The sequence below is a fragment of the Diadema antillarum genome, unplaced genomic scaffold (genome assembly GCF_040938485.1).
Source record: "Diadema antillarum isolate AM-2024a unplaced genomic scaffold, OU_Dant_1.0 seq00000413_RagTag, whole genome shotgun sequence".
Classification (NCBI taxonomy): domain Eukaryota; kingdom Metazoa; phylum Echinodermata; class Echinoidea; order Diadematoida; family Diadematidae; genus Diadema; species Diadema antillarum.
In genome coordinates, this window is record NW_027271399.1 from 1,563,018 (window position 1) to 1,707,196 (window position 144,179).

General features: G+C 38.9%; 7 protein-coding genes across 7 annotated transcripts; 2 read left to right on the forward strand and 5 right to left on the reverse strand.

The window, feature by feature from the left end:
• Positions 1 to 21,952: 21,952 nt before the first annotated feature.
• Positions 21,953 to 46,568, reverse strand: LOC139732340 (maspardin-like). Its single transcript, XM_071643210.1, has 9 exons — positions 46,477 to 46,568; positions 40,201 to 40,436; positions 33,400 to 33,561; positions 32,785 to 32,865; positions 30,155 to 30,300; positions 29,395 to 29,503; positions 28,079 to 28,186; positions 25,141 to 25,281; positions 21,953 to 22,646 (listed from the first exon to the last, which is right to left on the reverse strand). The coding sequence occupies exons 2-9, from the start codon at positions 40,264 to 40,266 to the stop codon at positions 22,506 to 22,508; spliced, it is 954 nt and encodes a 317-aa protein (XP_071499311.1). The 5' UTR covers positions 40,267 to 40,436; positions 46,477 to 46,568; the 3' UTR covers positions 21,953 to 22,505.
• Positions 46,569 to 46,833: 265 nt separating this feature from the next.
• On the forward strand, positions 46,834 to 52,250 carry LOC139732341 (DET1- and DDB1-associated protein 1-like). The gene is made up of 5 exons (XM_071643211.1): positions 46,834 to 46,892; positions 48,553 to 48,636; positions 49,403 to 49,457; positions 51,349 to 51,410; positions 52,057 to 52,250. Exons 1-5 carry the CDS (start codon positions 46,890 to 46,892, stop codon positions 52,171 to 52,173), a joined length of 321 nt encoding a protein of 106 aa, XP_071499312.1. The 5' UTR covers positions 46,834 to 46,889; the 3' UTR covers positions 52,174 to 52,250.
• Positions 52,251 to 60,978: 8,728 nt separating this feature from the next.
• On the forward strand, positions 60,979 to 65,008 carry LOC139732318 (G-protein coupled receptor 54-like). The gene is made up of 3 exons (XM_071643188.1): positions 60,979 to 61,320; positions 63,798 to 63,933; positions 64,374 to 65,008. Exons 1-3 carry the CDS (start codon positions 60,979 to 60,981, stop codon positions 65,006 to 65,008), a joined length of 1,113 nt encoding a protein of 370 aa, XP_071499289.1.
• A 6,575-nt stretch (positions 65,009 to 71,583) lies between these two features.
• LOC139732342 (immediate early response 3-interacting protein 1-like) lies at positions 71,584 to 74,261 on the reverse strand. Its single transcript, XM_071643213.1, has 3 exons — positions 74,123 to 74,261; positions 73,013 to 73,114; positions 71,584 to 71,865 (listed from the first exon to the last, which is right to left on the reverse strand). Exons 1-3 carry the CDS (start codon positions 74,211 to 74,213, stop codon positions 71,810 to 71,812), a joined length of 249 nt encoding a protein of 82 aa, XP_071499314.1. The 5' UTR covers positions 74,214 to 74,261; the 3' UTR covers positions 71,584 to 71,809.
• An 8,101-nt stretch (positions 74,262 to 82,362) lies between these two features.
• On the reverse strand, positions 82,363 to 103,068 carry LOC139732339 (MAM and LDL-receptor class A domain-containing protein 1-like). Its single transcript, XM_071643209.1, has 19 exons — positions 102,848 to 103,068; positions 100,385 to 100,650; positions 98,048 to 98,135; positions 96,945 to 97,091; positions 95,973 to 96,238; positions 95,442 to 95,532; positions 94,135 to 94,299; positions 92,963 to 93,231; positions 91,805 to 91,895; positions 91,010 to 91,204; positions 89,494 to 89,771; positions 88,651 to 88,741; positions 88,055 to 88,258; positions 86,610 to 86,872; positions 85,773 to 85,834; positions 84,945 to 85,105; positions 84,220 to 84,500; positions 83,842 to 83,932; positions 82,363 to 82,715 (listed from the first exon to the last, which is right to left on the reverse strand). Exons 1-19 carry the CDS (start codon positions 103,044 to 103,046, stop codon positions 82,450 to 82,452), a joined length of 3,474 nt encoding a protein of 1,157 aa, XP_071499310.1. The 5' UTR covers positions 103,047 to 103,068; the 3' UTR covers positions 82,363 to 82,449.
• A 17,615-nt stretch (positions 103,069 to 120,683) lies between these two features.
• On the reverse strand, positions 120,684 to 122,360 carry LOC139732320 (uncharacterized). The gene has a single exon (XM_071643189.1). It carries the CDS (start codon positions 122,358 to 122,360, stop codon positions 120,684 to 120,686), a length of 1,677 nt encoding a protein of 558 aa, XP_071499290.1.
• A 92-nt stretch (positions 122,361 to 122,452) lies between these two features.
• Positions 122,453 to 126,349, reverse strand: LOC139732321 (uncharacterized). The gene has a single exon (XM_071643190.1). It carries the CDS (start codon positions 126,347 to 126,349, stop codon positions 122,453 to 122,455), a length of 3,897 nt encoding a protein of 1,298 aa, XP_071499291.1.
• Positions 126,350 to 144,179: the final 17,830 nt, after the last annotated feature.

A 144,179-nucleotide genomic window follows, 5' to 3' on the forward strand; every position in this document is an offset into this window, starting at 1 on the left:
GCCCCTCCTACGTGCGTGTCGCTTTCAACCAATCAGCGCTCCCAGACTGAGTTCCTTTCCCCCTCTAACTTTCGTTTCCTCCTTCTCGCAGCGGCTCCGGGTATAAAGTGGGGAGTGGTCCACAGACTCGATGCAAACGGTGACATATTCTGCTTTGGGAGAACTTACCGTGCTCATTAGTTTGCCGGATTCATCTGCGGGGAAAAAAGTAATTCCAGCGAAAGTCTAACACCATGAATGTATTCACAGCATGCCTGGTTGCCTGCTTCGGTGAGTACAGCAATTATTTTATCACAATTATGTACTGTAAGTATTAATTCAAATGGTCTAGACGTCCTGTAGTTCCCGCTCATCTTTTGGGGGAAAAAATGACGGAGCGCTGGTGAGCTACGTGTTCCCAGGTGCTACGATGCCGATATACATTTTGATTTTTTTTCAATAAAAGAAAAGTGCCCATGATGAAATCAGTTTTATCAGCACAATTTTGACCAATCCTAGAAGATCTAAGAAGTAAATTCTATTAAAGTAGTTGTGCTTTTTTTTAATATTGAATGCACGCATTTGGCCCTCTAAATTAGTTTGTTCAAGATAGAAATTCTGTTCTCTACTTCCTTTTGTTTGTCATGCTGTTATCATTCATGTGTTAAAATTGTATCGTAAGATATCTCAGTCATCAAGAATTTTGTTCATTAAACTGCTAAGTACTCCAATCATGTTCACAATGGTATGGGGATAAATGGATTTCCGTAAACGAATGCACCCTGTCTTCTTGAAAAAAAAAATCATGAAATCATTCATACTTGATGCTAGACATACGGTTTTTGTATGTACTAGTATTTTTTATCAACCCTAAGCAATATTTTCTTCATAAACAAATGAAGATTCTCGTCTAGTTCTTGTAAAAAAAGAAAAGTCACGCCCTGCACACCATATTTCTTTCATGATACTTAGGTCTAGACGTCACTGTGCGCGTGCGTGAATTTCATTCTCTTTCTCTACAATGTATCTTTAGTTGCTCTTCAATTCAAGGATATGTTATTCATTCTTGTCATTTAAGAGTGTCCAAAGCAGAGCCTTGATCATTTTCCTGGCGTTAGTAATTCACAGAGACTGATAAGAATAATTTCTAAGACTATAAGTAAATTTGTAAAATCTTGCCAAGTTTTATTTTCACTGATGTCAACTAATTTGCAGCCTTTAAAGACTTAACAACGTATTAAAGGTTTCGTACATCATAACTGGAATTAACAAGTTATCTCGTTGCTAAAAGTGAAAGAAATGATAATAGTATATCAATAGTAATAGTAAAAGTAATTGTAGTAGTAATAGTTATGGTAACGGTAATAGTAATACTAATAATAGTTATAAAAAAATATTGATATTTATAAAAGTAATAATTGCTGTTGTTTTAATATAAAAGATAAAAAAGTAGGGCAGAAAAAGGAGGAGGAGAGAAAGATTGAAGGAAGAAGAATCTAAAAATCCTAGCCATTCAGACCGAGTGGCCAATAGGAGGGGAATGATTTTCAACACCTGCATGTGAGGGCGGCTGGACCATATGTCAGGATCAATCAATTAGACTAATCGCACCTTGCGCGTAACCTATATCCGGATGACTTACACCAGCAATAGGCTATCGGAGCAACTTTCTTGATGGCGTATGCTATCGGGGCCCTTGTTTCACCGCTGGGTCATATCCTCGTTAGGCTTCGTACATTCAAACAGCTCTTATCAAATGATAGAGTTACATTATTCACTTATTCAACAATACTGTGAGTTACATACATGTGTATGTATTGAAATAGATAAATAAGAACATGTACAAAATAGATGGATAGATAGATGGATATGGATATATGCTTTTTACGATAACTATTTTCATTTTGCTTCTTGAAAAAAAAAACAGCGACCTGATGTTCATCGTATGGAAGTAACATCTCTTCCCCGTTTATGTTTATTTTTTTTTCCATTCCATTTAGATCTTATTTTTGTGACGAAGTCGAAGAAACAATAGGCCAACCTGGTGATGTTTATTTGATATCAATTTCAATTTTTACTGTTCCTTTTTTTTACCTGTTGAGAGCATTCTGCCATTCTGCCATAGCTGTAATGGTTACACACACAACAAGGGATATTTCTTTTGAGTGCTGAAATGGCATGCAGATTTATCAAGAATAATTCTAAATGCATTCCTTCAAAAGCATTTTCAGACATTTAAAATGTTTCTACTATACTTTGTGCTCCAAATAGTTGTTGTTTAACCGTATGGCGTGAAAGCGGTATAGAACCCGACTATTGTTCCTGATACTTTTCAGATGAGCATGATTAATCTTTAACAGATCATTACCACATGACATGTTCATATTGTTCACGTTTCTTTGTTTTCTCTTGAACTTATTAAGCCATAGGAATGTAGATTGTGCCCACTGTCTCCTTATTGTTCGTCTATCTTTAGAAGGAATAAAAAGGAAATATTTGATCATCGCTTGGCGAGAAAATGGTGACAAGGGATAAATACAGCGCGCGATTCTCAATGTCACAGCTATTCCATTTTTAAACATTCTCACCATCTAGAAGTTTCAAGCCAGAAGAACGCTGTTGTCAATTAACTAGATTGGCATACTGCCTGCTGAAACGAACATACTGTATTGCCGTGCATATTACCCTAACTCTTGGGTAGGTTTGGACAAAATTCTATTTTTACAAGATGCAGAAATCCTGATTCATCAGATAATAAATGTGGTTCCAAACCGATGCGTTAGTGCGTTGAAGGATACACGTGAGGAATTTTGAATTGATAACAGCCGGCTTTATACATTACCGTGTGAAGGAGACTGATGCTGCAGCATCTTTAGCAATTTCCTTGGTAAAAATTAACGGAAATTTGGCAGATTACAGCATGTTTTGTAAGGGTAACAATAGAAAGCGCAAGTTGATAATAGTGGGCTTCTTCAAGATTCGATATAAGGCCCCTGGAAAACGGGGAAGGAATGATAACTAATGTATTTTATACACCGAAGAACATGAAGGAGAGGTGATAGTCGAAATATCAGTGGAAAGTATGGATAAACAAAGAAAAAAAAGGAAAATGAAATTAAATGAATTCTTCATGTGAGCGACCAGTAATGCGAATTGCAGGAACATCTTTATACGAGAATTTCATCGAGCCTAGAGCAATATTAATGCACTTTGTGAAGGGATAAAGTTATGGATTAGATGAATCATTAAACTAAGAATTAAAGTTAGATCAGATGAAATGAATTATTCGAATATTAAAATAGTGGGTAGCCAAGGAAATGGGCGAAAAAAAAACATTAGATTTTTTATTCGCTACTTTTTGACAAGAAAGCAGAGTTAGCAGATTTTTCATCCTGTGGTACAATTTGCATGAATTTTGCACTATTCTCAAACTGTGAGTTTTCCTTTAAAGGAGCCTGAATAAAATATGTTTTGTCAGGAAAAATCCTTAAGACTCTTCAGAACTGTACATGACAAAATAAGTTCATGCTGAAACAAACCGTGGCACAGCTTGCCGGGTGCTGTTCGTTATTCCGAAGCTTCGTAATTCCGAAGCTTCGTTATTCCGAAGGTTCGTTAATCCGAAACACACAAATTCCCTATACCTTGAGGTTCGTTAATCCGAAAATGAAAAAGGGCTCGTTATTCCGAACATTTGTAGCGTTATTCCATAGGTTCGTTAATCCAAAAATGAAATAGGATTCGCTATTCCGAAGGCTCGTTTATTCTTAAATGAAATAGGGTTCGTAATTCCGAAGGTTCTTTAATCCGAAAATGAAATAGGGTTCGTTATTCCGAAGGTTCGTTGATCCGAAGTGATATAGGGTCCGTAACGAACCTTCGGAACAACGAGCTTTGTTCATTTTCGGATTAACGAACCCTATTGCATTTTCGGATTAATGAACCTTCGGAATAACGAACCTTCGGACTAAAGAACCTTCGGAGTAACGAGCTGCAACCCAGCTTGCCAAGCATTCGATTTGAGGTACATTGACAATGTCTTCTCACTTTTCGATATCTGCTAGATGTGGTTGACCTTCATCATACCCTGCAATTCACTTCTGATACAGCTTTAGATTCTCGAAAAACAAAGATAAATAAAATATCTCTTCCTTTAACTTCATCGTATGATATTGCTTAGTGATAAAATTGTTGTAAGAAGAAACAATGAATAATATGAAAATTTAGTGAAACAGAAACGATAGGAGATATCTTATTACTTCACAGGATATCTAGAAATGATATCCGATATTCAAAGGAGAGGTTTGATAGTTGTTTTTTTTTCAGTAATTCATTGCTTGAGTATAACTTCAAAGCGAAACGCTAGATTTCCCCCGTAGATGTATTCTATACTCTAGTATTTTCACCTATCCTTGTACAAGATGTTTAATCCATGACGAAATGGATCAAGCAAGAAAAAGGATAATGATAATAACATATAAAAGTAAGTACCTATAGCATGCGAAATATAAGAAAGTAAATAGTTTGTAAGCATCTGTTTCTGAAAGTAGAAGAAGTTTTTCTTCTTTACTCCAAACTAGTGATTTGATTGGCAGGCGAGCGAATCGATAATTTTTTAGAACAGCGTGTTATTACATCATTATCATTTTCAAGTTTTTTTGTCAATCTTTTCACACGTAGGCTTGGCTGCAGCCCAGCCGGACCCATTTGGTGAGTTTCCGGACTATGGGGACCAGCTGGCAGGGCCCGATCTCGGCAACTCGGGCGAGAATACAGGCTTCAACGCATACGACCCGGTAGGTGCTGCAGGGGCAGGCTTTGGCGGTGCGGCGGGCGCTGGGGGTGTGGGCGGCTTCGGCGGTGCTGGAGGCGGAGGAGGAGGGTTCATGGGCCAGGGCCAAGGCCAAGGTCAAGGCCAAAGGTCTGGTGTCGGCTATAACGGTGGCCAGCAGAGAGGATTCCCAGGAAACGGCGCCGGATATGGAACGGGATATGGTGCTGGTGCCGGACAGCCATTTTTTGGAGGTGGAGGCGTTCCTGCTGCAGCCGGCGGTACCGGAATGGGCGGTTCCCCTTACGGTGCAGGTACATACAACACCGCAGATCGGCTTCCATTTAACAACAACCCACACCTCGTGAAGGACGCCAGAGGAAAGTCGCAGGCAGTCTCGGCATCCACCGTGGCAGGAGCCACCATTGCTGTCATCGTCATCGTTGTAGTGTTCGCTGGGATCGCTTTTTTCGTCGTCAAGCAGAGGAGAAATTCGCGCATGGCGCTCTCGTCGGCTTAAAGCGTCCGCACGAGGCCACATATTGGACATGTTAAACTATTCATGTAGTTTTATAGTACAATGTACCAAACTTTGGACTGCGCAAAATAAATGTACATAAAGACATCAACCTGACCAATGTTATCTAGTGACGATTTATACCACGGTAGTAAAAATCGTGACACCAGTGGACATGAAATCAATATTATCATTACATAAGGCCCTATGAAATCTGTGAATGCTTTTCCTCTTATAGCATGTCATGTTTCACCAAAATAAAGGAAAAGACAAGAAAAGAATGTATTTGATATCCACATGTTCTTAGCTTGCCATAAAATGTATTCATCAGCCAGGTTTTAGTGCTTTCCACATTATTCTTAGCTCTAACCTTGACACATTTTTTTATCGTTTTGCGTCGTTTTGTACATAATATAGATCACTCTTTGATACTTTTTGCTATGTGAGACTTTGTATTATGTAAATGTTTGTGTCATGTACAGTTGTCATTGTTTGTGTTACATCATTCGTAATAAAAGAAAACATATAGAAACATACCTTTTTGATAGTTTACTATTCGATTTTTACATGCTTGCTGCCACTCAGGTGCAGATGATACTATTAACTCTTCATGGAGTAGACATGGTAAAAATAGGATTGCAATATACACGGCATAACCTTTTATATTTTTGAAGAGCTTAAAAGAATATGTATGAATATGTATATATATGTATATATTTATAATATATATATATATACATATATTTATATATACATACATTTATGTATTATATGTATAATGAACATATTATGATACATTAAACAGATAGATAGATAGATAGATAGATAGATAGATAGATAGATAGATATATAGATAGATAAATAGATAGATAGATAGGTATATATACCTATCTGTCTATCTATCTATCTATCTATCTATCTATCTATCTATCTATCTATCTATCTGTTTAATGTATCTACATAACACGCCTGCACAGGCACTCACACACACTCTGTTAATTGTAATCATTAATTTAGTATATTCATGCATGCATACATACATACATACATACATACATACATACATACATATTAATGTATGTAATATGTACTCCGCTTTATGAGGCAGAGAGAATAGGGCTGTTTTAAGCATATAGCGTATAGTTATCACGGGTTCGATTTCTACATACAATAACAAAATACGAAAACAAAATACTTCATGGCTACAGGGTTCTTTAACACGTTGATTATTAGGCTTGAAAGCGAGCTTCGTCGAAATTCTGATGGAAAACACTTCTATGGCAGAGTAAAAAGTTCTGGCTATTATTTTGAGTTTATTTGCCACGTTATTGCCGTAGATGGCGTATTACTGTAAGCATGAGGTTAGGCGAACACCATCTTCACACAATCATCGTCAAGTCTCACAGAACTCTGCCAGAGCAGAGGAGAAGGAGACGGAGGATGAATTGATAGGAGGAGGAGAAAGAGGAAGAAAAAGAGCAGTGTCTTTTGTTCCTAACACCACACCCCTACACCCTCCAACACAAACTTAGAAACAATATAATGAAAAAGAATGTGAATAATGCACCTACTATAAACAATTCGATGAATAGGCACTCATAACTCGATGAGACTAGATGGGCCGTGAGACTAGATTGCTCAACATGTCTACATTCTACTGAAAGAATGTTTAAAGACAGCTTACTGGCGGTAACCTAAACATTATTTTTGATTGAGTCAAGGTGAGATCAACAGCATTCTGGAAAATGAATTGTCTTTGATGAAAGGAATTATCAGTGAATAAAAATAGCACTCACCGAACCAGAATGAAAGCAATGAAGGAGAGAAAGGGAGAAAGAGAGGGGGTGGACACGGATCCACCTTAAAATAATGGACATTTGAGAGGGCTTCAAAAATTTTCATCGGCAAGCAAAATAGCAATAAAACAATGTAAAATAAATTTAAACAATCAAAGAATCAAATAAAAAATTAGTGCACAATGACCTTATAAGCATTTTCGCTACTCCTTTTTTTTTGGGGGGGGGGGGGGGGGGTGGAGGGGGTGTTACAATAGAACCTCTCGCTCCCTTCTGTCTCCCACTAAATCGAGCCTGAGGAACGTATGGAAGAAAGCCCACCTAGATACCTAGGGTCTGTGATGTGTCCCCCCAAATGGCAAGAACAAGATGTTATACAGCGTGTCCCACACACACACACAAAAAAAAAACTAATGGCACTCTAAATGAGTATAATTCAAAAGTTACCTAATCATATTGTTTACAATTTTATAATCGTAAACTTGCATTCATTTCATACTACTGACTTAAATTTTGTAATTTTAATATGGTTTATTGAACACAGAAATATGAGCCTCCTTTCAGCACTCATCACAAAACCTCTCAATCCAAGTTTCGTTCTTACGTTGAATAAAGTACGTAGTCCAATTACGTGTGGATGGTTGTTTCTCCTGCAACTTTGTCGGGGTTCTTGAATGAGGCCCTGTTCAGATTTTGATCAAGAAAGAGGCTAGAATCCAGGCGCAACTTCATGCATTCTGTAGAGGCACTGAACAAAAGCCCTGATATCAGCGTGTATCCATGTGGATTGAACGTCTTTAATACCCATACACTGCATACAGTGTCTACTACCAGCCCTAAGGAAACTATACACCATCAGGCGCCAGTAGGCACAGTGGCCTTTCTGGTCTTGCTGCAATCGCCTAAGAAGTGCTGTCGGCCGCTGCAAATCTAACCTAGCAAAGTGGGGGTATAGTGAGAATGATGACACCGCCTGCGTGTGTGGAGGAGCAGACTATAATGCAACATCTCCTGGTCTGTCCACTTCTACCAGAGTCTTGCACAAAAGAGGATCTGGCAGCTCTATCACCCTGTGCCAGGCAGTGCATCCAACATTAGATTGGAGGAATCTAAAGTTCCATTCTGCGTAGTGACTCGAGAAGAAGAATAAGAATGCCTTTGTCATACAAAAATAAAGAATATGCCTATGTCATACAAAAATGAAGAATATGATATTTAAAAACCATTTCAGGGTGATTTATGACCATATTTGTAGTTCAGATTTTGGTCCTTCACCAAATTATACCCAAGAAACCCCCGTTTCATCCACCCTATTATATTGTTAACTGAAATTGGAACAGAAAATCATGCAAAATCTGACTGACATGGTTGTCAGTGTACAGTTACCAAGGCAACAGCAATATCGGACATAATATACTGTAGCTCAATTATAGCGCGCATAAAGTGTTCGCAATAAAATTTTAGGAAAAGTCACCAAATTTAGTTGAAATTGGGGAAAAGGCGTAGGAGTTCCAAATAAAAATATGGTAGGGAGTCACAATGTGCCCCCCCCCCCCCCTCCCCACCCCCGGGATTTGTAGGGTTAGGTCCTAAGCCATCTGAATGTATTAGGGCCATTCTCCGATAAAGCGTGCAAAACTGCGATTTTCGTGATCGCCAGCATGTTTATACAGTTTAAATCGATATTTTGTCCCTCAGAAATCAATGTTTTTGCTTAAATTCATCTGAGAGGGTTGACCTGTAAAATAAATACCAATAAAGCTATTGGGACGTCCGGGATAATATTAGAAATACGATCCGAAGTTTGATGTAACCCTAAAAACCCCATGTCGCCATGTTACAAAATAAATATACTGATCCGAAGCCGCGGAAGCCTCATGTTACGATAAGCTGACATCAGATACGTTACTTAAACTTTGATTCATTTAGAAAAAAGGATGCTGTAAATAAAAACGAAGCTCAGATGCTTTTGAATACTTAAGGCAATGATTAATCACACAACAAAAATTTTTTTAAAGCACGTCAGATACGTCACCATCAAAAGTGTCAGATACGTTACCAACAAAATAAAAGGTTATCCGCGCCGCGCTTTTGCGCGCGGATTTAACCGGTTTACAACGGGCTCTCTTGTTATGACTTGCTAAAAGGATAGTTCTAAGAGGAATTAGGAGTTTATTTGAAGAAAATCGGTTTTGAAGTGGCCGATATGTCCAAAGTACAAGAATAAGTTTCAAACAAAATGTGGTGGCTCATCTCCATTTAATTGGACATCTTTCTTGTAATTTACTTTGGACATCTCAGTCACTTCGGGGCCGTTTTCATGAAGTAAATACTTAATTCTTCATAGAGTTATATGCTGTAAAGTATTTCGTGTAAGTGGATTTCGATTATCTTGCAAAAGGTTAAAACCTATACTCATCTAAACCAGAAATGTACTATCACTTATTGTGGCATTTACAAAAAATGCCGTCAGACATGTTACAAATTCATTTTCTTTCTGCTTTGTTGTGTTTGAGTGTGTGCCTGTGTGCGTGTTATGTTCCACAATAACATAGAAAGACTTTAGACTGTTAGAAGCTGAGTTTTGGTACCCACCTTTTTTTTTCAACTTCACAGCAAACGCAATTACATGAACGGTCTACCTTTCATTATTACCTTTCATTGTAATGTTGCATCTTATTTACATAAAATGGGGTTAGTATTATGGTTAAAGTCAAGATCACTCCCTTCGTTGCAGGTTTATGTTCTGAAAATATCGATAGGATTTCATGTCTAACAATTTCTAACGTTTTGCATCAGGTTTTTGAATCATATGTTTGAGTGATCGCGGTTTGATGTAAATTGGTAGTTTATTATGTCAATAAACATAAATACTTTGTCAGATACGTTACCATCGCTTATTGGTTCTTCAGACCTAATTTATTACAGACAGGAACAAAGGAATTTGAATTTATGTTTATCACTTGCTTATATCTTTTCCAATTTCATTCTTACCGTCTTCCGTGTATCATAATAACAAAATTTCGGAACTATATCAGAAAAGAAGCATTGTGATTGTGGAATTGTGCCTGCTTGACTCGTATTTTACGTACATCTCAAAGTTTTATTGAAGAATGATCTAATCTTCTATCGATGACGAGAACATTTTTTTAACGTTTAGAAGTGCGGTGTTTTAACGAAAATAATCATATTGTGATGTTCTTACAAGTTAAAATGAATATATTGGCATGATTGGTGTTGGGTTTAAAATTGTATACTAACGGAACGTCTGATGCGTCAGATACGTTACCACGCACCGTTCTTCTTTCGATCCGAAATGTATTTAATCTGACAGAGATGTTACCTGGCATTTGCTTTTTGTGAGAGGTATAATACTTGTTCATAAAGTTGCATACATAATCAATGAGATTATTGTTGTAATTCAAATGCAGGTAAAAAGTTAGATTAGGGAAACATATTTCAAGCCGAAGTATGTACATGTTCTTAACTTTTATTTAGCCTTCATTTTATAGATTACGATCATTCTTATTACAGATTAGATCAAAGCTGACTCCAAAATGTTTCCACCATGCTTGTAGATGTTTAAGCTTGTAGTTTTACATTATCATTGCCATTTTAAAGCAAGAAATAAGCAGACAATCAACAGTTTTTTGATGCTACCTCTGGTAACGTATCTGATATTTGGTTTTGATAATAGTGAATACCGGTATGCAAAAAAAAAAAAAAAAAAAGGACTCTACGTTTGGAAATGTTTCTAGGAAAAGTATGGGCTCTCAAAAATCACCCATTGATTGTTTTGTATTCCTAAGGGATTGAAGTTTCTGAAATGATGAAAAATAAATGAAATCTCTGATGTTGATTTTTTGTCATTTCTACAACGGTAATTACACGCTTTATCGGAGAATGGCCCATTAGTGTCATCATGGTACATTGTACCAGTATCCGGTTCGCGAGGTGAACGCTCACTCCTGATCCTTCACACTGCGGAGTCGAGGCCAGTACAAGTGGGTGATTTCAAGTTCGGTGTTAGTGCTAGTGCTAAATGCTGAGATAGCACTAGCAAGGTACACAGCACACCGAAGATTCTACACCGCTAACTACACTAGCACCGGAACGTGAAGTCACTTATCATCATAATCTCATGTTGAATAGTCGACGGCAAAGACGAAGTCCGTTCTACCCACTTCTGCTCTAAGTGGTTACACATGTAATGCTATTGCCGAAAATGGTACTTCGACTACTCTGTCAACAGGTTTGGTCAGCCTCTAGTAACAGCTTTGCAAGGTAATTTCTTCTGCTGTTTTGATATTTAGATGCACGGTATGTAAAGCGTTGCCCCACGTGCATCAAATTATGTGGGGATAGTACTCTTGCTGGAGGCTGTCTATCCACACTTGTGCATGCGCATGTTTCGCACTTTCGGCTGTTTACATAGCAGAGCCCTTAGAGGTAAACCGGTCAACATAGTGCTTCGCGCTTGTGCTAAGTAATTGCTTGTATTATCATGGTTTGTAAACAATTTCACATGAAATGAAATGAAATGTGTAGGGTCCTATGTCATAGCATTTTGTCAAATGACAAATCTCTGTTTTCTGTCGAACGTAAAACCCTTTATTTAAGCTATTCAAGATTGAGAAAGAGATCCTAAATTTACTAGGCCCTAAGATTTAATTGTTAATTGTTAATACTACTCAGTACTCTTGCAGGTAGAGTGCCAATATTATTCAATGCTGACAACATTGTCATGATAACCATGACACATGACAATATACATGTATGTGACAAAGCTAAAATGAAAGCATCTGTATAGTGTATTCCTCTTTGTTGACTTTTTGATTTTTGATCTCATTCCTAACCTCAATTTAGCTCTAAATTTGTGAGTACAGTGTACATGACAGTGTAGATACAACTTTAGGTCATTTATAATGTTATGTCAAATGACTCATAGTTGATGTTTCCAGCCAGGAAGTTTTTCCCTAAAAATGGGGTATAATATTCAGATCTACAATTTGTAGACACATGCCAATATTAAACAAAATTGATTCAATCAATGTCTTTCATTATCAGAACCACATTTTTGTGCTGGTGTGTGTGCTAACCATTAATGGTTCTATGGAATTTTAATTTGATTATACTGTACATGATACAAATACAATCACAGAGCTACCAAGTCTCACGCATTCTGCGTGAGACTCAAGCATTTAGGGGCCATCTCGCGATCTCACGCATGACACCCATTTTTCTCAGGCATTGGGCGAAGTCTGCAACTTGGGCGTAGTAATAATGAGCATAGCTCAAAGATTAAAGTGATAGTTGCAATTGAAGGTATATTTCCCTTTTGTCTTTCAAAATAAGTAAAAAACAGTCACTTAAGTATGCACCTGATCGCACCATTAAGAGCTAAAAGTTGAAAAAGCTCCCTACCATGGGAGGCCACAGGGGGGAAAAACCCCTCCCACACACTCGCTCGCTCGCACATTCGCATGCCGAGATGCCGAGTCATGAAAATCTCACTCATAAAATTTTTTTGAACTTGGCATCCCTGCAGTCAACACTTTAAATGAGCCAGGAAGATGGCAAGCATGTTTAATTTGTGTAGCAATGTGATGGAGCAGTTTTCATGTGAGTATTACATCGCTGGGGCGACAAGACCTTGTATGATCTACAAAATGTCAAATGTTCAGGAGAGCAAAAAAACATGGCAGCCAAAGCATTGTATAAAATGGGAAAGCCTGTCCTTTGACATGCTGTGGAGGCTCTATTTTGGGGGTAAGACAACTAGGATTTGGACAGGACATCTCTTTATTGATTATCTGACCATTGATCCAAAAAAGTCATTTTCACCAAAATTTCAGATACGAGGTCTTGTCGCCCCAGCGACGATATAAATGTTTATAATCCAGTCTTGGCTAATGAAGATAGTTCAGTGAACTTAAACAAACAAACTTTCATGTGTGTGTGATTCAATAGCACACTTTTGATGGCATGTAGTGACTGTGTGTGAGTGGCATTTGAATAGAGAATATGCTCATGAGAAATTTTACAAAATTATGCTTTTCTTTTCGTGTATCAATAAGGTTGGTCAGCTGCAGTCTCCATTCTGTCAAAAATGGTGTGTGGGAGCCTGTGTGCTCATCAGCCCCGAACAGCTCAAGAATCCCCAATACACCACATCCAGTCGCTCATAGACGGATGCTCTGGCTTGCATCACACCCTGTGAGCGTGATGTCGGCATCACCCCAGACTGGTTCATCATCACTACTTGGACAATGCACCAATGAGATCTCGTGCCAGCAGCCCTGCAGAGGGAAGGCACGGGGGAACGAGTACCAGCCCAGCAACAGGAAGAGGAAAACCAAGCACGGGTTTCACAAGCGGATGAAGACCCAGGGAGGGATCGGTGTGATCTGGAGGCGGATGATCAGAGGCAGAAGGTTGCTGACTCACTGAGAGGCGCAAACCATCTTGGGACGTTGGAATGCTGTTATGCAAACGATTCAAAGGATAATGAATTGTGCCTATCACAGGCTCAAAATTTGATACATTGAGGTGTAACATCATTCGGGATTTCATGTCAGTGCATTGTGAGGGATCAATGTCAGTGAGAGAAGAATTAAAAAGATAAGAAGGGACGAACCATTTTGTGTGTAGTGGCACCGGATGATTTTATTACCTTCTCATGCTTTTCATTAAGAGAAGGGAAATGAATATATGCAGTTACTACATACACTGTCCTATAAAAGTCCTGGCAGTGGTATTCCCTCTCAAATGATTAGAATGTACAGTTGTAGCCTGAAACTTCATGAAATATTGCCAGTGTTGCAATCGTATATTAAAGTTTCCTGATGCACTTTTTGTCATGCTTGAATGTCATGGTGTTACACTCATAAGCTAGAGATATTGGCAAATATTTGGTTCAAATTTGTCATGTAATTCAGCACACAACAGTAGGGTTCAATAATTTTGGACAATGCCACCTTTTGTATCACATATTCCTTAGTGTCCTGCACCTCCTTGTACACTGTACTGACAGTTCATGAATGATATAAATGGCATTGCGCTACTGTGCCCTACATTATGTCGTGGAGATTTTTAAATTAAAAAAAAAAAATTATTGTAGGCACTTGGTACTGGGTTGTCATACCCATTCCTAGTAGTACTGATGAGAATGCCATAAAAGGTTTAGCAGTGGCTTCAAAGATGTGAAGATATGAAAAGGCCAAAATTCAGCAGCAATGTTGTACATTTACAGCATGCGAGGTCAAATTAGCTTACAAACTAAATAATTGTACAGTGAATTAATCAGCATATTGTACTCTGTTCTCTCTCGAATCATGTTTTATTTTAAGTTAAATCATGAGATCCACAAATACATTTTTCCTATGGTTTGATGCAGTATCATATTTATTATTATTATTATTATTATTATTATTATTATTGTTATTATTATTATTATTATTATCATTATTATTATTATTATCATTATTATTATTATTATTATTATTATTATTATTATTATTATTATTATTATTATTATTATTATTACAGAGACTCCAACCCAAAGTACCTTCTGATCTGGAGATTCTCCCGCCTGAAACCCCTAGCAAACGGGAGACTCAAAGTTGATGTGTGCGAAGCGCGACATTCCCAGGGTTCTAGATGCTCTCTGGTGCTATCTACGGCTTATTTTTTCAACATACGATAGAAACATGTAAGAAGTCCTTTCCAACGGGAGACAAAGAGCCAGGGTGGGAGAAATTAGATCTCAAACGGGAGAACGGGAGATTTTGCAAAAATGGGTTTTCGGCGGGAGATCTCCCGTCGAAAACGGGAGAGTTGGAGTCTCTGTTATTATTATTATTATTATTATTATTATTATTATTATTATTATTATTATTATTATTATTATTATTATTATTATTATTATTATTATTATTATTAATATTGGTGCCCACTCTCTATTTTTATTTCATAAACTAGAATAAATTGTTATCCCTCACGAGCCATCTTTGGTTGCCATAGGTAATTTTGGTTGCCACAATAGCAAAAACCTCAAAATTGCTAACTTTGTGATAAATTATCAGGTACTAAATTTGGCATCACCTTTTAGAATGGTGAAGTAAAGCTAGTATGTATCAACCTGCATTTTTCTTTTCAGATTGTTTTATGCAGATTAAAATCATTGTGTTCCAACTCATCTTTTGCTAATATGGAATATGTTCTAAAATTCAAAGTTGCAATTTTAGAATAAGCTGATAACCCTTTGACATGTGTAGTTACAGTTGAGAGACCTTTGACAACAAGAATTAACTGGTGTACATGTACATGTACACTTGTAGGTGAGGGCAGCAAATGATGCATCAATCTTGTGTGAGGAGTACAAGAAGAGAAATGTCATTCTCTGACAAAATATTAAAAGTTTTTGTAAAGAAAACAAAATGTTTCTCTTGTTAGTGTTTGATCCATATCATCTCTACTTTTTTTTTTCTTTGGGGGGGGGGGGTGGGGGGGGGGGGGGGGGGGGGGGGTGGGGGAGGATGTCATGACTGTGTCAGTGATGGTGATGGTAGTGGATATGTTCCCATATCTTCAAATAGTTGCTCCAAACTTACGATGTAACATAAGGCATATGATCTGCTCTTGAAATTGGCTGTACAATGTACATTTAGTGATGAAACACAAAGTGACTGGAAAAAAAAACATACAAATATATAGGTACACACACACACACACACACACACACACACACACACACACACACATACAACCTGAATAGCCCAAGTAGTTTATATCAAATTCTTTTGTGACTGCATTCTTGATCTTGTCAATATGTAATTAAATGTATGCTGACTGTGACTGCTGTGTGGGTCAATCTTGTGTACTGTGGATATCACACATAACAGTCATATACATTATTAAAATACAATCATGTGTGAGCTACCAGGACATACAAATTGTACATTGTATTACATTGTGATGCACAAAGAATGATTTGTGTTATTTGCATGAATGTAATCAATGGTTAAAGATAAATTAGGATGTACATACATTACAAGTATCATGGTGTGCATGTATGTTTAAAGACCTTGTTGCCTGGGGTTTCATGGGTGGTCAAATTCATTCACTGCCCACTGGAGTACAAACTAAAACCATGACTAGCACTTGTCAGTGAATATGTGCTGTGAAGCATACATTGTAAGCTCATCACTAACAGCTGACTCCAGTTGAGACTCTGTGGCTTAGTGTTTACTTACAATATTGTACACTGTACATGGAAATCAGTGGTAAAGCTGCATGCACAAGTCATTACAAGGCTTCTCAAATATTGCCTAAGTCAAACGTCTTTTCAAGTCCTCTTTATATTCTCTTGATTTTAATCCCTCATAAGTCGAATGTTCTCTAAGATGACGCTATGTTGTATTTTTTTTTTCAGTCTAAATAGATTCGACTTAGGCAAGATTTACTGTATAAATATTTTCCTTTATGGGGTCTGTAAAAGCAAGTGGTATGTAAACGTGTGACTGTCTTTAAATACGTCTGTGCATGTGCAAAAAAAACAACAACAAAATAGCCAAAAGGAAAGATAAAGAAAATAGAGTCACTGTGCGTGTAATCACTCAAAGCAATCACACATGCTCTTGTATTGAACATCTGAGATGGATGGTACCCTAGTGAAAATCTTGACAATTATTAGTCGTTCCAATTTAACTTTGATATAAAAGTGAAAACATACCAACAAAACTTATATAAACTGCTTCATTTTAATAAGCAGAGTGCACTCCTCTCAATCTTAGCTCTACATTGTATGTGACATGTAAATTGGGTTGCCACATCTATACACAGGGTGTTTGTTGTTTGGAGGGTGAACATGAATCTTAAGTTGGTGAGGGTTAAGTTGTGCACTTTACAGCAACCACAGAAACACCTTACATACACTGTCTACTCAAATGCCAATCAAACTCATCTCCTCAGGCAAACAGAAATACATTGTACAATAACTTCATAGAATGATGCATCTGGCATCATAGATGTGGAAGAAAAGCAAAAACAAGTTATCTTGTTTAAAAATGATTCAAAGTTGACACATCACCAACATTTCAGCTCAGTCATAGACATCAAGGAAAAGAAAGAAGTTAAGTGGGACATGGCAGCTTAGGTAAATTTTGCTGAACTTGTTAATGGACAACTGAAAATCACCAATATGGAACAGTCGTTTAATATAATTCAACAATGCAGTATTTTGGAACACATGGACAAGCAGAAAAAGGGTTGCACAATATTTTGATATGGATATATGCAACAAAACGCTTCATTCTCTGCTTTTTTTATGCGCCTCAACAATGAAGATATATATTTTCTTACTAATTTGTGTGTGGAAATGTGTCTTGAACACAGATGAGAAATATATGAATGTAGCATCTTACGTAGTACTTTCAAACTGTTTTGCATTATTCATACAGTTGTATTTAATTTTCTATGGTACAGCACACCTTGCTGTAGCAACAAAAACAGCAAAATATGTCCAGATATAGGCCTACAAATATTCATTCATACTAGAGCAGAAAATCTGTACAATATCCCATGAATGAAATCCTCATATAATATTTCAAAAACTGAATATAAAGAAACTTTCATAAAATTGTTATAAATGGATAATATAACTACGAGTGCATGAAACTTAATGATACCCTTAACAAGATCACTCTGAAATGCATAAATGTTGTAATTCAAAGCATTAGACATTTTAAAAGTATACACATATACAAATTACCATCACAATGATATAAACTGCTCTGAAAGCTTCATTTAATAAGGACACTTTGATGGAATTGTACATGTACCACAAGAGCTTTCCAAGAAATCCTACAGCAAAAAGCAAGGGTAAGCATGTGATAAGCACAACTGTGCAGGACTCTTTTGTAGGCTTTGAAGTATCTACGAAATATCAGTTGTGAATTAATCCACTCACTTTCAAATGGTGGTCTAATACTGAAGAACTACATGTATGTAACTATGCTTTAAATGTTGAGACAAATCAAATAATTTCAGCATTTCCTTCACTCAACTGATCTTATGTTGTGATCTATCTGTTCAGGGAAATTATCAACATATTAGTCATATGTGACCGTGCACCTCAAAACAAACATAAAGTCGCACACACTGATTTTGCGTGAGGACTGAAAATAAGTGAAATGGGTCAACCTAGTCGAACTTGACTTTTCATATTTTCTGAAAGAGCGGGTCTTCTTTTACATTACGCTAAAATTTGGTAACATAAAACGGGCAGGAAAGTGTGTTTACAGTATTTAGCAGTTTATTTCGAACATTTTTGGTAGAATAGTGTGATTAGGTGTATCTTTAGAATCCTTTTTTCATTTCTGAAAAACCTTGTCCACACTCTTCACTTTCAACTCTAATAACTTTTGAAAAGATGGTGCTACTGCTTTCAAAGTTGGCATTAATTATGGACAGAATGTGTTAATGAGGCATGCTCAATTTCAGTTTAATCTGATAATCCCTTCATTGTTGTTACTTTAGTGGTTAACTTCCTGTTTTTTGTCCCATTCATCGCACAGCCAGCACGGTTTGGTAAAGATTAAGTGCTTGAATAGACACTGTAATTCAGAGCCTCTTTTCTCAGTTCACACTTTTCCTGAGTTTGTGCTTTCTTTCCAATATTTAGATAGGTTAGGAGAGTCCATTTGATTTGAGTTATACATCATTTTAAAGCTTAAAGTCTGCTCTTTCAGAATATGGTCTTAACTAAAATTTCTTGTCTGGCGACTTTTTGTTTTGAGGTGCAGGGTCACATATATATCCAAAATACACAACACACCATTACAATATGAAGCACAATGAAACAAAAATAAACCTCTTACACATTACGTAGATATATAATTACAAAAAACAAAAAAAAAATCCTGTCACTTTGTTTCAATTGCACAGTATTGATATATTATCTATTAATCTCCTCTTAGGTAAATCTATACAAGTCATAATTTCTACAGAATGAACCAAGCTGTGTCGACATCGAGGAATGTTGTTTTCTACAAAATACATTGAAACCATCAAGAACTGAGTGATATGTGAATGCTCATTACTCCACAGATCACAAATGAAACTTTAAGGAGCACTGCCATACATGAATATGAACAAATGCACCGGGAGATGCATTGAGCTAATAACACTCTGCCACTTGTCTTTGACATGTATTGCCTTGTACTGTTCCAGGATAAATGAAAACAGATGCTCACTGATGTACACAAATATGTCATATATCTACTTCCTTCCAAGAATCTAGGCATATAAAGCGGATTAACCTGTACTTCCAACAACAAAAAAAGAAAGGAAAAAAAAAAGGTGAAGTGGTGTAAAGATGAGAGATCCACAGATCTAGATCTCACCTTGTCAGTATTGCCTTCACGGCACTCTACCTATGGCAAACCATTTCAAAAATCGTGAGATTCAGGGATTGCTGTAGGCCCCTTGGGCAACATCTTCTTGAGCCCTGTCTTACAGTAGGTGCCCCCAGGTGTACCACCACTATTTGCACAAACTATGATCCCCCCTCCCGCTGATGATTCCTGCCAAGGTTGGCCCAATAGTGTTCACAAAGAAGATGGAAATGTGAAAAAGTTTATGCAGAAGGAATAGGGATGATGTATGATGAATGCTGGATGTTGAGCAACTGCATGTTAGCTCACTTCAGCTTTACATCGTTGTAGCTCAGGTAAGCTAAGAATGTGTCTCAAAGTTTACTCTGTGTGTGTTTTTCTGTTTTTTACCCCAAGGCACTCTACATGTAGCTTCACATACAATTCTTCCCAACTCTTTCCTACATATTGCCCCTATATTCAAAGTGCTGCTTGTAATTTAAACATAGATATCAGCCTTTACACATTATGAGTTGATCAGCCAGATATCTTTGACACATGAACTGTAAATCAGTGCATTGATTGACATTGTATTTAAAGCCATTATACTAACAAACAAAACAAAAAAACAAAACAAATGGAATTATGTATGAGTGACTGAAACATTTAATATTATAATCTGAAAGTGTTTAAACAAAACAATTGTTGGAGTAACCATGAGTTAGAAACATGCATGACCCTTCACCTGAATATTTTTTTTGTATGTATAAAAACATGCTATGTGTGATATGGAAATACTTGGTATACATACAGTATACTACTGTTGAGTGGCCTCTCAAGGGAAACATGAAAGAAAATCTTTGTAGACAAGTGACCACTATACACAGACCAGATGCTGATAGACTTTATCATGTGATATCATTATGTAATACTCAAAACACAATTATCTACCATAAAGATGCAAATGCAAAAGATCATGACATGTTTAATAATTGTCATATCTCAAAAGCAATAATGTGTGGAACAAACCTAATTCAAAACAACTGGATATATTGTCATAATTTCCTATTTTGTACCTCAGCATGTAATCTACTACAATGCACAGTAAAATACTATTCACGAAACACAGATTTAGGTGGAAATCAGGTTTAGTCACATTCAGTATACAGCCATCGCGCAAGAGAGAAAGAGAGAATCAGATAGAAAAAAGAAAAGAAAACTTGAAGTTATATATGAGAGTCATCACATCACAATTGTGAATGTGGAATAATGTCAATGAAAATCAAGGCTTATCTTTTCACAGATTTATGAGAAATCAACCAAATACTTGATATCCACTGTATATATACCCAAAATATACACTTCACAAATGTATAATTACAATCCTTCATTTACATACATCAAAGAATTCTATGGGTTATGCATATGATATTTTTAAAAATGTAGACTTTATACAGAATATACTTGAACCCAAAGTCATTTTTCTTTTCTTTTCAATTGTGAAAACTTGGACGTACTAGTGTTGTACTAGCAAAGGATAGGATTACCCACATTATGGTCCATTCATTCTAAGCTTTATGTTGATGATATAACTTTCTGTCTCAAATCAATACTTTCATACAAATCTATTCATATTCTTAAATTGTCACTTTAGTACTAGTCCATAAACAATCATATTCTGTTGAGAGAAAAAAAAAACATGCCAATGGTGAATGATGTGGTGAACACTTGAAAGCGGTTCAAATTTAGCAGTATGAAGACTGCCATACATGTAAACAAACTAGTATTTCAGTAGTAACAACATGCTGCTTGAAGTTTAACCTATTCTGAACAAAAGATAGCATTTTCACCAAAACAAGAGTGGGGAAAAAGACCAACTTATGAATTACTCAGGGGGTGGACAGAAAGAACAAAGTTGCATTACAGTTGGACCTCTCGTATCCGGACAAGTCGGGACCGGGGCTCATCCGGATAAGGGATTTGGCCGGATACGGGAGACTCAATGCTTTATACATGTACATATACATACACATGTACTGATGTAGCCCATTGTAGTACGTAGTAATGTGTATACTGCAACCTTTTCATTGTTACATTTGGGGATGTTTGGGGATGTTAAAATGTCTGAAGGTAAGCAATTTGGAAGGAAATTTGATGTGATGTATGTTAATCATGTTGGAAGTAATATGTAATTCATGTGTGTTTGTTCTTTGTGTAGGAGTTCTCAAGGAGTTGGGAATCCCCCTTTCCTCCCGTAATTACAAAAAAAAAAAAAAAAAAAAAAAAAATCACGGCGAGATTGCGTCCGTATAATAGAGAGATCCGGATAAAGGGAGGCCGGATAAGAGAGGTTCAACTGTACTTTGACTGTCAAAATCTGGTATTACAATTAGATAAGAATCTTGCACTGCTGACACATGATACACTACAAGTACATCAATGAGGCTGATGTGTTCGTATATAAAGTCACATATTTGCAGTATTAAAGTGCATCATTGTATTCTGTCTACTCTAGAGTTTAATAAAGCAATAAAGTGACAGATGTAAATGCAATGTCGGTTTCCTGTGGGTGGGTTCAGAGCTTAGTACACACAAAATCTAACACTATTATGTCTACTATGAGGGCTTCTACTTGGGAGAGTATACATAGGTGTACATGAAAATGTAGCAATGAATGAAAAAAAAAAAAAAATCCTTACTTACCTTGATTTTTCACAGTGAGGAGAAAAATTATGAGTTTGACTCATTACCGGCTGATTGTATAGAGAAGACAAATACACTTAGTACATATCAAGAAACTATCAATAGTAACATGGTTTTCCTCAAATCTCAAGACACGAAGATGAAACGAACTTTGTGACATCGTAAGTGTAGTGCAGTCATGGCAATTTTGTCCTCTGGTGCTTTTCGCACAGTCCATCTCTCCACATGTGGCAGTTCAAAAGGCTGCCATCCACGCCATGAATGGAAAGACTCAATACTACTAACAATGTTCTGCCACCGAAAGTTTTTCAACAAACATTCTTCAACCAATGTTCTCAGCATCCTGCAAAAATGATGTTCCGGCACTACCACTCTCCATTTTCTGTCTGTGACGCATCCCCACCACCCTGAGAAGTGGATGCTTCCATTGCCAGCTCCGGCTTGGGGTCCTTGATGGAGTGGTCCCGGGCGCTGTACCGCCCGTCCAGGAAGCGTCTCAGGTGAATCTTGAGGACAAAATGAGAGACGTGAAAACCGATGGAGAGAGCACATCGTGATAACTTATTACTGTCCCTATACCGTATGTCCCATTGAATTACAACAGGACCCTCTGCAGTGATTACTTTAAAAATAGTGAATCAATCCAGATACAATTTCAGGATATGAAACTACAACTTGTTACGCACATCTAGCAGAAAACTCCATCCATCTGCTTCAGTAGTCAAAGAGAAATGAGGAGTTTTGTAGAGCATGTCAGGAATCCTTTCCCTCGAAGTTCTGTCCATTGCATTCACACATTATGCAGATCCAAAAGCATCCACGTGCTTCACTTGGAAGAATCAGACCCATGACATAATTTACAACAATCCCTATTTCTCTGTAACCACTTAGCCAAATTGAATGGGGTTTTCTGCAAAACATGCTAGTAGCTAAGATGTGATATTTTATGACCCTGAAGTAGCATTTAGATAGTTCACTTGGTAGTTATCAATGCGAAAATCCGCTTGTATTTTTTTTTTTTACATACTGTATAGGCACTGTTATAGAATGGGTAGCGAGAATCCTGCAATCTCATTGGTTGAGAGCTACATATGTGTTGGTTTTGTACTTGACACACGCTGATTCACAGTGGTTAACAAGTTAGCGCACACTTGTAGCAAGAGTAAGCGCACTTGTAACAAAGGTTCGCGCACTAAATAAGCGTTCACGCACTCAGTACAAGACGACTATTGCCTAAAAAAATAATGCATCAGTTTTACTGGATGTATGGTTTTGAAGAAAAACCATGCATCCAGTAAAAACTGATGCATGATTTTCGGGCTCTCGTCTATGGCAAGCCAAAAGGAAATGTATCCAGTAAATTTGTCATTGTGTAACACGACAGAAAAATGGGTTTTTGGCAAAAAAATCACCCATTCTATAACACACTAGATGACACACATGTCTTTTTGTGCGTCAGTCGGAATAGTGTGCATGCGGTAACTATGTAATTTAGCCTAAACCCAAGTGGCGAAGCCTTGTGGGTTAAACATTCCATAGTTACCTTATGCACACAATTCCAACTGATGCACTCGGACCTGTGCATCATTTGTATACTGACATGCAGAGTGAGTTTCTAGGACGAGGCAGTTTGAGGGAATTAGTGAGTGAAATACTAGTACTATGTGTTGGTGTGAATGGGTTGGGGAGTCAGTTTGATTTGTTTTCAAAGTTTTCATTAGTCTTTATTTTTTTTTACAGTTTTATTTGTTTATTCTAATCATCAAAGCCAACTTACACATGACAGGAATTCTTACATTAATGCTTACAGTAATGTCCGGGGTGTTATACTACCATCCAGTTTGAGCTCTTGTAACACTGGTGGCCCTGGCACCCAACATCACAATCCACAGTGACATGGATCAGGTGATATCATTAATCTAGCACACCATACCTAGAGAGGCACCACTGTAAGACTGTCCCAGTAGACTTCCTGTACAGGACTCCTACATGGTCCAGTCCAAAAAGTGGTCTCTCAAAGGGCATGTCTCCAGCACAGCATCATTTAGGCTTAGTGGAGTCATGTGATGTGCACATCAAACAGAAGGGGATGAAATGCATATCAACCTATTCTATATTAACCCTAACTAGGCCGGGGAGGGGGGGGGCCTCCGAGGCCCCCCCTCGACGTTCCGCGCGATGTATCGCAATCGCAAAAAGCTATCACCGCGACGTTTCATGACTTTTTTCTTTCGAGTCTCCCGCATCTTTTGACACCAAATTTGCGACGCCCGGGCGCGAGGTTCCGAAGTTACACATAGATATGTACATGCATGTCAGACCAAAAATTGCTCAAAAATGTGAATTCGTGTACAATTTCAATGCAAACTGTGCTTACAGGCAAATTTCATAAAAGCACAATTATTTTGGTGTTTTATGGAAAAATCAATGAATAACATATTTTCTAGTTCGGAGCGATGTCGCGGATAAATTTCATCGAAGAAACGATGAAAAACATAAAGTCGAAAAAACAAGGAAATACGTAAGAAATTCAAAAAACAATAAAATACTTAATAATTTTTTTCTGATATCACAATTCTTTTTTATTGCATTTCCTAAGAACACTAAAAAGAATATTTACACAAAAAATGTGCCTATTTTGAGCTTTATTTGTGATTTATACCAAATAGTCTGATTTCATGCATCATTATGCATAAATTAGCATAATTTAGCATAAACAATAATTTTTGGAAAAATCAACTTCATGGTATTTTAGATTACATCATAGGCAATGTGTGTGCCAATTTTCGTCACGATCGCGCGGTCGACGGCCGAGATCTGGAGGGGGGCCTGGGAGGCCTGCTTTTGACTTCTATTAGACTCATCCCTTTTGTTTTCATTGTTTTGTGTCCCTAGCCCTCCTCAGACTGTGATTGGTATGTGTAGTTCTTTCTTTGCTATTGCCAGGTCCTGCATTAGTGGGACTAAACTGAAAACATCTGTAAAGGGTGCTTCACCTACCTCAAGGTGGAGATTGACCTCATCACTGGCACACAGGTAAGGGAAATTCCCTCCATTCTTCATGTGGGCCCTTCTTCCCTCAGGGTAGCACTTATACATGTCATCTCTCACTTCTTGGGATAAGGCACATTCATCGTACACCTGGGGAAGAATCAGACTTTCTTCAGAACAGCGTAACATACTAAGCCGTATAGCAAAAATGAAAAAAAGAAAATAAGGATTCATCCATAAAACTGCTGCATGCTGTAATTTTAGCAATCACAGAAAATGTACATGTTGACAACACTGTATCTACACAAATATCTTTCCAAAGTTGTTGTTGTCTTTTTTTAGTCTTTGTTTTTGCTTCCGCGGTGTGATAATCACAAGAAAGTGAAGTCTGAATATGACATAGCTTTAGCTAACATGTGATAACCATAATACATTGTTTGCCTTTGTGGTTTTTTTTTTTTTTGCTTTGTTTTGTTTTTGTTTTTTTTTTTTTGGGGGGGGGGTTTGCCCTCATTTAAAAACTCTTCTTAAAGTCTAATGAATGGGATGTAAATATTAAAGGACAAGTTCACCTTCATAAACATAAGGATTGAGAAAATGCAACAATATTAGTAGAACACATCAGTGAAAGTTTGAGGAAAATTGGACAATCGATGCAAAAGTTATGAATCTTTTAAATTTTTGTGTTGGAACCGCTGGATGAGGAGACTACTACAGCTTGTGAGTTATATGCGTACAACAGTACAAAGAAAATGTAAAAGAAAATTCAACATATTTTCACTTTTTTCGCATAATAAAAGAGCACTTGACTTGCGTCTTTTTAAAGGCAGGGGGAATAATATTACCCATAACATTTGTCGGTAACGAGTCAGGGGAATGTGTACTTTTTTCAAAAGATGGAATTTTGTGAAATTCTCTTTATATTTTCCTTATATTGTTGTACGCATGTGACATATAAGTTATTCATACACTGCAGTAGTCTTCTCATCCAGCGGGTACTGCACAAAAACTTCAAAAATTCATAACTTTTGAACGGATTGTCTGATTTTCCTCAAACTTTCAATGATGTGTTCTACCAATATTGCTACATTCTCTAAATCCTTATGTTTATGAAGGTGAACTTGTCCTTTAAGAGATCCAAGATTCCTCTCACTTCTTGTTCTAGGTTATTCAATTTCTGTTATAATTCTTCCCTGATCCCTCTAACACATAAGTCACATCAAAATACCACCACTTGCATGCAACAGCAATCACTGAACTATTCAAGCCACTAACAGGTTTTAAAATATTTTTTCTTCTCCTTCGCTCCTTTGACAATACATTCGACCCTCAAGATGTTGTGTTCTCAAAATTCCTATAATAGTATATCCTGGAAGGCTGAGAGAGGAGAAGCAGTACTGTTGTTCAGACTTAACATTAATTCCGTCTTCTGAGGGGGTGAGGGTACCAAAGAAACTTAAGAAGGAAAGTAAAGTTTGGAGGAACAGGCCATAGTGGATTAGGCCATGCTGAACGCTTGAATGAAAATACACACAGACACAAACACACGAGCATGCACACAAATACGTCTGAACCATGAACTCTTTGACTGCCAGTCTTAGAATTATTCTGGGAGTACACTGGGCAATAAATGTACAAATTTCTCCCTCTAAAACTCAGTGACTTCAAAAAAAGAAATAGTTACACAATCTCTTTCATTCCAGTCACCTGAAAACCTTCTCTGTAAGCCCTATTGTACTATCCATAAACCACTGAATACATGTGCAACCATGCATGCATAAGGGGCATTCATGCCATTCCACTGTGGCTTTCACTGCGTGCCTTCTTACTCAGCTCACTGGGCCACTCCAGAAATTCTACTTTCCATTCTGGACAATGTGACATGTTAAACGGCAAAGATAAATATAGATCTGGAGTCAAAAGCTGTGTTCAGACGGAGGCAGTCTTGGTCAGAGTAACTTCGGAGGAAGGGTCGGAGGAAGCTTGGTCGGAGTAACTTCAGAGGATAGGTCGGAGTAGTGCCCGTCTGAACAAGGTTGTGGTAACTTACCACGACCTCTTCCTCCGAACGAGATACTCCTGAGTTTTCTCAGTAGTATCTTGCTACCACGACTAGCCGGTCGGAGTAAATTGCCTGTGCGGACAAGCCCTCGGAGTATCAATGAACTTACATACCTTACGACTTAGGTAAAACTTCCTGGGTCAAATCGCAATGTTGACATTTTGCGACTATACGTGCGCGTGTATAGTGCAATTCTAACCTAGTTGATTGCAACGAAGAAGCTAGCAATCATGCAAAAATTTCCCTCAACAAGAATGGAGAAGACAAATGCCACTGGTAAAAAAAACAACAACAATTGCATGATCGACGTGCGCGGCGCTACCACTTCCGGAAGTTACACCGACCCTCGCACATAAATTGGTCAGAGTTTCTTCCCACGACCGTCGTGTGGACACAAGGGTTGTGGGAAGATATGCATTAACTTGAATTTTAATTGCCGTGCCATTAATTTTTACTCCGACTAGAAATACGTCTGAACATGGCTTCTGAGAGGAAAGACAAAGTTATACTGGATATTTTCTGTGATACACAAATTCTCACATGATCCTATTGTCTGCATAAATAAGCTTTCTTACAACAAAAGGCTCAGGTTTGCATATCAAAATACAATAGGATAGACTGTACACACCATACACTTAGCAAGTCTAACTCTTTGTGAATCAGGACTTCTCCACAATTTTACGAGTGGTGAAATTCATGATTGTGGAGTATGGTAAATGAATGAACAAATGTTAATATGCATGTCGTATTCATATCGGGATTGTATTTTTGTACGCTGTTAAATTTGTGAATAACACCTGACTGGTGAAATTCAAAAAAAATAAAAACCCTGCAAAGTATATGGCATATACAGTAGATGTTAACCCTAAAGGATGCTGAACTCACATCTATGATTGTAACATCAAGTCCTCTCAGCTTCTGGGGCTCAACGTAGGAGCTGACACAGTTGAGGGTGAGGCGGCTTGCTAGCTCCTGCTGCTTCATGCTGTCAAGCTGGTATTTTGACCCAAAAAAAAAAGCAAAACATTACAAGAATATCTGACACTACATTATGTACATTATTATGTACACACTTATAACTTCTAACAAGAAACACTTGAAAACTTGCTTCTTTGCACAGCAGTAACTTATTGGTCTAATAATTTATAATTCTGTGATACCAAGTACTTCATAGAACCAATTTAACCAAGAGTTTGAAAGATCTTGTGATGAGTAGAAGTATCACTATACAGCTTACATACTCAAACCATTAGTGTCACTATTATTATTATCATCATCATCATCATCATGGTAGTTGGTAGTACTATCATTTAATACTATCATCATCATATCATCATAACGATCATAATCTGCAATATCATCATATGTGGCAGTACCATGACAGACACTAACATTTGCTGTCAATGACATGGCTAGCCTTTGCTGCACTCCATCAAAAATATTAGCACATCCACTGGATTAATGCTTTCCTCATATATAAGCAGAGGTGACCTGAAAGTGGTTAATTCGGAATCATTGTATCCTATTAATTCTAGTATTTGCATACAAATTAACTTGACAAGTTCTATAAAAATGACAAATTAACAGGGTCAGAAATTTCCAAACACTCTACTACAGTGTACTCCCGTTATAACGAAATTCCGGTTACAATGAAGTAAAAATTTGGGCCGCAACGTTATTCACTCTGTGCTTTTTTATTGTTTATTTGTTCGGTTATAACGACATTTTGATATCATAACGAAAGAAAACTGCCGGTCCCGAGGACTTCGTTATAACAGGGGTCCACTGTATCAGCGTTTCCATTCCTTCTCGTTCAACAACCATGCCACTGCTGTGTGCCATGGGATGAGGCACACAGCGTTGTTCCTGTTTGGGGTAAATTCTCATGAAAAACACTTCAAAAATAGTGTATGAGGTATGAGTTTTCTTCAATTTGTCTACCCTCTGTACAAATGAAATAGGTACCATCGCAACTGCTGATCTACATTTTAACAAACAAGTCAGAAAAAAAAGGACCAGTGAGAATTGAACCTATCATCTACTGCTTTCTGGGCAGCAACACTACCACCAGGCTATCCCATGTTGCTGGCAGTGACATGTTGATCTTGAAACAAATACCCATGCAAACTCCGAAAATCTTCACCCCTCTGCTTAAAAATCTCTTGCTTTCAAAAATAAAGTTTTTAGTTTGTAAGAGCTACCTTTTCCACCATAAAGTCAATAGAGTCTGCAATTTGGGGTTCCAACAGGGACCTGTTGAAGCTGGAAAGAACCATCCTTTTCAGCATGAAACCAGGAATCAACCAGAACCTTCAATCAAAGACACAAGATGGAAGCTGGTTTGCAATGCTTTAGAATGCTAGCTCTTCAAAAAAAAGGCATATTGTGCACATGATAATTTCATTAAAATGATTCACAAGTAGATATGGCTTAAAGTAGATCTCCATAGATACAATTTAGATATAATAATCCTACATTAAATTTGTTTCTTCCTGCATGAACCTGTACATCGTTCAAACAGTGCTGATGAGTGGGCTGCACAAAAAGTCAAATAATAATTGCTATTAAAGACATCATATATGCTGTAAAGCCAGAAATCTTAATGTGCATGAAACTTATGTTATTCCATATTTTCCAATTGTGTGAGTTTGTTTCTTAATTGTTAACCAAGTCTAGATTGGTAAAGAAAATGCACTTGTTTGTTTCATTTCCTTGGTTTAGCATACATCTGCATGATTAAATTGCTATAAATGTGGCATTCAGGCACCCATTTTGTACAGCCATCCTGTTGTTTACACTATCACTGTATTGCAATGAATACTTTTCTCATACTAGTGGGGCGTTGCCCACATGGAAAATAAATAAATGCGAAGTATACAAGACAATCAAGAACTGTAGAGATATGGACACAGAAATCGCAAAATAGACAGGTGGTGGTAAATTCTATTAAAGTATTCTTACGATGAAGCAGCCGCACTCTGCTGGAAGATTTCGGTGTCTGTGAATGAGTTGCAAAGGATGAGCGAGGCTACCCTCGGACTTCTGAAGGTGTACTCTGAGAACTTCTGGCCCAGGTAGCCGCCAAGCGAGGACCCAAAGATGTGGATCTGTTTTACATTTAACAGATGAATAACATCATTATTCAAGTGTTCATATGTGCTCAGAGTTCATGTGTCTAGATTTTCATGCCGGCAGGTGATATTGCATGAGCAACAAATGATAACAAACATACAACTGTGGCTCCACCCCCAGCTGCTGCATGAACTGATAGGGGAATAATCTGACATTTCGGAGATCTTTTTATTAGGATCCCAAAATTACTATCAAGAAAAAGATAGCTAAATGCAACATCACACCAATAGATAGTAGTTAGTGAGACACATAAGACATGTGAGGTAGCAACTAGTTTTCAATTTGATATAATGTTCACTGAGCACAAACACATCAATCATCTTTCATAGATGATTGATACACATTCGTCAAACCAGAAAGAAAACCAGTTACCAGCAATAGAAGAAAACATTGTGCACATGTCAAGAGCAAATTTGACCCAGGCTGCTTCATTATATGTGACCCTGCACCACAAAACAAACACAAAGTCGCCAGACATTGATTTTTAGTTAGGAGCATATTCTGAAAGAGTAGACTCTAAGCTTTAAAATGATGTATAACTCAGTTCAAATGGACTCCCCTAACCTGCCTAATACTGGTAAGACAGCACACACTCTGGAAAAGTGTGAACTGAGAAAAGAGGCTCTGAAGTACAGGGTCTATTCAAGCACCTAATCTTTCACCAAGCTGTGCTAGCTCTGCGATGAAAGGGACAAAACACGGGATGTCAACTACCAGGGCAACAACAATGAAGGGATTATCAGATTAAGCTGGAATTTAGCATGTCCTTTCAATACATTCTGTCCATGATTAATGACAACTTACAAAGCAGTAGCATTATCCTTTCAAAAGTTATTAGACTTGAAAGTGAAAAGTGTACAAAGGAATTCAAGAAATGAAAAGGGACCTCTAATACTATTATCTAATCATTCTACTCTCCCCCTCCAAAAAGGATTGTAGAAAAACTGCTGGAAACACTCTTTCCCATTTGTGTTATGATTCCAAACTAAAGGATAATGTAGAAGAAAGAAAGCTCTTTCAGAAAATATGAAAAACTCAAGATTGACTTTATAATATTTGACCCATTTCACATGTTTTTGAGTCCTCACGTAAAATCAAGGTGTGCGACTTTTTGTTTTGTGGCGCACGGTCACAAATGATAATAAACATATAGCGCTCAGACATACATGTACACTGAACAACTGCGGCCCCAACCCCAGCTGCTGCAAGAACTGATAGGGTAATAATCTGACATTTCGAAGACCTTATTAGGAGCCCACAATTACTGTCAAGTAAAAGACAACTAAATGCAGCATCACACCAATAGATGAGACACATATTGACATGTGAGGTAGCACCTGGTTTTCCATTTGATACCATGTTCACTGAGCACAAACACATACACAGTCACCTTTCATAGATGACAACTACTGCTACTCATTCTTCAAACCAGAAAGATAACGAGTTACCAGCAATGGAAGAGAACATTGTGAACATGTCAAGAGCAAATTAGACCGAGGTTGCTTCATTATATAGTTTCAGAAAGACAGACAGACAAGTACCAATAAAGAGTTCCTTTGAAAGTGCCCAAACGATAGTTATCAGTGGCACATACCAAGTTTACGTATTATACAGCCATTATTTGAAGTTACATGACAATATTATAACTACAATGTATGTTAAAATAACTGGAATATTCCACATACACTATCAAAGATATAATCAATTAATACAAAAGGAACAAACTAAAACTTGATTAATGCTGTTGTTTAATACTACACATGTACCCTTAAAGTCTGTGAAATTAAGGAATGCTGCTGATTTTCAGTGACTGCATTAACAACCGATATGAGATTATGTCTCACTGTTTGTTTTTGGTTTTGTTTGTTTGTTTGTTTGTTGTTTCAATGCATGTGTTAAAAAGCTCCAAAACAAAATACCCTATACCATTTCTACTACAATAGATCATAGGTGACTGATCACCCTTTAGGACTACCCTGTGGCTTGCCCTATATACACTATAATGTTCACATATGATTTGGCCTTTTCGGCATTAAAGGGGATGGCTAGTAACTGATCAGCGGGAATCAGTGGGAATGCTGGGGGATGATTGTTCCAATCCTTGTGGGATTCATTTAAGAGTATATTATATATCTGTTGTTGTGTGAAAATTATTTACTTCAAAATGATCTCATATTCAAGTAATGTGCAGTTTAATGTTTTCTGGTTAGCATGCCTGTACAGTGACAGGGCATTAAACTGCACATTACTTGATTACGAGACCATTCTGAAGCAAATAATTTTCACAAAACAATAGATACATAATGTACTCTTTAAAGAATCCCACAAGAATTAGAACAATCATCCCCCAGCATTCCCACTGATTCCCACTGATCAGTTACTAGCCATCCCCTTTAAGGCATAGTAATCAGTATCACATGTTCACTCCACAGGGTGGACAGACATTTGATCCCACAAACCTTGTCAAGATGCAAGTGGTCCAATAATTTCCTAAAACTCTCACAGAACTCCTGGATAGTCCAGTGAACTGGGTACTCCAGCTGTAAACACAAGCAAACAAAAAATTACAAAGAATTACAATGTAGCCATTTTTCCCTTATCCACACCCAAAAAAAAAAATAAAAAATTGAAGAAATAAAGAAATGATCAAGCAAATAAACATTAAAATTATACAATAAAATCAATGAGTCAATTAATCATAAATGACTAACTGAATTTGTAACAAAAAATTGTACCACATTTAAATAGTCTGATGATAGATCTGCAAAAGCATGATCAGCCACACATTTGTAGGAATTTCAACAAATAATTGAGTCTTCTTCTATATGCATTTAATGAACAGGTGCATATTACAATTACAAGTTATTTTATATTTACCAAAAAAAAAAAAAAGACATAGAGCATTAGATTATACAATGTTTATACACAAAAATATGGTAATAATGTTGACAGTGTTGTCATAAGAATTTTAAGTGCTTTGAAGGGCCTAACCTTATAAAGGTAAAGCATTTCATAAAAGAACTGTCTTACAAAATTTGCAAATGCAGATTATTTTGCAAACTAAATTCACTTACTCCAATGACTCTGTATCCCTTGGCTGATAAGCCCAGGATTTGCTTGAAATATACGTCTCCTGTCCCACTGACCGGAGGCAAACAGATGAGTGGACATCGGACATTCTTTGGACCGGCATCATACATTGTCCAGTATTTGTTAGAGTCATCATCAACAACAACCTATAGTGCAATGTAGAGATATCACATACTCTGTCATGTACTAGGTGTTTCAAAAAACATTTCCCACTTTTGATTCTTAATAATTCAAAAACTATATATCAAATAGCACTGTCATTGATATGAGTGATAGCTGAATAGTGTGGGGCAAGTCCAAGATATCGCGCACCTTACGTATGGGACATTCAGAGATTTCTAACCTCTGAAAAGTAATGAAGGAGCACTTGGATTTTACTGTTTATCATCAGGAGGACTGGTAGCCCTGAGAAGAATATTGTGTTTAAGTTTGATGTCATTTGACCTTCGGTTAATTATTTTATTAAGAAAAATATGGCAACTTACGTATGGGACCAGAGAAAAACTGGATTTTTCAAAATAAAGTTTGAATTGAAAATTCTCTGAAAGTACCTTACTGATCAAGTTCTGTTTAGAAGTGAAGAAAGGTACAATACTGAAGTATCTTTCATCAAAGTTTCACTGCAAAAGAATGGCGCATATTTTCATGAAGTTGGTTTAATTAACGAAAGTACACCTTACGTATGGGACATGGCTCAACTTACGTATGGGACATTTGTCTTAAGTGCACAAGTGTATTCATGGGAATGACTTTAAATTTCCCCATAGTGTCATATTCAGTTCCACAAATCATACTACAACATGTAACAAATGAAATAGACTTCTAAGTGGGTACTTTCCCGGTTCAGATACCTAACAAAAGCTAAAATAAGACAAATAAAAGTAACTACCAATTTACAATTAAATGTCTTAGTTTGGATTCCGTCATGCATAAGCACTGTCCTCATGATGTCTACACAGTCATACAGATACAGTATACTGACACTCTATTTCTAGCCCATTTGTAATACTCTGGTCAATATTTTTTATCAAATGAAAAAAAAAAATGGCGAATTCTAGCTTGCGACCTTGATGTAGCATACATGCACATGTACCATGAGTAATTTGTAGTCTTGATAATTTCTGTAACATCAAATGTCATGTACAGTGTAATTTGCAAATACAGTTTGAAGTGGGTACTTTCAGTAGTTCTAGGCTTACCTTGCAAGTTGTCTAAGTTTTTATAGAGCTTTGTAATTGTTTGAAGTGCAGCACAAAACACAACAACAAGAGTAATTAATTTTGCTCTGTAATCATGTTTTGCCATGTGAATTTTAGCTTCTGCAAAATCAATCAAATTTTAATGAAACTTTTAGATTTTAAAAGCTGTGGTAGAACAAAGAGATAGAAGAGTATATGTGCCAATGCTGGCTTTTTTTTTTCAAATTGCTTGGCTTCAGGTCTATGAAACCAAAGACGACAAAATTTGTGTTTACACTTTGTACATACATACATGCTTGTGTAGTGATACAGGAAAGATTATCATTTGTACATTTAAATCTTAAGAGAAAATGTAATTCTAGATTTGAAACACTTAAGTAACTCACTGATCTGAAACTTACAATTTTGATAAATTCTAATAACCTAATTTGATCATACACTACGAGATTGCAATGCTTGTTGATAATTGTGTAGATGTGGGGACCGTCTACAAAGTAAGTATGAGTTGATGAAGGTGTCTCAGAGCACATCTGTCTCTTCAAACACAAAATAGAAAAGAAAATTGAATTCCCTATTTGTTTGTGTAATTTGTGTTATTAGCACTCCAACCACAGAACCAGTATTGATATTGTGGTTCATGGCAAATGTAAACTATAGTCTTCATTTTACAGGATTTTCAGAATCATTTTCATGACCTTGATAAGTCATGACATATTCTGAGGGTGTGCAGTTGAAATATTAAACATCATATCAAAATAAAAAGTATTCTCGTGGGGTTTTTCCTTTGCTATCAACTCAAGTAATGACAAAGTTACCTGCTGTCACCTCAAGTGATTTTTCTTTTCAGTAAGACCTATAATGTTGTCATTGATGAGTGCCACAAGCACATTTGTTTTGATTTCCCTTTTTAGGCTGTACAGCCTGTAGTACATGCTGAACAGTGTACTGCACCTAAAATGACACTCAGAAAATCCCATTCTCTAGAACAAAGTCATTTTGTAGAGATGTAAAGTTGAAAATGATAACTGAATTAAGAAAATGTCCAATATCAAAACGTTAAAAGGAGGAATGCTAATTGAAGACCAGCTGCACAGCCTGTAATGAAAATAAGAAAATACAAATATAAATGAATGTTTTTTATTTTCCTTTCTTAATCATAGAATGACTCAATAATGCTGTTCTTACACTCTCCCTGAGGTCAACTAAGTAGGAGAGGTAGTATAGACATATCCTTCAGAGTAGGTGCAAAGATAACCATTAACCAAACAAATGTAAGGACATATAGCATCCATGTCAAAAGGCGGTTTTCCCATTCACTTTGCATGTAATGTCCCATACGTAAGGCATTTGTCCCATACGTAAGGAAACTTTAATTAGTTATAAGATGAAGGACTAATTACATTTCCACATTTAGTTTTGCTAATCTGGAGTTAAAATGAATAAATTAGAACTTCCTAAAGTATGATTGGTCAATGTTAGAAATCTTTAGAAAAAACTTAAAAAAACATACTCAAATCCTTACGTATGGGACACTTCGTTCTGGGAAAGAGCATAATTTGCATAATTAATGTGCTGACCTTGTCTTACCTATTGTAAATTATACTAGCTCATACAGGGGTCATGTCCATAAAGGAACTAGGTCAAGGACAAATTCAACTGATTTTAGATTAATATTTTTAATTTGTCCCATACGTAAGGTTTGCTTTTAATTTATTCAAATTAAGGCCATATTTCTTGCATAAATTTGCATAATTGAATATTTTCTTCGCTGGAAATATATAATTTAACTCTTTGGCTACAACATGATATCAATAACTTTTTGATTAAATCAAGATGAATTTTGAGCATCTGAGGGGACATTATCTTGGACTTGCCCTGATTTGGTTGAAGGTGGTTTAAATATGAAAGCATAAATAAGTTTCATGAAATCCATGATTCATTTCACAGTTAGGTTCCAGACTTTGCTCTATTTTCAACCCTCTGTACAAAATTTCACTTTGCACAGGAGTCAGTGGGTGTGTATGGGAGTGTGTGGTTAACACCCTGACAATGGTCCTGAACAATGGCCAGGGTTTGAATGCTTCATTATTCATTCATGAGAAATTCCACTATCACAGCTAGTCTTTATTCAGCCTCTGGCAGTATCTGTGTAAAGTCAAACGCCTGTCGATACTGTCGTTGAGTCGCGTCAGTGCTCTCTCTACTTCTGAAAAACAAAATTACAATGAATACCTTCTGTTCTATCGTAAACGTGGTGACAGGAAGTAAAGAAAATCAATTAGAGTGTATATACACTTGTGTATATGGAGCCTTAAATAAATCTACTCTGAAACAAATCGCCCCAATGATAAATGCTGCTGAACTCTTTACCAAAAATGATCTCTTTTTATCGAAAAAGCGAAAAATTTGTCTATTTAATTAGTAGACAGTTGTATTGAAATGAGGAACTTTAGATCATTTATGCTTATTTATATCCCAAATTTAGTGATATGTGAAGCAAAATTTGAAAATGATTGCCAGCTGGAATGAAATGTGGTGTTTACAAGCACTTTACCGTGCATGAATTCAGACTAGCAGTGCCCAGGGCAATCCACATGAATTATTGATTAAGCATTCATGTGCCAGGGAGCGCCAGACTGATGCCTAGTGAACAGGTGGTTCAGGCATGTCCATTGTTCAGGGCCATTGTCAGCACACACTCACATACACATCATTGGATCCTGTGCGAAGTTCAATTTTTGTACAGAGGGATAAAATTTGACCAAAATCTGAAACCTTACTTCAAAATCAATCGTAGATTTAATGAAACTGATTTATGCGTTCATGTGCAAATCACCTCAAACCAAATTGTACACTATCCAGCTATTACTCATATCAATGACATTTTTATCGAATGAATAGTTTTTGAAATATTTATGATCAAAAGTGGGAAATGTTTTTTGAAACACCTAGTACATACAGTGTAGCTCAATTACACCTACAGTATGCCTGAGTATTGTTGGGCAGGCATGCATGTTATCACTAAATATACATTTTGTCACATGATGGAAGGATAACTTAAACACAGCTACGCAGAATAAGAGAGCATGTCGATTCAAATTTTGGCATGATGCCAAGTGTTAAAACCTTTGGCACTATGATGCATTGTTTTGTGGAAAGAAAATAAAAACAAAAACAAAACAAATACTTAGTATGTAGGCCTAAAAGAATATTAGAATATTGATTACACATACGTATGTTTTGCTTGTTTGCATACTGTAACTTTGGGGAAAACATAATAAAGCCAAAATATTCAGTTGATTGGCTACCTGACAGGATTTAATCCATGTTACTGACACAAGGTCCCTATATCTGTGCTCAATTCAAAATGGGCACAGGCCCGAGCAGGGAATTTGGCAGATCCTTTGTTTGATTAACAAACACTGAAATAAAGCTAGGCTTGCTGAGTATTATTACAAAGTTGCCACAATGCAGACACAGTATTTAATTCTGGTGTTACAGGTTGTAGCATTGGTACACTAGGTCTACACCTAGTACACATCACAGTATGTTTTGCAGGGCAAAAGAATTAAGTTTTGTAGCACTTTGATATCTTGTACATTGTTGTTCTTTTCACTGTGATAACCCTGTCACATCAGGCATATGTGACCTTGCATCACAAAACTAAAAAAAAGTAATCAGATATACCATGGCTCGACACTAACTTTTCCCAAAATCCTAAATTTCAAATTTTTGGTGGCCCGAGAGAAAAATTTGGTGTCTCAAAAAAAAACAATAAAAAACATTAAAAGTCCTTTTTTTTTTTTAATGAGTCAAATGTTTAAGTTTTATGATAGTAAGAATTAGAAGTTAGACATATCTACTCATAAATAAACTTCAACAAACTTGCAACACTCACTCTCAGGCACTCATTCAGTCCTTTTCATCTATCCTTTAAACAAATCTAACTGCTAATTTCCGGCGCAAAAAGTTACGAATTTATTGACATACTTTTCAAAAAATTTTGATGGCCCGAGGCGGGCCACCAAATTTGCCCTTTTTTGAAATTTGGTGGCCCGACTTTCATTTTTGGTGGCCCCGGGCCACCGGGCCACCGTTAGTGTCGAGCCCTTGATATACTGTAGATTTTAAGGTAAGGGCAGATTTTGAAAGAGCAGACCCTAAGCTCTAAAATGATTCATAAATACATAATACACATTAACTTTCTGTAGGTCTATCTAATGGAAAGAAAGTGCACACTCTGGAAAAGTGTGAACTGAGAAAAGAGGCTTTGAAGTTCAGAGTTCAGGGTCTATTCAAGATTTTAATCCTCACCAAGCTGTGCTCTGCGCAATGAATGGGACAAAAAGCAGGATGTAAAGCTTCATAGAAACCACACTGAAAGGATTATCAGATTACGCTGAAGTTTTGCACAATCTACTCCCACATTTTATTCATTACTGACACTAACTTTCAAAGCAGTAGCATCATCCTTTCAGAAGTTGCTAAGAGTTGGAACTGAAGAGTGTGTAGAGGGCTTATAACCCGTTAAGGACGGACTGATTTTGCTACAACACGCATTTCCCCTTTACTAGACACTTGCCTGAGTATACTCTGGACTTGTCCTCAATGGGTTAAAAAAAAACCCTATTAAAACATGAGTAATCACACTACTCTACAATAAAGAGTTGGAGAAAACTGCAAAAATCATAGTTTTCTCAGTCAATTTATAATCCCAATTGTGTGAATTATGTAGAAACAGAACTGCTTTTTTTGAAAATCTAAAAAATCTACAGATGGACTAGGATGAACCATTTCACCTATTTTGAGTCCTCATGTAAAAATGGTGCATGCAACTCTTAGTTTTGTGCCATACAACAGGGCTCAACACTAACGGTGGCCTGGTGGCCCGGGGCCACCAAAAATGAAAGTCTGGCCACCAAATTTCCCGAAAGGCCAAATTTGGTGGCCCGCCTTGGGCCACCAAAATTTTTGGAAATGTGTGTCAATTAATTTGTAACTTTTTTCGCCGAAAATTAGCAGTTACCTTTGTTTAAAGGATGGATGAAAAGGACTGAATGAGTGCCAGAAAGTGAGTGTTGCGAGTTTGTTAAGGTTTATTTATGAGTTCTAGATATGTTCAACTTCCAATTCTTACTATGATAAAACTTAGATATTTGACTCATTAAAAAACAGAACTTTTAATGTTTTTTATTGGGGTTTCTTCAGGGCCACCAAATTTTTCTCTCGGGCCACCCAAAATTTGAAATTGAGGATTTTGGTGGCCCCATCGGGCCACCAACAAAAATGTTAGTGTGGAGCCCTGCATACAGTCACATACATGTAGCAAAGCAAAGTTGAGTTACATGAATATGTTGATCAATACAGGAATTCTAATTGACTACCGTATTAGCAATTTATTGTTGATGTTTGTTACGTAGCTCTTGACATGTGGGAGTTGAAAGAAGGGGATAAGTCAGTCAGTCACCTGAACAATCGGAACCTAATACCCTATGGTCAGTACAATGTATCACACTTTGAAATAAACATTTCACTTTAATTTACAGGTCTTTAGACAGGATAAATTTAATACAGCTGGCAGCTTACCCTCTTTTGAGGCACAGAGCTTCTGAAACTCAGATACTCTGGTGACTGCGAAATAGAAGATGGCATCTTGGGAGTTGGTCAAAAGGGAAACACTGACAGGTTCAAAGGGAAACACTGACAAGAGATTTCTTTGCAGAACAGCACGAGCTCTCCAAAGTGTTGACGCTTCAAGACACTCCATCTGACACTGGGGCTAGTACTGAAGACATCTTTTCACAGAGGAGGAGCCTCTGTCTCTATGGGAAGAGATGAATAATCAGAGATGACAAACAAAATGAATTTTAGTCATTATTTCTATCATTATCATTATTATTATTATTATTATTATTATTATTATTATTATTATCATTATTATTATTATTATTATTGTTATTAGTATCACTGTTGTTATTGTTGTTGTTATCATCAACATCATCATCAACATTACTTTTATGAATATCTATTTATCTATCATTATCATTACTTTTTAGTCTTAGACAGGGTAGCCACTTCACTGATCAAAGCACTCATCTTCATGTGGGCCCTGTTCACATCAGAGAGAGTGAAATTACAATATAAGTACTACAAATACAACAAAATAAAATATAAGAATTTAGGAAGTGCTAATGAATATTACTTCAAAACATGTCTTCTAAAAATAACCTCTACAAAAACTTGTTTTACTAGATGAATTACGTATACATGCATATATACATATATGTTAACACGTTCCAGAAGACTGTCCCAGAAAATCACAACACCTTTCTTCCACTCTCAGTAATAACTTTGGATATGCCCCCCGGCATGTTCAGTATGTATAAAGTCCATATACTGTATACGCCGAATATTTCGCGAGGTTTTTATTTTCACCAATTTCGCGAGTCAGGTGCTATTTGTGAAATTAAAGACACGCGAAAATATTGACTCTGATCCCAATGTGGATGTGACGTACGCGTGTACATTTCTCCGTTCAGTGCAAGACTCGACGATCGCGAATTTAACCACTCGCGAAATCGTCGGGAACTCGCGATTCGCGAAAATTTAGACTCGCGAAATATATGGCGTATACAGTATTTTGTTAATTTTTTTGTTAACTGTATTCATGTGTTTATCTGCACTGATGAATCTTTAGGCAACAAAACACAAGGTCCCATTTCCCTGACACAACTATGTCAAAATTGAGTAGACAAAAATAAATAAATAAATAAAATGAATAAATTTAAATAGATATGAATATCCCTACACACATGCTTTCTATGTCTAGGGGCTTACTTTGCAAATAAACTGAACAAAGTGATCTACACAGGCAGGCACAGAAGAGAAATGAGTAATAGGCAAATGAAATCTTCAAGCCAACATGCAGTATTCTGAATATTTTCTATATTATGTTTTCAAAAATCAAAGTTAATGTTGCTAGTACGCCCATCATCAAAAGTATAGAAGACCATCACAGGGTCTTGCTGTCTCAGATCAACTGCAATATCATGCAGTTTAATGGCAAATGAGAATGCAAAAAGAAGACAAAAAATGATATTTTGAATGCTTGATAATTCCTATGACACATTTATGACTATGCCCCTTGAATGATAACATCCTGCTTTAAATAGTGCAAGCATGAAACTACAATTGCAGCACCAGACACATTTACAGGAAGTTGTGGGGAATCCTGCTAACAGGATTTAAAGCACAACTTGGTTCTTTGGAAGAATTGATGTGACGTACAGCTGTACATTGCTGTCAACTTTACAACTAACATTTTTCCTATCTCTTTATCGCTGTATTATATTGTTTTGTTTCTTTGTTTTTGTGTTTGTGTTTCATTTGTTTGTTTGTTTGTTTGCTTGTTTGTTTTGTTTGTTTGTTTGTCTTTTGTCTGGCTTACTAGGTTTACTCATACTGTCCAATGCAAAGGTTGTGTGTTTAAAGTATAGATCAGCTTCACATGTACACTGTATGATTTGAAACATATTTTGAGTATCCTTTGTCATACTCAGAAAGCTGATCTAAACAGCATGATATCATACAGTACGACTCTAAGCTGCCCATCAGCTTGTCCTAATTTCAAAGTCCATTGTGAGGAAGTGATGTTGACAACAACCGGTAATGGTTTCATTTTTTAACCATATCCCAGGCTGCTTGTTAGACAGGAAGATGCTGTTATTAGCGTCAATGGTCACATGCTATCCCTTGATTAACCCACTACCTGCTGCTGAGTAGCCACTGAAGGTTTGCATGGATGGTCAAATGTAGTGACAATGAAAGTATCGGTGTAAATGTACGATGTCCAGTATTGTCCCCATGGGTTTATCAATGTTTCAAATACGTGGACTTTGACTTACATTATTTGCCCCATCCTCCAGTCAGAATGCCAATGGTTCAACTTGCTCTTTTTTCATTGATATGCACAATTTAACAATATTGACACTGTTTATACCAGCAGCTGTGTGGATTTCTGTGTGTAGCATGCATTCCATCCTATGTTTTTACAATTTATACAATGTATTCTGGGTGACCTCGGGCAAGCTTTTGTGTAGTCAAGAATAACATACATATTGTACATTACACATGTTCTATAACTGGGCAAAGGGTAGCCAATTTTGTAATTTAAGTTCGAAGTTAATGTACATTAATTTGTATACTGTATAATATATCATTCCCAGAGGATTCCAGTAACAATCATTTAAAGCTTAAAAACTACATACTACATGTTGTATACGATGTACAGTGTACAGTACAGTAGGTTGTAAAGGGCACTTTCCTCTATTTCAACAATCATGTCTTGCATTGTGCCGTACCTATTGTTGTACATTTACATACAATCCCTACATCTTGTTGAACACCACAAGCTTAGGTGCATTACAAAAGCACATCAGGTTTGATTGGGATAAGCACTGCATTTGAAGACTGGAAAAGCGAACCACTGTCAGTTGGCAGGGAATGAATAATTCAGGAGACAGCATCACCTCTATGCATTGTGTGTGCATGTGTCTTTAAATTGTTTCACCAAATGAATCATAAATGAAAAGAGCTCCAGATTAAAAAAAAAAAAATGGTGATATCTCTTCCACATTACAAGAGTGCTCTTAAAGGGCACAAATGCAAGTCAAGTGTGAGGGGAATTTTTGCAGCACTCGACTGTCAAAGTAAATACAGTGTCTCACCAAATCTCACCAAATCTCACCAAAAAAAAGAAAGAAAAACCTAGAGCCAGGTCTCAACCAAAACTATACCATCCCTTTATCTGTGAGTGTGCACCATCTCTTGAGATTTCTCCCATCATAGATCCAAGAAAGTTTACACTTAAGTACCATTACAACAACTTCACTGCACATGTCAAAATGTGCATGAAGTCTAATTAGTGTACAAATGTACACGTTGTAGAAGTACAGTAGTACAGCGTATAGTAGTATATTAGTAGACCTCACTTTACAGATGGTAGTTAGTATTACCCAGCAGTAGTAGACTTAGAGAGTAGCAGCAGTAGTAAGTGGAAATAATGATCATATTATCAAATATCATCAAATAATGATACCAATGATAATATTTGTAATTGAATATGTACAATGCAGTATTTTAACACAAATATCTACCCCCCTCCCCAAGAAAACCCACTCCTGACACACAGCAATACAATTAAAACATATAGTATACAAGTACTTTACAGTGTACATTGTAAGCACAGTGTAAAATGAAAATATCTACATGTATGTATGGTGAGGTAGCACACAATTCTTTCTTTTAATAATGAAGTGCATACAGGTAATAAACAAGGTTTTACCTCATCGCAGGGTTTGTAATGAGATTACATGATCTAGATGCATTTATGACCTTTCGCTCAACTGTCTAACAATCGATTTGAAGTTAAAAACAGCTGTGTCACATATAATTCTGTAAGTCCAAATAGTACAAATGGAAGATCCATCCCTTGGCATTAACTTACACTGACACACAAAAGACAAGGGATCACATGTCTGAGATAGCAATTTTTCAGTTGACAAGAGTTGAGTTTTTCCTAGCAGCTTGTGTATGAACTGTGTGGCATGTAAAGTCATGAAGGGCTTCTTGCTTATCCTTCGGTTTCACTTTTGAACTTTCATTTTCAAGTTCTAGTACATACATGTACACATGTATGTATACAGTATTAAACAAAAATGTGACTTCAGAATGAAAAATTCTCATACTGAAATTAAACGAGTACTACGTTGTATTTCAACTTGTAAGTCCTTTAAGAGTCATTAAGACATATGACATGCACTCACACAGACACACACAAATGATATTAATGGTATCCATGGGTGTCATGGACAAAATGCACAATGACTGGCAAATATGACATGACATACAATAGAACTGGCTGGACTGGTTCAGGACTCGTACCGGTAATTACAATCTTCACTCACGCATTCGGTCCTATGTAAAATTGTGATAAACTTTAACTACAGAGCATGCCTTATGAATTTATTGATGGCGACAAAAACACTGAAATCTGAGACAGTATCTATCCAGGTCTACATCTATCGTGTAATTGTCTGCTAGTCTAGCGGATCTATCTTAGTGCCACCTCTGCCTGCACTGTAAAAAAATATGTGTTCAACAAATTTAGTTCTACACTACACTTAACCCATTCCATGAAGACAAGAGTGCCTGCTTTAGTGGCCTAAATTCATGTTCTTTGTGTTAAAATGCCCAGAAAAGTGGGGTTGATAAAAAGATCTGAGTTTGTTCTATCAACATTTGTTCTCCTTCTGTCTGAAAAAATGTGTATTTCACAGTATCATGTAACTTTTTCTTGATTTACATGTAGTTTTTCGCTTGTTCTGCCGTAAACTTGTACGAACATGTACATAGCCATCAAGGCTGAGATCAGTTGGATATCTGGGTTTGCTGACCCAAGCTCCAAGTCACCTCATATCATTGAGGTACCTGGTTTTGTGTAGAACAAAAGCTTCTGTGAGCTCATCAGTGCACGCTGTATTCAAACCTCCTACCTGATCAATATTTCTATTGTTCACTGGCACATGTACAATGACCCTGTAGTTGACTGTGGAAAAAGGAATACAATGTAGCACTTGACTGCCTTCACACCTGTAGGTGGATTACCAACCTGTCTGCCTCTCTGTGGACAGGCATAAAGAAACTCGTTTGGGGGCATTAAAAGCACTCAGAGAATTGCGGAAGGAACAGGTTAACTTTACACTGTTTAACCACTGTGCCTGTGTAGATGGTGGAGGTGCTAGGTGAAAAGATAATTTACCACTGGCACTGCCACATGCATACAAATGTATAATATATGCTATATGCCACGCATGTACTAGAGAACTGCATGCTGCATGCACTGATGGCACGACTTCCATATGTACCCCCCCCCCCCCCCTCTATGCGTTATGTACTTGTGTAACTAAACGTATACTATTATAAGTAACATGAATACAAGTTTAGGTGGCTTTGGGATTAGGATTTAGAGTTTACTCAGTTTAGGATGAGGGTTAGAGTTAGGGTAACATTGATCTCCGTGTCCTAGTATAGTAGTAGGGAAATGCGGACTTCAGAGGAAGCTCATCTGAGTCATACTATAGTCAATTATAATGTAGGTGTATGGGGGGGGGGGGAGTACATCATGGAAGTCTTTCTGCACTGATTAGATGGCAGTGCAACACAGCTGCAGTCATCCAGTGATGGAGTAGTGAAATCAAAAGCATGATAAAGCCAACAATAACACTGGTATGTGGAGGGGTATATATAATATTGCATTGGTCCCACTTGTTACTTAAAATTAAAGATGTTCATTTTTTTTTTTGCATTGTCTTAACAAGTTAAAGACTCTTATAAATTACTGACTACTGTTTTAGTCTTAACCACGCACTGCGGACACTGAACTGAAAATCTAGATCAGCGTCTAGATTTCTAGACGTAGAGACCCTATTTAACAACTGAAGTGGATACAATGATCTCGTGGATTTTAGTTTCATGGCAAGTTTAATCATTGCAATTATTTAATCATCATCATCACCATCATCATCACCACCACCATCATCACATCACCATCATCATACTCAGCATTTCTCACAAACATCAGTACATGTAGGTGGGACTACGCACTTTCAATACCTTTCTCGCAAGTGCGGCTATGCGGGGGAGTATACGAGTATGAAGTTTCGTACAATGCAATGTCGAACGTTCAAGCGTCAGCTACGTGTAAATCACTAATCTAGCATCGAAATAAACTCACGAGATACGAGCAGCAAATCTTTTCATAATAAACACCACGTTCAATCTCGATCAAATGTGTTCTTATACCTTACATTACGCCGGTTCCGGGGCCTTGTTTGGAGTCGAAAGTGCAGTCCAGCTGCAGTTGGGATGGATGGGGTACACTCTCGGTGGGTGGATGCAGTGCATGCACTCGCGATCGACTCGCTCGACGACTCGAATTCGTACATTGTATAGTACATTATGTGTACGTACTCGCAGGCCAACAAGACGCAGGCAGATTGCAGCGCGCATTCCCAGCGCTTGATATACGCAGTATTGTACACCGTACGTGTGTACACGTATCGTACCGTGATATGATACACAAGATTATTTGCATGCAGTTTAGTGACCCGCACCCTCTTTTGCCCTTCTTGACGTGAAGTGACCCGATCTAACGTTAGATCTTCACTAAAATCTACATTTTTCTATTACCAAGAATTCTGCAACGCTTGAACACCATGGTGAGATAACCCAGATGTCTAATCTTTGCAGATAGTCAGAAAGTACTCCGTTCGAGTTGAGAGCGAGTGTTCTGCCAGGGGGATTCTCTCACGGGAGTCACGCTCACGTCACCCATTTCTTGCAGTGCAGGGCCGGGCCGGGTTGTGACCAAGAAATGAAATAGGCCCTACTAGTAATTCTACGATTTTATACCACTAACCAGGCACATACTACATGTACTGTACAAGTCTACTACCACGTGCTAGAATACTCTAGTAGATTCTAGTCCTGTTCGTTCAATACTACGCTTATATTATAAAGTAAGATTTGTAAGATTTTATTGACTCTATCCACCCCCTCTCGAGCTCTCGGCCAGACTCGGGAATATGTCGGGGTATGAGAGTAGGGTCGAAATTAACCTCCTTACAATTACAAACATTTACAATGTGAATACGAAAATGTGAGTGATAATGTCTGTGTACATGTGAAAATAACAGATATAAATAAACATGTTTACAAATCAAGGCGTAAAGGACGTTTCGCGTTTAACTAATCTAACACTAGACTGTACACAAATTCACATTTGCGCTTAGTTAAGGTTACGACTGTGTGTATACTAACCCCGAGTTGACCGAAAGATCGGTCTGTATCTGTCCGTCGGGGAATGTTCCGCGGAGACTACGTCTGGCTTCACGGATCACGGAGGACAGCGTTAATGGCAAAATATAAAAGAGTCCTCCGGACAGACGGATCTTTCTGTCTAAACCCCGAGGTGCTCCTTGTACACATCAGTAACACATTTCGAGTTATACTGTGGGAGCCGAATGCTTCGCGTCCAGCGTTCGGGCTGTGTTTCGCAGTTAGGTTATGTACAGTGCAGTTCATAGAGACTAGACAGAAAAATCAGTCTGTCCGGAGGAGTCATAATCTTTGTTTACTTTTTTATCGCCATCGGCTCCTCTCCTTTGATGGGATTCCGTGAAGCCAGCAGAGACAGACGCAGTCTTCGCCGAATTTATCCCGACGACCAGATCTGTACAGACTGATCTTTCTCTAGCTTTTGTCAATTCAGAGACCTGCTGACAAGAAAGAGGGGAAGTCATACTCATAGCCAAGGGCAAGGCTTAGGGCCTTATAACTCCATCTACATGTACAGCATTCTCTGTATGTTACTATGGACTTTAATCAGGGATGGAGATGGTTCCAACTCCCTGCAATATTAAACTAGTGGGAATGCTGTACGACAAAGAGAGAGAGAGAAGAAGAATTCCGAATCATAAAAGCAAGCCGCCCATAATTCGACCATACATGACCACGTCCAAAGTTTGACCGCCAGCGACATTATGCTTTCACACGCCATCACCTAACATTGTGAAATTGCATGTTTTAAACAAAATTAGTAATGTCAGGTTGTGCTAATCCAGAGTAACAGTCTATATTTAACAGGAATGTGAGGAGTTCACTTGATCTCAATGAATGAAGTATAGAAAAAAAAAAGTAAATGATCTCTTCTTGATCAGATTTCATGACATCAACATATGTAGTATGCTGTGGGTGAGGTATCAAGGAAAAATACATGCTACAAATGTATGCTGCATGATGTAACAGATGCCATGTTCCATGTTTGAATGCTCTTTTTAGCCTCCCTGCCCTCCATGTTGTTTTTTTTCCTTCTGTCAGAGTGTTGGAGAATTACTGAAAGGCCTTCCATGCCACAATGAAAATAACTTCACAAGGTTTCACACAGAGCCAAATCGAAGCACAGTGAGTATATTAGCTGTTTCTGACTGACAACCCAAATATTAATTCATAAATCAAATAAAATTTTCCATATTCAGGCAGTTCACTTGCTTTCTTTGATGCCCTAACATTTTGAATGGTTGTGTCATTAAAGAGAGAAGAAGCTCGTTTTGCTGTTTTGTTTTGATATGCCTTCATCATGCAATGGTAACTTTAGAACACATTACCCTTGGTACCCAGTGAATTTCAAAAATATCCAACTGTCTGTCAATGAAAAACTCTTTATGTTGCTTTGAATTGATGCTACTGATGGATGTGCTGAAGGTACAGTATCCTTAAGAGGCTAGGTAAAAAGGTATAGCGCATGACAGCCTGTATGAGCTACTTGTTGGCCTAATCAGAATTAATGATAAAAGCTTGAATTCTTATGGCATACATGTATTTCATAACCACGGTGAATATCAGTGTTTCTTATTTGAAGTATTACAATCAGTGTGCGGTGTTAATAAATATTTTTGCATTGCAACATTAAAAATCTGTCATTTTTGGATTATACTACATGTACATTACTTTTCAAATCAAAACTTTCAGTTGTAATTGAGCAGGTATTTCATACTTGATGTATCACTTTGTATATACACACGTACGTGGGTAGTTTCATTTTCTTTTATTTTTTCATCTTGGTTCTGATACATTTGACACTGCATACTGAGTTTTTAATTCATGGAAATCTTCATCTTACTGTTTTATTACTTGATAACGTTTATTTGTTCCTTACATCCTAATTTAGCAAAGTAAGAAGCCCAGCGTGTATCTACCCACCAAAGATTATCCATCAGAACAGGGTACGTATCTATTGAAGTGATTATGTACCATGCACAAATTGTATTTGTCCGTACATTGATGTCATAAACATAATTGTATTTCATGTGGTTGCAGAGAATAATGTATGCTTAGTAAGTGTATGTAATTAGATTTTAGCACTTCAGTTTCAATTTAAAGTTTTTGATTTAAATATCCACTTGATTTACTTTGATGTTTTACAGTAGTACATTCTCTGCATGCTTTCTTCCAGTTTCTTATGAATTGTTAACCTTCCTTAGTCATTGAAGAAAAGTAACACCAGCATGGGTTCCTGTATGTCAATTGCAGTTATTGGGATATTTGATAGCTGTTTTCGAATAGGTGTAAAGACTTCAGAATGAGTGTTACTGTTTTGGGATTTGGAAGTGTGACTTTGAATTGTCGTGCAACTCGCACAGGTATTTCATTAAATAGCAGGAAAATCTTTTCAAAAGGTGAAATAGTGAACATCAAAGCAGTGGTGTTCTGTCAGTGACAAAAACATTAACCCTAACCAGGCCAGGCTTTTTGGGCTGTTCTGTGGCCAAGGGATGGTTGAATCCCCCCGACGAGATCTCGGCCATCAGTCGCACAATCACCATAAATATTTGCACATGCATTACCTGTGGTATAATCTACCAAACTTTACAAAAAGAAATGGAGATTTTTATTATATTAATTATTCTAATATATGCATAAAATCGTATATCAATTTGCTCTAAATCAGAAGATAAAGCTCCTAGAATCCTAATTTTTTGGTGATAAAATTTTTTGTAGCATTCCTAACAATGTAATTAAAAAAAAATCCGTTATCAAAATTAATTTCTTATGTATTCTATTGTTTTATGAATTTCTTATGTGTTTCTCTGTTTTTTTAATCTTTTGTTTTATCGGGGGTTTTTTCGAAAAATTTATGACAGATCCTATTTCAAGCATATTTATGCTAAAAATCAATTGATTTCAGCCTGTAAAAGTGAAAATACATTGTAATCATATCTCTATAATGAATCAGGTGAGAAAACTCTATTTGCATAGACTTTGTACACAAAATAACATTTTTGAGCCACTTTCGGTCTGACAGGCATGTATAAAAGGTCGTGCAGCAGCATAACGATATGCCCGATTTTCGCGAAAATGGTGTCAAAAGATTTCGCGCGGCAGAATAGTCGTGGAAAATGTCAGGGGGGGTTGATTCAACAGCCCCCCCCCCCCCCCCCCCCGCCTTTTTAGGGTTAAGGCCTGAATTCAGGAAGGTTGTTTAGATTTAAAGGGGATGGCTAGTAACTGATCAGTGAGAATCAGTGGGAATGCTGGGGGATGATTGTTCCAATCCTTGTGGGATTCATTTAAGAGTAAATTATATATCTATTGTTGTGTGAAAATTATTTGCTTCAGAATGGTCTCATAGTCAAGTAACTTGTGCAGTTTAATGTTTCCAAGTTAGCATGCCTGTACAGTGACGGGGCGATCGTAATATAGACTCTGTTTTGCATGTGCTCATTGTTAAATGCATTCCAAGTGGCAACCTGCTGCTAGGGGTTTGGTCTGCTTGGCAGTAACTGAATTGTATAAGTTGGATTTCATATGTTACGAAAAATATCTCTATTAAAGGTTGTGTGCTTAACGAAAAAAGCAGATGTATTAGGAATACCTGATGTGATAAATATTCTTTAAAAGTAAGAAAAAAAAATCCCTTGAGGTAAGCATGCTTTTTCTGAATTCATTGAGTTCCCTGTATGAAATGCAGCTGTTTCATTGAAATGATTGCATACTGCATTTTAGACAGAAATATGTTGGGATATGCTTGACTCATTGAATTGCTGATCACTGGAATCACATTCATACAACTGCAGTTAATTACTTTTGTTTCTGTTTTGTTTTGCTTTTTCACAGTGATAACAACAGAAAAGACAAACATTCTTCTGAGGTACCTGCATCAACAATGGGATAAGAAGGTAATCCTGAGAAGTGTGTGTTAGGGGTTTCTTTTGCTGCCAAGATAGATGAGTAGACATTCTGGAGTAACAGCCATGGCTAGAGTACTAGGTAGTTTGGGAAATGGCTTTAAATTTGCTCACACTGTAAAACTCCACAAATATTGAAAAAAGGGGGAAAATTATTCACTGTTCACTCATCATTATTATGCCATTGCCCTAAACCCAGAATTCTTTTTCTTTATTGGGGGCATGAAGATTTAAAATTCTGCAGACATAATGTGCAAGAGTTTGTAATTATGATCAGTATTTTTTTTTTTTTTTGTGATAGTTTTTTTTTTCTTCTTTGTGGCATGTTTTCTTTTGCAGTCATACAGATGATAACATGTTTACCATCCTGCTCTGATGAAAAGTGCAGTTAAAGAGATTGATTGTAATACATGTATTTACATGTACATCATGCACCATTCTGATCTCAGTTTGTGCTCCTAAAACGATATGCACAGTTCTACTTTGATTGGTCGGTCTGACAAGTTTGTGTGATGTAGCCCGTGAAGCCCTGTGCTTACATGTTCGTTATTGCGGCTGTAATTCGAGAATTAGTGCAGTATATTATCTTACTTTTACACCCTACTGATGCACTCAATTTTCTTGTACTCGCTTTCAGAATGTTCACAAAAAGCGAGATCAGGGGAACGCCAATCTAGATGCCGAATCCCCACCAGCGAGGAAAATGCCCAGATTACAGCACGGGAACAGCAACAGGGATAGTGCTGGATCATAAAGCTACTGGTCAAGAGACATTGTGGCATTTTAAGAAGAAAAAATAAAAAGTTATGTTACTGACCCTTTTCAGCTTCTGCATGCAGTGTTACACCACCACGTGGGCCGCGACATTTTGGCCCCCTCTTATGGCCATTGCGCTACATTAGTGGAACATATTGCTCACTGTAAGTCAAGTTGGAAGAGGAACAAAGAGATATTAACATGGCATGGAATGGCCTGTAACCCCTGACAGGAGCAATTGGGGTTAAGTTTTGTGTCAGCACATATCCCGCCAAGCAGCTGCAGACAGACAGACAGTCAAGACAGACAGACAAAGTTTTGGTGTATGGTTACACAGAAAGTTTTGGTGTATGGTTACACCTGTGAAGATAGTGGTGATTTTGCTATGTTGTCTCTCACCTGCGTATAAAATCATTCATCATAAACCAGTAACATTGTGATTGTATGTGATTGTTTCTAACATATTTGACAGCATTTAATTCTCAGTAATGATGCATATCATTGAAGTTTTGTTACATATAATTGCCTGGTAATTGTGATATTCTGGGGATGTTAAAGGGATCGTATAGTTTTGGTTGAGACCTAATTTCGGGTTTCTAACATTTCTTGGTGAGATAATGAGAAAACTCTTATGAAATATGAAAGAGCATGTAATTCCATGAGGAATTTAACGTTTATTTGATGAAAATTGGTTTTGATATGGCTGAGATATCCAAAACAGAGCGATTCTAATAAAGTGTGGGATCCACATTTTATTATGATCGCTTTGTTTTACTTTGTTTTTGGATGTTCAGTCATTCTAAACCCGATTTTCATCAAGTAAAGTTGGATTCCTCTGAAAATGGTATGCTCTGTACTATTTCATAAGTGTTTTCTTGGTATTCCACAAAAAGTTGAAAGCCCGATTCTCATCTCCACCAATACTGTACCATCCCTTTAAGATATCAAGAAATTTGTGTTTCAAACTAGACTGAATGAATATATCTTCAGCTTTATTAATGACAGAAAAAAAAACCCTGCATTTCTTATTTATTGTTTTGATTTTTCTTTGCATGCAAGTACAGTAATATCTTCTCATTTATTCTGAAATTGCATCCATAAAATTGTACCCAAAAGCAACTTCACACAGCTGGTATTTGCCTGTGGAGGGGGAATTTTGTTAGAACGGGAAATTGAAGCAGAAATTTCTATCTTGTCACATTCGGTTTCTCTTTCAAAGCCATACCATTATCCAAAAAAATAGTATGTATATGGGACTGCAATTTCATTTTGAGTGCACATTGTATGACACCCCTAATGGTTTGACGGAGGTGTTTATCTTTTGTATGACATAATGTACACCTGTAAATCCAAAATAATATTGTAGTTACACAGGGTCTTCTAAGACAATGAAATTGTTTATCAGACTTTGTTGTTATTGTGCATGTATTGTCAGGATGGGCATTATACAGGGGCTGTCATGGTTTCTCCTCCTCATTTTCATACATTCATGTTGAATAAAAGAGATTCAGCCTTGAGATGAGAGTTTACTTTCAAGAGAGAGTTGTCGCATCTGATGTCATCAAAGTCGCATCAAAATTTGGGGAGAACTGAGCCAACCCTGACAAAGACGGCGTATGACAGTTGACCATCACATGATCAATTGACATACTGTGAAGCAGGGAATGTTCCAGGCATGAAATTTTTGCCAATTGGAGCCGACGATCTTATACCCAGCATGAAATTTTCACTAATTGCCACTTGCAGTCAATGCATATAGTCTAGACAAGAACTTTTGCATGAATTTTAATTTCACGAATCTTGGCTGTCACAAAATTTGCGAAACTAAAATGTGGATGACATTTCTGAATTTACAGTAGTCATTTGCCAGAGAGACTCATCATTATCAAAGTTTTACTTCTTTTCCTATCATGCAAGCCTCAAAAACTTGACATGACTGTCAGAGGTACTGGGACCTTGATAGTAGCTGTGTCACATGTATGCTACCAAGATACATAATAGCTGAGGGAGACATCCCATGTCCATGACACACATTGTAAGCATGACTTATGAGCTGTGTGGATGTGTGAGTGCCGGGGAAGGAAACCGAAGATCAATTTGTGTTGTCGGATTCAAGGAAGGATATTTTTTCACTGTCATGCTTCAGTCAATCTAGATTTTTAGTATCAAGAAAGATTAGCTGATCGAGTGATTAGGGGAGCATGGCTCCGGAAAGATTGTGAGCAGGAATTAGGACTTAGGTGATTCCCTTTCAATGAGCTGCTTATATGTGACCATGCATCAAGAAACCAACAAAAAGTTTCATATCCCAACTTTATGTTAGGACTCAAAATAAGTGAAATGGGTCAACCTAATCAATCTCTTTTAATATTTTCTGAAAGAATCACTTTTCTTCTGCAGAATTCTAAAGTTGGGGATCATAAAACAAACAAATAATAGTGGGGGTTGTGCAGATTTTCTGGAACACTTTTTGGTAGATACAGTGTGAGTAGGTATGTCTCATTTAAAGTCCCTTTTCATTTCTTATAAACCTTTTACACTGTTTTAGCTCTAATAACTAATGCTGCTACTTTGAAAGTTTGGTCTTAGTCATGACTAGAATGTGTTGATAGAATGTGCCAAATTTCAGCATACTGTAATCTGATAATCCCTTGGTTGCTGTGGAGTACAACATCCTGTTTTTTGTCCCATTCGTTACACAGACCACAGCTTGGTAAGATTAAGCACTTGAATAGATCCTAAACTCTAAAGGCTCTTTTCTCAGTTAAACACTTTTCGGAAGTGTGTACTTGAGTTATTCATATATGTCATTTTAAAGCTTAGAGTCTGCTCTTTCAGAACCTGCCCTTAACTAAAAATACATGTGTGATTACTTTTTGATGATTTTGTGAAGCAGGGCCACATTTAGTGTTAAAGCTTGTTAAGTGAGGTCTTACATGTTGCTGTCAAAAGCTAGGAAAGATGCTTGTGACTCTTAACCCGTTGAGGACGAGTCCCGAGTATACTCGGGCAGGTGTCTATGGGAATTGCGTGTTGTAGCAAAATCAAACCGTCCTCAACGGGTTAATACCAAGTGGAAATGTGTCTGTCCTGACACGGTCATGTGCATATGAAAATTGTGGACCTCCTCAATTGGGAAGTTGTAGTCTGCTTTCTTTGTGTTTGTGAAGTCAGCAAATCTCTCTCAAAAAAACAACAACAACAACAAAACAAATAATCTTATAGTAATCCTATTCCTACTTAGTTTATGATTTGATGGAGAGTACATGTATTCATATGGTTGCATGGGTTAGGTTTGCAATTATATTGCAAATTCTGTATTACGTTGAGAATCTCATAATGCAGAATATGTGTGCCTGGTACATGTATTTCAATGAGAGGGCGTAGGCCTACCAGTACATGATAGTGTACATGTGCTCACTGTGTCGTATTAAAGTAAAAAGTGTAAGAGCTCATGCTGATACCTTGTGAGAATGTGTATACATGTACAAATCAAATATTCCGGGGAGGGTTTTTTTTTTTTCCAGTCAACAAACAGATTATTTGTAGGACACTGCCCTCTGTGGTGACCTTGTGTAGAGTCAGAGTTCAGGCTTTCAAGAGTTCGTGGCTGTCTGTGATATTTGGAAAAAGTATCTAGACAATACATGTACATATTTTCAGTCATCAGATGGCAATTATGTTTGTGTTTTGTTTCCAGAAAGAAGTGTCTCCTGTATGGTAGTTGCATGGGGAATAAGCCGGCAGGGAGACATAAAGCTCAGCACGCTGTATTTATACATTCTTGAAGTTCTTCTGCTGGACCAAAAAGAAAGAAAGGGAAAAAATAAACGACAACAACAGTAGAAAGCATATCATGTTATTGTTTTCTTTTATGTAAGCATTCAGGGACATGAGAAAGAGGCTTGATAGGTTATGTTTAGTGTTTTTAGTTTGTCTTTTTTTGTGGAATGGGGGGGGGGCAGGACATGGATGCAGAAAGATGTAGAGAAAACTTTTCAAAAGTTATTGAAACTTTCAAACTAATGAAAAGAGAGCTATTCCTGTAGAGAGACAAGCAAACAAATCAAGAAATGAGACTTTGTTATACTATTAACCCTAACTCATCATCATCATCAACTAGGCTGGGGAGGGGGGGGGGGGGGGGGGCTCTGAGGCCCCCCCTCAACGTTCTGCATGATGTATCGCTGTCGCGAGAAGCTATCGCTGCGACGTTTCATGACTTTTTTCTTTTGAGTCTCCCGCATCATTTGACACCAAATTTGCGATGCCAGGGCGCGCAGTTCCAAAGTTGCGCATAAATATGTACATTGTATGTGCATGTCAGACCAAAAATAGCGCAAAAATATGAATTCGTGTACAATTTCAATGCAAACTGTGCTTACAGGCCAATTTCATAAAAGCATGATTATTTGGGGGTTTTATTGATTAAAATCCATTAATAACATACTTTCTTGTTCAGAACAATGTCACGGACAAAGTTCATTGAAAAACAATGAAAAACAAATCGAAAAAACAAGGAAGTACATAAGAAATTTAAAAAACCAAATTCTGAAGAAATTTTTTTGATGACACAATTTTTTTCTCTTGCATTTGCTAAGGACACTAAAAAGAATATTTACACAAAAAATGTGCCTGTTTTGAGCTTTATTTAGTGATTTATACCAAATTGTCTGATTTCATTGTCTGATTCATTTTGCTTAAATTAGCATACTTTAGCATAAATAATAATTTTTTGAAAAATTAACTTCATGGTACTTTAGATTACGTCATAGGCAATGTGTGTGCCAATTTTCGTCGTGAGCGCGCAGTCGACGGCCGAGATCTGGAGGGGGGCCTGGGAGGCCCCCGTCTATCATCTACCTAAATAGCCCGGCATACATGTAGTTAGGGTTAAAACAAAGTCCACCTTTATGAATCATCAGTCCCCTCTCGCCAACCGCTGGAATAACATGTAGTGCCTCTAGCACTTTTTTAGGGTTTCACCATCAGCCAGCGGTTGCAGTGCATGAATCTCTCAATTCAAAGCTTGCAGAGTAGTGTGTATCTATCAAAAGTTCAAAGAAATAAATGCTGCAACACATTCTTCTTTGAAAAAGGTAATCACGGCAAACACTGGGAATATTGTTTCAGAGGAATTTATGAATATGTTGCACAAGGAGGAGTTGTGCTACTGTACGGTATAATCGTAAACTGTTGTTATAATGTACAGTTACTGTAGAACAATTATTGCCTAATTTGCATATATGCTACATGTATTTCAAGTTCTGGCCAGCTTTATGCTTATGTACTGTATCAGGATTGCTGTACATTTCATGACTACATGTATTTCTTGTTTCTTCCTTAACCCATTGAGGATGAGTCCTGAGTATACTCGGGCAGGGGTCTATGGGAAATGCATGTTGTAGCAAAATCAGTCTGTCCTCAATAGATTAAAGCACAGGGGCTAAGATGCAGTCAACCTTGCCGATGTCGACCTCGCACAAGTCAAAAAATTGGCCAAGTCAAAGAAAAATTCTACTTCGGATGGGTATATCATGTGTTAATTCTATCGTGTGAGTCGAAGTTCATGTCAGTTGAAGGATTTTTTCCTGTCCCTTTGGATTTGACTTAGGCAAGGGCGACTGTTGTGTCAAATCAATAGACCTTCTGTAATGTGTTCAGATTTTATGCATGCGTCATTAAGTTGCCCTTTAACAACCACAAAGCTTGCCGGAGACGTTCCCTACCTAGCAACAACAGATTGAAGTCTAGCCTATAGGAACTTAATGTGAGGGAGCAGGTGAATTAAGTGCTTCGTTACTAGGCAGTATGACAAGAAACATCCATAAATTGTAGTACATTACAGAAATGGTCTGTTGCTGATGTTTTCATCTTTCGAGGTACAATGTAGGCTTACAGTATGTGTACTGTAAATGTCAATATTTTTGCATGATTGAATTTACACTCTGAGCAGCTCAAAAACATATTCACAGGTTCTTGAATCTGCAGTGCACAATTGTCAACCCATTCAACACTGTTCAAGATGTGCAGAGAAAACTGTGAAGATATTTTCGCGGGTTGTAGAAATCGCGCTAGCCAGAAGTAGCGCAAAATTCGCGAAAGTTGATGTACCATGAGAATTTCTACATTTACAGTATGTCTTTTAAAGGGGATGGCCAGTAACTGATCAGTGGGAATCAATGGGAATGCTGGGGGATGATTGTTCCAATCCTTTTGGGGTTCATTTAAGAGTACATTATATATCTATTGTTGTGTGAAAATTATTTGCTTCAGAATGGTCTCATATTCAAGTAATGTGCAGTTTAATGTTTCCAGGTTAGCATGCCTGTACAGTGACGGGGCGATCGTTTACGGGCACTAGCCATCCCCTTTAAATGAATATGTAATGCATACTTCTGATCAGCCTGTTAACACTCCAGCTGTTCATTTAGCTGAAAATTTCAGAGCGGAGACAAACAAAAAAATAATAAATATGTAATCACAAATACCTACATTTCTTTGTGTTTATTTTGATGCTGATATGATAGTACTTGGGATGTACTAATTAATGAAGCAAACAACCTGATCAGAAGAGTCTGGAGAGGCCAAGTCCCAAGAGGGTGGAAAATTGATCATTGTATGATGTCATATTTATTCTGCTCTTTTTAAACCATGCATCTTCTTTGAAGGGGAAGTCAGAATTTCACATCATGTAGTACATAAATCAACAGCTCCATGTTAAAATTTATGGAAGTAATATTGTGGTCCTTGAGCAGAGAAACCTATATACACTCTGAAAAACTCAACACAGATCACACTGAAGAAGAACGATGACATACAGCTTCACTATGAGAATGCATGAGGGGGCTCACCATAAGAATGCGTGAGGAGGCTAACGGTAAGAATGCATGAGTAGGAGGCTCACACATTTCAGAAATGTTACAATGTAATTTTATTGCAATACTGCTTGCTCAACAAGATCACCTGTGTAGAATTTATGCATGCTTTCTTCTTTTGATATGCTTCCCTGAGCCATCACTCGTGCATTCTTGTGGTGAAGCATCTATGCCATCATTCTTTTTCATTGTGATTTGTTGTAAATTTGGAAAACATTATTATTCCTCATCCCAATCACATATTCTCTGTACCCAGTATAACTAATTTATAGTTGTTCAATTGTAAAAGTCTGAAAATCATCCAGAGTTCTCGTTTAACTGATCTTGTTTAAAGCTACTCATACTTTGGACATTTCATCATGTTTTTTTTTTTTCAGTTAAGTGTAGAATTTTAAGAATTCAGAGGAGATTACCAAGTACATGCAGGTCAGTTGGTAATGTTGATAGACTATCATGACTGCTCAGACAGCACTTATTTTGCATAATGCATAGGAATACAGTAACCTCTTTGGCACCTCACCCCCACCTTTTTCATCCGGAAATGGCACGAGAACAACAACAACAAAAAAATAAAAATAAAAAAATAAAAAAAAATAAAAAAATAAAAAAATAGGAGAAGAAGAGGGGAAAAAAAGAAAACGTGGTTAAGTATAATTTGTGTTGCTTGCTAGTCAATGTTGATTGGAAGCCGATTGGAACAAGTTGTACCAGCTTAGGGCTTTTTTTTTTTTTTTACATGTAGTTGATAGCGGTATTATTGCCTCGTTTTGCCCACATGAGTTTCCTCACTGTGAGCATTGTCGTCCATGAGGGCGCTGCTCTACATTTCACACAGGTCGAAATTGAAACACACCCCTAGCTATGTGATAAAGTATTACGTGTACTTTAGTACCCCATCTCTACCAGGTGCCCTAAAATACCTGGCTAGAGAGGCACACATGCAGTTTTACATAATCGCATTGTTTTGCAATGGTTTGTGATTCCAGCAAACCTTCAAAACCATTCTCAATTTTGCCACCCCCCCCCCGCAAAAATCTACATTGCTTTCATTATTTTCTAATTTTCCAAATAAATCACTCATCACATTCCCACCAGAACACACAAGGTTTATTATGATATATGTATAATGTGTGTGTGTGTGTGGGGGGGGGGGGGGTGTCTTAGGGGAGAGAGAAGAGTGAAGATTCTTATACATGTACTTCCCAGCTTGGCATCTCTGCTATCAAGAAAGTCTTTTGTAACCATCCACCCTCCATCTCCAACCCCCAAACAATCATGGAAAAAAGAAATTTAAAAGCGAATAGCTCGAAAATGTGTGTGCCTATATCATAAATATCAAGTATGTGAATCTTTTTGGTTGCGGGCAAAAATTGCACAATTTCTTGAAACCTTTGAGTTTCCCAGCCACTGTGATGACGATGGCAATGGTTATGACAATGCTAAGGATACCAATGTTGGAAGAGTCACATCAAACTGCGCCTTATACAATAAGATGACAAATCGAGATTCTTTAGGACATAACATGCAAGCTGCCTTCAAGTAGCATCACTGATGTTATCTAAGATAAGGTGTCTGTGACAGATTAATTTCATGATGGTGTTTACTCGGCGCTGAACCATCTGTTGCCATCATTTCCATACACTCGTGCAGGTATTGGCGAACCGCAGCAGCTTTCAGCTAATCTTATTACCCCCCCCCCCCCCGCACCTCCATCTCTCTCTCTCTCCCTTTTTTTTTGTGAACAAAACGAGGCTGTCATAGTAAAGATTACTTTACAAACCGGTTAAAGCCACAAACATATCAGCACGCTCGCTTAGCTTTCTTCCTACTTTACAGTCTCCCTTTGGACACGCATGAGTGATTTGTTCCTCAACAAACTTTTGAGTGCCAAAGAAACAAGAGAATATTACCATTCGTATACCATTATGTCGAGTGGCGATACCTTGGATGCCGTTGTCAAGGTGTCACACTTGACCGATATTCCCTGCCCAAGATCAGCCGGTCTACAGTCTAACTCGACCACCGACTTCGCCGAGCTCTATGACCTCTACCTATTCCTTCCCATCGCCGTCATCGGCATCACGTGCAATCTTCTCGTCATCGGGTTCGTCGCTTCTTTCCCGTCCCTCCGCACGACCATCAACCAGCTGAAGGCCAACCTTGCAGTTTCGGACATCATCTACCTGACCATCAACGCGATGCTGAATGCACTGATGATAAGAGAACTGAGCTGGATACAGTGTCAAGTTGTCAGTTATCTGCAGTATGTGAGTACATTTGCCTCGAGTTTTGCGCGCAGTCGTACGAAGTCCATCATTGTAGGTCTCAGAGCAGCATGCCAATTACAGTTAAATTGCTTTCCTTCTGGCACCGCTCCTCCCTTTGCACTAGTCTTGCCCCTCTAATACTCATCCTCTTAGTCCTCTGAATCTTCCTCTTTCTCCTCCTCCTTTTCGTCCTCTTCCCCCGATCCTATTTCTCGTCCCGATAGTCTTCTCTTCTCCCATAGATTACTTTCATCATAAGATAATATCAGTGTTCATTATTCCCAACGTCCTTACTCTCTTCCAACTTCTCTTTCTCTTCCATAATTACCCCCTCCCTCTCCCCCGTTCCTTCTGCGTTCTTCCTTTCTCGCCATCAGCGTCTTTCTATACTCCGCAAAAAAGCTGCCATTTTCACCCTTTCCCTCCGCGATCCTTAATAACCATCACTACTATACTATCATCATCATCATCATCTTCTCCTTCATCATCATCATCATCATCATCATCATCATCATCATCATCATTATCATCATCCATCATTATCACCAAAAGCGACAACGGTGGTCACCATTATCGTCATCAGCTCATCCTAATAATGTGGATTTCCCTGCAAAGGCCTATAATAATCCAGTTATATACAAGATAATCATTTTACACAATGCTTATAGGACATGTTGCATTTAAGATGTACATTGCAGGTCTTTGTCTTTCTGAATTATTCACTCTTTACAATGTTTACTATTGTGATGTATGTTCGCACCGGGCTTAGAAATGATAAACTTGAACGAGCACTACAAACAATTGTCTTTATCCCTGTCCACTTCTCAATTTCTGCCGGCAGATCTTCCTACACATCTCCTTTGCATAACACGTATGAATATCACACAATCGGTATATACAATGGTAAGACCAGAGATAGATAGTATGATAAAAGAGAAGGGGTATAGGGAGAGTGGGGGAAGAGAGGGACCTCCCGTGTACACAGTCCCACATGATCTTATCTTTGCAACCCTTGATTATTATATAATATTTCCAAGAGGGTGGAATCAGAATGAGATGGATATTGTATCACTTTTGTGAATTTTTGTTAATCATTAACTGTGCTGTGTTAGCCTTGGAGTATTCAGACGGTGACCTTGTTTTTCTCAAAGTCACATAATTATAATACGGACAATGCAACCAAGAATGACGTAATCTATTTTCAATTGTGTGATAGCATAATGCATAAATTTGAAAATAAAAGGAAACCTTAAAAACTTCGGTAACCCATGCAGTTGGCTCAAGATAGACGATTAGAGTGTGGCAAATTAAAAAACGTAACAATTTAGCTTATCCAAAGATTTGACATACCTGTGGAATGAAGTGCACCAGCCACGTGAGAATGATTGCTTATTACGAAGCATATTATTACATGATTATAATAGCTGAGGAGTCGGCTGCGTTAACATGGTTAACTTCGACACTACACAAAATTAAAGTATGACAATTGTTGTATATACAGGTGAGAATCATAGACAAGACAATAACCATTTGCCCCCCCCCCCCCTACACACACGCGCGCACGCTTTTGAATGTAAAAAAAAAAAAAGATAACAAGAGAAGGGAAACGAAAGAAAATTAATCTAAAAGATAACCTGAGGTTTGCCGGAGATTTTTTTTTCTTATCGGAGCACTGACCTCTCTCCCTCCGAAAATAAAATGTAGCAATAAAAAACGGGTCCTTCTTGTAGCTTGATAGTGTTATCTTCGCTTAAACTGAAATAGGAAATCGCGTGATAACTATATCAACACCGAGTTTCATATTCTGAGAAGAAGATGGAAAATAATTATGACTAATTGTTGAGGTTACAAATAAATCAAGAGTTTTTTGTTGCGTTTTCTCATACTTAAATCAATCAGAGCTGCTTGTCTGTTTGTCCAAGAACAAAATACATGTAATTTTATTGATATTTGGATGAATATCTTGGAAGCAGCGTAACGCCTCACTCATGAAAACCAAATCGCCGTGAGAAGCATATTCTAGATTTCCATAATGTTGGTTGTAAACGGATGCATAGACATGAAAATGAGTGATTAATGTAAAATATAGGAGTCCAAAAGTTAATAAACTGATAGTGCTCCCATTACGGCCACATAAATGTCAGTGCAACGATGATGATTAGTGATAATAACCTTGATAGTAGTGGCAACAATGACAATGGTAAAAATAACTAAAACCCTGTTTTCCATAATGTTTTCTCCTACATATTTTCTTTTGCTGTTGTTGTTTTTTCCTGTCACGATCAGTATCACCACCGTCATCATCAGTTTCGTTATCGTCGTAATCACTTCATCGTTATCTATATACTGTAGTACTATTGCTTACATCATCTCGAGTATACCAATTTCCATTTTCTCCTAATACAATCATGCTTACCATTGCTTACCGCACTCACTACAAAGAACTTTTGGAGCTTTCTTTTTACTTACACATTCAGATTGCTCAACAAGCTACCTGCTGTCTGCTTCTGGTTATGACGTTGCTCCGGTATGATGTCACAATCAACCCCTTGACGTCAATCAAAAGGTGGACGAAAGGACGGCGAACGGTTATCATAGTCTGTGCTTGGATTGGTGAGCAATGGATGGGTTTCAATTTTCCGCCCTCGATAAAAATCTAAAAAAGGCAAAGAAAACACAACAATCTGCATTGGCTTTCGAGCCTAATTGATTTAAGTCGTATTAGGAGGGCGGTACAGTCCTACGTTTAACGCGCTCGCTAGTTGATCCACCAGTTTATATACTTAGTAGCTCCAGACGAGAAGATGTAATCGATATTAACATTCTGTTGACCTGAGCAGTTAAAACATCTTCGGGTTCATTTATTGTTGCTAAACCCAAAATGCAAACAAACAAACAAACAAACAAACAAAAGCAAACAAACGAAGCTCTTGGTGACACATTTCTGCCTTTTGGAAAAAACCACTTTTATCTTTCGCGTCATCTCAATAAATTGACTGAATAATCTATGATGGAGTCGCGTCCTCTATCATAATCTTGTCTTCTCTTTTCAGCATCTTTCGTTCTCATGGTGCCAAGTGTCATCTTCTCCGAATGTGACGACATCGTTACGATAGGTCACATCGCAACATACTCCTACGTCACAATGGTTATCTTCGTCATTCCCATGATAATCCATTCATTCTGCTACGCGAGGATTCTCATGGACTTCACGAGAAGCAACACCGAGCGGAAAAGAAGCGAAGGTAGTATTCGTTCTCTTCGATGGGTGCGGCATCGAGAGAAGAAGACTTTGACACGGCAGGTCGTCGTCATCGTCATCGTTTTCTTCATCTGTCGAGCTCCACTCGAAGCCTTCCTGCTATGGAGCGTTGTCACGAAGTACAATACGGGGGAAGACACAGACGGGCGGACGGCCATCATTGTCCATCTCACCTGCAAGACGTTGGCATACATCACGGGCATCGTCAACCCCTTCATCTACGCGTTCTGCAGCCCGAGTTTTAAGTCTGTCTTCAGGGGCATGATGCCGAAGCAGTGGCGGAGAGACAGCTCGACGACCCACATCTTGTCTCGATGGAGTCATCCCAGTCAGCGAGGCTCCTACGGGGTCGACTGGAGTGGTCGGTCACGGCCAAGCAGTCCTCATCTCAGTCTGAGATTTTCGCGCGCCCCTGACACTGTCTGAGTACAGTGCATAATATACGTGTATACGGCAGCTACGTTTAAACATTCTCCACTGGAAATTCAATATTTGGAATGCCGGGGTATCATGATATTGTCATTATTTTTTTTTCATTAATTCTTTATAAAAATTTGTAAATATCGAAAGATCCAGAATATCCATGTAAAGGGGAAAGAAACTGTGCTTTTTTATCTTTAATAAGTTATTCTCTGTCTTTTTTTGATGATATGTTGTTTCTTTTCTCCCCTCTTATATCTTCCTTTCCGTGTCATAATTTCCACTCTCTGTGACATTGTCTTGCATCGTATCTACATCTTATCTAAATAAATTATCAACAACGTACGCAGCTGCAAACATGTAAATGCCTACATTTTTGTAAAGGAATTAATAAATCCTATCGGGTGCTATATAACTAATGCCATGGTAGCAGACTCCACTTTTGTATCAGACAAGTAAATGGCACAATAGGCAACCTGGTCTTAAATGCTTTCACGGACGTATCTTTCTCTGTTGCCATCTGATTGATGTTGCTTTCGATACCCGGATATAAACTGTCGATATTGTAGGGTATACATAATATCCGTGTCAATAACGCCATGCATGGGGTGTGACTTGCCACGTTCAGCGCGGAACATACATGCACTGGCGTAGCCAGGGGGGGGGGGGGGGGCGATGGGGGCGGTCGCCCCCCCCCCCCCCCCCCTAAGATTTGGACCGGGGATTTGGGGGGCGGAAAAAAAAAATGCGTGTATACTGTATGCATGCACATGAAGCGGGTCTCCTTTGCAACCTTTCATCAAATAAGATATTTGTTTGAATATTTCACTCAAAGTGTGCACCAGATCGTTGAATTTCAATTCAAAATATGCAAAATCTCTCGTGCTTGGGAGGGGGATACCCCCTCCCAAACCCTCCCCCTCTGTGCCTCTTTCCCTAGCTTAGTACACTTTTTAGATTTGCACAAAAATTATGAATAATTCTGAGTGCACAAGACTTAACACTTATATTCCGAAAACTCAAGGTTCCCTCATGTATAAGGGGAGTTTCCCCTTTTAATCGACCCTTTCCTCCCTCAGTCCCCCCCCCCCCCATCAGTTGTTTTGTGGGGGGGTTTTTGTGATTTCCCAAATGTTGATTCCATCAAATATGCGTATACGAGATATCTAAATTTCAACCTTAAAAAGGCAAAAGCTCCATCGGAAGGGAAGGGTGGAGATAACACTCGCCCACGCCTTCTCCCTGCTCGCCCGCCCCTACCCCCTTCTAGGCCGCCATGCATAGAAGTAGACTGTGGCTATACCCAGATCGCTTTCTTTCAATTCTAAAAACGCAAAAGCTCCGCGAGCGGGAGGGGAAATCCCCCTTCCCCTAAGCTCTACCTCACTAGACTTTATACATACACACAGATGGTGTACATTCAGAATAAGAGCTAAATTCCGTGATTTTAACACTTCGATGAAAAAGTATTGCACCAAAAATTTGCACCAGATCGCTGAATTTCAGGTCTGAAAACGCAAAATCACGTTCGTGTGGGAGGGGATATGCCTCTATATCTACACCCTCGTGTGCATGCTTTTTCTGTTTGATTGCTGAACAGACAGCGTTCATGATATTCAGTGTAAGAATTAATACAAGAAGATTATTTAAATGATACCATTTTATAGGCAAATTGTTCAATAATAATCTACACTAAAATATACTGCAACCTTAAACAAGTGGGACTGTTTCAACTCGTTAAAACACGCAAAAACATGCATCAAATTGCACCATTTGCAACATCAAAATGCAAAAAGTTCTCACCGTGGGAGGGGGGAATACCCCCTCCCACACCCTGCCCTCCCCCTTCGCTCGCTCCGCTTGTTCGGGTTCAGTCGCGTTCATGATATTCAGTGAAAAGAATTAATACAAGAAGATAATGATACCATTTTATAGGCAAATTGTTCAATAATAATCTACATCAAAATATACTGCTACCAAACAAGTGTTACTGTTTCACGTCGATAAAACGCGCAAAAACATGCATCAAATTGCACCATTTGCAACATCAAAATGCAAAATGTTCTCCCACACCTTCCCCTCACCCCTCGCTCGCTCCGCTCGCTCGGGTTCAGTCGCGTTCATGATATTCAGAGAAAAAAATTAATACAACAAGTGTATTTAAATCATGCCATATTACAGGCAAATTGTTCAATGATAATCTACATCAAGATATACTGCAACCTTAAACAAGTGGGACTGTTTCAACTCGTTAAAACACGCAAAAACATGCATCAAATTGCACCATTTGCAACATCAAAACGCAAAAAGTTCTTACCGTGGGAGGGGGGACACCCCCTCCCACACCCTCCCCTCCCCCTTCGCTCGCTCCGCTCGCTCGGGTTCAGTCGCGTTCGTGATATTCAGTGAAAAGAATTAATACAAGAAGTGTATTCAAATTATACCATTTTATAGGCAAATTGTTCAATAATAATCTACACTAAAATATACTGCTACCTTAAACAAGTGGGACTGTTTCACGTCGATATAAAACGCGCAAAAACAAGCATCAAATTGCACTATTTGCAACATCAAAATGCAAAAAGTTCTCACCGTGGGAGGGGGCACACCCCCCTCCCACACCCTCCCCTCCCCCTCGCTCGCTCCGCTCGCTCGGGTTCAGTCGCGTTCATGATTCAGTGAAGAGAATTGATACAAGAAGTGTATTTAAATTATACCATTTTACAGGCAAATTGTTCAATAATAATCGACATCAAAATAAACTGCTACCTTAAACAAGTGGGACTGTTTCACGTCGATAAAACGCGCAAAAACATGCATCAAATTGCACCATTTACAACATCAAAATGCAAAAAGTTCTTACCGTGGGAGGGGGGACACCCCCCTCCCACACCCTCCCCCCCCCCCCTCGCTCGCTCCGCTCGCTCGGGCTCGGTCGCTTCGCTCCCTCGCAGACTAATAACTAAGATGAAATCCTGGCTACGCCGTTGCATACATGTACACGCCCCTCACTAATTTGGACGTGTTTGATGCTGTTTTCTCTTAAGTTTTGTGTATGATATGTTGCTTCCATGCAGTTTTTCATTTCAAAATGTCAAAATCAATTCGATTCCGCTATAGATCATAATACATGTATCTAACATCTAACATCTAATTTTCCCGCGGGAGTTATATTTCCCAGAGAATCATTTTCCCGTAGTGCGCAGCACCGAGGGAAAATAATTGTCTGGACTCAAAAGTACAACTCCCAAAGGACTATTAAAGTGTTATATTGCAACGATAGACAAGGCGATATTGTATACAATTATTATGGTCTGTACACAAATCGACCACTTTCATTAAAGCCCAGTCGGCAGCCGGTCAAGTTCTGGGGGGCATTTCATGAAGCATTTTGTCCGACAAAGTTGCTCTTAGCCAATCAGATGCAAGGATTTCTGTAGCTTGTAACAGTTTGTCAGAAAAAATATCCGACCAAAACGCTTCATGAAATGCCCCCCCCCCCCCCGAATCATTATCTCCTGACGTGACGTCAATGCTCGCAATACAATGTCACGTGTAACAATTTCGATCCTCGCTGCTTTATGACCAATCACCAATCAATATCTATCATGACCATTTATATACGAGTTTGTTCATGCCTAATTGATGTAGAAGACGAAGCAGCATACACTGTGTAGGCACGGTATATCTGTTTATGTCAGTTTCGTCCTTGTGTAGTCATTCAAAAACTCACATAATTATATCAAACTGTACAGTCATACAAACATACCAGTACAACTAGGTCTTGACAAGATGTACATGTACCCATATTTTCATAATAAATGATGCGTTCCACACTTCATCCACGGTTCATTGTTCCAACTTATTTCAGAACAATTTATCCCACCCTGTAATAAACAACCTGGCCCAAAACATCTTTACAAGCTTGCATCATGAAAGGCATATAATTTGTACCAAGCAATCACACTCACATGTACACGACGTGGTCTCACCAAGTCACACATGCAAAACTTTCTCCATGCCGGTGAAAGCACAGCTCCATACTAAAAAGAGCTACAGCGTATGTTAAACCAGACAACCTCACGGCAATCACACACTTATTTAATCCTTTGGTACACTTACATCCACACCTATCAAAGCAACCCCTCTAAGGTAGCCAACTGCTGGTAGCATTGCAGTTTACAAATGAATGCATGTGTAAGAATATTCATAATGAAGAAATTTCTGGAAGGAAAAATGAAGGAAAATAGGTTTATACAAGTACATGTACGACATTTCTGAAATTTTAGTATGTTAGTGTTCCTACTTGTAATGTCGTTGTCAAACTTCATTTCAAAGAGTCATATATGTTTTGTGTCATGGCTGTTTTTGTTTTGTTTGTTTGTTGTGTGTGTGTGTGTGTGTGTGTTTTGTTCCCGCATCTATGAAGTTCTTTGCAAAAGTATGTCCAGTTGTCCCCCATTGCAGAGAATACTGAGTAGTGTGTGGCTCCATTATGCAATCTGGCACAAAGATAATCCTGCGATGTTCTTAAACGAAAGTCCTGCAAATAATAAAATCAAATCAATAAATTCACAATATTATTACATAATATGTTTATTTTGCAAATACAGTAAATACACTGTATGTGAATGTACACACCACACACACATTTACACACCGTTTTCTGGTAATCATCTTTAACATGACTGTACAATGTACATTATATGATTAATTTCATTATTTTCCTTCTTGTCAAAACAGAATTCTTGGAAACATTAATAGATAAATGCAATAAAACAGAAAATCAAATGGAGGAATGGAATGATAAATAAATACATAAATGAATAACATTAAAAAAAATCCTTCTACTTGCACGATGGGCCTTGGACCAGTATCTGACATAGGCCTATATGTTACACTGGCAAGTGTCTGTCTAGTTTACTAGCCCACAGTAAGTCTGACTGGCAGGGATGTTGGTTGAAGAATCCTGTCCTGATATCCATTCTGTACAAATTGTACATATTTCTTTCTTTCAATCATGGTACGATAGCAAAATACAAAACCACCTGTTGATGGCAAGGAAAGGAAATGAAAGTTCTCATCTAGTTGCATTTATAATGATTTAGAATTGAGGGCACTGCCTAACTAGTAACTAACTGCAACAGGCAAAATTCTGTACGCAAATGAAGGAGTAAGCTGACTGCACACAGGACATGCCAAATAACTTAAAAAGAAAATACATTGTAAATGCATGACTGCTATTTGAGAGCTAAAAAGTCTTATTGCAACACATGATTCACACCTTGCAGTTGATGGTTAGTAAGTAGAGCATTTTTTTCTATGTTCCTACTTCTGTATACATGTACTGACAGTGCAGAACTCACAGAAACATATGATTTATTGGGAACACAATGACATGAATCATCCTATATATTAGGTCAACACTTTTAGATATCCCCGCTTGACAACTAAGGCATTTCTAGTTAATATAGTAGAAATTTCTAACAGGTCTGCCTTGCATGATAGGCTTACATGTACAAGTCACACTAATACATTTAGTACATAAGGGAAATGGCAATATGCACAGAATGTAGTATCAGTACATCACTGACAACACAGTGCTATTGTGCAGAACAAAGCAAATATGTACAATGGCTTATATCCTACTGTCTGTACATTGTACATCATGTTTTCGAGTTGTGAATAAACTACATTCACGACACCAAGGAGATGGGTGCAGTCACTCCGGGGTTGAATGCACGAGGTTGTGAATGTAAATTGGGGCCTTTTATTTTCGCTAACTCTGCCAATTTGATATACACCTACATTAGTGTATGTGTCATTGACCTATGCATGCAAATTTGACTGCACAGCTGTGTCTTTAGTAACATGATAAACAATCTAACTTCATGCAAGGAGGTTGTCTAGCAAGTGCAACATGACAAATATTAGGCATTATTATTGGATTGCCTTTATTTGTCTTACTTTGTGACAATTCACACACACACAGTGAAACAATAACCGCTTAAAGGCTTGTATGATATCCCTATTGTAAATGTCATCAAAGTTTGCATGGTTAAAGAATAATGTCTCTCAAAACATGGTATGAAATCCTAAGGTACTGTACTCCAGAGGTTTTAAAAAAAGAAAAGAAATGAAAAACTAACCTCATGGCAGTTGTACAGACACTTCCCTTTTGTACAACGAACAATGGTTGCATTTTTTTTTTTTTTTGGGGGGGGGGTTCCCAGTAAATTCACTGAAAATCTACATCATTTATTCCCCCTCCATCATAGAGAAGTTTTTAGTTATATCATTCTGAGAATAGGGCTGAGTTACCTACCTTTACAATATACAAACTATGAAAGGAATCTAATTTGCAGGGCTGCAAAAGGGACCCGTGAACTTTAAAGTTTGCAAATCATTTCAAAAATACCTTCCATGTTAACGTAACAAATACATTGTATATGACATTTAATGCATGTACAGTGTATTCTGAAGCAAGGAAAGAATTTACTTTGAGACCTTGGGCAGGCGGTCATAAAGTAATTCTTTCAATGCAAAACATGTTGTATGTGTACACATTTTCTTTTCTTCCGTGGAAATGCTTTGATCATTCAAAACACGCTAAACTCTTGCCTTCCAAATGTCCTCAAGACACAATATGAGTCTTCTGATAACTGCAGCAGCTCAGTGAACTCAATCCCTTCCATCTTGCCCCTGAGGACAAGTGATTCTAGGTTTTTTAGTTTTCTCAGCCAGCATACAAATGTCCATGTGTTGAAAAGTTCCTTCATGGCTTGAAGTTAGCATCAGTACATTGCGTTATCCAAGCAGAAGTTTCACAATGATAGTTGCTGCATTCAGAAATATCAGAGGTACTGCAGAGAGAAGGGAGGATGAGAGAGAGAAAAAACAAAACAAAACTGAAATTTACTTTTTAGTCTAATGACACTAATCCATGATACAAATTATACCACAATTGGTAATGTGATCGTTCATGTATGTAGAGTGTATTTTGTCATTTGTATACGTCTGTATAAGATTTCTCAAATGAACTGCACATGGATAAAAAAGATGACTACTCTTCTTAAATGTATCACAGGGTAACCTCATTACAGCAAGGAACATTTGACCCCAAAATCTCCATGTTCTACTTAGTTTCTTGTTACATATGAGTTGAAAAACAACAACAAACATCTGGATCAGAAAAAAACCAGCAACAACACAGATACATGTATCTACGAAGTTTGGACCACCAATATACAATGTATGCCTTTGATACAGCAGAGTGTTGTTATGTACTGTATCAACTTCATTATACATGTAACAGGGTTCCACTGTACTCAGGTATAATCATCCTGAACATGCTATAATACCATTGTCTTAAATTGTTTTGTTTTTATCACACCACAGGCCTTGGAAGAAGTGTGAAAAGAAAACATGCAGAGCCATTTACTGCTCCCTACTCTGTGTAAAGTTTGTACAGCATTTCACAATTCATGAATATAGATACAGTGTATCTCTAATTCAAGGGGAGTTGCATACTAGAGTCCAGTCAAAAAGTAGAGTTCCACACACCAAGGCTACAGTTTGACAATCAGGGCATCATCTGAAGAAATCAGGTGATGTTGTTGTTGTTGGGTTTTTTTCTTTTCTTTTTTTTAGTGTATTTGTGCTCCGAAAATGTATCCTTGGATCAAAATCCTTCTTTCATACCGTTCTCTGATGAGATTGTCACCTTTGTGTGACTACTGTTAAGTCACCTCGAAAAATGCTGTCTTCATGGAATATTTTGCAGCCTGGGTGTGTTCTTCCCCCCCCCCCCCAAAAAAAAAAAAAAAAAATTACGGAGTCCTTTCACAGGTAGGACATTGTCAAAATTTTTTCTTGAAAATGGGGCAGAAAAACCTATGCGTACTTCTTGATTAGTTCTTGATGTCAAAATCATTTTACAAGTCGTACAAAATTGTACTTGAAAACCATAGGATGACTATGTGATCCTCAGAGGCTCTCGTGTCGACTTACCTCTCATGACGATGCGTATCGATTTGATAAGACTGATGATTTGTGTTTTCATGCCTGGCTCCTCCCCAAAGCCTCCAACATTTTGTTCACTTCCCCAACCAACTGCAAATAACAGAAAAGAAGCATGTTGGCACTTCATTACATCATACATGGTATATCTCATGAAGACAAACATGTACTTAAATCATTTTGCTACAGCAACAGGGCTGTGTAAAGATCTAGTTCCTGTAAAAGTGGATATTTTTGCGCTCAGCCGGGTAAGAAGAGTTTCGCATGTTTTTAATTCCGTGGAATCAAGACATCAACTACTGGAACTTATTTATGGCAAGGAAAAATATTCGCATGCTTTTTTCACGCTAGTTTCTGGTTGCATGAAATGTGCAAAAATTTCAACACCACGAAAATTTCCACTTTTACAGTAGGCCCTACCTGCAGATAAGTACGAATCTACGACATAATTTGCTTTGTAATTGTATAGGGTTCTTTAAATACAGTTTAGTTGAGTAACAGAACTGTGCACACTCGCCTTCATAAGGTCAGCAAGGAAACATGAACAGAATACCTCCTCCTTGTTGGCCTTGTGAGTCAATCTTTAACAGTTACTTTAATGCAGCAAGTTCCCAAGCTTCTCGATTTTCAGTAGAAATACTTAGTTTCGACATGTAACTTTTTGAATACTTGTGTTCATGTTGAAGATGTGACATCATCCACATTCCACAAAACAGAATTCTGTACGCAAAGTTGCAAAACATTCAGAAACACAGCAACATCTCAGTTCAGTTCATCATACTGTACATTGTCATTGACATTGTTCCCGAACAATCTAATACCGCACATGGAAACTGAACTAACCACATCACGGCTCAGCTTGTTGGTCTACAGTTCTTTAGTACTTTGGAGGCCTGCCTAGTACTAGACTCCCTCTGGAGCTGGATCTAGTTGGCCTAGACTAGAAGGTGTCCTACGTACAATTTGTAGTAGTCCACTCACCTCAAGATCTTACTAAACCATACACCAAGTTCTATATATGGGACGATGTCGTTTCAATCGGTAAAAACGACACACTTTTTAGGGGTAGAATTCTGGTTCTAGACCTTAATCGGTACTTGCCTTTGTTGAGGAATCTTTCCTCATTCAGAATTGCGATGGCATTTATGCACAACAACGCTGCTTCCAGCAGTGAATAGATTCCAAACGCCATTTCAGTTACTATTTTTATGTCCTCCGCAGTCACTAGCTAGTTAGGTACAATTGTACATACAACAGTCATGAAGCTTGCTTGTAAATTGATCGCCGACCGAACACACACACGGTGCGGTGCACGGGGATCCGAACGTGCCGGTAGCGTTACGATACGGCGTACGGCACTGGTTACGTGGCAAGCTGGATAGTGGGCCGGGTGACGTGGGTGGGGGCGGTGGCGCATGTGTGTAGGGGAAGGCGGGGTAGGGTCTACAGGTTGAGCCAATTTTTGCTTTTAGCATGTTACAACAGAAATGACTGGTTATCTTGCAGAAATTAGTGTCTTTCCATCTTATCTAATCCATTGGAAACATTTTGTTTTTCTTTTTTTGTTTTTATTTGTTATCCCCACTCAGAATTAGGCCAGTATGACCTTTGTGACAAAAACAAAAACAGAGGTCAAATGGCTCAACTTGCCCAAGGGGGTAAGTTGATCCAGCATCTGATGGGGTAAGTTGTGCTGCAGACAGGGGTAAGTTGAGCAATGACCTAGATAAAGATGTAAATCAAGTACAAAAACATTTTTACTTGATTTTTTTTTAATATAATGTCGTAAAGTTCAACAACATCCAACGTAATTATCATCTTCTGTTCATGCTTCAACACTTGGAAACAAATTGAGCCCCTTTCACTGATGGATTAACAAATTATAAACGAAGATTGTCAACTTGATAAGAAAAGTCAGCTCCATCCATCTGTCATAGTTTCATGTCTGATTAAGCAAATCATGTCACAAATAAGTTGACCATTACCTGAAGCAAACTTCCAATGTTGTTCATGTCGTTCATTTCAAACACTTCCGGTACTCACAGTGTTCCTATTTCGATTTTTTTTAAAAAGTATTCCATGTAGTAAACCATTGTCCAAATAAACAAACTAAAAGTAGTAAAAACATTGTTCTGTCAGAAGAAAAACAAAATCTTGTTACTACAAAATTGAGAAAATTATTACTTGTGTCCCTGTACAGAGTTACAAACACATTCATTTTGGGGAAAATCAAAATTGTCAAATTTATTGTAAGGAAAATTAGTTCAATCCATGCAGCAGCCAGTTTCAAGTTGCGTGTTTGTGTGTACATAATAGGCAATGATAGGCCCTATAGATATAGTTTGATGGTGGACTCTCATTATGACAAACTCCTAAAACCCATTATACATACTTTTGTACACAAATAAAAAGACAGTGAAATAAGAGGATAGATCTAAATGTTGAGACCTAGAATATTGTGTTATGTAAAGGTTTTGTTAATCAAAGGTACATTTGCATACAACAACTGAAATAAGAGTATTATCCACTTTAATGATTACTCAGCTTCAATCAAAAAATAAAGACATCTTCAAGACTTATTGATTATTATCTCATTTCTCGATTGTGTGCGTTGAAAGAGCGAAAACCAATGGATTATAAATGGATATAAAGTAAAATTACATGGTAATGATATTCTATCTTTATAAGAAAATTATACTGATTTAATAGTCTGTAAAGTGCATTGAGATACTTGATAAGTGTGAAATGCATTATATAAAAACTAGCTATAATGCAATGGCTGAGTTTAGGTCAATGGCATTTAGCCTTGGCCTAAGTAAAACATAAAAGTTTCTCATCAAGATCAAAATGATACGAAAAGGAAAGTTCATGATATTGACTTTTAGAATAAACTTCCAGCCTTGTGTGCAAACACATGACACAGATATTAGGATTCGATTATTTTATCAAATAGGACTGTCATTAAACTTTTGTCTTCAACTAAGATGCAAAGATTCAATTATTCTCAAGAAGAAAATACAAAGTTTATTTATCTTTTCTTCCTACCTTTCCACATATCTTGAAATTTTTCTCATTAGTTTCATATCTAAAAATATAATGCTATGTGAATTGCTTCGAAATGAATTTTGGCAAGATGGGACCTTATATAGTGGGGCAAGCTGGACCATGGCTTAACTTGCCCCAACTTACCCCAGTCCTATAACATTATACGATGTCTACAGAAATACATAAATTTATGTTCATCGCACCCATCTCTGAACTTCACAATCATCATCTAATATTCATGTTATATAGCTATAATATCAATTATGATGCACATGGAAAAATTCTGCACTCATGTGTTTTACACCTTTTCACTTTTATGGTCGAAAATGCATTTTTCGTTCTGCAACAAAAGGTTCTGTGTCAATATAGAAAATAATGGTGGGGTTAGGGGTTATGTCATGGCTCATCAATAAATGGCACAATTGGAGTGTCTAACTCCTTTATTATTTGGGCTATGGGTGGTGGATCAACTTACTCCCATGCTCAACTTTAGTTTAGTTTGTTTCCCTGCCTGTTCCGTCCCTGCTTTCGTTCTTGTCCTAATTGTCATCATTGTGTCATAGTCCTTTCTTTCTGTTTGTTTGACCTGACGTCATGATATCAAATTTTCATGCATGGAGTCTTTGACGGATCTTGAGATGCCCTCATCTCCTAGAGTAATTCACAAATTTTATACAAGCTCTATGCTTTTCTCCTCGCTAAGACTTAGATGGGGTGTTGCAAGAAAGTTGCAATCAATTGCAACTTGCAACTGATTGTCACTGGCCAATCAAAATCATTGTTGCATGCATGTCTTCTTAATAGGGCAGACCCTGAGCCAATCAGAATGGTTGTTTCAAAATTAGCAATTATTTGCAATTGATTGCAACTTTCTTGCAACACCCCGTTAGAGTTACGGTTGAGAAGCGCAAGCAGTGCTGAGGACACAACGATGATAAGCATATTAGTACCTAATATTGTGTATATCACATACGTATATAAGGCCTATACCATGAACCCAACGTATAATCATTCATACATGTTACATGTACTATTAAAGCTAATACAGTGGAAATATCTGAAAGGAGGTCTATGGCATGACAAATGGAAGTTTTGTTGGTTGTACATGAATTAGGTTCTTTGTAGAGTTAATGCCTATAGTAGAAAACAAAGAAATTTAGCTAAGCGATTATCTAATTTGGAACTGAAGAATATGGTATGATAATAACACGTTGTGTCGGACCTCATCATATTCGGTGATTTCCTACTCATATTCTCAGCATTGGCGATAGCGAGAAAAACGAACTTGAAATCCCCCATTATTATAGCCCATGTGTTCATGAGTTCATACTCAGTGCTCAAACAAAAAACACGCGGTATGGTTTGTTACCTTCCTTGTTTTTTCCTTGTTTTTACCTAATAATGTAAGTAGAATGTTGATGTGCATATATAGGGTATAAGTTTTACTGTTACCAAAACTTGTAATTGTGAGAATTATCTTTGTTCGATTTTGTCAAGCTACTGATCTTGTCTCTGCCATTATTATGTGAACGTTGTTTTTATATTATTGTGTGTGTGTGTGTGTGTGTGTGTGTGTGTATGTGTGTTGTCTTCATTTTGAAACTTCCTTATCCAAATGAGCTGATTGAGTTAATAACACGAAACTAAACTTAAAAAAAGAAGTTTTCGTGCATAAAACCTTTGATTCATACTTAGTAAACGCATTACTTACTAAAACGTGAGCGGTGTTCATTAAAAACATTATCTGAAAATCCCATATAAATTTATGTACACAGAATAAACTTCACATAATGATAACATTTAGCCGACAGAAAACACTTCAATCAGTCTAGAGTATGACATATTCATATTTTGAAAAAAACAAAACAAAACAAAACAAAACAAAACAAAACAAAACCAGAGATGATGTGTGGGGGGAACCGGTAAAAAAGGAGATTCCTGTGGGGTATAGGTCCAAGAAAAGAAGTCTACACACACACATATACACACACACAAACAGACACACACACACATACAAAACTATAACTTACCAGTATTTCGCGTTATACTTGCGTTTGACACGGCATTTGTTTCACAAAGTGAAAGGTTTCAAAATACATGTGCACGCACAATTATATTGGAGACTAGATGCAGTCAACTTTTAATTCATTTTATACACAAAACTTCATCAAATTTGTAATTTCTTTGGAATTCATCTTTCTTTCTTTCTTTTTTTTAGCCTAATTTATGGTAATTTTATGGAACCGTACTTCACAAAAACCTCGTCATCTGGTCATAAGGGCTAATTTTCTCTGAGGTATACGGAAATAGGGCTTACAAGATTTGGGTCAACAACGATGAGTTTCTAAAGGTTCAGTATATCCTTTTCTGAAGAAGTAATCATTCTCACATCCTAAAATGAAGTTAAAAGGCATAAAATAGATTATTGACTGAGAGCACTTTTAAACAATCAGTGCGTGTTTTGTTTTGTTTTGTTTTTATTTGGGTCCTTAACTTCGGAGCCGTATCTCAGCAATACTGTTTCAATCAGTTTGATTTCTACCCCTTATTATGTTATAAAACAACATTTATTATTTAGATGATCTTTGCAAGACCAGTACATAATCTTGACATAAACAATATCCTCGAATTAATGTGACAAGAGTGAATGGTAAAAATGGAAATACAGTAATGATACAAAATTAAGATTCACATGTATATAAACCATCCGGGGACTTACTGTTGGTTTTGTGACGAAATCACACTCATTCGACGAGCTGTTTTCGGGTTCCAAACGACGTCATGACAATAATATTACATAAATGGGTAGAGGGGGGAAATAAATCTCTGCACAAAACTTACGAGCCTGTAGCGAGATGTTCACAGCTTATCGTATTTTGACTAGAGCTCGCCCATCAGTGATCGCCTGAACGCTGGACATTCCCTTTCCGAGCTCGACTTTGATGTCTTCACTAATGATTCATAAACAAGTCTTTTTTTAATTCATGTATAAAATCATAAACGACATGAGCTTTGTTTCTGTCTTTATTTCTCTCTTTCTTTGACTGAACACAAAATGATTTTACTCTAGCGACAATAACGTTAGGTATATAGCGAGGTCAGAAATAAAACTTGTAACATGCACCCTCCATTAAATCATTTTATACGCGAATAACTGACAAGAAAATGTGCAACACAGATGAATGTGACAGATAGAAAAGACGCGAATTGCTTGTTCTGAAATATGTCTCATATATGGTTCTACATAAAATAAAACTGCTAAAATTTTCAGCCGAATCACTTTACAGGTGCTATTCTAATACGTACATGAAACGCACATAATATCTTAATTTTACCTATATTATTATACGTCATACAGTTTGGTCAGCCAGGAAACATATCTCAATCTCTGCTACAAGGACTTTGGAACACTGAACTCAGTTCAGTCTTGGATTTTTTTAGCACTACATCCTTGAGAACAACAAACAAACAAACAAACAAACATACAACATTTGGAATGACGAACCTTCCTAGTCATGATCCTACCGAATGCAAGACGTAAGGTGACACTTTGAAATCATCATCTTTTGGAATAGTGAATACAAAGAACTACGATGGTAACCTAATCTACACTAAAGAGAAAATTTAGAAAAATCCTAAGATATCTATGATGTGTACTCTGAAGACGGTCAAAAACTAAGTTCCAATCAGCACATTTTCATATTGACCCTGAGCGTCAGAGTATTCAAGGTAACGAATTATCCAGAAGAGTACGCCAGAAACTACAGCACATAGTGTATTACAATGACACTATCGCTGATTTTAGCACATGATGGACAGCACACAATGTCAGTTGAGCAGCTAGATCTAAATATATCACATTTCTTCCAACTTCGACTATCTTAACATGTTATTTGATATCATCACGTAAATATACATCTCCTTCACATCGACCTTGAATTGAACATTCTTGAGAATGTAGGGCCCAAGTAATTTTCCCATTCAATGTAAGTATACACACTCACACAAAATATATAATTTTGTACTGTACGATGCTACATGCTGATACCATTATAATGTTGCTGAATACTTAAGCAATATACATATCATACGCTATTGTTTCAATCTGAAACGCTTTTACATGTTTGAAAAGATAAGTAATATCGCCAACTTGTTCAAAATTATAGAGACATATATTTGTTTTAGCACCGAGTAATGAGAAAGAGAAACAACTATCATATGCAAGAAAATATATAAAAGCTGCTTCAATGATTGTACGACCACAATGAAAGTGCTACTCAATGCACCCACCAGTTAACCCTTTTCATATCAGTCTACACTTGACCAAACTTTATAATTACATACATAATTTTGTTAAGATGTGTTACCGATGATGGTGGAAATACTGCTGCAAATCGGCAAAGGGTATGAAGAAACCAATGCTTCCATGAAGGCTAAATAGCACACATCAGTTGCTGAATGAACAAAGTAAGATAGACGTAAATAAGTACACACGCTCTCTCAATATAAGAATAAACTTTAAGAAACCAGAACAAATTTACAGGGAAATGTGAGGGATACGCAGATACATTATAATGAATTAAATCATGTCGATATATTGCATATACATTCATATGAATACTTGTACATTTATTTGAAACTTGTAGGTTTCCTTTCTGATCAAGCTTAAAATATTTCGATTTTTGTCAAAATTAATATGTTAATAAGTTGCGCTCAAGGAGAAATCAAAGAGGAAACATCTCACGATATCTGAACCGTTTGAGTATCGTGATAAATTACAGAATTTAAGACGCCAATCGAGATCGAAGTTTTATTGCTTAGTCTTAATGGTGGGATACGCTCTGTCATAATTCAATCGACAATCTCAGAAACTCTTTATTAATAAGAGGTTAATCTCTTCCACAGACTTTCACAAATGTATACATCAGTTTACACAATAAAAATAGCTACAGCATTATCATTATCAGTTTGTGGTATTTACTCCATTCGCTGGTCCAATATCATTAATCTATTCACAAAATCCTGTCGGGATAAATTGTCATCTTGATTTCAAATTCAAATATTTTCGAGAACTAAGCACTTCTCCTCGAAGTCAGAGCTGGTAGGAAATTAGAATTAACTCGTGAGAGTAAAGTAAAATTCCAAGTGGACTTTATCGATGACGATGTCTTGCTACACCGCTAGGTGCTGGTATTTGAATTGATACAATTTTTTTGCTGCTTTCCTTACCATCATTTCAAGGGAAGAAGTACATCGGGCGAAATTGCGGAAAATAAATTTCATCCACTAAATTGGAATGATGATCGGTGACATAAAAGAACCGCCGGAATGTTTCTGCTCATAACAGTCTTGTACAATTACACCTTGCGGAGAAGAGGAGTGGACCCGTACAATGACTGCTTTCATCTTTGTTTTCACCAAATTTCAATTCAATTCAATTCAATTCAATTCTTTTGTCCAGCACAAATAATAAGCTCGTGTAACTGCTATAAGAGGCACTGGGTTACTTTAAGGTTGTTTTGAGTAGAATAAATGGCGGATTGATTAGGGAGGAGGTCGGGGAGAAGCAGGGAGGAGGGACGCCCCCCCCCCCCCCCCCCCCCCATCCTTCTCATAAACCCCTCCCCGATCCTATAATACCTCCAAAACCTTAAACAAATCTCGGAAAGCCTTTATGTTAAGTCGCTAAAAGTAACCAAAAGAACAGTATGGGAAATGTACATGTACATATTCACAAAATGAAATTCTGAGCAACACAAGAGTTGATAGAATTACGTAATAGTTACCACACGTAAACAAGGTTAATGGTATTCAGAGTGACGTTCAGCCTGGCTTGTAACAGAATAATATTTCGGCGGAAAGGTCTACTTTTCATGACGGAACTACGAAACAACTACCTACTACTAGTCTGCATGGTAAACTTTTAAAACGATTTCCTTGTGCTTCACTGTTTTTATTTGCTGCTGTGTTCCTCAGATATCATTTCTAGTGTATCATTTGTCATTCGGGCGGATTTCAACTTATTTTGCAATCTTTGAACCTTCACTGATTTTAAGAAAGAGTGACAGCTTTAATTTTACTCTAAAACCTGTTTGGTACATTTTAAGCTCAAGAGGTACAAAAACTGCCATCACTTGAGACATGGCAAGGGGAAAAAGCATTGACACCACAACGAACATTCGATCGACGCAAAGTCGTCATTATACACGAGATGGGATATTCAGATAAATAAGAAAATCTGAAATTCGTCTTGGTCCTTCTCCCATTGCAAAGTCCATAACCTCTCCTGACATAGTGCAGTAAAGGTTACTCATATTTCAAATTATCAACTCTATGACTACACTTTTTTCGCGTCTGTAACAACTCTTCCCTTTCCATCATTATCAGGCGGATTTCTCGTAAACCGGGTTCGAAATACCCGCTTCGCCGGATAGCGTGACCGGATTCGCGTTGTCCTCCTTGTTCTTGTACTTGATGGCAAAAGGCGTATCGCCGAAACCACCCGAGCGACGAATGTAGAACCACGCGGCGATAAGCATGACGACTACGGCGACTAGGACGAGGCCAAGAATGGCCCCGAGAGCGGTACTCCCTCGACCACCACCACCACCACCACCACGTCCCCCTGAGCTTCGAGCATTGGCCTTAACTGAAAATAAAAGTCACAGGGACAGAAAACACAATGGTCATTTATAATTTATATTACCAAATTAATGCTTAGTGCACAAGAAGTCAGGAACGTATAGGCGAAACGATCCCTACGAAGTAGATCCGGGGTCCGTTTCATAAAACTTGTCATCAGTGACAACTGCCACATTTCTGTGACAAATTTGGTCTCAACCAATCAGATGCAAGGATTTCTGTAGCTTGTCACATCTATGACAACTTGTCACTGATGACAAGTTTTATGAAACGGGCCCCGGTGATGACTATCATCGCCCATAAAGATCCACACCATTCTCTCTGCCAATAATGTTGCCTAATGATGTTATTACCTAGTGGTTTCACATAGATCAGAATCAAATCGTTGCCAACATTCTGATGTGAGGGATGCGTCTCTTCATTTCCTCTCTTTATGAACTTACTGTAGGAAATGAGATTTAGTGTAAAAATTTGGGTGCACTCTGGGGGTTCTTTTAACGCCCAGAGGCAGCAACACAAAGAGGCTGATTACAGCTCTCAAACCAAAGTAATTGCAGTAGTCATAACAAAAAACGATCAGGAGATTTATCTATCAAGATATCTGTTTATCTGTATACTTGGTACCCATCTACAATGTATCTACATGTATTTTTTTGTTCATAAGCTGAATAGAGATAATTACTCCTCTTGACTATAGCGCTTTCTGAAACTGCGCCAGTTAGCACCCTCTACGGCGATTATGAGCTGCACCATTGTCGAGAAGGGAATCATTCTCTACGACGCAATCCCTTCTGCCGTTATAGTTTATTTGGCCTTCACTTCAGTACACTTGCCTATCTGGTGTGGCAGCAAGTATGGTAACTCCGCCATTAGCCCAAGAATGTCAACCAACACGATTGCCCTGTTGCTATCGCAAGGAAAGCACATACACTGTATAGGAAAACATGACGTACGGTTAACCGGTTTGACTGTTCCCTGAATAACTCTACCTAAAATTACGCATATTGTGTTTATTTCTCGAGTGCGAGTTGGTAGACATACCTTGAGTATTCTGTCATTTCCGATTCATGATGATGTAATATACTCCTTTTCATAACCTAAGATATCGTAATATCGCGGAATTCCCCTCTTACCTACGTCACACGACGCCTGTGAAAGAGTGACGTTGTCAATCGCAATGATGGCGTTTCCATTGCTATTGGTGATTGTTGCAGAGAGTCTTATCTGAAAATCAACACAGTCGCAGATCAAAAAAAAAACATAATGGAGAACAAGAACAATGTGTGTAAGATATACTGAATTAAAATCTCTATAGATAGAACGAGCAGAAGCACTTAAGAGTATGTGCAGTCGAATCATAACAGATATAGTTGCGTACATATTTTATAACAATTATGTTTTACATGAAAAAAAAAAAAATACAATCTCATTATCATACTCCTTCAAATCAAACTTGTTTTCTATCATTTAAGGTGGGGAGGTGTGTTTGAAAGAAGTTCGTATCGACAAACCTGAAAGGGATCTTCCTGTATCAGATCGAGGTCGATCGTTTGGTAAAAGGTTGTCCACTGCGACGCATTCAGGGAGCAGAATTTCAAGAGCGGGCGCCATGTGTTATTGGTGTATTCTACAGCTACGGTCAGGGCCGCGTCCTTAGCGTCGCCCCGAACGATGGCATCAAGAGATAGGCAGTGGTCCATGTCTAGTCTCCTCAGTTTGGGGAGGCGGAGCACAGCTGAGTTCGCGGTGGCCATGGAGCTACTGGTGATGTATAGGAATGAACCAACCGGCGCTGTGAATTGATTGGAAAGAGAATGTGTGTGTGAGAAAGAAAACGTGACTTATACCAAAGTATTCCACTGGAAGAATTCAGCTCTGTGTCTGCAATTCACCTTACTACTACAATAAGGCTATTGTGACGAATAGATTTTGTAGGTCTGTAAAGCGAAGCGATTTATATTTCAAACATGTTCGGCGATGGCACCGACTCTCCCATAGGCCCTGCCATTCTTATTTTCCTGGCGTTGTCAAGTACTCATTCGTATAATTTGGCGATGAAGAAGACTGAAATCACCCTGTCCAACCCTGTAGTCTCCGGTAACACCTATCCACGGAAAGTATTTTCCATTCTACGAATATTGCTAGTTTTTAAATTAAAAATATCGTTCACGGATATGGCCACAGATAATTATGTAGAATATGAACATTCTTCCAAATCCGACGGAACCGTCCGCACCTGAGATATTTGCTAAAGGCGACGGGTCTATACCCACAGAGTCAAACCACAGCCACTCCAGGAGGTTGACGTCGTCTTGGCGGAAGAAGCAGTCTTCGTACCCCATGTCGAAGCCGCAGGAAACTTCTGCTTCGTACCCACTGCAGGGCATTGGTAAGAACCTGGGCAATATAAATTCAGGTTGGAACTATACAATGCTCGGAGTGGAATGTGTCAAAAATAAACCGACGAACAATGAAACAAGCGATAATATCTCATCGAGATCATGGTTATTGTAGTTCAAAAGAATATACATAAACACTGGGGAAAAACAAGATCTTTAAAGGCTTCCGTGGTGGAAGAACGTTGGGTGGTAGAACAAAAATAATAATTTGTTTTTACACAAAAGAAGCCTTCTACCACCCAAAAACAATAGAACTTTCATGCTCTCCGTATAATCCGATATGAGTTAACTGGTCAACCTGACAAGATCATCATTATCACAGTCCATTATGATCATTATTTTTTTAACAAAAGAAGCTGAAGCCCCCTCCAATCGTTAACAGCCCATTAATGATCGCCCCGTCACTGTACGCAGGCATGCTAACCTGGAAACATTAAACTGCACATTTCTAGAATATGAGACCATTCTGAAGCAAATCATTTTCACACAACAATAGATTAATAATGTACTCTTAGATGAATCCACAAGGATTGGAACAATTACCCCTCAGCATTCCCACTGATTCCCACTGATCAGGTACTAGCCATCCCCTTTAATGTCCTCGATACTAAGGGCCTTCTTAACTGCATCGAGAGGAAATTAGCTTTTCCATTGGAAAAACTCACCTGATATCATCGATGGCAATATCTCCTCGATAACCATTCCCGACTACTCCTTCAAAGATCACCTGCCAAGACATCAAACAGATTTGACATTATCTTTTCTCCATCAGTGTTAGGCAATCTCAGTCTATTCTACCAAATTCAATTCGAATCAATCAGGTGTAAATACATGTACAAACAATCGCCGAACGAAAGTTTGGTCGAATGATCAAAATGTTATCTCCAAAAAAATTATCGAGAAAACAAAATATTGTATATCTTAAATGAATTTTCACTTAAGTTTGTTATAAGAAAGTACGAAATCTTGTGTGTTGCATTTCTTTTCAAGTTGTTTGGCTTTATTTCGTGTGTAAATTCATTTGAATGGTTAAAGAAGTAAGGGATGTTTATTTTGAGCTTAGGTCGATTATGACCAAAGCAGTTGACAGGAGGGGAAAACATACTTATTCCCTGTATATCTGACTGCAATTTACCAGTCGATACAACGGAATACAATGATGCCTATGACTAATAAATAAACATGTTTACTACAGACATTAATGCAGCTGTCATCTCCAATCTCAGTCGACAAACAATGAATGTCCTTTCGTTATGCCGTAGAGGTTCCCACATGCGATTTTATACCGTCACTTCTACCCACATCACACCCACCCACAAATTACACACACACACAGTCACACACACACACACACACACATATATATATATATATATATATATATATATATATATATATATATGCTGTCTTGAAATAAGCTCGTATTTTTCGTCCGCGATTCTATTTACAGCAAAGCATGAGAGAGGCTAAAAGTGGGACTACATCAAGTGAGGCATACAGACCTGGTAATTGTCGGATACGAATGAGATATCAACGTAGGCCGACTGCCAGCGATCCGCAAGTTTAGTCTTCGCCCTGTAAATCTCCTTTTCCGGAGCGGTAGGGGTAAGCCACTTGACACTCAACGCCCCCATGTCGCGCCCTTTCATGTAGAAATAAAAATGCAGACAGATTCGCTGGCCATTGCTGCTAAGGGGCGGAGAAATGAGACGCGCTCGGTCACCGGGGCGTTGTGGCTGCGATGCTTCCATATACATGTAGTGACCTGTAAGTAGGGGTCGATGCAAAAGGTTCATTTTATTTTGCAGTCAGGTTGATGAAAACATCACTTCTGAATATTTAGTTTAAGATAATGAGAAAGCCTACCACAAAGAAACACCCAACATTATGTGAAAGAACGAAGAAAATAAACACACTCATCAAAAGGAAACGTTATTTCCTTCACTCTTTTCAGAATCTCTTGTCCATCGAGTATTCCATGTGTTATCAAAGGGATGTATACAGAGAGTCATTACCATTATTAAGAATATTTTCCTGGTCCTAAATTCCGAAATACACAGTGCTCCTATACTCGCTGCGTAGTCATCCAGAGAAGACCAAGTACACCATCCTCTCTAGCTCATACTATGAATCCTTTACTAAACTTGATGACATGCTGAGTGGGTATAATTGTTGCTGCATGATGTAGATTAATTCGCGAGATGTTCTACCGCCTATCTCATAACTCGTAATGAAGAAACACATTAGCATAACGATTATAAAAGGAAGAACGTCAGAGGGAAAACCACAGTTAGAATTCCCAAGCAGTGGACTCAATAACAACAACTGCTCATTCAGAGGGGAGAAATACACATAGCATGGGAGATAGAATATCACGTGAGCGGTCTAAGTAACTCTTGCACATAAATATGTTGCAAGAGACACAATTTGTTGGTAATGGTTGAAATGAAATCCCCTTAAATTATCTAGTTTGGTATTATCACACAAACACTTCTAACATTCTAAACTTATGTCAGTTCATTCAACTTCTATTGCACTTTGTGTACTCTGTTTTAAGTCATCTTGACGGTTATAACGTTTGCTAAATATCTCTTTAATGAGGTCAACCCTACCGGGTGCACGTCACGAGACCGACACCCACGAGTCATACAGCCCACGAATCATAGAACTCACGAGTCATACAGCACAGCCCATGAGTTATACAGCTCACAAGTCATATAGCCCATGAGTTTGACACTACGAGACCGACACATAAGTAACGTGTTGTATCTGTCCAACTCGTGGGCTGTTTTTACCTATTGTCGAACTCATGGGCTTTATTTGCCTAGCGTCGAACTCATAGGCTGTATGATTCGTGAGCTGTATGACTCATGGACCTCTTTTCGATGTCGAACTCGTGGGCTGTATGACTCGTGGGTGTCGGTCTTGTGGGATGACCCCACCCTACCTGTTGCATTTCTAAACGTGTGGTCTGACGGGGGGCCCGTCTCCAGTGTGCTCGTGTTTCCCGAATTCATCATCCAGTTGAATTCCTGGTCTCGGTACCACCAATATTCTCTGTATTTTCTCTTATTAGTAAAGCCACATAGGGCCGCTTCGCCTTTTCCTTCGAAGTCACAATCCGCTTGCATGGGAAGTGGGGCTGTTGTACCTGATGGACACGGAGAAAAACCAGGAAGATTCTGACGATAATTACGCCGTATTTTCTATACTCTCACACACACAAACACACACACACACACACACACTTTTTTATTTTATGATAACACTCACACACACACACTATATTTTTCAAGCAACACTTCGATTCGTCCTGGCAAATAATCTTTCCACCGCTCATTCAGTATTTTGACGGGTCAAACAGGGAAACCTGATATATTTCACGCTATACCTGCAGCGTTTCACAGTATTTGTCTCTCAACTTGAAAGGTTTCAAAATACACTTGCACGTTCTATATACAATGCAGGTAAGGAGATGATGGGATATATGATGGGATGATAGGAGTAGTATAGATAAGTATGATATGAAATTGTTTGCCTTACTTCTTTGACATTTTCCTTCCAACAGAGTGATGTCATCCAAACCAGTTTCTGGGTGCCACCAAAGCCGGCCCAGCACCCCTTCAAAGACAATCTGTGAAAGGAAGACGACAAAAAAAAAATGATAGTTTTCAATGATTCTCCTTTTGAATTCCATCAACTTGTATCAACACTCATGGAAATTCTAAGCTTTAGTGAATTCACGACCTGAAATGAACCACTTTACTTTGACCTTTGAACTTACACCACTTTCAATTCATGGGAATAGGTGCTGAAATAAACATACAATGTACCAAATTCATACAATAATAGTATGATCAAAATCAAAGTAAGTCAGAAAATAGGACATACGTCCCTGAATATAGATAAGGGGATCCCACAGTAAGAGGACCAATTTGTGGAGTTTGGGCCAAGGCCAAACTACACAAGGGCTGCAGAACATTTTTTTTTTTGGGGGGGGGGGGGGTGGGGGGTGGGGGTGGGGGGGGGGGGTCACAGTCAATTCCCCCTCCTTCACCCTGGTTAGCCGGGAAAATGTAGAATGGAACATTTGGAAATTCATAGGTGTTGTGGGCCCCGCCCCTCCCGATTATTTTTTTTTTTAATTCATGATGATGATGATGATGATTATCATTATGAGACAAAAAAGTGGAGGTGGGGCTACAGTCCCCCCCCCCCCCCTCCCCGTTCCAAGGGGTCCCTGCGACGTACATGACGTTCTTTGTTGGGAGTTATGGGAGTGTCTTTTCCAAAGAGATTTTACAGGTGTAAATCTCTTTGGTTTTTTTGTTTTTTCCTTGGCTGCTAGCAAAGTGACCCACCACACGCACCAGGCGCCTTACTTACATAGACTGGATAATCTGAGGGTGGTATGTCGAGCAAAGCCTCTTGCCAATCAACGCCCTTGTGTCCAACGTAAGATAAGTCTGGATCAAAGGCTAGTGTGTCACCGTAGCGCAAAACGTAGACGTTCAGGAAGACTTCCGGGATCCAACCGTTAAGAAGATAGAAGAACTGGAGACAGCGAGGTGTGGACGACTCCTGTAGGAGTGGCGAGTACATCCGGGCCATGTCGTTGGGGCGGTGGAAGAACCACCACATATTGTTCATAATCATGAAATATCCTATGGAGATTGATACAAGACACATAGTGTTAAATGCCACACTGCGGTGACATCATGGAAGGCCGGTCCCGTCATAATACTTTACGCATGCAGTAAAGTATAATTTCATCTCTACAGAATTTACCTCACACAGTACTGTGTAACCTGGCCGTACTCTTTCGTTGAAAGAGTACGGTGTTACAAGGTACCTGCTGAAATACCTTCCTCACTCTGTCATATGCATTTCACGTCGGCTTACATTTCCATGATTAACATTTTCTAAAATCAGTGAATGCTAAACACTAACAAAACAAAAAAACATAATGACTTTCATTGCGTAATCCTTCCTTGCTCATGTCTGAGAAAATGCAGTTCAACAAAACTATGAATCGCTAGTTTCTGAAAACTGTTGCATTAATATCTGACGTTAGTCATTTACAACAGACTTTAAATTTTGTGGAAGCAAAGATATGATTCAAAACAAAGTATTTTATATGTACATATAGGCCTAGTTTTTAGGCAAAAATGACTTCCTCTTCACGGCTCATAAATATCTCATTACCATCTTACGCTTGCTTTAGAGTCAGCGAAATCTTGTAAATTTATTCTTATTGTTATTCTTTTCCTAGACCTTTCATCTACCTGTTCAATGAGGACGATGAGTGTAAAAACGTTCATGAACCTTTCTTGTGTAGAGGATGACATACATCAACAGTTTGATTCCCTCCCCCCCCCCCCCCTTCCCCATTGAAGCGATGATTCAAAATAATGGAACAAAGACTATCCATCATTAGCAATCTTGTCATCTGGCCGATTAAAGGGATTGTACAGTATTGGTGGAGATAAAAATTAAATTTTTGCGAGACACCAAGAAAACACTTATTATATAGTACAGAGTATACCATTTTAAGAGGAATTCAAAGTTTATTTGATGAAAATCGGGTTTAGAATGACTGAAACATCCAAGAACAAAGTAAAACAAAGCGATCGTGATAAAGTGTGGGTCCCACACTTTAGTAGAATCGCTGTTTTTTGATATCTCAGACATTTCAAAACCAATTTTCATCAAATAAACGTTGAATTCCTCATAGAATTACATTCATAAGAGGTTTCTGATTATCTCACCAAAAAATGTTAGAAACCTGAAATTAGGTCTCAACCAAAACTATACGATCCCTTTAAGAGCTAATGTCTTATTCAGCAGAGAAGAAAAAGAAGGAGGAGGAGGAGAAGAAGAGGAGGAGAAGAAAACAGCTTACCTTGAGAATTCCCTAGGGTGTGGTCTTTGGCGAGCTTAGGTTCCCAAAAGCTCCAGGTGTTTTTGCCTTGGTGTCTCACCCAGTCGAAGATATCGTCCCATGCCTGAGTGTAGTTGCAGTAGCCTTCTTCGAATGTGCAACTGATGTCTCTCCATATCGGCGGGAGGGTGGTAGGGGCAGGCGGGGTGGTGTAAACTGTGGCCGGCATCGATGAACGAACAAAAGTGAACAGAAACGAGCTGATGAATGAGATGGTCAGATAGATAGAGGGATAAAAGGAGGGAGAGTAGAGGATAACAAGAACACTCTCAAACGAGTCAATGTCACCCTGCTCGGCATGGCATCGATACTTTCATGGAGCACACAGGTTTGGCGAAAAAAAAAGATTTGCTAATAGATTAGTCTTTACATGATTCTATGAACAAATAATAATGATGAATGGGAAAGATTCTGTGTGGAGAAGAGTTTTCAATTCAACTTTCTTTCTTTCCTTCCAGAGCAAACAACGAGGGATAGGAGTGATGGTGACTGGTCACGTGAAAATGGCTTCGGCGGCGTTAACTCTTGTAGGACCTAGGACCACAGTGCTAAAAATCTACTGACATCGCGTACAAAGCATAATACACCGTGGAACTGAAAAGTTGAAAGACGGCTGACTAACAGCCACAAGCACATACACACGCAGAACACGCACTTGTCACAAGATCTACGCACGAAATACATGAGTACAAAAAGCACACACACAGCACGCAATGCAAACAAACGGAACATAAAGCGTGTATAGTTCATACATACAATCTGGGCAGGGTGAATTCTGGAAGAGTTCCACATCATCGAGAGCAATATCGTCACGGATATGTGCTCCGCGTTTGCCCTCAAAGACAATCTGAGAGGAGTATGTGAAGTAAAAATAAACATGTATTAGGTTAAAAGATAGAATCCATAGGACCAAAGAAGTTTTATATATATATATATATATATATATATATATATATATATTATATATGACAAAGTATTGCTATATTTAAGATAAGTGAATACTGCTTCAAGATAAACAAAGACTATTCATCGAATGCAGAATTGAGAATGCAGTCTCAGCTCGGTGAATTTCACGCATGTTAAACCAGAGTCGAAAAACAGAAGTTAAACAGAAATTCATCACGAAAATGAACGCAGCGGCAGGTTCTTTTTTAAAATAATAATAATGATAATAACACATTTGTAATGCACTTAATACAATGTTTCCAAGCGCTCGTTGTTTGTTTGTATTTTTGTTCCTGCTACTTGCGCTTAGGCAAATGTTGCTCAATATCCTACCAGTAGGGTTTGATATTTTGGACGCGGCAGACCCCTACCATAATCATCAACGTCTTTGAAATTGAGCAATCTCTAATGTGTCCTACAACTCTATAAAGCGTAAATATGATATGAACGCACTGTCTTTGAGGAGGATATCAGCGTTTATAGACCTCACAAGTAACTATGTTTGACCATTGGGATTGCTTAACAATTTCCCCCAGCATCCATGCTATCACATATCATGTGATAGTCTTTTTCGTTAGCACTTTTTACATATCCCCGATTGGAATCGATAAAGATATCGCTCTTGTAGCCATCTCCCTCGCAGACGATGATTATTTGATTAACATCGCCTCGGGAGGTGGATCTTGGTGTAACGTCCGAGTTGAAGATTATTATGGTAGCACCGAAGTACTGAACAGAAGCATAATCATTTGACTAACGTACATCTTGCAATAACGGATACAAGAAGGTGAGCAAAGCGCTATGGTGGTCTTAAAGAGATGATAAGTAAATATCAACATCCTGCACCACCTCACGTGGTGAAGCTCACATTTTTATTGGTTTATTGCCCTTGATTTTTCTTTTTATTTTAAGAAACAGAGGTCAATGTCTCATCTTGTTTTATAACCCTTCAGTGCCTTGATGACCTACCTTGAAGGCTATGTTACGTAGGCTGATGTCAATGGCTGCCCTGTGCCACACGTCGCCATGGTCACCGCTTTCTCTCCACGCCGGCGTGCTGGGCAGGCTTTCGCCTCTCGGCTGTATGTAAACCTTGAGCTCTTCCACATCTCTACCGTACATATGATACCAAAACACCACGCAGGACTTGCGCCGCTGGGGAGGAACTTCAGGCGATATCAATCTGGCCACAGCGTCTCGCGGCCCTGAAAATGTAGCATCTATGTAGACGAAAAACCCTGCGTACCAGAACAAATAACAATAGCTCTTTAAACTTCACGCTCTCACGATCATGTTTATCAAAATATCTCCGATTGTATACAAAGACAATAATGAAATTTAATGTAATGTAATGTAATATAATGTAATGTAATGTAATGTAATGTAATGTAATGTAATGTAATGTAATGTAATGTAATGTAATGTAATGTAACGTAATGTAATGTAATGTAACGTAATGTAATGTAATGTAATGTAATGTAATGATAATGATAATGATGCAGTTCATCGAGAACAGATGAACATGGACAGGATAGATGGGGCAGCTATCATCAATATAAATCATCACCAAACTTTATACATTGTTTTTTAATATGAAGCTACAATTCGACAAGAGTGCATTGCAGGCGAAACAAAATTAATCTCGCACTAAAATAAACTGAGGTACCAGCGATGTGTTGAACTGCAAAAGAAAGTAAAATTCTAGGATCTTTCGTATTTGTTTCGTGCTCCTGCATAATTTCGTGTTTTGTTTTGTTTTTAAAGGGGGAGGCTAGAGGATATATCATATATACGTTGTATTATTATATATTATGATCTCAAGTTGCAATGATTAGCTTATCGCAAAGAAATTTCAACGAAAGACATGATAAAGATACGAAGCATTTTATAACGTAAATTGTCTTCTTTTTTATTTCTTTGATATGCGTCCTCATTGAAATAAAGTTGGCTAGGACATCCCCTCCCTCGTCTTAATGGTCATCTGTGTCATCATTGCGAAGTGTGAATTTTGTGTGACGAACGGTGATGTCGATCATCCATCGGCAATTATTCTTCTGATCATAAACACATGTAATAGAGCAAAGGGAAAAGCTATAACAGAAGTATTTGAAAACATACTGAGAAATGTTAGTATGCCTTACCTAGTTCATCCTTCCTCGTGTGGTCAATTGAAGGTCCAGTGAAACGCCAAAATGTGCCGCGGTTTGTCCATCTCCAGTCGAAATCATCGGTCTTGTCCTGTTTGTAATGGCACAACTCCGCTTCTTCAAACTGACACGTCACGCTGCTTTCATTTCTATACACGTCTATGGGGCAAAAGTAGTGAAGTGCAAATTATAAGCACTATCAGTCTATTTTCTGGCCTGTTGGTCTTTTTTTTTTTCCCGCCGTCATAACGATACATGGATGTATAACGCACAACGTTCATCAAGTTGTGAAATGGCACGAGCCCTATAGAATCTGCCTGATGTAGTGTTATGTAGTGATTAATTTAAAGGCAGATCCATCTTATTCAGTTTAATTTCGTTTCAAGAAGAGAAATGGGAGTTAAATCCCCTCTTCATTTTACAACAAGTCACCTTCCTATAAATGTTAAAAGTTTACTTTGGCAGAACAAAGAGACTTTCATTCTCTCTGTTTTATCAGTTACGAAATCATTGGTCCTTTCCTTGGTAAAGGTCAACGCTACTCTCCCATTTCACTCACCAAAATTAAACAACTACTGAGAAGGTGAAAGCCACTTCCTCCCTCATCTATTTCCGAGAAACCCTGCACAGAAAGATCGGTCCGATCGCCTCTCCTCTTAAGGTCATGAGGAGAGATCTGATTCAACATCCATCATGGAAGCATGCCACTTTCAGATTTCTCTCTGATATTATTGTGAAGGCGACTTGTACTTGTTAACTTTTGGAGTTTTGAGTTAAAACTTTTAAACTCCAGAAATAAACTAAGCTGAAAAATGTAACAAATCCAGTCTCCAGAGCTTATGTTTCTCTCGCTTCTACTTATACATATCTGGGTCCTGTTTTATGAATAGTTATAAAATTAATCGTATAGTTGATTTCTATTGTAAGTCTATGGCAGCCTGTGTGGTAAGGAAATTTATAATCGATTATCTTTTGATAAATACAAAAGTGTTAAAATCATGCTACAACAACACCGTCAAACGTTGAACCAACTATCTTTTCTTTTTTGTTTAAATCGAGAGCTTTTTGCGCGTAATTTGTTGCCATTTCCTTTTATGATTTTTATCACGATGAGATTCCATACTCAAGAAAACGGCAAATATATATATATATATATATATATACTAGGCTGAAAACAACACTACCATCATAACCGCCAACAGAAACCATAGTTGGCTAGAGCTTGAGGTCGCATTTCCGAAGAAAAAGAAAAGAGGAAATGGATAAAAGTAAACTGACAGGAATAAAAACAGAACACTCACGGTGTCCGGGACATTCAGCAAAAGTTATGTTGACGTCATCAATAGCAATATCTCCGCTACTACTTTCTCCCCTCACCGCCTCGAATACAACCTGAAGGAGGAGATGCCAACACATCGTAAGTAAAATAGTACATACTGATACAATAGCCTTCCGCTAAAAGCAAACAAATAATCAACAAAAGAAACTTCTTCAGTTCTAGAAGCAGAATATATCTGAAGGTGAAGATGGCATTTAAAATACCTGCTGTCATGGTTTACTTGCGTTAACATCAACATGTTCTTTTTTAATATAACGTCGGCCATTTCCAACATGTCAACACACGTAGGCCTATCTCAAGATCAAAAGAGAACATCCGATACCGTCCTATCAATAGTGACATACTATCAAATCAAGCTTTACTTGTTTCCCCCCCCCCCCCCAACTTTATTCGAATATACGAATGTATCTATAGCGGAGAGGGATAAGATGCAATGTATGTAACACAAAATAAAACATCCGTCATTACTGTACGATATATTTATCCCACACACCTGATGAATAAGAGGGGTTGTTATTTGGACCTCTGCTGCCCTCCATCGGTCGCCACGGTTACCGGCCAAGCTCCAGACCGGATTTCCCAGGGCATCAGACGTCTCGTTCTTGATGTAGACATTCAGCTCGCCGACTTCGTAGCCGTACATGTGGTAGAAGAAGATCATGCAAGACGGCTTCGAGGAGTACCCCATTAGCGGCGGGCTTATCAGCCGGGCAGTGTGACCATCTTGCATGTATGAAGCTTCCATGAACATGTAGTGACCTGTTTTCAGAACAGACGAATGGTTTCCAGAGGTCAGCATGCCTTGGTTAATTCAGTATGGATGCCATGTTCAATCGAGTCATGTTAGTGACTTCGGTCAAAAGTCTTCGATGCTGATGGTATTATTTTATCTCTCTTCACACCAGCCCATGTTTCCATACTCAGTGTACATGAAACAACGGACATTATCACGCATTCAGAATGATACATAAAGAAAAGTCACACAAAGACACCATGGAAGCTTCACTTAAAAAAAATAATAATAATGATAGTAAAAAATAAGATGCGGAAGTTATCAGGAAGGAATCTCCATCATATGTTCGTCAGCCAACAGGAGAGCTGTAAGGCAATGACGTCATCATTTCAATTGCGAGAAGAGACGTGAAGCGATCAAATACCACAACAAAACTTCTTTTGAATATGAACTATGCACTAGAATTGCGCTTCTCAACTTTGTCCTGCCCGATGCCCACTTTGCCTCATATAATGTATTTCGAGGCCCATAGTTAGATCAAGTACGGATTTGTTTTATATCATTTTGATCGACATCGCGGAACATCTTCGAAAGCTTCGCGGCCCACCGATTGAGAAGCAGAGCACTAGAACAATGAAGCACTCAATAGTACATGATTTTGTCTCCATGACAGTTTGCGACATTTATCTGGAACAGAGGTGGAATAACCCCACAAACAAGAACACCGCTCACCGCTCGAGTTCTTGAATGTGTGGTCATATCGCGGCCCAGTTCCCCAAGACCATGTCCGTCCTTTCCACCAGTAGAAGTTAAAGTCATCCGTCCTGTCCTGGGTAAACCCACAGATCCTCTTGTCTTCGAACGTGCACATCAGCGTCTCTACATTTGGTGGAGGTTAAGTGAAAATACAAACAAACATTTTTTTTCCCTAAACAGAGGGTTACATCTCAAAATGTGCCCTCTCGCATGTCCTACGACTATAATTGATTACATGTACATTATATTCCATTGACATGGAATTCCGGGCAAATTCGTTTAAATTTTCACTTGCAACATGACACAGTCTGCAGAATACAACCAAGTTTTGATGATAGGTAATACTGAATACTGAATGACATAGTATTGTACATGGCAAATAAAGAAGACAGTTCACCATGTAGGCAGAACCAATTTGATATAACCAATTTGGGGCTCTCTCCTATGATTATCGTTATTAATCTCATCTGTTTTCGCAATGTTTAGCATCTCTCTGAATGAGGATTGTCCTAAATCAAACCGAAGACATATTAGACCTATGACAGAAACTTATTTTAATAATGTCGATAATAATAATAATAATAATAATGATAATAATCATGAAAACAAATATTATTGCGATCAGCTTGTTTGACGCAGAACGTTTCCGCTGCTCCTTGAATACATTGTTTACCCATGAGAGCAGTGATTAATAAAATGTTGGAGTTATCACATTTGCTGCATATAAGGTCAGTTATTTCACCAAACATCTTACCATATAAAACTTTGCAATAAAGTCTAAAATATGAGAAAATGTCACTATTTTTCTCAATAGACCATAACTGCAGACGGTTTATAGCAGAAATAATGTTATTTTTACCATAACTGTAATCGTTCAAATTGTGTGTATTTAAAAATACTCGACATTCCTCATACTGATTAACATTTTTGCATTGGTCGTTTCTATCCCTTACTCACAATTCAGATCTATTCTGAAGCAACAAAGGTGGTTTTTTGTTTCATCTGCAAATGGTAGATTATGCCTTTAAAGCGCCTTGACACGGATAGTGAACCAAAATTGCACTGCAGCAAAAACCCACCTAGAGGACAGGGTGAATCCTCGAACGTTACGTCATCTATTGCCACGTCACCGCGGTAGCTTTCTCCTACAACACTCTCAAAGATGATCTGTGGGAAAGTCATTCAAGATAAAACATATAGTGATTAAATCTGTGTCATGATAACTGTGCTTGGATCATTTTAATTCTACTTGAACTACTTTAATTCTAGACGATTACAGCTAGAAAAGTTAATCGCATTGTCGATAACATAAGTAAGTACATGTCACACAGATGCGGATGAATTATGAAATTCTCATTTGAAAGATATCAAATTATTAAGATGATATGATTCGGAAAATGTAGGATTGTTGATATGATTTTGGCATGATGGAGGCGCGTGTACTCTCTAAAAAAATCGAGTGAAAATATTCACTCTAAAAAGAGTGAATACAAAAAAGAGTGAATTTCGAGTGAAATTGGAGTGAATTTTGAGTGAAAATGTTCATTTTCACTCATTTTGGAGTGACGTCAGTGATCACTCCAAAATCTTCGAGTGATCCCTGACGTCACTCCAAAATGAGTGAAAATGAGCATTTTCACTCAAAATTCACTCCAATTTCACTCGAAATTCTCTCTTTTATGTATTCACTCTTTTTAGAGTGAAAATTTTCACTCGATTTTTTTTTTAGAGAGTATGGAACATTCGAAAAGTGTATTTGTATGTGTCATTTAAATGAAAGCGTTGTGCTCTTGATATCCCCACAATCTGGCGAATGCATTTGGAGTATAAAATAAGGTGATCTATTACTTGTTCTACTCCCATTTCGTCTAACAGCATAGTCACAACCCACATGGTCTAATCCCGTTTCGTCTATAACCATTTCGTCTAATGAACATCTAGTCCAACTGCCAATTAGCCTCATTACCAGTTGGTCTGCTTCCGGGTGGAAAAACAAATCCAAGGAGACAAAATTGCAATTAGACCATCTGGTCATTAGACGAAACCTTGATTAGCCAAAACTGGGCATTAGACCAAGTAAAGATTAGACCAAATGGCATTAGACGAAATTGATAGTAGATCAAATGCGTTTAACCGTAGTGGTGTTAGACGAACTGGAAAGTAGACCATCTCATACTAGCCCAAGTGGCAATAAATCTAAAATGATGGGATCTGCCCCGTTCAACTGGTGACCGTTGGGGACCACGCCCTGTTTAATCAAATGATCGATTATAAATTTCCTTAACACACAGGCTGCCATAGATTTATGATAGAAATCAACTAATCAATAACAACTCTTCATAAAACAGGGCCCAGAAGGGATAAGGGCTGCCAGTCCATCTTTGTCAAATAGTCTTCAGGACCACACTCTCATCCAAGAAAGAACTTGGTGTGCCATGAAACCATCCACCCCTAAATTATCTACCACCATGGAAACCTTCAAAACGTTTGTCTTCTTTCTTCCACACTTTAAATAAGGAACATCGTATTGAGAAGACGCTGGATACCAATACCGACAACATTTGCTGCCCTCATCGTTCGTTTGAATCAGTGGGAATGCTGGGGGATGATTGTTCCATTTAAGAGTACATTATATATATAATATATATGTATATATATTGTTGCGTGAAAATTATTTGCTTCAGAATGGTCTAATATTCAAGTAATGTGCAGTTTTATCGCCCCGTCACTGACCAGGCATGCCAACCAGGAAACATTAAACTGCACATTACTCGAATATGAGACCATTCTGACAGTCTGAAGCAAATAATTTTCACACAACAATACATACATAATGTACTCTTAAATGAATCCCACAAGGATTGGAACAATCATCCCCCAGCATTCCCACTGATCCCCACTGATCAGTTACTAGCCATCACCTTTAAACACACTTTCTTGACATCTCTAGCATTTTCTCATTATTGATCTTATCTTTTAACTTTTGGTGCTGCTTTTTTATACGTCAGTTGTAACAGGAGCACAGGTAGACCTTAACTTTCATGCCTGGTTTACCCTTATAGCTTCTCTTGTTACTCCATTGAATACATTGGTGTTTTATATTAAAAGTCATTCACTACCACCTGTTCAGATTGAAGAGAGAGATGAAAAATTGCAGACTGCACCACTGAGGGCCCTGTTCTCACAAATGCACACGCAACTAATTTCTGTTTTCCAAAAAGCGTGAATGGTATTCATATGGTGTGCAAAAATATGATGATCACTAAATCTTTTGTTAAAGTATTATGATCATCTTCTTGTGATATGTTGCCGAAGGGGAAACAATACTGCGACCAAGCGGTACCACAAAGACATAAAAACATGTCAAGACAATTTCATATCAATAGGAAGGGTAATGAAAATCGTATCAAGCCTACCTGAAAGGCGTAGTTTCGCTGAGAAATGGTTATGCTGGCTTTCTGCCAGACGGTGCCTTGGTCCCCGCTCCACTCTCGCAGCGTATCCCGATCAGTGCTGTTCTCCCGCTGGAAGAGTATGCGTAGACTCCCCACATCCTCCCCGTTGAGCTGGTAGTAGAAACTGAAACACTTGTCGCCACCGTTTGCGACCAGGGGAGGGGTGAGCAAATTCGCGATGTCGCCTGGCCGACGCGGGTTCGATGCCTCCGTGTAAATGTAGTAACCTGGAAGGAGGACGGGAAAGTTGCAAAATCTCAAAGAACATCTAATTTCAATTTCACGTATAATAAAACAAACTGAAACTGAAATGTTGATTTTGTTATAATACAAAGTCAAGAATCACGTCAAAAACGTGCAACAGAGAATATGTCATTCAATAATGTCAGATAAATTGAAAAATTGGTTTAACGAAATCATGACCTTTCATATTCGTCTAACGAGCTTTACATTAAAAAATGCTAAACTCATCATTATTTTGTAAATTACGAGATGACCCCTCCCCCACATGTTATGACCGTTGATGTGTTATCAAACCATCACACATCATTATCTGATACAGAGCATCATCTTCATTCTACCGGCTGGCTTCTGGTAGATATCACTGAAGTTTTTCGTGAAAACTTGATTGTGACGCTAAAATAACGTGTCGGGGGGGGGGGGGCGTTGGTGCTGATTTTACTGTCTTTCCACACTTCTATATCTTTGTGTGGTTCACAATCTACAAGCTTGCTTTTTAGTGGACCTCTCAATTCTTTCTTTTTCTCAACTGAAACATAACCTTGTATTATTTTTGCAAGTATACATGCATATACAATTGTATATGTAACTTTATTATTGTATCATTTGATATCATTTGCAAGTTGTATGTATACCTTTGTGATATAATTCCTAATTTATACTGTGTTATGTTCTGTTGGAAAAAGAGAAAAATGAAAATAAATGAATTGAATTGAATTGAATTGACTGTACCTCTGTGATAAAGTCACTTTGAAGTTGAAATGCGATGGCCATTCATTGACTTGACCGTTCAATGAAGCCAGCACTAAGTTAATAGTTTCATAATAGGCCCTTTCGATGTATTACAAGCAGGTTGAAAGTGGTCTTTCACCTGTAATCCATTTTCCTTTAAATTTTGATTTCGTATGCAGCTTGTTAGAAATAATTGCTTTCTTTGTTTTACTGTGAAGTTACTGTAATTAACTTTGTATGTACTTCGACCTATTTTGTGTTGTCTTTATGCAGGTCCCCTTTGTAAATCATTTTTTTTTAACTCATAGAGCTACCCTATGAAAATAAAACGAAATAGATAAACATATAGGTAAACTGTAGAGAAGAGAAGCTCATTTCCAAGGCAACGTTGCATACTAGAGGGCTTTTTACACTTGTGTTTCTTAACTCCGGACTTTCTCTGACCCAGGACTATCGTTAGTCCCGTACCAATTTTTTTCAGCTTTTTACACTGGCCAATTAGTCCCGTACTATCTCTTGTCCGGGGCTAAGGAGAAAACTGACCTTTTTACACTCGTATTTCTTAGCCCCGGACTTTCCAAACCACATGAATATTCATGATTACGCTGTGCACTGTGCACGTACACGCACGCACCGGCAGCACTTGATTACCTCGTTTCTGATTGGTCAGTGGGGGTCGGACTTCGTCTCCGTCGCTTAGCCACGGATTATTTTTTCGTTCTGTTTACACTCACTTGCTTGGCACCGCAATTGCGGTGCTAACCCTGCTATTTTGCTGGGCCAGATAGTACCGGACTATCGGTGGGGCTAGCCCACTTTGGCAAAAACGAGTGTAAACAGAAAGTGGGCTAAGGATAGTCCCGTACCAACGGTGGGGCTAAGGCGCCCCCACCCCCCCCCCCCCCCCCCTTAGCCCCACCGTTGGTACGGGACTAAGCAAAAATTTACAAGTGTAAAAAGCCCTAGAGAGAATTTTGCAAACGAATCGCAGACACCTATTCAAACGTGCCTGTAAGCCTATACCATTAGCATTATCTTTACACCAGTGACAATTACCCTTTGTGGCGCTGTGGCATGGTGGATAAGACTCCCGACTCCCGATCGGAGGATCCGAGTTCGAATCCCGTCCAGTGCTTACGTCCTTGGACTATAGATGTTTTTACCCACAAAACTAATGTCCCTCTCGACCCACGTGTATAAATGGGTACCTGGCAACGCTAGGGTAATAATAATGGCAGGGCCCTCTGGAAAGAACAGTGGCAACACTGAAGAGGCTGCCCTGGGTAAATAAGAATTTATCATTGTCATTATTATTATCATTATTATTATTATTATTATTATTATTATCATTATTATTATTATTATTATTATTATTATTATTATTATTATCATTATCATTATCATCATCATCATTAACCCTCTAATGCGCCATGCAGAATCCGTACTGCTCACCCTCTCCCGTGCCGTATGTGTGGTCCACGGAGGGTCCCGTATTTGCCGACGCCGTTTTTCCAGCGTGCCGAGTCCAGTCAAAGACGTCCGCAGTGTCCTGCTGAAAACCACAAAACCCGTCGTTGTTGTCTTCGAACGTGCAGTCGAGTGACTGTCGTGGTGGTGGTGTCGTAGGGGCTGCCGTCTGCGTGGTGGCCATCGTAGTGGTAGCATCCTGAGAACACGCTGTGACGGAAAAAAAAAGTAAGGGGGTTTCAACATTAGTTAGTCTGAGACGGATACAAATTGATAGATAGACAGACAGACAGACAGGCAGACAAGAGACCCGGGGGTCACGCGCTCACCTGAGTATCGCAATTTCACCTTCCATGCATTCTTGCACACTCTTACCTAAGAACATTGGAAACTTAGGTCTGCATACATGGATCCCCCCCCCCTCAACTCCAGGGTGGAGGGGGGGGGGAGGCGCAGGCAGCCCTGGATCTGCAATGAACAAACTTGGAACTAAAGTCATCAATGTACTAACTCATAGTATTATCTTAGCCCTATCACTTCTGGTTCTAGAAAATATTTTTAAAGATTCCTTAATCTTAGGGGGTTTGGACCCCCCTGGAGGCCCCTAGGTGGGCCATGGTGCCCATTTGAACAAATTGAGATCCTATCCCCCTCAGGATGCTAGCTACCAAGTTTGGTGAAAATCAGACATGGGGATCTCAAAGTGAAGATGAAAATGTACAATATAGGTCCCATTAGGACCCCTCCTCACCCCCTCCTCTGGGTCCCAAGGGGGGCACCCCTGATTCCCCCATGAACAAACTTGAAACTACAGTCATCAATGTACTAACTCATAGTATCAACCAAGCCCTATCACTTCTGGTTCTAGAGAAGATTTTAAAGATTCATTAATTTTAGGGGGCTTGGGCCCCCTGGGGCCCCCCAGGTGGGCCATGGTGCCCATTTGAACAAATTGAGATCCTATTCCCCCTAGGGATGCTACCTGCCAAGTTTGGTGAAAATCGGTATTGGGGTTCTCAAGAAGAAGATGAAAATGTAAAAAGTTTACGCACGACGCACGACGCACGACGGACGCCGGACGAAGAGCGATCGCAATAGCTCACTTCAGCCCTCGGCTCAGGTGAGCTAATAAAAACATTAGCGATATGACCTTATCTCTATAATATATAAACATAAATACTCCGTATAGATAGATAGGTAGATAGATAGATAGATAGATAGATAGATAGATTGATTGACAACTGATTGATTGATGATTGGTTGATTGATTGATTGATACAAAATAATACATACATATATTTACGTAGACAAACAGATACAGATGGATGCATAGATAGACAGACGGATTGAATAGATTGAGGTCACTCTCCCATTTAGGACGAAATCTTACGTCTATCTTACTTCTATCATAGGCCTATCCACGCTTCGTATGGAAGTGATGCGATAGAACCATGGAGCTACTACACGTCAGCTCCATGTAAGATACTAGAACTTTTCAGTCAGAAAGGCGGGGGGGGGGGGGCAATTGTACTTCACAACACTGCATGTGGGAGCTGCACAACGAACAATACCGTGGGTATACCTCACTTTGCGTTCACTTTGAGAGTGTAATGTCATTTTCATTCTCACGTAACAATAATCATATTGTCATATGAACTGGTTTTGTCAGACTTTGATTTATAACGAGAACTGGGGTAATCAAACAGACGGACAAACGGACGGACGGACGGATGGACAACCCGATCGCATCATGCCTCCGACACGCTTTGGGCACGCTCTAGATGCATAAAACACAGAGGTCAGCAAGGTCAATGGTATCCCCCAATGTTTCCGTGGTGTGTGCTATGACTGTACCAGTCAACTAAACCACGCACATCAGGGGTACAGCCTGATGTATTCAAAATTTCATATCAATCCGATCGATTTCACAGTAATTGTTTCCAAACGTCGTCATCAACATAGATCTCCTGTAGCAGAGAAACATTAAAATCTTATATTTTGTAAAGATTAATCATTCATCCAATTAAGTGATCGCAATAACGGAAAAGATTCAGTCTAGCACACACACATACACACAAAAACAAATACACACCATACTCACCATACATATACATGAAAAAAACAAACAGACAGACACACACACACACACACTCATAAATACAACTGTATACCGTAGTACAGCCTAAATGGTGACGGGAAGGGAAACTCAACAGGCGCTGGCAATACGATGGAAATGGAAATGCATATAACTGAGCGTCGAGGTATACCTTCACAGTAGCCCATCCCACCCCTGCACATTCCGTGCTTAATAGTGTGAAAAGTATCGTTACTTCTTTTATAAAGAGATGTTATAGTTTATGTTGACATGGGAATTCAAGTATTAAGTTTTTGTGAGAAAATCAGAAACCACTTATGAAATATTAGAGAGCATATCAACAGCAACTGAAATTTCATTTGATAAAAATCGGTTTTGAACTGGCTGAGATATCCAAAAACAAAGTAGTCCCAATAAAACGTGGGACCCACCTTTTATGAAGACCACTTTGTTTTACTTTGGGTTTTTTTAATATCTCAGCCATGTGTTCGAGAGAAAACGCCCGAATTGGGCAAACAAAAAGTTTTGAAGTCACCTTTTTCACTCCCCCCCCCCAACCCACCTATAAGTCAACCATACAGCACAGAAGCCAAAATATAATGACTGTTCAGTGATGTAAGGCACTGAATGTCATTTCAGCAAATTTCCACACTGTAAAAACATCGGTGTATTGTGTTAAATCTAACACCGATCAAGCTTCAATAAAGGACCACACCCACAGGTGTAGAAAATGTATTGTGACGGTGTTAAAAAGTGTTCACCTGGCACTTCGTGATGTTAATTTGACACTGTGGCTGGTGGTATTTTTGACACTGCGATAGAGTTAATTCATTAATGACACCGCATGGTGTTGATTTGATATTGGTGGTGTTAATTTCAATGGTATAACACCCGTCCAGCTTCAATAAGAGACCACACCAACTGGTGTTACTGTGGTGTAAATGTGTTAACACTTTTTTTTTCAAAAATCAAGTACTTTATCTGAAAATTCTCTATCGTCTTGTTCCGAATTAACAAGAAATTCAGTCCTTAAGAAACTACTAGTATTAAAAAAAACAACGATTTTATATTTTGAAATGACACCCAGAGGTGTTGATCTAACACCATGAATGAGCACCGGAAATTTAACACTAGCTCGGTGTTTCATATTTAAGATCGGACTTGTTGCAGTGCAACATCAGGTGAAAAAAGGCCTAATGCAATGCAACACCAACACTCATTCAAACCAAGCTTGTTACACCAATCAACGTGTCAAGCTGTGTCAAACCTAATCTATCTCTCTCACACACATGGGCACTACGCTCCGTAATAATGTTCTTCACAGAAATGTAACCATTCATGTAACCATTGATTTATCATGTGTTCAGAGATGACTGTGGGAATGTTGTCGATGTTCAATAGGCGACTTCCTCTCTGGTCAATTGTGATATGGTTAGCGTGGAAAAGTACGAAACTTTCAGCTCAAAGTCCTGTCCGAACAAAAAGTAAAAGTTCAGTGTTAGGGTCAGTTTGTTTCATTTCTCCACTTCCACGAAATAAATCAGTCTGACAAAATTAAGATTTTCCACTGAAAATTATACGACAAAGTGCATGTCATAAGAAATAGCTGGTTACGTGAATAGTATAGGGGCCTACGTGCGTAATATTGTCATGGTATCAGTATAGGCCTATAACCTGGTGACGGAGACCATTATCGATAAACGTGAACGTGGGCATTGTCGTTGCGTTAGTTCTCCTTTTTTTTTTTATCTGAAGGAACAAAGCACATGAACACAAAAAAAGAAAGTAAAGTGAACTTCCGAGTATTTTCAATGTCATTTGACTTAGGAGGAAGACACAAGGGGAAACGAAAGAGCAAGAAAGGAGATGCCTGAATAGGGAAAAAAAGTTGACAGAAGAAAAGCGATTGGCGCTATAATTACACTAGAAACAACAACAACACCACCACCACCACCAACAACAACAACAACAGCAACTAATTTTACTTGATGATTTATATTTCGAGAAATGAGAGTTTTACAGTGAACCCAGTTATGTTTTGGGAAGAGGAATGGATCGGTGAGCAAAGTTGCGATACCGAACTTGTCTGGTGATGACCCCTAAGCTTAAAAAAAAAAAAAAAAAAAACTGTCAGGGTGAAAAGAAAGAGTTGCCATTCTGAACTTACTTCGTGACCCCTATGCTCTGTTGAGATCATTTCGGGGCCCGTTAAAGAACAAAAGGTAGAGGTCACGAGCGCAGGGACGATCGTACCAGCTCGTGTCTGCCTTGAACCAGCTTACACCCAAAGCAGGCGTTTCGTATATCCTCCCCCCCCCCCCCCCCTCCCCCCAACCAAAATAATAGCTTGTTGTAAATCTGTCAACCCATACCGAGTCTGGGCCCCTACTGCCAGCGTGACATACACACACGTACACATACGCACGAAATGTGTTCCCGTGTAAGCTCACTTTGATACTATCGGACACTCAATGGATGCCTGCGTCGTTGGGCATACAAAAATCTGAGATGGGACATTTGCATTACCTTTGACATTGTTCACTGTTTGATGTTCGCTGTTCGATCTCTAGACAAGGTAAGGCTAGAGTACATGAGGTGGGTGGGCGAGGAGGACACCATGGACACTTTTCTGAAGAACCAGGGAGGTGCACCTCTCTCAAAGTATTTGCAAGTATTTGGTGATTTTTTTTTTAACATACATGTCATTCTAATACTTCCTTGAACTTGAATAAAGTCATGATTAAACAACTCCCATCAATTTAAAGCGACTCGATTACCATTACTCTGAACAAGCTTTTGAAGTTTGGGAGGCAGGATAGCATATCTCTTAGAGTCTCCTCCTAATATACGTGGTTCCGCGCAATGACCGAGGCATACTTCATTTCTTTCGTCCCCTGTAATGGATGTCAGTGGATAGGCCTATCTGTCAACTGCGATCCAGAAAAGATTATTATAACTGTTCATACGAAACTACTAGACCAATTCATATAAGAAAGAAAGGGGCATCACAAGAGCATATAATCTGAATGCACCCGGACATTGCCAAATCATTCAGGCCTACATTTAATACAAACAATTACGTATTCCGACGACGGGCATAATCTTTCATTTGACATTTAAAGCCGAGGTCAGAGCGTTTTGGTAATCATCATGACAGCCACTAGGCCTATTCATCTTCAAATTCAGGTCTAGGAAATTTAATTGCAATCGGGCCGACAAAATCGTGCGAAGAAACATGGTACAGTTGGATGAACACAGTAGGAAGATTGAACATTCCCACATACACACTAAACACTCAAGCAAGCGATAGCAGTGGCGAGATTGAGGCGACTAACATCCGACTATCAGCTGTGGTGTTATGGAAAATTGGAGAATCGAACATTGCAGGCCCAGGATCAAACTTTGCACATGTCTTTAATGGAATAAGAACAAATCCACTGACACGCACGACTGGGTGGTATCCAAGGTTACGGTTGTACCAGACTGAAAAAAAAAAGAAAAAGAAGCGGCGGTCAGTTGATAAACGATGCTACAAACTGTAGTACACCAACCAAGCCGTCTGTCTAACCAGGTCGCAGGTCCTGGTCTAACCATGGACCTACGTAGGTCCATGGTCTAACCGAGGAGCATCATGCCTCCTTGGTCTATACAGGGATGCGGATTTTCCCACCTCCCTAGTCTATACCATGAAGTTTGGTGTACGTACTAGCTCTCCTTGTACTGTTCTGTAACCAAGGAGGATGAGATGCTAGCTCGCCTTGTGGGCCTCCGTCATATATCTATTTGACAAATGAGTTATCAAAGAATATTGTTCTAACCGAGGAGGCTGATGAGGCGAGTATCTCCTTGGTCTCACCACTGAGCTATCCCAGTAGCTCTATGACCAAACCAAGGAGTTAAAATTATATCTCCATTGTCTAAGAATTCTGCTGTTTTCTTTGATTTACAAATATTGACAAATAGACACTATTATCAGGAAGGCATTTAAGCTGTTAGAGATACAATCCGCCATTGTGAGCGAAGGAATTATTTGAGTTTATGCTATCACTATGAAGAGAATGTCCACACCTGAACAGATTTTGTTCTTTACATGAAATTAGATCCAGGGAATTTCAAGGCATTTACCGTGTCTCTAAAGAGTTGTCGCTACTCAACAGTAATTCTTTTGTGACAGACCTGTAATGATGATGATACTGCTCATACCCTACAAAGGCGATCTTTTAGGCCACAATTTCACTCCTTATCGGAATCACAAATCGTATCAGAAGTAGAATCAGACGAGTAAAATGGTAGAAGGGTGTAAAACACAAATGGGACATAAATGAATTAGGCCTATTTGTCGCATTAGTACCTTATAACTGACGTGATGATGTCATGACTGACCTTCAGGCTTTGGCACAAAAATATGAGAAAAACTTGCGTTTTAACCTATGCATTATCGACTGCAACCCTTAAATCCACCCCATCCAGTAGTCATTTATTTTGGTTGGTTATTGGAAACATTTGCAATTATTGGAAATTTTAAATGAATACATGAATTTATTAGAAGAAATTCCGTGCAAATTCACGTGAGTCAATGCGGGGCCTTCGAGGCTGTGACATGATCACCAAAATTCTTAAGTGTCACAGTTTACAGCTTTGATCACAGCTTAGGCCTACATCACAGTTTCTCGTAAACTTTCGTAAAACCCCAAACTTCCCATAACTTTCTTATTCTGTTTCCGATATTTTACGAAACCTTTAACATGCGGTTTATCTGGTATTACTATATTACCCTATTCTTTTCATCAAATTCTGTTCGAACTTGGTACATAATTTCTCTTTTCAAGGCTTCCCACTTGACCTGCAACAGAATGATGGGATCGCATTTGTATTTCGAAGCAATGTCTGCCCACCTCCCCTAAGCTATATACCCGAGACTAGTTGAAACTGATGGTATCGGTGAATGGTTGTACCTGAGTGTTCAATCAATCATGAAGGGGGCGGATCCCGACGCGCACACGCCGGGATGCCTGGCTTCGCTGACACTGGTGTGCTGTTTCCACGTAGAAGTTTTTTCTGAGTTGTATATCACATTACTATTATATTTCCAAAATCACACACAGGAGCAGCGGCACACAGAAATGGGAACGAAACAGGGATCACCTAACGATTTACATGATCTATGCAGTGGTTATCTCACTGAAATCCCATTATTCTAGGATATATCGGCACTTTGAACAAAGCAGAAGACGACACTATGCAGAGCCTACAATAGACAAGAAAGAGTGTTGTAGCTATTTCCACCTCCCCGCTATTACAGTAGGCCTATACTACATACAAGTAATTTTGACAAGGGTCACGGAACTGGAACAACACCACCAAAAAAAAAGAAAAGAAAAGGGGGGGTTCAAAAAAGAACCACGACTTCAAAAGATCCGCCCGACATTCTTCTCGTCGACTAGAGTGGGACGATCGCCCTTGACCTCCCCAAAAACTACCACCCTCCCCCTCCCCTTCCCTCCTGAGCCCCCCCCCCCCCCCCCAAAAAAAAGGGGGGGATTCTGCGACGCGCCCATGGTTGAAAATGGTCATCCTCATAAAAAAAAAATATAGAGAATTGGAGATTCTTTTAAAAAATTTTTTTCCAGTTCTGAACGTATAGTGTCCGTGATAAGATACTACGATGAGGAGCTTTGATAACGGTAATATTGGATGCAACCAAACTACTATTATACTATAATGCAAATTGGAAGAGATGACTTCGTCTCCAACGCTATATCTTTATGTAAGGGTGTACTTATTGTTGCTGTTATTGAAACTCCTGCAAAGAGGTCGATTTATACAAAAACCTTGCTTATAGGGGGGGGGGGGGGTGTTACATCTAGACGCAAGACGCAAAACGTTTGTGCCTCGAAAGCAGGTGAAAGAGACGATTTGGCACAGACAATAGACTGCAGGAAGGTGGAACCCAGAGGGCGGGGCCCTTCTCCTTTCGCACACCAGCTCCTAGCTAGCTCCATTTAACCTGATTGTTTACTATGGAGCCACAAACACACAGTGTAGCTCCGTGGCTAAAGTATGGAGCAACTAATAGCAGCAGCTCCATGTCTTTCTGTGTGAGAGTGTTTATCAACGATAACACCCCCCCCCCCCCCCGCCCCCAAGGGGAAAAAAATCTGCCCGAAAGCATGCATAGGCGGCCTACTGCTCATGGCAAAAGTTACGTTGCTGTTTGGCAGCTGCATGTACATAATCCCCTTCTGTTTACGTCTGATAAAATCAGGGAGAACAAGCTTGCAGAGAAGACGCCAGTATTGCGCGGAAATGGAAGAGCAGTCGAAGCAACCAAATCCAACACAAAACTCCAGATAAAATCATCAAAAAACGACACGCACAGATCAGACATGCTATGTATGCAACAGTGTCACTCATTGCTTAGTCTTCATACCAGGCGCGTGAGTGCCAACCAAATACTGGAAGCATAAACTCGATTTCGTTATGAATACAAAAGTCATGTTCTACATTGTACTGATAGATACAGAGAACTTTATACCCATTATGAACTTACTGCTATTTTTCGTTGCTGTCCGCTACTTCAAGGGGCTGTACAGTACTGGTTGAGGTGAGAATTCATGTTTTTTTACATTCCTAAGTGAGACAATGAGAAACCTCTTAGGAAATATGAAAGAGCATGTAATTCTAAGAAGGATTCAACGTTAATGTGATGAAAATTGGTTTTGAAATGGCCGAGATATAAAAAAAGTGATAATAATAAAAGGCGACAGGCCACAACTTTATTAGGTGATACGCTATCAGCGTATCACCTATTGTGATTGTCAAAATCTCTCTTTATTTTTTTTTATTCTTCTTTCTTTCTGGACAATTTTGTGTCGTCAATATCTCAAGAATGACATAACGAAATAACATGACATTTTCAGTCAACATGTCTCATGACAAAATCTAGCCACAATAAGGTTTTCATGACAGTAACATATCTATGACGTCATCTAGGCGCCATTTTGTGATTTTCGGACCTTGTCACATGATCGATCATAACTTCATAACTAGATGTCATTTCTGTATCATTTTCGGTGGACATGAAGTTCAGGTCACGCTCTATCTTACTTTTTAACGCTAGTTACACAGGTCATCATTACGCGCGCGTAAGCGCGCGTCAAAATTTTAAAAGGCTCAAAACGACTTCCCAATGGGAAATCTCGAAGTTTCAGACAATTTTAAGCGTTTCAAACATTTTCTCGCGTGCGCGTCCGTCCGCGCAATTCCGCGCGCAGAGCCCGTAAGCAACATGAAAATGCAATTTTTTTGACTGATTTGGATTCCTGATACTTTGAGTAACAATATCCATTGATTTCCGATCGATTTCGACCTATAACAAAGGAATGCACTGGCGTCAAAGTTGAAATTCCACGTGCGCGTCTTTCTGCAAATATAGTGAAAAAACATGTCTTTGTTTATTTCGCCATGGCTCTTTAAATCGTCCGTTGACCCTATATTTCTATTGCATATTACAAAAGTATATGAATTGTAAATAACATTCCTGGTATCAATATTGCCAGGAAAACGCGATGACGTCATCATATCGTCATTTTAGATGAAAAAAGTGGAATTGATTTTTTTGAGGTACTGTTTCTGACATTCATTTGCTCGTATCTCTGTTGTTTAAGCTCAATATTATCCCAAATTCAGATATGTTGCAGTTTGAACATTTGCCTTTCAAGTCCATGTGATGGTTTTGAAATATGATGACGTCATCACACTAGAAATTGTGATTAAAGGTAAAGACTCAAAATCAGACAAGTTTACGTGTTATGTCTATGGGAGGTGATTTTTTTTTTTAAACCATGCATTGACTTGACAACGTTTAAGCACCTTTACCTCATCTGATTTTGCTCCATTTCCTCTGAAACATAAATATGTTGTAGTTTAGACAATAAGCTTTAGTAATCATGCATTTTATGTTTTCAAATCTCCTCATCAGGTTGACAATTTTGCAATTTAAAACTGAAAATGAGAATGCAATCTGTACGGAACGATTCCCAATTTTTCTTTGCAACTGTATATTGATCGAATCCACGCTGCCACTTGTGAGAAATTGAATAGCGCCATCACAAGTCGACACTGTCACAATAGTATTTACATTTAAGTTTTGCACTCGATCTTCAGGACAGCAATGTGGCATAATCTGTTAGCGCGCTGGTTCTTCATAACGCCATACCGGAAGGCGAGAGGTTCGACCCCCGCAGGACTTTTATCCGTTCTTTCTTTTTTTTTTTCTCTCTTTTTTTTTCGGCAGTTCAGCTTTACTCCGATGTCATTTATCGTATTATTTTATCAAGTGTACGTAACCCGTGAACACGGCTGCTCTATTTCCCTTGCTTTGTATTGGAGTTTGGAGATTGGGTTTGCTTCAATAATTTTGTCACACTTAATGTTGTAAATTTCCCCTTGTTACAGTGTCCCGCTTGCCACGATTCGTTTTCTCTTTCCTTTTCTCTTCATTTGTTCTTGTTATACTGTAGCAGGATATTTAGGAACGTGTTCGTTTACATAACTAACATGAATGGGAACTGAATTAATTAACTCTAGTCCAGGTGCATGGCGTCTCGCTTATCTCTTTGGAATTCCAGGTTATTGTTTGACCAAATAACGGAGTTAAAGACAGGCAGGGAAGGAAGTGACTTGATATTGCTTCATAATGAGGAATTTCGGGCAACACCTTTCCAAGTGTAGTGATTATGACGGGGTTCTCTGTCGTTTATTTTCGTCATGGCTGTTTCACTAGTTAGCCATAGGTGATATTATGTTGCTGGCATCTGGGAGAATAGAACAGATCAGTACCAAACTGGAATAGCCCTATAAGCAATGTGGTAAGCGTTCAATTTTTTGCATCATCTTTCTTCTTTAAAGTCAATCACTACTGATCGAAATACGCAATATAATATGACACGTTCCACTGGTAGTTTAGGCAAAGGGAGTTAATGCATGATGCAATGATAAATGTGCTACCATTGATTTTAGAGACGTCATTGTGGTGTGGTACTGGTGATGGTAAGGGAACCATAGATTGCTTTTAAAGTAATGAGACAATCATTGGACCTTTGCATCAAGACCGTATTCCCATCTAGAATATAATGCATGTTCGTGCGGCGTTTTTTTTTTTAATCCTGACGTGGACATTTTTTTTTCTTGTTTTTAATTTAAGAATGTTATATCTAAATTTGTTTCTTTCCCCTAACATTTGTTTTTTGTTGAATATAGAGTTAGACGTTCCGTGATCGAGTAGAAGAGCAGCGATTTAGTTACAGTTTCAATGCATCTTGTTTACCATCTTCTCTGACATTAAATTGATGGTTTTTATATTTGACATTGTCTGTCTATTTGCCAGTTTATGCTCATAAACCACTGCTATAACAACTAATACATTTGCTTCACCTGTCACACGCAATGACATGGATTGCAGTTGTGCATGCAGTTTTCCTTTTGCCACCTCTCGTTTTTCTCTCCCCTTTTCCCTCACTTTGGTTTTGTTATACTGCAGATGGGAATGATTACAATAGCATAACCCAACTTAAAGTAGGAATGAGAACTGAATAAATTAACTCTGGGCCAGGTGTATATAGCGTCTCGCTCATCTCTTTGAAATTTCAGGTTGCCATTGTTCGACCAACGGAGTTGAAGACAGGCTTTATGTTGCTATAGAGGTATCTCGCGCCACATGAATGGAATGCATACGCTGTTTAGTATTAGTAATACACTTTTTCATGCCCATCCCTGCCAATAAAAGTGTGTTTGACGGGGTTCTGTGTCATTCTGCCTACGAGAAAGCAAAGTTTTATTTTCGCCATGGCTGTTTCTCTATGCGTAGCCGTGGGTGATGGGTGTTGTTGGCATCTGGGCAGTAAAGAACCGAGTATCATGCTATAATACCCCCCCCCCCCCCCCCCGTTAGGTTCTAAGCGTTCAATACGGTGATATATCTTTCTTCTTTATTATATCGATCACTGCTGATGGAATTACAGAATTATGTTATGACACGTTTCACTCAAAGCTTAAAAAACAAAGTTTATGCACGATACAAGTAATGGTGCATGAGTCCTATAGGCCATTGATTTTAGATGAGAAATTATGATATGCCTAAAGTAGTGGTGTCATTGATTAGGAATTAATGACACGATTAAGCACTCCTTCCACTTCTAACTGTCCCCTTTGAATGTGTGTCGATCACGTGAGATCGTCATAAATTATCATTCACGTATAAGCTTACGTTCAAAGTGTACTCTTAGTTGGAGGAGACCTATAGTTACATGGTTAAAGGTGATGTTTTGCCCTTTTCTCTTTAATTGAGGTATCACTTTCGTCCAGGATAAATCACATTCTCATGTAAACAGACTCACTTGCTCTATATCCCCTGTTTTGTATCGGAGGCTTCATTGGTTTTACTGCTGGTAAATCTCACAGGCTTGTATATAGTTGTAAGAGCTCTCTGAACTGATCATTGTGATAGCAAGATTAGAGGGAGTCATATTGGTTATGTAAATAATGGTCAAAGGTCATGTTTTAAAAGGCCACTGTTAAAGCCAGGATGGTTATAAACACTTAATTGTCATGTTTTATTTGTACGTGCCGAGGATCACTTGGACCCCGTTTACAGTGCGAGGCTCGGCCGCGTTCGGTGTAAACGCGCAAAAGGCCAAATGCGGGGCCAAAATTGGCCTCGCATTAGGCCACGCTCTGGAGGTGGTCTCGGCCGCGGCCGAGCCGCGGTCGCGCCCGGCCTTTTTCTCAGTGTAAGCGCAAACTGGGCTAAATGCGCGGCCAATTTTAGTCTGGCTTCCAAACCCTCGCCTGTACTATTTCGCTATTCAGGATATTAACTACTTCAACGTCGAAAACTAGTATAGTTTAAGGTGGTTTTGTCCTGCAAAGGATTTTCTCCTTCGACAAAGGCCTTTGCCCGAACGGCGACTTCGTCGCCACGGAATTCAGTTGGCAAAGGATCTGAAAACCAGACAATACCAAATTGCGTTTGTTTAAAAGGGTAGAGCGCCACTACGACAAAATATTGAAAGGTTCGAATCAAAAGCGCGGCCGAGCCCGGCAGTGTAAACGGACTAAATTGCGGGGCTCGGCCTCGCAATTGAGGTTGTCCTTGATTGCAGCTCGGCCGCGGCTCGGCCCAGCCCCGCACCGTAAACGGGGTCTAAGTTTATGCACTGTAAGTACTCAAAAAGTCCGTAAATCGACTTAGTCGCACACGCACAGAATTTCCACTTAGTTTGTGTGACAGAAAAACAAATGTGATCTGAATAATGTAGGCCCAAAAAAGTTCAACTAAGTATCTCATTAGAACTTCAAGGTTCTGTATTACATTCTTTTCTTTGTCGATCACGGATGACCGACATCTGATGACCCCAAGCGTATCACCTAACTCGTCTTCAGTGTGACGAGTTTCATATCTCGTTTGTTTAAGGTTTTTCAAAGTATTGTTTCTCTGCTCAAGAACCACAATATTAGAAAGTCCACAAATCTATCCAGTGAGTTGTCGATTTATGTACTACATGATGTGAAATTATGAAAATCGTCTGGAATGTCCCTCTAATACTGGCAGCAACATCAGGAGAATGACATAACGATTAAATGCGAGCGAGCTTGAAAATTTTGACATTTTACAGTCCCAAAACTGCCGTTTGTAGCTACATTTTTTCGCTTTGAAAATTAAGGGGGGGGGGGGGGTACCGGGCGCAACTGCTGGCAATTACCCGGCAGCAACATACGGAGAATAGCATAGCGATTAAATGCGAGCGAGCGAAGCAAGCGAGCTTGAAAATTTTGACATTGTACAGTCCCAAAACGGCAGTTGGCAGCTATATTTTTTCGCTTAGGAAATTAAGAGGGGTGGGGGCGCATCGGGCGCAACTGTTGACAATTACTGGCAGCAACATCAGGAGAATGACATAACGATTAAATGCGAGCGAGCTTGAAAATTTTGACATTTCACAGTCCCCAAACTGCCGTTTGTACCTATATCTTTTTCGCTTTGAAAAATAAGGGGGAAGGCGCACCGGGCACAAAGCTGGTAATTACCCGGCAGCAACATCAGGAGAATGGCGTGACGATTGAATGCGAGCGAGCGAAGCGAGCGAGCTCGAAAATTTTTGACATTTTACAGTCCAAAAAACTGCCGTTTGTAGCTGTACTTTTTTCGCTTAGGAAATTAAGGGGGTGGGGGCGCACCGGGCGCAACTGCTGGCAATTACTGGCAGCAACATCAGGAGAATGACATAACGATTAAATGCGAGCAGGGAGGTGTTTCTCTTTCCACCTCCCAGATGCGAGTGAGCTTGAAAATTTTGACATTTTACAGTCCCCAAACTGCCGTTTGTAGCTATATTTTTTTTCGCTTTGAAAAATAAGGGGGGGGGGGGTTCACCGGTCGCAACTGCTGGCAATTACCCGGCAGCAACATCAGGAGAATGGCATGACGATTCAATGCGAGCGAGCGAAGCGAGCGAGCTTGAAAATTTTGACATTTTACAGTCCAAAAACTGTCGTTTGAAGCTGTACTTTTTTCGCTTTGGAAATTAGGGAATGGGGGTGCACCGGGCGCAACTGCTGGTAATTACTGGCAGCAACAAATATCTCGTACACACATAATGTAATCTGTTGAAATGTCAATCCCAGAAGTGTATACTATTTTTTTTTAGGGGGGAGGGGGAATCCTCCGTTAACTGAAAGTATCTATATATCTCCTCCCACCCAAGGAACATTTGCATTTCTTTAAACTGAAGTAACAGACCTGGTGCACACTTTGGATGAAACATTTTGAAATCTGTCAATCTAAAGTGTATTAAGTAGAAATGATTGAACGGGGAGGGTATGGGAGGGGTTAGGCCTATCCCCCTCTTACGCGAGGGAGATTTTGTATTTTCAGAATTGAAATTCAGTCATCTTTGGGTGAAATATTTAGACAGTCTTCTATCAAAAAAAGTAAGAACATTTCCATATCTCGGGAGTTACGAGGAGGAGCAAAATGATCTGTTTGTCCCCAATACTTTTATGGGGGAACCATCCCCCTCCCTCCATCGACGCCTCTGCATATGAGGGAGCTTTTGTAAGTGAAAGATCTGCTGCACACTCTTTGATAAATATAAGGAAATAAAACGCCAATCTCAAAAGTGTACAAAGTCTATCGAAAGGGACCGAGTAGCTTTTGCATATTTATGATTGCAATTCAGCGATCCGGTGCATAATTCTGGCGGTAGTTGTCCAATTTACCATAAAGAAAGTTCGAGATTTGTCCTCATCTCGGGAATTGCTTGGGGGACAAAATGATTTGTCTCCCCCAACTTCATCCACTGCACACGATTGAACTGTTAAAGCACTCGTTTTCGCGCGCTTGCGCTTTTTTTTTTCGGGGGGGGGGGATATTATGGCACTTGGCAGAATAACGAAGAACGGTTTCCACAGTAGTCGAGTTGTAGTGGCAAGGTATAGTGACAGCTCTTCATGTAACCCGGGATAACTTGTGACATGCGACAACTAACACACTAGTTTTCCTCTGATCAAAACACTATTGAGAACAAATTGCTGGATAAGGTGAATATATATATTGTAAGTGTAGTAGTGGTCGATCGCAAGAATTCCAAGCAGACAAATGTTTTTACGGGAATGTCGCAATGTACTTTATTAGGGATCGCAATCAGAAACACCTTCCTCTCTCTCTCTCTGTTTCTTTCCCTATCCTTCGTTCCATCTGGTAACAATGCATGTATGCAATTCCTTCTATTCTGTCACTCTTTCTGTTGTTTGTACTCCTCGTACACTCTGTTACCTTGGTACTCATTCGGTGTTACATTCCGTGAAAACTGGAATTTCAAAGGCAAACACAACAACTGCAATTATTGCATATGAATTATGCCATGCAAACATTAACACATAACTGAAACACTATAATGCCTTCAACACTGCTTTCTTTACAGATACTGAGATACTGGTATGTGTAGACTTATGCCTATAACTTTCTCACTGTGTGCAATACTGATGCAATGTGATATTCCTTTGATTAGCCAGTACTTAAACATACACTTCTGAGTAACTAATCATTCTCTTAACCTTCAGAAGCAGAAGCCTTGGCAGGAGCTATTCATGCAAGCAACAATTAGATTCTCCGTGCTATTGATCATTAAGAATGCCTCTTCATATTCATACAGGTATAACACATCATACACAGAACCTAGTAGAAATTCTACTAGCTACTTTACCCTTTAGTGTAGCCCTAGGCCTAACGCTACAGTACAAATACTTCGATCCATCAATACAATTACTCTTTGCATGTAACTATTGTAAGTATTCTGAAGATCTCACACAAAAGTCTCCAAACAACATATCACTAATCACAGTATGCAATCAGTTACAATCAACCAGGCAGCCTTATGCACTGTAAAACAACTTCGGTACTCAGTTCTAGCAATGCATCTGTATGCTACATATACACAATAGTTACTGAGCAACTGTCATTTGACCCTATTCAGAGAGCATGCAATGTGTGGTACACACATTTCTCCAGAAAGTCACTACATTTCTACTGTCTGTGAAAGTTGCACGATTCAAGTTCAACAATACTGATCTCATTTTCTGCATACACGTAGTACATCATAAAACAACACAGTAAACTCTTTCTTAGTAACAAACCTCTTTGCCTCCTTCGCAGGTTCTTCAACTCAAAGGCATTAAAAATGCAAGAAACTGACGAAGTTTTCTTCCACAAACTAACTTAGGTGTGAAGACACAGCAGCCATCATCCTCATCTGGCCCTTTGTGTCTGTCCTTGTGTGTGTCCAAGACAATGTGTAACATTAATGTGCAGCATATGTATACACAAATTTTTTACACACATATTACAAAGTGCAGCTCATCATTACCTTTGTATGCATTCAAGGTCATCTCGATGTCATTGCTAGTCTTTGTTTCCAGACTGAAGTTGTGCTTAATGAACTATTCCAATGAACACTCATTACATGGCTCCTTTAAATTGGACACCAATTTACTCAATAAGTATGTGAATTGGAATCTCTAAACAATGAACTGACGCAATTTAGAGACATCTGCACTTAGTAACACAATTTTAGAACCCTTGGCACAAATTGGACCGAATGTCCACAATTTCGACACAAATTGCTATTTGCAATCGATCTCTCCAGTAACATAATTATTCAATTTATATATCTCGTGTGCATTTCTCAAGTCTTGTAAAGATAACACATCAAGCAATGCTTTGAGTTTTATGCTCGAAGAGTCAATAACTTTCGTTATCTGGAACATGTCGTACATGTTTTATATGACAAAGGCAACATTTGCAATCTCTTCAAATTGTTCATACACTTCAATTAACAATAACAGTGAGATTCCTGTTCACTTTGCATTTAGTTGGGACTACCGCAACACTTCCAATGTGTTTGTATGGTTTCAAACACAATTTCTGGGCATTGAAGTTGACAATGTTCAAATGCGTCATAAAACAGTGTTCTTCACTCCTTAGCCTTTGAATTGTTCATTAGCAAAAATTCAACTTATATGTGCTTGAATGTATAAACAAGTCCAAAACAAACGCTTTCATTCATGCATGAAACAACTTGACTAAATGTCACAGTTCTCAAACTATCTAAGGTTCTTTGACAGGAAACAATCTAGAGCATAACTATGCACTGGCTCCTTGTCCGGGAATCACTCCTGGTCTTCCTGGGGGACGAGCAAGACTAGTTTATGAACTGGACGGTCAAGATATGAACATGGAGTGGTTCGCCTACCAAGTCCATTCAAGTTCTGCTCACCCATCGCGACCTTTACCTTTCGAACATGGTTGTCGCCTGAAGGATAAGTTTCGGCTATTCTACCCATGGGCCAGGCGTTGCGAGGAGCGTTGTCATCCTTCACCACCACCACGTCTCCGACTCCTAGGTCTCGCTGCGGAACGGTCCATTTCTGCCTAATCTGCAGGTTGTGCAGGAACTCCTTCCTCCACCGGCTCCAAAACTCATTCAGCAGGTGCTGCACCCTCCTCCAACGCTTCCTTGAATATACGTCGGCCCGCTGGAAGCACCCTGGTGGTGGAAGGATGACGCTGGTCTTCATCGTAATGAGCTGGTTCGGGGTCAGCGGTGCGGGATGTGCGGGGTCACTTAGATCATCTATTGTCAGCGGCCTGCTGTTGACGATTGCAGCGGCTTCGTGCATCAAGGTGCGTAGGGATTCGTCGTCAAGCTGTGACCCAGCATGGTTCAGCAACCCATCCAGCACGGTGCGGACAGATCTGATCAACCTCTCCCACGCTCCCCCCATGTGACTGGCAGAGGGAACATTGAATTTGAACTCAACAAAGTCACATCCATCTCTCAGTAGGACGTCTTTCACCTTGGTCCCGTCCATCTCACTGCCAGCTCTCTGGAATTCAGACGCAGCCCCAACGAAATTAGTGCCTCTGTCACATCTGAGCTGACGCACTGGACCTCTGATTGACACAAAACGGCGATACGCCTGGATGAAAGCATCTGTGCTCATGTCGTTGAGTGTCTCGATATGCACGGCTCTAGATGCCATGCACGTAAACAAGAGTCCGTATCGTTTGAGCTCCTTCCTGCCTTCCTTGATCATCCAAGGTCCGAAACAATCCATTCCACAATAAGTGAATGGAGGTGCTGGAGTAATTCGATCGGGAGGCAGATCAGACATCTTCTGGGTCAAGGCAGGACCACGGAGTCTTTTACAGGTGACGCATGACCGGATGTACTTGGACACTCTGCCACTGCCTCCAAGGATCCAGTACCCGCTTTGCCTGACCTGATTAAGTGTTGTACCCCTTCCTTGATGTGCAGTCTGCTCATGGCAATGACGAATGACAAGTTCGGTCACGTGGTGTTGACGAGGAAGAATGACCGGGTGTTTCTTCTCGTATGGCTCGTCGCATTTGCGAATGCGTCCTCCAACGCGCAAGATTCCTCTGTCGTCTAAGAAGGGGTCGAGCTGGCGAAGACGACTGGTCATTTTCATTTGACGCGTCTTCTGCCTCATAGTCAGGTCATCTCCTCTGCTTATCACTGACAAGGCCTGGATCTCTTCTGGAAAGGTTTCCCTCTGTACCAGTCTCACAATCTCTATCTCGGCGATCTTTAGGCGTTCTACATTGATGGCCTCTTCCTCTGAACGTTTGTTGTGGTTCTTGTTGCGTTTCTCCTCACACCGCTGCCTCAGTCGAGCGATAAACAGCATACAGTTGGCAACTGCTCTTTTGGCCTTGTGCCAAGTCGAAAATCGGTCCAGTCTACTTGAGTGTAGGAAACTTGGGCTTACATGAGAAGTATGGACGTGTGACTTCTTCAGTTCCGGGTCATCAGTGTGTACCATGAATTTCTCTCCTGTAGATTGAGCGGGGAGTGTACTCTTCCACAGGAAGTCAGGTCCACGTAGCCACTTAGAATCCTTCAGCTGGGCTACCGTCAAACCCCTTGAGGCATCATCAGCCGGGTTTTCCCTCGATTCGATGTGTCTCCACTGTGACGTGGATGAATGTCTTCGAATTGATGAACCCTGTTTGCTACGAAGACATGAAACCGCTTCTCATCATTGTTAATGTAGCCGAGAACCACCTTGCTGTCAGTCCAGAAGGTGTGAGTAGCGCCTTCAAGTTGCAATTCTGTATCCAGGAAGGCCTTGACCTTGACCGCAACAACGGCAGCTGTTAATTCCAAGCGAGGAATAGTCACCATTTTCAATGGTGCCACTCTGGCCTTTCCGATCACAAGAGAACAGTGCACTTGTCCTTCAGGGTTGGCGACTCTCAAGTACGTACACTGGCCGTACCCACTAGTGCTGGCGTCAGCGAAGTGATGATACTCTGAGAACTTCACCTCTCCAAAGTCAGCTGGCTTGTAGCATCTGTTGATCGATACGGTGGGAAGTGTGAGGAGGTCACTTCTCCACCTCTCCCATCGTGTCCTCAGTTCCTCAGAAAGGGGGTCATCCCAGTCGACTGATAGGCTACATAGCTCTTGTAGAATTCGTTTGCCCGGCAAAATGAGTGGAGCTATCAGTCCCAATGGGTCATATATGGACATGACCGTGGACAATACGCCTCTTCGGGTGAGAGGCTTGTCTTGCAGCGTCATTCTGAAGTTGAATGTGTCCGATTCGACACACCACTGTACGCCAAGGGCTCTCTCAATAGGCAGGTCGTCATGTTGGAGGTTGATCTCTCTCACATTCTTGGCCCTGTCCTCCTCAGGCACAGCATTGAGCACTTCTCTGTTGTTGGATACGAACTTGTGCAAGTGCAGACCTCCCTTCTCGCACAACAGCTTGGTTTTGGTGATCAACTGAATCACTTCTTGTGCTGTGGGCATCGACTGGAGTCCATCATCAACGTAGAAGTCATGATGAATGAAATTCTTGACATCTTCTCCAAACTCTTGAGTAAGATCTGTTGCCAATCTTCGTAAACCGAAATTTGCGCAACCAGGTGATGACCCAGCCCCGAAGAGATGTACCTTCATACGGTATGTGCTGGGATCCTCGTCAAGGTTTCCACCTTTCCACCAAAGGAACCTGAGATAGTCTCGGTCTTCTTCATTGACCTTGAATTGGTGGAACATCTCCTTGATGTCGCATATGAATGCAACATTCTCACGTCGAAAGCGACAAAGAACTCCCGTCAGCTTGTTCGTGAGATCTGGGCCCGTTAGGAGGTGACTGTTCAGAGAATGTCCCCTGTACTGGGCGCTGCAGTCAAATACAACCCGCAACTTGTTGGGTTGTATTACTCCATGATGTGGAATGTACCACGTAGTACTCTCATCATTGCCTACTGGAACACTCTCAGCGTACCCTTTGCTGATGAGTGTTTCCATAACTTCAGTGTACTTCTTGTGATACTCCATGTTGTGTCTGAACCTCCTCTCCAGTTGAATAAGCCGGGACCTTGCTTGGGCTTTGTTGTTTGGAAGCTGAGGCCTCTCGTCCTTGAAAGGAAGTGGCATCTCATAGTGACCATCGCTACTCTTGTGGATTCCCTTTTCCAAGATATCAAGGAATTTGTAGTCATTCTGTGAGAGCACTGTTCCTTCGTCATTCACATCAGAAAAGTCGGCTTCCATAAGGCTCCTTACTTGATGGGGTGTGATTTGTTCCCTAGTTGTTGTCTTCTCAGAAAGGAAAACTTCCTTTCTGTCTATGACCAAATTATCTGGGATTTCCCTGGCCATCAATCTGTGACTGGTACCGATGTGATCATCATCTTCACAAATGTAGTTAGGACGCATCGTTCCCACGATGCTCCATCCGAGATCCGTGCGAATTCCATATGGTCCATTGTTACATGGTGCAGGAATCACGTCTCTGGGCATCAACGCTCTTGCGCAATCATAGCCGATCAAGAGGCCTATGTCGCAATCTTGGAGAGGCATAAGCTTGCTGCTAAGGTTGCACAGGTGGGGTATGGACTTCGCAGTCTTGGGAGTCGGCACATGAGAACGGTCTGCAGGCATGATGTCACGTGTGTATGTTGGTGGTAGAGCTATCTTGTTCTTGCCATCGTGAGCTCGTACACACAATCCTTCTACACGTTCACTGGTTATCCTTTGGTTTTTCATTGACAGTGTGGATAGCTGTAAGTTGACCTCAGTACCATGTATCCCCATCTCATCTTTGATGGATTTCAGTAGAAAGGTCGTGTCTGACTGTGTGTCCAGCAAGGCGTATGTCAATCTCTCTCCTGCATCATTCCTGTGGGACAGCCAGACAGGAACAATCATTGAGCTGGAAATGTGGCTGTGATCACTTCTTGAACAGGAGCTTGTGGACCTGTGCTCCGTCCGGTTGCTCGTTGTTTTGTCAGGTCCTACCCGTGTTTCTGTCTTTGTGCTCTCAGTGCTGAACGTTTGTCTGGTGTCACCGTGAAGCAGCGTAGGATGTTGCCCTTTGCAATTCGCACATCTCAGCCTGCGTCGACAACTCCTGCTCATGTGTCCTCTCTGCAAACAGCCGTAGCAGAGTCCATTCTTTAGTATGAATTCCTTCCTTGCCTGAAGATCTAACTTCGCAAAGGACTGACACTTGTCTGTGTGATGAGCAGCCCCGCAGAATGAACAGGTGGGTGATTTACGACCTTCCGTGTTTGCAGATTGAGCTTGAGTCATCGTGTTCATCGATCTTGCTTTGGACTGCTTTCCATGGCTCAGTTTGTCGTCCCTCAAGCTCCCAAATGAAACTACTGGGTCGCAAGCAATAGCAGCTTCATCCTCAACAAACTTGACAAAGACTGCAAATGGAGGGAATGCACCAGTTTCCTTTCTCCATTGGACTACAGTTCGCCCCCATCGAGTTATCAACCAGTCTGGGAGCTTTGAAGTGATCTTCCTGTTTTCCCTCTCGTCGTCGAGATGATTCAGATGATGTACCGTCTTGGATGCTGTGTGGCATTGGCGCAGAAAGTCAGAGAGCCTTCGCAGTCCTGCAGAATCCTTTGGCGCTATCTTGGGCCAACTGTCCAATCGATCCCTGAAGGCATTTGAAATCACAAATGTGTTGCCATATCTTTCATCCAGGGATTTTATCGCATCTCTGTAGGCCATGTCATCTCCTGCTAAGGCATAACCTTCTACCATTTCCCTTGGTTCATCTCGCAGATATTTAAGTAGGTAGAAGAACCTCTCATGGGGTGGAACCTTGCTATGTTCGATGAGAAGGTTATAGCTCATCTTCCAGGCTGGGTAATTTAGCGGCCTTCCATTGAAGACAGGGGGCTCCGGCAATGGAAGCCGATGAAGATGGAGAGTATCCTGTAGATTCCTGGTCAATTCCATTTCTAACAAAGGAGTCTCCTTGGTCTCTGGGGTAAGAGGAGTCACATCATCACGCACAACTTGCGCTGAAGTTTTCATCTGAACATCTTGGACGGTTTCAGATCTAGATCTCTCGTGAGGTGCGTCCGAATGCATACTTGAAGTATCACATCGCAGATTCTTGAGGATGTTGAAGGTTTCTTTCATAACAGATGCATGATCTGCCTCGACCTCATCGAATTGAGCCAGTATGTCATTGTCTTCTGTACAGATGGCTGAATACAGTTCCTGTGCATCGATCAATTTATCCATACAATCCTGCAGTGTGTTACGATGTTGTTTGATTTCGTCATAATCATCTTCCAGCAACAGCGTTCTCAATTTACTGCAGGAACGTCTCCACTTGGTTAGAGAACTCCTAAAGCCTCTCCTTCTCACATCCAAATTCCACTGTATTCCCCTTTCTGTAGGCTGTCTGTTACGTTCTTCTTGCACTTCTGCCATTCTCTCAAGAGTCTCATCAACTGGTACTGCTGTATCTCTCTCAGTCGCAGCCATGTCTCCGTAATATCAATTGACGCAGGGAGAGTATTCACTGTTCAGTTTTCACTGAGATAAGAGTTTTCACTGTAAGTGTAGTAGTGGTCGATCGCAAGAATTCCAAGCAGACAAATGTTTTTACGGGAATGTCGCAATGTACTTTATTAGGGATCGCAATCAGAAACACCTTCCTCTCTCTCTCTCTGTTTCTTTCCCTATCCTTCGTTCCATCTGGTAACAATGCATGTATGCAATTCCTTCTATTCTGTCACTCTTTCTGTTGTTTGTACTCCTCGTACACTCTGTTACCTTGGTACTCATTCGGTGTTACATTCCGTGAAAACTGGAATTTCAAAGGCAAACACAACAACTGCAATTATTGCATATGAATTATGCCATGCAAACATTAACACATAACTGAAACACTATAATGCCTTCAACACTGCTTTCTTTACAGATACTGAGATACTGGTATGTGTAGACTTATGCCTATAACTTTCTCACTGTGTGCAATACTGATGCAATGTGATATTCCTTTGATTAGCCAGTACTTAAACATACACTTCTGAGTAACTAATCATTCTCTTAACCTTCAGAAGCAGAAGCCTTGGCAGGAGCTATTCATGCAAGCAACAATTAGATTCTCCGTGCTATTGATCATTAAGAATGCCTCTTCATATTCATACAGGTATAACACATCATACACAGAACCTAGTAGAAATTCTACTAGCTACTTTACCCTTTAGTGTAGCCCTAGGCCTAACGCTACAGTACAAATACTTCGATCCATCAATACAATTACTCTTTGCATGTAACTATTGTAAGTATTCTGAAGATCTCACACAAAAGTCTCCAAACAACATATCACTAATCACAGTATGCAATCAGTTACAATCAACCAGGCAGCCTTATGCACTGTAAAACAACTTCGGTACTCAGTTCTAGCAATGCATCTGTATGCTACATATACACAATAGTTACTGAGCAACTGTCATTTGACCCTATTCAGAGAGCATGCAATGTGTGGTACACACATTTCTCCAGAAAGTCACTACATTTCTACTGTCTGTGAAAGTTGCACGATTCAAGTTCAACAATACTGATCTCATTTTCTGCATACACGTAGTACATCATAAAACAACACAGTAAACTCTTAGTAACAAACCTCTTTGCCTCCTTCGCAGGTTCTTCAACTCAAAGGCATTAAAAATGCAAGAAACTGACGAAGTTTTCTTCCACAAACTAACTTAGGTGTGAAGACACAGCAGCCATCATCCTCATCTGGCCCTTTGTGTCTGTCCTTGTGTGTGTCCAAGACAATGTGTAACATTAATGTGCAGCATATGTATACACAAATTTTTTACACACATATTACAAAGTGCAGCTCATCATTACCTTTGTATGCATTCAAGGTCATCTCAATGTCATTGCTAGTCTTTGTTTCCAGACTGAAGTTGTGCTTAATGAACTATTCCAATGAACACTCATTACATATATAGTTTTATTCACTTGAATAAATTTATTCCGCGAGATCAGTTTTGTACATTATGTGTTAAACACCTTAACATAAAACAGTAACAAAGCAAACAAGGTTAAACAAACAAGCACATTTTTTTTTCTCCGTATGTGTCTCTATGACAATCTTTGTGGACTCTAATAACATAATTATGTTCCGTAATTCCAATCGACCATATAGAATATTATCTTTTATGTGTAACCCCATTCCTTTGGAGAGTAAACAATAATCATCAGAAACGCAAGGTTGTATGTGACCGTGCACCTCAAAACGAACATAAAGTGGCACACACTGATTTTGCGTGAGGACTGAAAATAAGTGAAATGGGTCAACCTTGCCGAACTTGACTTTTCATATTTTCTGAAAGAGCGGGTCTTCTTTTACATTATGCTAAAATTTGGTATCATAAAACGGGCAGGAAAGTGTGTTTTTTTAGCAGTTTATCTCGAACATTTTTGGGAGAATAGTGTGATTAGGTGTGTCTTTAGAATCCCTTTTTCATTTCTGAAAAACCTTGTCCACACTCTTCACTTTCAACTCTAATAACTTTTGAAAGGATAGCGCTACTGCTTTGAAAGTTGGCATTAATTATGGACAGAATGTGTTAATGAGGCATGCTTAATTTCAGTGTAATCTGATAATACCTTCAGTGTTGTTACTCTAGTGGTTTACTTCCTGTTTTTTTTTATCCCATTCATCGCACAGCCAGCACGGTTTGGTAAAGGTTAAGCGCTTGAATAGAGTGACACTGTACTTCAGAACCTCTTTTCTCAGTTCACACTTTTCCTGAGTTTGTGCTTTCTTTTCAATAGTTAGATAGGTTAGGAGAGTCCATTTGATTTGAGTTATACATCATTTTAAAGCTTAAAGGCTGTTCTTTCAGAATATGGTCTTAACTAAAAATTCATGTCTGGCGACTTTTTGTTTGTTTTGAGTTGCAGGGTTACATATAAGGACCGAATAGACGGAGATTGAAAACTTGAAAGTTCATCTCGTATTGAAGGAAATTTTACCTTTTAACTTCAGTTACCTGACAGGAATAGATTAAGCAAACCGTACTTTAATTGAAGACAACCCAACGTTTAGTCTGGGTGCCAAAGGCTGAACCTTGTTTTACCGTCCACCCAATGTTTTTTGATGGTTTTACCCTATTTCGGGATTGCTAAATCCGATTCTGCATGATGCAACTCTTGCATCCTTGAGGGTTTTGAGATATTCAAGATGGCCACCAAAATGGCCGCCCAAACCGGAAATACCCATGTATTTCCTTCTAAATGGTGAGAAATTGAAAACAATTGATGGTTTTACCCAATTTCGAGGGTGCTGAATCCAAATCTGGCTGATGCGACTCTTGCATCCTTGAGGATCTTGAGATATTCAAGATGGCTGCCAAAATGGTCGCCAAAACCCGGAAATTCCTATGTATTTCCTTCTAAATGGTGAGAAGTTCAAAACAATTGATGGTTCTAAGCTATTTCGAGGGTGCTGAATCCGAATCTGGCTGATGCTACTCTTGCATCCTTGAAGATTTTGAGATATTCAAGATGGCCGCCAAAATGGCCGCCCAAACCGGAAATTCATATGTATTTCCTTCTTAATGGTGAGAAATTGAAAACAATTGATAGTTCGAAGCTGTTTCGACAGTGGTGAATCCAAATCAGGATGATGCAACTCTTGCATCCTTGAGGGTTTTGAGATATTCAAGATGGCCACCAAAATGGCCACCCAAACCGGAAATACCCATGTATTTCCTTCTAAATGGTGAGAAATTGAAAACAATTGATGGTTTTACCCAATTTCGAGGGTGCTGAATCTAAATCTGGCTGATGCGACTCTTTCATCCTTGAGGATCTTGAGATATTCAAGATGGCCGCCAAAATGGCCGCCAAAACCCGGAAATTCATATGTATTTCCTTCTAAATGGTGAGAAGTTCAAAACAATTTATGGTTCTAAGCTATTTCGAGGGTGCTGAATCCGAATCTGGCTGATGCTACTCTTGCATCCTTGAGGATTTTGAGATATTCAAGATGGCCGCCAAAATGGCCGCCAAAACCGAAAATTCCCCTGTATTTCCTTCTAAATGGTGAGAAATTGAAAAACTGTCGATGGTTTTATCCTAGTTCGAGCTAGGGTGCTGGATCAGAATCTTGATAAAACTTTTGTATCCTTAAGGGTTTTGAGATAATAAAGATGGAAACCAAAATGACCGCCCAAAATGGAAACTCACATGTAGATCCCGTTTTCCTTCTAAATGGTGTATAATTGAAAACAAATTGATGGTTTTACCCTATTTTGAGTTTGCTGAATTTGAAGCTGCAGGATACAGCTCTTGCATCCTTGATGGTCTTGAGATGATAAAGATGGCCGCCAAAATAGCCCCAAATGGCCGTCAAAAACGGAAATTCCCATGTAGGCCCCCTAATTCGTTCTAAATTGTGTAAAATTGAAAACAATTGGTGGTTTTACCCTATTTTGAGGGTGCTGAATCCGAACCTGGTGGATGCAACTCTTGTGTTTGGGGGGTTTTGAGAATTCCAAGATGACCGCCAAAATAACTGTCAATATTGAAATTTTTGAGACCCTATTCAGCACCCTCGACATTTTGTTGTTGCCATTTTTGCATTCCTTAGGGTTTTCAGATGTCCAAGATGACCGCCAAAATAATTGGCAGAAATTGATATTCCAATGTTAATATATTTTTTTCTAAATGGTGAAAATTTGAAAATAAATTGATGGTCTCACCCCATTTCGAGGATGCTGAAGGTTTTGAGATATTTACAAAATAATGTCCTGTATAAACGAAAATTCCTTGATATTTTCTTATAAATTGTGAAATATTGTGCTATAACGTGAAGCGAGGGATTAAAAGCAATAATCCGTATTCTTGAATTCAACTCGGTTGAGCAAATTTGTCAAATCAGCCAACAATTAAAATGACTGTCACAATGGTATTGTAATATACTGAGATATTCCGATATGTCTCAAACGGAACTTTAACACGTAATTGAAAGAAAAATGATATTGACATCACACTGAAACGTACAAACACAAAGATAAGACTGATTTTCTTTTTTTTTTTGCACAATTGTTATAAAGTAATGCCTGTGGTAGCCAATAAGAGCTCTGCAGACTGATGTGAAGTTAATCCTTTTTGGCTATAAGAGTAATATCAAATTATGGCCTGCTGGTATTTGGTGTTGAAAATTTTCTTGTATTATTATGAGTCTCGCCGCGTACTCTTATGAAACTTGTGGCATATTCTGATAACGTCACTAGAAATGGTTGCATCCATGACCACTGTAGTAGATATCAATATAAGGGGAATTTCAAAAGCACTCTGCGTGATTATGATATTCGTAAGTACTGGACTATCAACTATTACCTTACATGTTGTCGTTTGTTTGTTTGTTTTTTTACTGCGCGTTACCTGTGATATTTCCATCTCCTCGTGTGTATATAATTATAATATCGTCGCTTGGGCGACAAGAACCTGTTTCTGAAATTTTAGTGAAAATGACTTTTTTGAATAAACAGTCAGATAATCAGTAAATGATGTCCTGTCCAAACCTTAGCTGTCTTACCTCTCATTTGTTATAGTGCTTTGGCTGCCATGTTTGTTTGTTTTTTGTTTTTGTTTTTGTTTTTCTCTCCTGAACATGTGACATTTTGTAGATACGAGGTTTGTCGCCCCATTTATTATATATGATATTACATCATATTGAAGAAAAATTTGAAGCAGAACTATAAAAATGTCCAACATTGTCTTCAACAATGTCATCAAGACCACCAATATAAACCAATTAACCAATGTGAGTGTTTATGGATGAAACGACTAAAACTGTTCACGGATTAAAACAGGTAATGTTGGGAATCTCAGTAAACTTCTCTACATCACTATCACTTTTGTTCGAGATGGGTATGTCTTGTCCACTGATTGTTAGTGTTCGAAACATATCCATGATATGTAGATGAAACAGTGTAATCTTTCTAACATTCAACCGCATCTGTAGTCTAGCAGGATTCATTCCTGGAACAGCTGTATCTTACAAACTCCAAGATATCCGGTAAAGCTGGTTTCACAGTACAGCAAGCTCAAACTGGGATGCACAATATGCGTTCGTTTATCAGCAGACTATGATTTGGTTTAGATTTTGCCATTGACGAAAACCTGAAATAGGGTAAAACCATCAATTGTTACCAATTTCTCACCATTCTGGCGAGCATTTTGGCGGCTATCTTGAATATCTCCAAACTCTCAATGATGCAAGGGTGGTATCGTCCAGATTCGCATTCAGCACAGTGATCGAAATAAGGTAGAATCATCAATAAAATTGTTCTCGATTGCGAAACATTAAAATTGGAATACGTGGAAATTTCCGGTTTTGCGGCCATTTTGAAATCGGAATAGGATAGAACCATCAATGGTTCTCAATTCCGAACCATTGAGAATGAAATACGTGAGAATTTCCGGTTTTGGCGGCCATTTTGGTGGCCATCTTGAATATCTCATAATCCTCAAGGATGCAGGAGATGCATCGTTCAGATTCGGATTCAGCACCCTCCAAACAGGGTAAAACCATCAATTGTTTTCAATTTCTTACCATTTAGAAGGAAATACATAGGAATTTCTGGTTTTAATTGGCGGTCATTTCGGCGGCCACTTTGGCGGCCATCTTGAATATCTCAAAACCCTGAAGGATGCAAGAGTTTCATCATCCAGATTCGGATTCAACACCATCGAAATAGGGCAAAACCATCAATTGTTTTCAATTTCTCACCATTGAAAATGAAATACATAGGAATTTCCAGTTTTGGGGGCCATTTTGGCGGCCATCTTGAATATCTCAAAATCCTCAAGGATGCAAGACTTGCATCATCCAGATTTGGATTCAGCACCCTCGAAATAGGGTATAACCATCAATTGTTTTCAATTTCTCACCATTTAGAAGGGAATACACAGGAATTTCCGGTTTGGGCAGCCATTTTGGCGGCCATCTTGAATATCTCAAAATCCTCAACGATGCAAGAGTTGCATCATCCAGATTTGGATTCAGCACCCTCAAAATAGAGTAGAACAATCAATTGTTTTCATTTTCTCGTTATTGAGAATGATATACGTGAGAATTGCCGGTTTTGGCGGCCATTTTGGTGGCCATCTTGAATATCTCAAAATCCTCAAGGATGCAGGAGATGCATCATCCAGATTCGGATTCAGCACCCTCCAAACAGGGTAAAACCATCAATTGTTTTCAATTTCTCACCATTTAGAATGAAATACGTCGGAATTTCTGGTTTTAATTGGCGGTCATTTCGGCGGCCACTTTGGCGGCCATCTTGAATATCTCAAAACCCTCAAGGATGCAAGAGTTGCATCATGCAGATTCGGATTCAGCACCATCGAAATAGGGTAAAATCATCAATTGTTTTCAATTTCTCATCATTCAAAAGGAAATATAGAGGAATTTCCGGTTTGGGCGGCCATTTTGGCGGCCATCTTGAATATCTCAAAATCCTCAAGGATGCAAGACTTGCATCATCTAGATTTGGATTCAGCACCCTCGAAATAGGGTAAAATCATCAATTGTTCTCAATTTCTCGCCATTTAGAAGGAAATACATGGGAATTTCCGGTTTGGGCGGCCATTTTGGCGGCCATCTTGAATATCTCAAAACCCTCAATGATGCAAGAGTTGCATCATCCAGATTTGGATTCAGCACCCTCGAAATAGGGCAAAACCATCAAAAAACATAGGGTGGACGGTAAAACAAGGTTAGGCCCAAAAAGTGGCTTTGGCACCCAGACTAGTTTACTAACAATAAATCTCGCAACATAGGCCTACATATCAGAGCACTTCTGAAGCCCAGGTCTATCAGATGTTTACAAACTGTAGCCTTTTTTTCTTAAAGATTCTTTTGTATATTCTATTATCATTCAAACAGCATTCATATTTGCAGAAATCAGAATGAGTTCAGCCCTTCCTTTTCGTAGAGATAGTTCTATTTATTTTGCTCACCTTTTTTTCCATCTTTGTCAAGTTAATGGCTTCATATCTGGCCCCTACTAAGCACAATGACATGATAAGCAACAATATTTTCCAACAACATAACAGGCTCATAAATACAGTTGTAAAATTCATTCTGGATCACGGCGCACTTCAGGTTTTATACATTCTTACCAACGTGTGAAAATGATTTGGCAAAGTACAATATCCGTTTCAGTACTCAATTCCAAGTAGGTCCTATTCACTGGAAAAAAAAAAAGTGAAAATCTTTTCGTACTATTCTGGCAAACTGTTAGAATGTCTTGCCTTTTCTGTGGGATTGTTTAATTAGGGATTAAAGAATCCGTTTTTCTGTTCGTGAGATGAATGTTGCATATCAATAAAATTGGCTGCGAATAAACTTGTCTTATTAATCTATTGATGTATGTTTGTTAACAGGTGAACTTTCTTGTGTTTTTTGCACATCTCCCATGAAAACAAAAAGAAATCTGGTTAATAGGTCTGAACCATTAATCTAAAGCAATGTTCATTAGATTAAAGGAGGTACTTGCATATGGCAAAATATGGGAATCGACACCCGTTCCTTTTGTTTTTTCTGGAGGCAAACGAATTATATTAACTGAGCAAAATCACTGCCAATATGGAGAGGGTAAATGTGTTGCAATTCCTACGACTGAAACTCGTACAAGGCTGTTAACGAACTCGTTTATTATCTAGATCTTTGGGTAACTCATGCGGAGCTCGACGTGAGTCGTATCGCGCTCGGCATGGTGCACTCGTTCACGCATACGTCCATGGCCCTACAGACTGTGTTGCATTAAGGAGGTGGGAAAAGCACCTCCCTGGTTGCATGCAGCTGGTTGCCATCTGGTGGTGTGGCTATAGTAGTTCAACATCCGAAGCATGCTTTACGGTCGATATTGCTCTACATGCACTGGCGTGCGAAAGAAGTACGCGAGCGCTGCTAGCACTTTTCAGCAGTATGCTCTCGTCCCGAGGCGGGCGTGCGAACGTCATGGCTCATGCATACAGTATGTAGCCTATAACCTATACGTGGGGATGCAGCTGGTCTGATGCGACGAGACTACGAACAGTGGATGCGCGCGAATACACCGCCTATGATCCAGTTGTTTGTCGTTGTTTTCTTTTTTTTTGAATGGATGGCAGTCTTCTTACACGGAAAAAAAAAAAAACCTGCCACCGATCGTGGCGCCTAGCGGACGCGGTAGATTCGTCCACTGTTCGCAGTCTCGCCGCATCAGATGTATCACTTGGCAAAGACAATTATCTCGCTGCATCATACGTTTAGCTTAACAGCAAATTACAAAGACAATAATTGCATTCTCCGCCTAGATTATAGGCTATGCAATAATCCATCATGCCGAAATCAATACCACCACATTTTTTTTTTTGGTTCCTACATCTTTTTTCTTGGGAGAATTTCAGGGGGGGGGGGGGTATTTGTACAGGCCACCCCCCCTCCTTCAAAAGTGTGGGGGGGGGGATATATCCCCCATCCCCCCCCCCCCCCCCCCCCGGATTTACGCCCATGCCTCAAGGATCACTCCAAAATCTTCGAGTGATCCTTGAGGTCATTCTAAAACGAGTGAAAATGAACATTGTCACTCAAAATTCACTCCAATTTCACTCTAAATTCACTCTTTTTTTAATTCACTCCTTTAAGAGTGAATATTTTCACTCGAATTTTTTTAGAGAGTAATGAAAGTCTATTTTGCATGTCGTCCTGTATATTGAGTGATTACTGTACTGTTTGTGACATTTATGCACTCTGCACAAATGTCCGAAAACATATTTTTGTGCATTTTTATATGACAATAAAATATTCTGACCTTTAAACGTTCAACTTTGATTGACGAAAAAATCAAGTTGACAAATCACATCATATCGTGATGTCGGATGATGAAATTGGTACTGGTGAGAATTAACAATATTATTCCATAACAATATTCCATCTGAGAAGATGGTTGGATACCCCATATTCTATTATATATCAGCTGGTCTTCCATGGGGTCCAGTGGTTTGGATGTTAGGCACAATAATATCATATCTTATCATAATTATAATGAATATCTTTTATTTCCGCAGTACAACCCGCGGCATCATTCATGTCATTCGTGTTTCCTTGGTCTGTTGAAGACGGTCGTCGTGGTGGTGATATTGACAGGCAAGGAAATGCTTCCATTCTCAGTACTGGAATATGAAAACTGAATGCATTATAGTATGTCCAGATTTTTTCCCTCCATTCTGTTAAACTAAATACGTATATTCAAATAGGTTTCATGCTGTGCCACGTTTTCGAGCATCAGCTTATAGTGACAGTCCTTTTTCTGCATAATTTCTGAATAGGTTGATGTTTGCAAATCTGGTAATACATATTTTTGTAATGTAATAAATGTTTACAGTTTTTTTTCTCATTTTAATACAGATGGTTTCTAAGATATTACGAAAAAAACCTGATTCATGTATGAAAATATATTAAGAAAAAATAAATCAATCAAATCAAATCAATATTCTTCTTATAGTATGTTTTGACTTATCTGTCATTTTACGCATAATTCTGCATCAAAACGTATCTGTTACTGTAAGCAATTTGGAGGTGATCCACAAATAAACAACGATATCATGGGCTCGGTATCACCTACAAGAAGTAGTTGTGATCATGATATTATGATTCATTACTCATTGAAATGATCCTACTTCTGGCACTAAATGAATGGTATAGCACTGGATGAGGTGAAAATTCAGCTTTCATTAGGTGATCCGAGTATCTTCTCGGATCATCTTCTGTATCTGTACTGATTCTTTATTTCTTCCTCCTCAAATCTTGTGTAGAGGTTAACTCAAAAAGTCCTTCGACCATCAATTTCAAACTTATAACATATATGTATCATGTCCTAAGGACGACAGATCTAATGTATCATTGTGATCAGTCAACCGTGACGTCACTATGACGTCGTTATCTGAAATCACGTTTACATTCATATCTCTTTAACGGAATGGAATGAAATTTACATCTCATATAGTTCAAGTCAAGATCTATCGATTCATTTAATAAAATGTAATCATGTTCATGGAAAACGAGCGCGTATGTGCGCGTTGCAATTTTAACATGCTCTAATCGAGCTCAAAATTGTTTTGCACACTTTTCAGGTCGTTTAAAGAATTTCATTAAAAAAAAATCGACGGACGCGTACGCGCACGCATATAATTGATTAATGATAACCCCCCACTCCCCCCCCCCCTCTACCCGCCTCCTACAACACGATCTGGAGTTCTTGTTAGCCTTTTGTCAAGGCCCTCTGGTAGTGTAATGGCTATGACTGAAGAGCGAAGAGAGACAGCCGAGCTCTCTCTCGCACTGTCTAATTCATTTGAGGTCGATTCGTTCGCTCCAATTCGCTCACCACCATGCAGCGAGAGGGTCTTGGCAAAAGCGTAAGTTCTAGTAAATCCACAAACGTGATGAAGAACTGCCGAAAAACGCTAATCAAACAAAAAAGTGAAAAAAAAATGTGAAATTCAAAAGAAGATTGATTTCCTGAAATATTGTGAACCGTGATATAAGTAAGTCATGGAACGGCGGTTTAATGATTTCAATTTCTCTACAATTCAACAGTGGTACATGAATTTAAATGTGTGGGTGTCCGTGTACGTGGACTCTAAACAACAATTTTCCCCGTTAATGAATTCTTTAATCGTTTTAATTAGGTATTTTTCCTTACACACTGTACCTTACAACAGTTCGAATAACCTACCAATGCTAGATTTATGCAGGAGGAAAGGTCGTTTTAAATTATTGCAATGATGCTTTTTGTTACCATTGTCACAAAGGTTCACGGATATTGAAAATTACATGCAACTTTCTCTTCCTTTCTTTTTCATGCCTCTCTTTTGTTTCTTATTTATCACCATATTTGACACCTTCAACTTGTCTAAATCTTTGCGTAACATCAGGCATGTTTTGGAAAAGCTCATCATCCACTGCACGATCTCGTCAAGGAACGTTAGTCCCGATATCAGGTGTCCTCGATCTCGGCATCAAGAACCCTTGTCGGAATATCACCGGACAGAACGGAGAGGTCATAGAAACCTTTCCACACGAGATTCTTCCACCTGACAACATCCCCGGCATTCATCGACATATTGCATGCTTTCCCGCAGATTTTGTAGGTACGGACAATATTGAAAGTGTCTCATTTTTCTACTTGGAAATGAACAATTATTCCAAACTTTACTAATCAGGTGCATGTAGTGTTGGCGGATAGTGACGGTGGCTGCTATACTTTAAGAAGGACGTGTCTCGGAATTGCACTTTCTATTCAAAAGTCTTGGTTGCAAAGGAGCTTGAAAGAAAATTGTTCTCTCCAGTTGTATAATCCCACTCCTTCTCAATCTCGTCGTAATCGATGAGATGAAATTTACTCTCGAAACACTGGTTAGGAAGAAAACTAAAAAAATACTTCATCCAAGAGATAGAAGAACACACTAAATATGAGTCTTAAGAAAAGAAAGAAAAAAAAACTCTTCAAAAGAAAGAGGGAAATATCCCAGCAGAATGATACAAAAATGACGAAAATCGAATATGATAAGCAAGATATGACGTTTTGAAATTTCCCCTATTCGGGGGAAAACACTTCTTAATAAAACAATCATGTATATTCAATTGAGTGATCTGAAGCTCTCATACCCTGAGAATGTTGTCCATGTATTTGATATGTGAAATTGGAGAAAAATGGTTAGTTTTTGGTTAAAAAAAGTAAAAAAAAAACATTTTCCATACCTAGAAATAAAAGAGTTGACATTTGTTCTTTTTATATTTTGGTTGGTTTTAAAACAATTTTTACCTTTATATAGCTGGAATATAAGATATTTGTCATTTCTGTAAATGAAATGAATAAAATAATGTGGGAGCATGGGACGTCGTCAACTTGCTAATTTGAATATTGATAACGACTGGTCAAGAATTGTTTTTTTTTTTTAATGTGAAATTTTGAAATGTCATAACTTCCTTCCCTTTTATTATTTTTGTTTTGTTCTGTAGGGAATGTATTTCTCTATCATTTGAAATTCATTTATTTCTCGACTGAATTTCGTCTTTGACATCATAGCTATCATTTCTTCATCTATGTTCCTATAGTACGTTTAGATTGCAATTGATTTCTCATAATTCATATTCGGCTTGTTTTTATAAGTTCAGGAACATTGCCCTATTTCTCCCTCGGTGTGAAATGTAACATATGAGAATATTTACAAGTCGTACAACTTTTCTTCCTTCAAATTCAGTATTTTTCAGACCCACTGAAAGTCTCAAGTTATATATATATATATATATATATATATATTGAGTAGTGAGCGCCTGTGTAGTAGCCCTCTCATCTCTCTCCTTCAACTTTCTACTATTTTATGGATTTTTTGACATCTGCAATATACAAATCAACTGCCACTGATTTTATTTGTGACTCTGGAATCAGCAGGACTAACTTGAAGCTGAGTGAATCTAGAGCTGCACTGGTGTAAGTGATTGTAGGTTTTGGACTTGACTTCTATCTTGTGTGAGCCCTACACAGCCATGTTCTTCTTGTCTCTCACCTGTTCACTCAAGCCTACTAAAAGTCTCCTATTGTTTTGGTAAAGGAGCTGAACAGTTTACAATGGAGTTGACCAAGCAGATAGCTATTGTGTGCTTCGTACTTCTTGCAAAAGGAATTTGCCTCAGTGTACAGCATAACTGCTACAGCTTTCTTGCACAACCCAGGTGGAAATCTAACACACTCAAGTACCGTGGACCACGTGTTAGCTATTATGCCAACACAGTAGCAACTTATCAACTGCTCCTTATGAGATCTGGGGATGTTAGTCCCAATCCTGGACCTTTGGACTCTGTGACTGCCTTGAACGTATACTCCTCTTCTCAACGAAATCAGCATGTTTCATATGATCCGACCGCTCGCCGAAACATGAATCCTTCTGTTTGTCATGGTCCGTCGTACAGACTTAGGAAGGAAGTCCATGAACGCATCAAGCTTCTGGGTATAAGGAGAAGGCGGACGCATCGAGGAAGAAGGGCAATCCGGCGTAAATCTCGACATGTTGAAAGTGCAGTCTCGTATCCCTCCTTCAGTGACGTTTTGCCTCAGGTACCAAGCCAAAGGCAAGGTGTAAAATCTTTTCGTAATTTGAAGAAAGTATCTGCTGATCAAAACATCTCTCTCTGCATGATGAACGCAAGGTCGCTGAAAAACAAAACATCTGACTTTGTTGACTTTGTGACTGACAACGATCTAGACATCGTTGGTGTTTGTGAGACATGGCTCACCACTGATGATGCAGCTCCCATTGCAGATCTTACCCCAAGAGGATTTTCATTCAAGCACATACCAAGAAAGGGTAAAAGAGGTGGAGGTGTAGCACTTCTCTACAGAAGCAATCTTGACATCAAGATGATTTCTTCAACTCATGTGAAATCTTTTGAGGTAATTCAAGTGGATATCTGTCAATCCTCTAAAACTGTACATTTGATTGTGGTATACAGACCTCCAAACTCTAATGCTTTAAAGGAGTTTCTAGATGAGTTTTCCAATCTTCTGGATGAACAACTCTTGCCATCTTCAAGCCTTGTTATTTGTGGAGACTTTAACATCCAGATGGACTCTCTCAACACAAACACTCACAGCTTCTCGGAAATTCTGTCAGCATATAATCTAAAGCAACATGTAAATGAGCCAACCCACATTCGAGGACACACTCTAGACTTGCTTATCACCCGTTCAGATGATACAGCTACAATCTCTGATGGTTCTGTTAATCATGGTATATCTGATCATATGGCAATCATGTGCAATCTGAACATTCCAAAGTGTGCTGCCAAAAGACAACTCATCATGTCTCGGAACATTAAGGCGATAGACCATAAGAAAATCTGCAGCGATCCAATAGTTCTCTCGCTGGATGATAAGTGTACTGCTGCTGAAAGCACTGAGGAAGCTGTTAGTGCGTATAACTCCACCCTTTCTGCCATCCTGGATAATTATGCTCCGGTAAGACGTCGCTCTGTCGTAGTTCGCCCCATGACTCAATGGTACAGTGACGAAATACGACAAGAAAAGTTAGTTCAAAGGCAGTTGGAGAGGAAATGGAGATCATCTAAACTTGAGATCCATAGACAACTGTATTGCCAGCAACGACAGCAGGTTCAGGCCTCCATCCGTGCAGCTAAAGTAGCATATCACTCAAAGAAAATTGAAGACTGTGGGAAAGACTCTAAACAGCTATTTAAAGTTGCAAATGAACTCCTGAGCAGAAAGCAAACGTCCTCTCTTCCTCAGCATGAATCAAGCAAAGATTTGTCTGATCAATTCAGCAAATACTTCGTCAGTAAGATTATGGACATTCGTTCATCTCTTCCTGTTGTCCATATGACTGACTTCACTGTGAAGACCTCTGCATGCCTGGAATATCTTTCTCCCACATCTATTAATGAGATATCTGAGATCATACAGGAATCACCATGTACGTCTTGTGAGCTGGACCCAATGCCCTCCACTCTTCTGAAGAAATGTTTGCCTGTATTTGCTCCCTGCATTGCTAAAATAGTTAATCAGAGTTTTTCAAGTGGCATCATCCCACCTGCCCTGAAGACAGCTGTGATTCGTCCAACCCTCAAGAAGCCCAGTTTAGACCCTGAAATCCTGCTGAACTATCGTCCTATATCCAACTTACCTTACCTCAGTAAGATAATGGAACGTGTTGCTTTCTCACGGCTTCTTGCGCATCTACAAGACAGCAATCTCGTGGATTGCTTCCGGTCAGCGTATAGGCCTCATCATTGTGTTGAAACGCTTCTTGCAAACCTTAGTGATCATATTATGAAGCAGATGGATAGCGGAAACATCACAGCGCTTGTCCTCCTTGACATGTCTGCCGCCTTTGACACTGTCGATCACCGAATCCTCATTCAACGACTAAGATCTGTCGGAGTCTCTGGTACTGCATTGCGCTGGTTCACCTCCTATCTATCTGGCCGTCTCCAGTACGTCAAGATTGATGATGCAGCGTCAAAACCTGTAGCCACCGAGTTTGGAGTTCCACAAGGATCGGTTGGCGGCCCACTCCTCTTCTCACTCTATCTTCAGCCCATTAGTTAGATCATTCGGAAGCACAATGTTCATTATCACTGCTATGCTGATGACATTCAATTGTTGGTTTCCTTCCCGCCATCTGAAACTGTAGCAGCAACAGTGTTAAAACAACTTGAAATTTGTGTTGATGAAATCAAAGGTTGGATGAGCAAAAATCAACTAAAGTTGAACGACAATAAAACAGAGCTATTGGTACTTGGGTCAAGACACATGCTGACAAAGGCTAACATGGAGAAGTGTCAATTGAGAATTGGTAACAGTGTTATTAACTCTTCTGAAAAGGCACGCAGTCTTGGTGTTGTTTTTGATAGTACCATGTCCTTCAAATATCATGTTGCATATGTATCACAATCTGTAAGGTTCCAGTTGCGTAATCTTGGTTTTATTCGGAAATATCTCACTAAAACAGCAGCTGAACAGCTTATATGCTCTTATTTCCTCTCGTATAGATTATTGTAACTCTTTATTTTTCGGCATGTCACAACAACAAATCAACGCTCTACAACGTCTTCAAAACTCCGCCGCAAGATTACTGACCTATAGTGGGAAAACTGCTCACATTACGCCAGTGTTACGTTCTCTCCATTGGCTTCCTGTTGAAAAGCGAATTATTTTCAAAATTGCTCTTCTTGTGTATCATGTAGTTCATTCAACGGCACCTGAGTATCTCCAGAATTCTTTATATTGTTATAACCCTTCTCGCAGACTTCGATCCTCTAATTCCTTTTCATTTCAGATACCTAAGGTTAAGCATTCATTGGGAACTCGTTCTTTCTCCCACATTGGACCAAAAGTTTGGAAAGATATCCCTGTCACTGTTCGCCAGCTGAATAACTATATCCATCTGCTACTATCTGGTTTCTACATGTTCATAGGGCGGAAGAAACGCATGAGTCACCATCTGTCATCGTTGTTTGTTCCTGTTGCATATAGATTCCATTGAGATTTCTGCAGCGATCAGCAGGATTATCACGAATGAAATAGAAAGAAAAATATAAACACGAAATATTACACAAAACTCCCAGGTACAACGAGCAAATCTCGTGCCGAAAGTACATCATTCTTCGACGTCAGTCTTGATAAATTTCTTTAATTTGCGAATAATGATAATTTACTCACATGAGCTGTCTTGAAAAAAAAAAGAAGAAGAAATTGATAGACCCCTTTGTAATGCATACCTCTTCATATTCTCAAATCGGCGTATAGGCTCTTAAAGTAACCAAAATATATGATTGTTTGTTTACAAGAATAGTCGAGTTATAGTTGATATGACACGATTTTCCGATAGTTAGAATACCTCATTAATTTGTTGAATGTGACGTATAAGGTCTTTATATCAATTTAGTCGTCTTTTTCCCTCTTTATTATATAAATCTATGCATACATAATTTATACATACATAATGAGAGAAAGACTTTCATATTATCATTGTTTCTTAGGAGTGCTAATTAATCGCTTGTTCAATGACATTAATGCCTTTCTAATTTGGAAGGATGCAGACAAATTCAATTTAATAAGTTTGTCTTTTACCGTACGTGAGCTTTCTGGCCTGTTTTTGCCTTGCCTTACATTTTCTTTTTCATTTCATGTCATTTCCTTCTTTTTTTTTCAAATATCATATGACTTTACAGATATCGATGAGTGTGAAAGCAATCCATGTCAGAACGGAGGAACATGTCAGGACGCCGTAAATATGTACTCGTGTCTGTGTTCACCGGGATATAAAGGGCCGAACTGCCAAAAAGGTAGGTTGGGCGGATGTGAGAAATGTTTGAAAAGAGATTATTCTCGAGAGAGCTGAATATCTACATCCCTCTGCTACTATGTGGAGACCACATCTTCATTGGGTGTAGGAAACGCATGCGTCACCATCTTTCATCATTGTTTGTTCCCGTTGGATAGATTTCATTGTAATTTCGCAGTGAAATCAGTAGGATTATCACGAATGAACAATAGATATAGTACTCTTAAATGAATCTCACAAGGATTGGAACAATCATCCCCCTACATTCCCACTGATTCCAACTAATCAGTTGCTATCTATTGGATTGTCACAAATGAAATTATAGAAATACAAATATAAACACACAATACTACACATACCATCTAGGCATACAACGCACAAAATATTGTGCCGAAAGTACACCATTCTCTGACGTCAGTCCCACAGA

Coding starts and splice junctions, on each gene's coding strand:
- LOC139732339 (XM_071643209.1), bottom strand. CDS start 103,046: ATGGCCACCACGCAGACGGCAGCCCCTACGACACCACCACCACGACAG. Junction 95,533..95,972: donor CAACCCCTCTTATTCATCAG/GTGTGTGGGATA, acceptor CTCCTCCTTCAG/GTTGTATTCGAGGCGGTGAG. Junction 82,716..83,841: donor ACAGGCGTCGTGTGACGTAG/GTAAGAGGGGAA, acceptor TTTTATTTTCAG/TTAAGGCCAATGCTCGAAGC.
- LOC139732342 (XM_071643213.1), bottom strand. CDS start 74,213: ATGGCGTTTGGAATCTATTCACTGCTGGAAGCAGCGTTGTTGTGCATA. Junction 73,115..74,122: donor GGAAAGATTCCTCAACAAAG/GCAAGTACCGAT, acceptor TGTTATTTGCAG/TTGGTTGGGGAAGTGAACAA. Junction 71,866..73,012: donor GATACGCATCGTCATGAGAG/GTAAGTCGACAC, acceptor TTCTCTCTGCAG/TACCTCTGATATTTCTGAAT.
- LOC139732341 (XM_071643211.1), top strand. Junction 48,637..49,402: donor CAGAGCCAAATCGAAGCACA/GTGAGTATATTA, acceptor ATCCTAATTTAG/CAAAGTAAGAAGCCCAGCGT. Junction 49,458..51,348: donor AGATTATCCATCAGAACAGG/GTACGTATCTAT, acceptor GCTTTTTCACAG/TGATAACAACAGAAAAGACA.
- LOC139732340 (XM_071643210.1), bottom strand. CDS start 40,266: ATGCCATCTTCTATTTCGCAGTCACCAGAGTATCTGAGTTTCAGAAGC. Junction 30,301..32,784: donor ACCACTTGCATCTTGACAAG/GTTTGTGGGATC, acceptor AATGTAAAACAG/ATCCACATCTTTGGGTCCTC. Junction 25,282..28,078: donor TTGATGTTACAATCATAGAT/GTGAGTTCAGCA, acceptor ATTCTTCCCCAG/GTGTACGATGAATGTGCCTT.
- LOC139732318 (XM_071643188.1), top strand. CDS start 60,979: ATGTCGAGTGGCGATACCTTGGATGCCGTTGTCAAGGTGTCACACTTG. Junction 61,321..63,797: donor TTGTCAGTTATCTGCAGTAT/GTGAGTACATTT, acceptor TTACACATTCAG/ATTGCTCAACAAGCTACCTG. Junction 63,934..64,373: donor CATAGTCTGTGCTTGGATTG/GTGAGCAATGGA, acceptor TTCTCTTTTCAG/CATCTTTCGTTCTCATGGTG.
- LOC139732321 (XM_071643190.1), bottom strand. CDS start 126,349: ATGGCTGCGACTGAGAGAGATACAGCAGTACCAGTTGATGAGACTCTT.
- LOC139732320 (XM_071643189.1), bottom strand. CDS start 122,360: ATGGTACACACTGATGACCCGGAACTGAAGAAGTCACACGTCCATACT.